Below are 143,264 nucleotides of genomic sequence, written 5' to 3'. Positions count from 1 at the left end.
AAGAAATACCCTGCTCTGTACCTAGGCGAAAGACATAAACTGCTCTATTCCCAGGCTGAAGACATAAACTGCTCTTTACCTTTGCTAAAGACATAAACTGCTCTGTACCCAGGCTAAAGACATAAACTGCTCTGTACCCAGGCTAAATGCATAACCTGCTCTGTACCTAGGCTAAAGACATAAACTGCTCTGTACCCATGCTAAAGACATAACCTGCTCTGTACCTAGGCTAAAGACATAAACTGCTCTGTACCTAGGCTAAAGACATAACCTGCTCTGTACCATGCTAAAGACATAACCTGCTCTGTACCATGCTAAAGACATAAACTTCTCTGTACCTAGAATAAAGACATAAACTGCACTGTACCTAGGCTAAAGACATAACCTGCTCTGTACCTAGGCTAAAGACATAACCTGCTCTGTACCCAGGCTAAAGACATAAACTGCTCTGTACCCAGGCTAAATGCATAACCTGCTCTGTACCTAGGCTAAAGACATAAACTGCTCTGTACCCATGCTAAAGACATAAACTGCTCTGTACCTAGGCTAAAGACATAAACTTCTCTGTACCTAGAATAAAGACATAAACTGCACTGTACCTAGGCTAAAGACATAACCTGCTCTGTACCTAGGCTAAAGACATAACATGCTCTGTACCTAGGCCAAAGACATAACCTGCTCTATTCCCAGGCTATTGACATAAACTGCACTGTACCCCTGCTAAAGACATATCCTGCTCTCTCCCCAGTCAAGACATAACCTGCTCTATTCCCAGGCAATATACATAACCTCCTCTGTGCCCATGCTAAAGACATAAACTGCTCTGTACCCAGGCTAAATACATAACCTGCTCTGTACCCAGCCTAAATGCATAACCTGCTCTGTACCCAGGCTAAATACATAACCTGCTCTGTACCTAGAATGAAGACATAAACTGCTCTGTACCTAGAATAAAGACATAAACTGCTCAATTCCCAGGCTAAAGACATAACCTGCTCTGTACCCAGGCTAAATGCATAACCTGCTCTGTACCTAGAATAAAGACATAAACTGCTCTGTACCCGGGCTAAATACATAACCTGCTCTATTCCCAGGCTAAAGACATAAACTGCTCTATTCCCAGGCTAAAGACATAAACTGCTCTGTACCCAGGCTAAAGACATAAACTGTTCTGTACCCAGGCTAAAGACATAACATGCTCTGTACCTAGTCTAAAGACATAACCTGCTCTATTCCCAGGCTAAAGACATAACCTGTTCTATTCCCAGGCTAAAGACATAACCTGCTCTATTCCCAGGCTAAAGACGTAACCTGCTCTATTCCCAGGCTAAAGACGTAACCTGCTCTATTCCCAGGCTAAAGACGTAACATGCTCTATTCCCAGGCTAAAGACATAAACTGCTCTATTCCCAGGCTAAAGACATAACATGCTCTGTACCTAGGCTAAAGACATAACCTGCTCTATTCCCAGGCTAAATACATAAACTGCTCAGTACCCAGGCTAAAGACATAACCTGCTCTGTACCCAGGCTAAAGACATAACCTGCTCTGCACCTAGGCTAAAGACATAACCTGCTCTGTACCTAGGCTAAAGACATAACCTGCTCTATTCCCAGGCTAAAGTCATAACCTGCTCTGTACCTAGGCTCAAGACAAAACCTGCACTGTACCTAGGCTAAAGACATAACCTGCTCTATTCCCAGGCTAAAGACATAATCTGTTCTATTCCCAGGCTAAAGACATAACCTGCTCTATTCCCAGGCTAAAGACGTAACCTGCTCTATTCCCAGGCTAAAGACGTAACCTGCTCTATTCCCAGGCTAAAGACATAACATGTTCTATTCCCAGGCTAAAGACGTAACCTGCTCTGTACCCATGCTGAAGACATAACCTGCTCTATTCCCATGCTAAAGACATAACCTGCTCTATTCCCAGGCTAAAGACATAACCTGTTCTATTCCCAGGCTAAAGACATAACCTGCTCTATTCCCAGGCTAAAGACATAAACTGCTCTGTACCCAGGCTAAAGACATATCCTGCTCTGTACCCAGCCTAAAGACATAACCTGCTCTATTCCCAGGCTAAAGACATAACCTGCTCTGTACCCATGCTAAAGAAATATCCTGCTCTGTACCCAGCCTAAAGACATAACCTGCTCTATTCCCAGGCTAAAGACAAAACCTGCTCTGTACTCAGTCTAAAGAGATAACCTGCTCTATTCCCAGGCTAAAGACATAAACTGCTCTATTCCCAGGCTCAAGACATAACCTGCTCTGTACCCATGCTGAAGACATAACCTGCTCTATTCCCAGGCTAAAGACATAACCTGCTCTATTCCCAGGCTAAAGACATAAACTGCTCTATTCCCAGGCTAAAGACATAACATGCTCTGTACCCAGGCTAAAGACATAAACTGCTCTGTACCCAGGCTAAATGCATAACCTGCTCTGTACCTAGGCTAAAGACATAAACTGCTCTGTACCCATGCTAAAGACATAAACTGCTCTGTACCTAGGCTAAAGACATAAACTTCTCTGTACCTAGAATAAAGACATAAACTGCACTGTACCTAGGCTAAAGACATAACCTGCTCTGTACCTAGGCTAAAGACATAACCTGCTCTGTACCCAGGCTTAAGACATAACCTGCTCTGTACCTAGGCTAAAGACATAAACTGCTCTGTACCTATGCTAAAGACATAACCTGCTCTTACCATGCTAAAGACATAACCTGCTCTATTACCAGGCTAAAGACATAAACTTCTCTGTACCTAGAATAAAGACATAAACTGCTCTGTACCTAGAATAAAGAAATACCCTGCTCTGTACCTAGGCGAAAGACATAAACTGCTCTATTCCCAGGCTGAAGACATAAACTGCTCTTTACCTTTGCTAAAGACATAAACTGCTCTGTACCCAGGCTAAAGACATAAACTGCTCTGTACCCAGGCTAAATGCATAACCTGCTCTGTACCTAGGCTAAAGACATAAACTGCTCTGTACCCATGCTAAAGACATAACCTGCTCTGTACCTAGGCTAAAGACATAAACTGCTCTGTACCTAGGCTAAAGACATAACCTGCTCTGTACCATGCTAAAGACATAACCTGCTCTGTACCATGCTAAAGACATAAACTTCTCTGTACCTAGAATAAAGACATAAACTGCACTGTACCTAGGCTAAAGACATAACCTGCTCTGTACCTAGGCTAAAGACATAACCTGCTCTGTACCCAGGCTAAAGACATAAACTGCTCTGTACCCAGGCTAAATGCATAACCTGCTCTGTACCTAGGCTAAAGACATAAACTGCTCTGTACCCATGCTAAAGACATAAACTGCTCTGTACCTAGGCTAAAGACATAAACTTCTCTGTACCTAGAATAAAGACATAAACTGCACTGTACCTAGGCTAAAGACATAACCTGCTCTGTACCTAGGCTAAAGACATAACCTGCTCTGTACCTAGGCCAAAGACATAACCTGCTCTATTCCCAGGCTATTGACATAAACTGCACTGTACCCCTGCTAAAGACATATCCTGCTCTCTCCCCAGTCAAGACATAACCTGCTCTATTCCCAGGCAATATACATAACCTCCTCTGTGCCCATGCTAAAGACATAAACTGCTCTGTACCCAGGCTAAATACATAACCTGCTCTGTACCCAGCCTAAATGCATAACCTGCTCTGTACCCAGGCTAAATACATAACCTGCTCTGTACCTAGAATGAAGACATAAACTGCTCTGTACCTAGAATAAAGACATAAACTGCTCAATTCCCAGGCTAAAGACATAACCTGCTCTGTACCCAGGCTAAATGCATAACCTGCTCTGTACCTAGAATAAAGACATAAACTGCTCTGTACCCGGGCTAAATACATAACCTGCTCTATTCCCAGGCTAAAGACATAAACTGCTCTATTCCCAGGCTAAAGACATAAACTGCTCTGTACCCAGGCTAAAGACATAAACTGTTCTGTACCCAGGCTAAAGACATAACATGCTCTGTACCTAGTCTAAAGACATAACCTGCTCTATTCCCAGGCTAAAGACATAACCTGTTCTATTCCCAGGCTAAAGACATAACCTGCTCTATTCCCAGGCTAAAGACGTAACCTGCTCTATTCCCAGGCTAAAGACGTAACCTGCTCTATTCCCAGGCTAAAGACGTAACATGCTCTATTCCCAGGCTAAAGACATAAACTGCTCTATTCCCAGGCTAAAGACATAACATGCTCTGTACCTAGGCTAAAGACATAACCTGCTCTATTCCCAGGCTAAATACATAAACTGCTCAGTACCCAGGCTAAAGACATAACCTGCTCTGTACCCAGGCTAAAGACATAACCTGCTCTGCACCTAGGCTAAAGACATAACCTGCTCTGTACCTAGGCTAAAGACATAACCTGCTCTATTCCCAGGCTAAAGTCATAACCTGCTCTGTACCTAGGCTCAAGACAAAACCTGCACTGTACCTAGGCTAAAGACATAAACTGCTCTGTAAAGCTAAATGCATAACCTGCTCTGTACCTAGGCTAAAGACATAAACTGCTCTGTACCCATGCTAAAGACATAACCTGCTCTGTACCTAGGCTAAAGACATAAACTGCTCTGTACCTAGGCTAAAGACATAACCTGCTCTGTACCATGCTAAAGACATAACCTGCTCTGTACCATGCTAAAGACATAAACTTCTCTGTACCTAGAATAAAGACATAAACTGCACTGTACCTAGGCTAAAGACATAACCTGCTCTGTACCTAGGCTAAAGACATAACCTGCTCTGTACCCAGGCTAAAGACATAAACTGCTCTGTACCCAGGCTAAATGCATAACCTGCTCTGTACCTAGGCTAAAGACATAAACTGCTCTGTACCCATGCTAAAGACATAAACTGCTCTGTACCTAGGCTAAAGACATAAACTTCTCTGTACCTAGAATAAAGACATAAACTGCACTGTACCTAGGCTAAAGACATAACCTGCTCTGTACCTAGGCTAAAGACATAACCTGCTCTGTACCCAGGCCAAAGACATAACCTGCTCTATTCCCAGGCTATTGACATAAACTGCACTGTACCCTGCTAAAGACATATCCTGCTCTCTCCCCAGTCAAGACATAACCTGCTCTATTCCCAGGCAATATACATAACCTCCTCTGTGCCCATGCTAAAGACATAAACTGCTCTGTACCCAGGCTAAATACATAACCTGCTCTGTACCCAGCCTAAATGCATAACCTGCTCTGTACCCAGGCTAAATACATAACCTGCTCTGTACCTAGAATGAAGACATAAACTGCTCTGTACCTAGAATAAAGACATAAACTGCTCAATTCCCAGGCTAAAGACATAACCTGCTCTGTACCCAGGCTAAATGCATAACCTGCTCTGTACCTAGAATAAAGACATAAACTGCTCTGTACCCGGGCTAAATACATAACCTGCTCTATTCCCAGGCTAAAGACATAAACTGCTCTATTCCCAGGCTAAAGACATAAACTGCTCTGTACCCAGGCTAAAGACATAAACTGTTCTGTACCCAGGCTAAAGACATAACATGCTCTGTACCTAGTCTAAAGACATAACCTGCTCTATTCCCAGGCTAAAGACATAACCTGTTCTATTCCCAGGCTAAAGACATAACCTGCTCTATTCCCAGGCTAAAGACGTAACCTGCTCTATTCCCAGGCTAAAGACGTAACATGCTCTATTCCCAGGCTAAAGACATAAACTGCTCTATTCCCAGGCTAAAGACATAACATGCTCTGTACCTAGGCTAAAGACATAACCTGCTCTATTCCCAGGCTAAATACATAAACTGCTCAGTACCCAGGCTAAAGACATAACCTGCTCTGTACCCAGGCTAAAGACATAACCTGCTCTGCACCTAGGCTAAAGACATAACCTGCTCTGTACCTAGGCTAAAGACATAACCTGCTCTATTCCCAGGCTAAAGTCATAACCTGCTCTGTACCTAGGCTCAAGACAAAACCTGCACTGTACCTAGGCTAAAGACATAAACTGCTCTGTACCCAGGCTAAATGCATAACCTGCTCTGTACCTAGGCTAAAGACATAAACTGCTCTGTACCCATGCTAAAGACATAACCTGCTCTGTACCTAGGCTAAAGACATAAACTGCTCTGTACCTAGGCTAAAGACATAACCTGCTCTGTACCATGCTAAAGACATAACCTGCTCTGTACCATGCTAAAGACATAAACTTCTCTGTACCTAGAATAAAGACATAAACTGCACTGTACCTAGGCTAAAGACATAACCTGCTCTGTACCTAGGCTAAAGACATAACCTGCTCTGTACCCAGGCTAAAGACATAAACTGCTCTGTACCCAGGCTAAATGCATAACCTGCTCTGTACCTAGGCTAAAGACATAAACTGCTCTGTACCCATGCTAAAGACATAAACTGCTCTGTACCTAGGCTAAAGACATAAACTTCTCTGTACCTAGAATAAAGACATAAACTGCACTGTACCTAGGCTAAAGACATAACCTGCTCTGTACCTAGGCTAAAGACATAACCTGCTCTGTACCTAGGCCAAAGACATAACCTGCTCTATTCCCAGGCTATTGACATAAACTGCACTGTACCCCTGCTAAAGACATATCCTGCTCTCTCCCCAGTCAAGACATAACCTGCTCTATTCCCAGGCAATATACATAACCTCCTCTGTGCCCATGCTAAAGACATAAACTGCTCTGTACCCAGGCTAAATACATAACCTGCTCTGTACCCAGCCTAAATGCATAACCTGCTCTGTACCCAGGCTAAATACATAACCTGCTCTGTACCTAGAATGAAGACATAAACTGCTCTGTACCTAGAATAAAGACATAAACTGCTCAATTCCCAGGCTAAAGACATAACCTGCTCTGTACCCAGGCTAAATGCATAACCTGCTCTGTATCTAGAATAAAGACATAAACTGCTCTGTACCCGGGCTAAATACATAACCTGCTCTATTCCCAGGCTAAAGACATAAACTGCTCTATTCCCAGGCTAAAGACATAAACTGCTCTGTACCCAGGCTAAAGACATAAACTGTTCTGTACCCAGGCTAAAGACATAACATGCTCTGTACCTAGTCTAAAGACATAACCTGCTCTATTCCCAGGCTAAAGACATAACCTGTTCTATTCCCAGGCTAAAGACATAACCTGCTCTATTCCCAGGCTAAAGACGTAACCTGCTCTATTCCCAGGCTAAAGACGTAACCTGCTCTATTCCCAGGCTAAAGACGTAACATGCTCTATTCCCAGGCTAAAGACATAAACTGCTCTATTCCCAGGCTAAAGACATAACATGCTCTGTACCTAGGCTAAAGACATAACCTGCTCTATTCCCAGGCTAAATACATAAACTGCTCAGTACCCAGGCTAAAGACATAACCTGCTCTGTACCCAGGCTAAAGACATAACCTGCTCTGCACCTAGGCTAAAGACATAACCTGCTCTGTACCTAGGCTAAAGACATAACCTGCTCTATTCCCAGGCTAAAGTCATAACCTGCTCTGTACCTAGGCTCAAGACAAAACCTGCACTGTACCTAGGCTAAAGACATAACCTGCTCTATTCCCAGGCTAAAGACATAATCTGTTCTATTCCCAGGCTAAAGACATAACCTGCTCTATTCCCAGGCTAAAGACGTAACCTGCTCTATTCCCAGGCTAAAGACGTAACCTGCTCTATTCCCAGGCTAAAGACATAACATGTTCTATTCCCAGGCTAAAGACGTAACCTGCTCTGTACCCATGCTGAAGACATAACCTGCTCTATTCCCATGCTAAAGACATAACCTGCTCTATTCCCAGGCTAAAGACATAACCTGTTCTATTCCCAGGCTAAAGACATAACCTGCTCTATTCCCAGGCTAAAGACATAAACTGCTCTGTACCCAGGCTAAAGACATATCCTGCTCTGTACCCAGCCTAAAGACATAACCTGCTCTATTCCCAGGCTAAAGACATAACCTGCTCTGTACCCATGCTAAAGAAATATCCTGCTCTGTACCCAGCCTAAAGACATAACCTGCTCTATTCCCAGGCTAAAGACAAAACCTGCTCTGTACTCAGTCTAAAGAGATAACCTGCTCTATTCCCAGGCTAAAGACATAAACTGCTCTATTCCCAGGCTCAAGACATAACCTGCTCTGTACCCATGCTGAAGACATAACCTGCTCTATTCCCAGGCTAAAGACATAACCTGCTCTATTCCCAGGCTAAAGACATAAACTGCTCTATTCCCAGGCTAAAGACATAACATGCTCTGTACCTAGGCTAAAGACATAACCTTCTCTGTACTCAGTCTAAAGAGATAACCTGCTCTATTCCCAGGCTAAAGACATAACCTGTTCTATTCCAGGCTCAAGACATAACCTGCTCTGTACCCATGCTGAAGACATAACCTGCTCTATTCCCAGGCTAAAGACATAACTTGCTCTATTCCCAGGCTAAATACATAACCTGCTCTGGACCTAGGCTAAAGACATAACCTGCTCTGTACCTAGGCGAAAGACATAACCTGCTCTATTCCCATGCTAAAGACATAACCTGCTCTGTACCCATGCTAAAGACATAAACTGCTCTGTACCCAGGCTAAAGACATAACCTGCTCTATTCCCAGGCTAAAGACATAACCTGCTCTATTCCCAGGCTAAAGATATAACATGCTCTGTACCTAGGCTAAAGACATAACCTGCTCTATTCCCAGGCTAAATACATAAACTGCTCAGTACCCAGGCTCAAGACATAACCTGCTCTGTACCCATGCTGAAGACATAACCTGCTCTATTCCCAGGCTAAAGACATAACTTGCTCTATTCCCAGGCTAAAGACATAACCTGCTCTGGACCTAGGCTAAAGACATAACCTGCTCTGTACCTAGGCTAAAGACATAACCTGCTCTATTCCCATGCTAAAGACATAACCTGCTCTGTACCCAGGCTAAAGACATATCCTGCTCTGTACCCATGCTAAAGACATATCCTGCTCTGTACCCAGCCTAAAGACATAACCTGATCTATTCCCAGGCTAAAGACATAACCTGCTCTGTACCCATGCTAAAGACATAACCTGCTCTATTCCCAGTCTAAATACATAACCTGCTCTATTCCCAGGCTAAATACATAAACTGCTCAGTACCCAGGCTCAAGACATAACCTGCTCTGTACCCATGCTGAAGACATAACCTGCTCTGTACCCATGCTGAAGACATAACCTGCTCTGTACCCATGCTGAAGACATAACCTGCTCTATTCCCAGGCTAATGACATAACTTCCTCTATTCCCAGGCTAAAGACATAACCTGCTCTGGACCTAGGCTAAAGACATAACCTGCTCTGTACCTAGGCTAAAGACATAACCTGCTCTATTCCCATGCTAAAGACATAACCTGCTCTGGACCTAGGCTAAAGACATAACCTGCTCTGTACCTAGGCTAAAGACATAAACCTGCTCTATTCCCATGCTAAAGACATAAACTGCTCTGTACCCAGGCTAAAGACATAACCTGCTCTGTACCCAGGCTAAAGACATAACCTGCTCTATTCCCAGGCTAAAGACATAACCTGCTCTATTCCCAGGCTAAAGACATAACCTGCTCTGGACCTAGGCTAAAGACATAACCTGCTCTGTACCTAGGCTAAAGACATAACTTGCTCTATTCCCATGCTAAAGACATAACCTGCTCTGTACCCAGGCTAAAGACATAACCTGCTCTATTCCCAGGCTAAAGACATAACTTGCTCTATTCCCAGGCTAAAGACATAACCTGCTCTGGACCTAGGCTAAAGACATAACCTGCTCTGTACCTAGGCTAAAGACATAACCTGCTCTGTACCTAGGCTAAAGACATAACCTGCTCTATTCCCATGCTAAAGACATAACCTGCTCTGTACCCATGCTAAAGACATAAACTGCTCTGTACCCAGGCTAAAGACATAACCTGCTCTGTACCCAGGCTCAAGACATAACCTGCTCTATTCCCAGGCTAAAGACATAACCTGCTCTATTCCCAGGCTAAAGACATAACTTGCTCTATTCCCAGGCTAAAGACATAACCTGCTCTGGACCTAGGCTAAAGACATAACCTGCTCTGTACCTAGGCTAAAGACATAACCTGCTCTATTCCCATGCTAAAGACATAACCTGCTCTGTACCCAGGCTAAAGACATATCCTGCTCTGTACCCATGCTAAAGACATATCCTGCTCTGTACCCAGCCTAAAGACATAACCTGATCTATTCCCAGGCTAAAGACATAACCTGCTCTGTACCCATGCTAAAGACATAACCTGCTCTATTCCCAGTCTAAATACATAACCTGCTCTATTCCCAGGCTAATTACATAAACTGCTCAGTTCCCAGGCTCAAGACATAACCTGCTCTGTACCCATGCTGAAGACATAACCTGCTCTGTACCCATGCTGAAGACATAACTTGCTCTGTACCCATGCTGAAGACATAACCTGCTCGATTCCCAGGCTAATGACATAACTTGCTCTATTCCCAGGCTAAAGACATAACCTGCTCTGGACCTAGGCTAAAGACATAACCTGCTCTGTACCTAGGCTAAAGACATAACCTGCTCTATTCCCATGCTAAAGACATAACCTGCTCTGGACCTAGGCTAAAGACATAACCTGCTCTATTCCCATGCTAAAGACATAACCTGCTCTGTACCCATGCTAAAGACATAAACTGCTCTGTACCCAGGCTAAAGACATAACCTGCTCTGTACCCAGGCTAAAGACATAACCTGCTCTATTCCCAGGCTAAAGACATAACCTGCTCTATTCCCAGGCTAAAGACATAACTTGCTCTATTCCCAGGCTAAAGACATAACCTGCTCTGGACCTAGGCTAAAGACATAACCTGCTCTGTACCTAGGCTAAAGACATAACCTGCTCTATTCCCATGCTAAAGACATAACCTGCTCTGTACCCAGGCTAAAGACATAACCTGCTCTATTCCCAGTCTAAATACATAACCTGCTCTATTCCCAGGCTAAATACATAAACTGCTCAGTACCCAGGCTCAAGACATAACCTGCTCTGTACCCATGCTGAAGACATAACCTGCTCTGTACCCATGCTGAAGACATAACCTGCTCTGTACCCATGCTGAAGACATAACCTGCTCTATTCCCAGGCTAATGACATAACTTGCTCTATTCCCAGGCTAAAGACATAACCTGCTCTGGACCTAGGCTAAAGACATAACCTGCTCTGTACCTAGGCTAAAGACATAACCTGCTCTATTCCCATGCTAAATACATAACCTGCTCTATTCCCATGCTAAAGACATAAACTGCTCTGTACCCAGGCTAAAGACATATCCTGCTCTGTACCCAGGCTAAAGACATAACCTGCTCTATTCCCAGGCTAAAGACATAACCTGCTCTGTACCCATGCTAAAGACATAACCTGCTCTGTACCCAGGCTAAATACATAAAATGCTCTATTCCCAGGCTAAAGACATAAACTGCTCTGTACCCATGCTAAAGACATATCCTGCTCTGTACCCAGGCTAAAGACATAACCTGCTCTCTTCCCAGGCTAAAGACATAACCTGCTCTATTCCCAGGCTAAAGACATAACTTGCTCTATTCCCAGGCTAAAGACATAACCTGCTCTGGACCTAGGCTAAAGACATAACCTGCTCTGTACCTAGGCTAAAGACATAACCTGCTCTATTCCCATGCTAAAGACATAACCTGCTCTGTACCCAGGCTAAAGACATAACCTGCTCTGTACCCATGCTAAAGATATAACCTGCTCTGTACCCATGCTAAAGACATAACCTGCTCTGTACCCAGGCTAAAGACATAACCTGCTCTGTACCCAGGCTAAAGACATAACCTGCTCTCTTCCCAGGCTAAAGACATAACCTGCTCTGTACCCATGCTAAAGATATAACCTGCTCTGTACCCAGGCTAAAGACATAACCTGCTCTCTTCCCAGGCTAAAGACATAACCTGCTCTGTACCCAGACTAAAGACATAACCTGCTCTGTACCCATGCTAAAGACATAACCTGCTTTGTACCCAGGCTAAAGACATAACCTGCTCTGTACACAGGCTAAAGACATAACCTGCTCTGTACCCAGGCTAAAGACATAACCTGCTCTGTACCCAGGCTAAAGACATAACCTGCTCTGTACCCAGACTAAAGACATAACCTGCTCTGTACCCATGCTAAAGATATAACCTGCTCTGTACCCAGGCTAAAGACATAACCTGCTCTCTTCCCAGGCTAAAGACATAACCTGCTCTCTTCCCAGGCTAAAGACATAACCTGCTCTGTACCCAGACTAAAGACATAACCTGTTCTGTACCCAGACTAAAGACATAACCTGCTCTGTACCCATGCTAAAGACATAACCTGCTCTGTACCCAGGCTAAAGACATAACCTGCTCTCTTCCCAGGCTAAAGACATAACCTGCTCTGTACCCAGACTAAAGACATAACCTGCTCTGTACCCATGCTAAAGACATAACCTGCTCTGTACCCAGGCTAAAGACATAACCTGCTCTGTACACAGGCTAAAGACATAAACTCCAACTAAGCATAATTGATAAGATACCATATTCTGTGCATAAACCCTGAAAAGTAAAATAGAACAAAGCCTTTCAGCTTCATTGGATATTGCAACTTATTTCCTCTCTTACTCTCTTACTCTCGTACTCTCTTACTCTCTTTAACCACTATCTTTGTGGATATTTTTAGCAATAGGGGAGGAAGGGAAGGTAATGTCATTGCCCTCAGCCCCAGCCCTATCGTTGAAATGAGTCCATTAAAAAGAATCAGGAGAGTGCTATGGAATCTGTGAGTGTCATAAATAATAGTTGCTACTTATGACAACACAAACAAACAACTCTGAATGAGTAGGGGGGTGGGACAGGAAATGACCATTCTCTTTTGGGGTCTCTATGGCCCTGTATATATAGAGAGAGTAGTCCTATATAGATACCCAAAATGATAACAATCACGAATAGTTGTCTAAAAATATCAACCAGGTAAATAAATGTAACCAAATCAAAAGATGCTTAATGAATTTGAATCCGGATGAATTGAATGGTCATTATCTTCTTAAGTAGATGTGCCTTCATCTGTTGCCAAACTTCATTAAGGTAGGCAGCCATGAATGGATCTGTGAGGTCAAATAGAGAAACCTGCTCTAAGATAGACCGGTTGGTGAGAGGTAATTGCACTATTCGTTTGTAGAGAATTGAATTGACCTCTCGATACCACATAGCCTAGGGCTTACAAATGACATTAACAACAAGTCATCTCCCTAATTTGTAACCCATTAGCTCATCACCTTTATCCAATTAGTGATTTAATTGCTGTATATGTTAATTACACAAGGTCAGTGTAATATCCTGAACACAGTTGAATATCTCAATGAAGTTAATGGACCAATGCATTAAGAGGCCATGTGCACAGATGTCCAGTGTAGGGGAATGGAACCAGCTAGATGGAGAAAAATACCAGAGAATTACATACAGAATCTCTAAAATTCTACAGTATACCAGTGAATTTGAGATTCATACAGTTATGTGACTAGGGACCTCTGAGTAGATGTTAGGTTTTAATCACACACCTTTCTGCATCTCTCGTGTTTTCTGGCTGGTTTGAGAAAAGGTTTTCAGAACTTTTCTCCCTTTCCCTCACAAAGTCAGACATTAAACGTTGCAAATACTTCCAACCTTCATAGTGTTCTCTTTGAATAATAACCCATTCCATATCTACCCCACCTTCCATTTCTTTACTCCGTGCGTAAACGTGGTTACTAAGATACGACAACGAGTTGCTATGGACACGTGGGCGTATGGAGGCAAAAGGGCTCGAGCTGAAAGAATATTCCGCTGTACAGGAATACATAACAGAAAACAAAAACGGTTATGAAAGATATGTAATTGAAAGGAAGCTGAAGTGTATTTTGACGGAGTGCAAACGTTCAGTTGATACCTTAACAAATCGCTGGCTTGTATATCCATATAGTCCCCCTGAACATTTCACCATGGATTTGGAGACCCTGTTAAAAATGTCACTTAAAAGAGAATGCAACTTTTTTTTTGTCATTTGCACTTTGCCTAGACAAATCAGTAGTCTATCAATAGGGATGAGAGGCGCTCCTCTCTAGAATGAACGAATGCCAGTCTCCCACGCACCAACTGGACACCCCTTAGTTCTGCCAAACGATTCTGATACCCTTTGACAGTGTTGTAAATGTCCATATTGGCTGTTGTACAAACACAACACAAACATCCTTACCGTGATCAATGACCAATTTAGTATCCACCTCTAAAGTGGTTCTTTCTCAGGTTTCATCACTTCCACCATAATATCAGTTCTAAAACGCAATGGCAATGATAATCAGGTTGTAGAGAGAGAAGGGTGCTGATGGATAGAACGAGTTAAAGGGTAAGTCACCATTACAAGATGCCTATATGCAACGTTAAGCTTATAGGAGAGTATGTGGGCACTGTGTTTTTGTCAACAGGGAGGGGGGGGGGCGTGAAAAGTAATTGACTCAGTCCATTCATGCATCTGGTCAGGGCAATGAGAGAGAGAGATGAAAATACAGAATGTTCTGTGTGAATGAATAAGTGTATGAGTGAACTGGACAAATAGAAAGGTGGTTATCACTGCACCTCAAGTAAAATTATGACAAATTCAAAAAGAAGGTAAAGATGGGATCTTCATTCTAAAGCCAAAATGAAGGGCATTTTAGTATCTCTCTTCCTTCCTCACTCTCTCTTTTCCCCTGTCTGTACTGTGCCTCTCTGACTACACACTCTCACTCTTCCATTAACAATTCTGCAACATTTCGACAACACCAACACCATTTTCGCTGATTGTCATTGTTGATTACATGTCTTTGCCTGACTTTTTTATATTTACAGAAAAAGGAAGACAAAACATTCAGGAATTGTTCATTGGTTTCCCCTTTTTGGCCCTCTTCTCCCAACTCTCTCACTATTTAGTGAACATCAGATTTCTTGTCAATAAGCAAATACACAATCATCTCTGGTCCACTGCATGTCTGCCCATTCCTAACCTTTTGTCCAAAATAAGTGCAAGATAGAGAGAAAGACTGACAGAGGGTGAATAAAAAAAACAACTGCTGCTAGGAGGTCTCTGATGATGTCACACATCTACATCACATCACCATAGCAACCCAGCATCAGCACCAACTTACTAAAAAAGGAGAGAGACAGAGAGGATGAGAATGTCTGTGGCATAGAAATATAATTATTTTATTTCTATGGACTGTGGTGGTATGTAACAGTGTGATGGTTTTACATAATATATACATATGCATTTCATATTACATATTATAATACAATGTGGATTGCACAAATTCAATTAAATCACAATACAGGTGAACATTTTCGCTCATTAATGTCAGTGCTCATCACAATGCTAACAATCATATTGATGGTCTTTATAGAATATAATAATGTTGACAAATCATTCTGATACCCATATTTACCATTAAATGTATCCAGAAAGTATTATTTATAAGACCCTTTATGATGGTGGAAGAACAAAGAATGGAAAATAACTATCTTTTCATTCAAACTATATCATCAGAACTATTGTCCTTGTGATTCCCTGTGGGTTCAGATAGCTTAAAGACCATGAGGGGAGGGGGTAGAGAGGATGAGCTTGACACCCCCAGCACTACGCGACTGCTCCCGCTCTTCTGAGACCAAACTTCTAAAAATAAACTGAGCACTAGAAAAAAGAAAAAAGTACAAGGCTACAGGCTCTGGAAGCATCATCATCAACAGAGGAAGGGAGGGGGGCTGAGGGAGGATGGGGGATTGGAAGCAGAGAGTGGGTGTGCGTGGGCGTTTGTTCGCTTCACTTCTACTGGTGGGTACTGTTTATGAATCTGGCTGCTTTTACACCAGACAAACATGCAGAAGTTGTGTGAGACAACTATACCTGCATGCTATACATGTGAAAGCATGAACTGTACTATAAAAGCTTATGGTGTCACACATCCTATTAACCACCACACACACTCTGGCTACCATGCATGTCTCAGACTGTCCAGCCATATCACTGTCTACTGTCCTATTAGACGACGTCAATATTCCAACTCATCATACCTGATCTTAACTGCTGTAGCCCTAAACCTCTCTGTACGTCCCACAGTCTCTTTAATCCACACTCCTTCCTTCCCTCTCTCCCTATCTTCTCTCGCTTGCGCTTCGACGCAGGAGTGGGAGGTGTTGCTAGGCGACAGATTAGCTCCTTTCTTTCAAGAAGCGAAGCGCAGAACTTGATTCTCTGGGTGTAAAAATAAACACCAGTGAAAAGAAAGTGTCGTAAGGAAAAAGGACGAGTAGCCTTCACCTCTGCTATTAGAGGCGCACATTGTCTTTCCCCAGACAGTTGTTTGCTGTGATCCTCTGGGACTCAGTTGGTAGAGCATGGCTATTGAAATGCCAGAGTAGTGGGTTCGCTTCCCGGGACTACTCATACGTGAAATGTGTACACGCATGACTGTAAGTGGCCTTGGATATAGTCGCTCTGGATAAGAGCGTCTGCTAAATCATTTAAATGTAATGTAATGTAATGGATATAAACGTCCGGTAAAAGAAGTCCTCAAAACTCACCTTTCCCAGAGAAGGTGTGACATAATGCACTTACAGTCATGGAATATAGATATCACTATTTCAGTAACAATAATGTATGCCAGTAAGAGTAATTTATTATCTAACAGTTCTTACCAAAACATAACACTTCTCCCAGGTTTCATGGTAAGATTTTTTGTTTTTAAATACTTGGTTAAACAATAATTCTGAGAAGACAGGTGAACTACAAATTATTTTCTTAGGTCAGATGACCAGAGAGATTGTAGTACATACAGGTACTTTTTGTAGTACATACAGGTGCTTTCTATGCTTTCTATCCCATAATCAACACATTCTCCCTATTATATTTACACTGTGGAAACTGCAGAGAGATACCTGTTGCCATGGGTGATGCCGAACCATTTGGCCCTTTATGGACATTAAACATGTCAGTTCACATAACCAACTTGTAGGCTACAACTTGTTCTTTATCTACAAGTTATGTTTTTGTTATGCAGTTGTGCATTATGTACAGTGGGGCAAAAAAGTATTTAGTCAGCCACTAATTGTGCAAGTTCGCCCACTTAAAAAGATGAGAGAGGCCTGTAATTTTCATCATAGTTACACTTCTACTATGACAGACAACATTAGGAAAAAAAATCCAGAAAATCACATTGCAGGATTTTTAATGAATTTATTGGCAAATTATGATGGAAAATAAATATTTGGTCAATAACAAAAGTTTATCTCAATACTTTGTTATATAACCTTTGTTGGCAATGACAGAGGTCAAACGTTTTCTGTACGTCTTCACAAGGTTTTCACACACTGTTGCTGGTATTTTGGCCCATTCCTCCATGCAGATCTCCTCTAGAGCAGTGATGTGTTGGGGCTGTTGCTGGGCAACGCGGACTTTCAACTCCAAAGATTTTCTATGGCATTGAGATCTGGAGACTGGCTAGGCCACTCCAGGACCTTGAAATGCTTCTTACAAAGCCACTCCTTCGTTGCCCGGACTTTGTGTTTGGGATCATTGTCATGCTGAAAAACCCAGCCACGTTTCATCTTCAATGCCCTTGCTGATGGAAGGAGGTTTTCACTCAAAATCTCATGATACATGGCCCCATTCATTCTTTTCTTTACACAGATCAGTCATCCTGGTCTCTTTGCAGAAAACTGTTGATGTTTCCACCCCCATGCTTCACAGTAGGTATGGTGTTCTTTGGATGCAACTCAGCATTCTTTGTCCTCCAAACACGACGAGTTGAGTTTTTACCAAAAAAATTATATTTTGGTTTCATCTGACCATATGACATTCTCCCAATCTTCTTCTGGATCATCCAAATGCTCTCTAGCAAACTTCAGACGGGCATGGACATGTACTGGCTTAAGCAGGGGGACACGTCTGGCACTGCAGGATTTGAGTCCTTGGCGGTGTAGTGTGTTACTGATGGTAGGCTTTGTTACTTTGGTCCCAGCTCTCTGCAGGTCATTCACTAGGTCCCCCTGTGTGGTTCTGGGATTTTTGCTCACCGTTCTTGTGATCATTTTGACCCCACGGGGTGAGATCTTGCGTGGAGCACCAGATCGAGGGAGATTATCAGTGGTCTTGTATGTCTTCCATTTCCTAATAATTGCTCCCACAGTTGATTTCTTCAAACCAAGCTGCTTACCTATTGCAGATTCAGTCTTCCCAGCCTGGTGCAGGTCTACAATTTTGTTTCTGGTGTCCTTTGACAGCTCTTTGGTCTTGGCCATAGTGGAGTTTGGAGTGTGACTGTTTGAGGTTGTGGACAGGTGTCTTTTATACTGATAACAAGTTCAAACAGGTGCCATTAATGAAGGTAACGAGTGGAGGACAGAGGAGCCTCTTAAAGAAGTTACAGGTCTGTGAGAGCCAGAAATCTTGCTTGTTTGTAGGTGACCAAATACTTATTTTCTACCATATTTGCAAATAAATTCATTAAAAATCCTACAATGTGATTTTCTGGATTTTTTTTCTCATTTTGTCTGTCATAGTTGAAGTGTACTTATGATGAAAATGACAAGCCTCTCTCATCTTTTTAAGTGGGAGAACTTGCACAATTGGTGGCTGACTAAATACTTTTTTTGCCCCACTGTATTTGTTTGTATGTCAATGTGGAGGCATCACTGGCTGTCATTGAGCCATGAGACGGCCTAATGGAAGAAATGTCTAAGAGACAGGCCTCGCATCCCTGTGACCCTCTTCCCCTCTCACAACCGCCTGGCCACAGCCATGTTCCCGTCAAAAATGCTGAAGATGTCCCACTCAGGCTGTTTACCATTGACAAAAATGGTCATAGTTCCGGTCTGCTTAAGGGGTGGCTCTCCCATGGGCACCAATGCGTTAGCAGCTGGGTCTGGTCTGCGTAGTTCGTTGACTGTTTGAACCAGAAGAAAGAAGCAAGTGAGGTGCCTCACTTCCTCTTCCATCTCTGGTTCACGTCTCCCACCCACAAGTGATACCTACACAGGCCCATCTCATAATGGCTTCCATTATCATGACAAGCACAGTAATGGAAATGATGGCCATTTGTCTGGGCCACTGCTGAGCTAACACAGTGTGTGGGACACGTTAAGTGCTTCTGAGACTGCGTGGCAGAAAAAAACAACTTTGAGTGTAGGCCTATGTGTAATTTTACATTGAGTGTAGATGCATAGAGATTACATTTACATTTACATTTAAGTCATTTAGCAGACGCTCTTATCCATTACGAATATTTTGGGTGAAATATGGGATAAAAATATCTATTAAATGTATTTTGAATAATTGTGATCCAAAAATGACTTCCTAAGATCTTACATTGGAGTAAAACTCCATAGAAGCCTACCAACAACCAACAGACCAGAGCATAGATTCCTCAAACATTTCGAGATGCGAGACACCTGCGCCTACCAGCCTAGTAACTTACATGGGAGAAAAATCCATTTTCACTCTACCCAGTGCTGAACGTAGTGGTTGTAGTTATCTTCATTCAGAGAACTGTCTGTGATTTTATCCACAATACAACATCACAGGTCAACAGTCTGATAGGGGAAAGCAAGGTGTGAATAGAGAGGAAGGTATGAATAAAGAGGACCAATGATGTAATGCAGATCCATTGGATCGTACATATGCCTTGTAGAAAGCAACATCTGATGAACTTCATCGCTCTGTGTGAACATTGCTGTTTAGGAATACATAAATGATCGTGTTCTTTATGTTTAGGCACAATAAACGTTCATAGAGAGCAGTGAATCTCTACGGAGTGCTGGAAAAGCTATGTCGCTGTCCATGGTGCTGAAATCTACTGCGGTCGCTCTAAAGTACTTGCAGGGAGAGGTAAGGATGTGATGGCATATTTTAGCCACAGACAAACGTATATATGTCAATCCAATTGTGGGATGCTGTTTATACTATTTTGTCACAACATTGTTACTGCACCTTTCCAAATGTACCACATTAATGTTCCGTGAAATCGTGAAAGTTTGTGGACATGCAACATGTTAGATGCGTGACACCTATGACTCGTAAATATATCTCTATTTTGAGCCTCAAACAAAAACATCTGTCTAAAAATAGGGAGAAATGTGGTAAAAATAGGGACGATTGGAGATGTAAGCGGGGGTGCGCCACTGAGTGCATATGTCAGTCACTGGTGAGAGCTATTTATAGAAACAACGAGATTCATCTCTGCACTCAAGCACTGTTAGCAACAGGTGTGCTTGTGTATGTGTGTATGTGTGTGTCTACTCTTCGAGCATCCTATAAAATATATTTAAGACTACAGAACAGATTGTATGCTTCAAGTGTTACAGACTATTTGCTCAACTTTAACACGTGGTAAGAACACCATGGCAAAACATCTGCAACATACCTTCATACAGTTCCTTTCAAATCATTTCGGAAAACATCACATTTCATCTCAAATTGAGCTTTCACAATTTACTGGATCTGACTGTCGTCTGTCACAGATTTTTACACATAGATAAGAATACATGCTGCACATCTCCAAGCCTTCCAAGACTATGATTTAGGCGACGTTTTGTATGATAGTTTCATTGAAAAGGATGCATTTTGGTCTTATCTGTTCAAACTAAAATGCAACCAGCACAGGTTTCGATGCAAAGACTAGACATGGCTCAGCATCACCCTTAGCTACAAATTCCGCTCAAATTGCCTTATAAGGAAGGATGTTGCAGTTTATGTAAGATATAGGCTATACAGCGCGATTAGCCGATGCCTCTCCTACAGTATGCTCTTTATGATTACCGACTCCCTCCTCTGTCTTTGCGCGTTAGCCCTGGAGGCACTGCGCTGCCTGACAACTGAATTACAGTCAGAATGGTGGATTCCATTCATAAAAAGCGATTGAATTTGTTGCTGTAACTCTGCCCCGCGTTTCTCCCTCAAGCAGACTTACACCCATGCCAGACTATCTTTTCGCTGGAGCATATTTAATGGATAACGTTGGCATGCATCTGTTACCCTAGAGATCGACGGTGGAAGGTTTTACGAAATGCATCGCATCCTTCATAATCTCATATACATATTATGAGCCAGTTTGGCTAGGAAAGGACGCATTTGCATCATGTAGGCTACTGATAACCAAACCTACACTATATTAGGAATTATTACTTTTCAGAGAGGATAAATTGTTCCTCGGGTGCCAGACATAGAAACACACAGTCTCTTTCGTATGCATCTCGGTCTCCCCCCCCCCCTCCCTCCCCCCAGTACACGGTGGTCCGGTGACTCCGTCTACGTTTTACGCTTGTCTCCGCCCATTCCTCGGTTTTGTCCAAATCGGGCTTTTTGCGTAGCCGGAGCTCCCGAAATCAAACCAACGTCATCACTTGGTAGAGGGAAGGGCTGACGTCAGAAAATAGCTTCCAAAGGGAGAGGGTATGAGCGGGAGGGGGAGCGGCAGAAGTAGAGAATTTCACCATTGCTAGCATTGAATCCCCCTCGTCCACCCTTCCCTCTAGCCCCCCTTCTCCCTACTACGTCGGTGTTGGCGCGTTGGGAGCCCCCCTTCATCACCGGAATCCCGGCCTATATAACTTACTCGAGAGCAGAGTCCCTCCACCAGATTTACGGGATCCGGACATCTGGGCGAGAGACGGCTACTACAGCCGCCGAATCACTCACACTCTGAACGGGGGAGATACATTCAACGGCTAGCCAGCAACCTTGCTGGACGCTGTGGCGGAACCGAAGAGGAAAAAATAACTGATAGGAGAAGGTCTGAAGCCTTACTCTGGAACGAGCTGAGATGAAAGTCCAATAGTACTACGACAAGGTTATTACTACTAGCCTATCTCTGACACCTCATCTTGAGGGAAAGATACCCAGACCTCATCTGACGCCACGGTCAATACTATTCCATTAAGTTACAATTTAAACTGCAGGGAATTTAGTCAATCACTATAACAGGCTACAATGTATCGATCAACGAAGGGAGCGTCAAAGGCTCGGAGGGACCAAATCAACGCGGAGATTCGGAACCTGAAGGACTTGCTTCCCATATCCGATGCGGACAAGGCACGACTCTCATACCTACATATCATGTCCCTTGCCAGCATGTACACCAGGAAATCGGTTTTCTTCTCTCAAGGTAAGCCCCGATTTAGTTTATAATCGACAAGTTCAAACTCACTGTATAATCCATAGCCTACCTATACATAGCTACAAACATTTGTGAATGAAACATATACTGACAGACTTTTGCTTCAATCTGTTTGAGCTAGTGGCATGCTACCGTGAGCTTTATGTGTTGAATCAACAGGTGCCATATGTATTGTCGAAAGAGACAGTTTATGAACTTCATATCTACATGTGAATTATGTCATTTAGGAATACATATAATGGGAACATTATTGTGTTTGGTTTGAAGTTCTTGGGTGAAAAACGCTTTTAGAGCCGTGTGTCGCTTTCCAGTTCTGAAACGCTTCTATCGCTATCCATGGTACTGAAATCTAATGCGGTTGTTCTATAGCTATTGCTGGGAGCAGAACCGTTCCACTGGTGCTATGATGACATCCATTAGCTAGACAGAAACGATAATAGCTTTTTTTTCATCATCTTTTGTTTTTAGAATCGGGATCTGCTGGCAGTCTCGAGGAAAGCGCGAGGTTCCTGTCTTTCCACGAGCTGTCAGAGCTGGTGCAGGAGCTACCTGGGTTTCTGCTCCTGTTGACCGGGGAAGGCAAGCTGCTCTACCTGTCAGACAGCGTCTCCGAGCACCTCGGCCACTCCATGGTGGGTCCACGGGAGACCATATAATGTTTCAATATTAAGCTCATAAGTTAATAAAAATGTAATGACAATATGTTTAATATGAACTCCTCTTTCAGGTGGATTTGGTTGCCCAGGGTGACAGTGTGTATGATATCATTGACCCTACTGACCACTTCATCATGAGGACCAACCTGGCCCCTCCTACGTCACCTGACACAGGTAAGACATGCCTCCATATTTCCAGTGGTACAGAACACAGTTACCAATGGCTTGCATTTATTTCCCTCAGATCATTGTTGATACTCACAATCCCTGCTTGCCTCTTCTTTCCCTCAGATCATCTATTCCGTTGTCGTTTCAACACTTCCAAGTCGGTGCGCAGGCAGAGTGCCGGGAACAAGCTGGTTCTGATCCGGGCGCGCTGCCTGTCCCCTCCCTCCTCCTCTTCCACCCCTAGCTCCTACTGGACATCCAACCCTGTTTGGATGTGCTTCTGTTCCCCTCTGGAGGCAGTCCCCACCCGCTTTGGCCCTGGGGGGGACCAAGTTCCTGCTCTTATCCCTCCTGCTGCTGAGAACAACTTCTTCCTAGCCTCGTTCCAGTCTCAACACAGCCGAGACATGAGGCTCCAGAATGCACAGGACAGGTGAGGTCACACCCACTAACAAGGCAGCGCCAACTGTTCCATTAGATCTTCTGAGTGATAATATAGTTCTGAAATATCATAAACTTACCATGTCTTCTCTCCATCTTCCCTGCAGTGTCAGTGTTTACCTAGGTCTCGATGTGTCAGCCCTGAGGTCTCGTTCCTGGTACAGCCTCCTCCACCCACAGGACCTGTCACACGCCTCTGCTCAGCACTGCAGCCTGTGTAAGTACCAATTCAGTGATACCACACAACCACCACACAATTACACCGTATCCACTTACACCCGATGTCTGATGTTGTTGTTCCCTCTTTGTTCCCCTACAGTGAGAGAAGGAGGAGAAGGTAGATCTGAGATGGTGGTACGGGTGGAGTCTGCAGACCAGTCCTGGGTCTGGCTTTACATGGTACTGCAGCTGGAGGCAGGAGACAGCCCCATCAGCAGCAACAACTACATACTTAGGTACTAGCTCTACCCTATGATAGATCATCATAACACATCGCCAAGAGATATAAAGGAGATGACTGATTGCAATAATCAGAAGGGAATCTTACTAACCATTTTTGTCTCTCACTCTTTCTGTTTCTCTCTCAGTGAAGCGGAGGGGTGGTCAGTGAGACAGCAGCTGAGCACAGAGCAGACACAGCTGACCCTGGTACTGAGTACCAGTACCTCCCGCCAGGACAGCTTGAGCCTGTCCAGCCCAGACCAAGTCTTCACCCCCAGCAGCAGTGGTCTCTCAGCCCAGTCCTTTGACTTCAGCATGACTGTGTCGAGTGTGGGCTCCTCCGATGAGACAGGGGGTGCCACTACTGAACCCATGCAAGTGGAGGGAGACCCTCGCTCCAGTATTTCCTCTATTGAGGAGGAGAGCTTCTTCCAGCAGCAGCAGATGCCTGCCCCTGTCCAAAGCCCATCCGCTGCCTCCTCCCCCACCCCGGTTACCGTTGCCACGGTAGCAGATCTGGACTTCCTCACTCAGAACATTCTCTTGCCCCCTTCCTTCCAGCTCGAACCTCCGCTGCCTGCCCTTCCCCTGCCCCTCCCCCCAGCGCCCACCTCTCAGGAGCAGCAGACCAAAGAGTTTGTGTGCACGCCCCCCTACACACCCCAACTGGGCGGTGGCAGCTTCCTGTTCGGCGAGCCCCTCTTTAGCTTCGACCCCACTGGCACCACCACACCCCCTCCCTCCACCACCACAGCTACAGCCACCACCTCCATTGCCACCTCCCTCTCCCCCTCCGCCCCACCCCCCCCACCCACCACAGCCTCCAGTCCTGCTCCCCCCTCCTCCCTGTGCCTCACTGGCCCCTCCACTGACCTGTTCTTCCCTGCTGATCCCTGCAGTGGCTCTCTCTATGAGAAGCTACCCCCCACCCCTGACAGCCCTGGGGATGGGGACTGCACAGTGATGACCTTGCCTGAGGTTCGGGGACCCCTGTATGTAGATGTCCCTTTAGGGTCCCTTCACTACCCCCTCGAGGGCCTCCTCACCCCAGAGGCCTCCCCCGGTAAACAGCCCTGTCTCTCTTTCTTCTCCCTGGAGAGAGAGAGGGAGAAGGAGAGAGCAGAGATCTCCCTCTTAGCTCAGCACATCAGCTCCTTAGCAGAGGGATTCTACCTGGATCCTCTCTTATCCAAGCTATCCCCTCCTTCCATGTCCCCCTCCTCCTCCCCTCCCTCCCCCTCCCTCTCCCCATCCATAGACACCGCTGGTGTTGACCCTAGCCACATGCTGGGAGAGTTTTACCCGGTTAAAGCGTGGAGAGGCCTGGACTTCCCCATATTCCATGATGATGAATCTCTGTTTGAAGAGAGCATCTTAGAAGCCCTTCTCCAGGACTTCTCCACCCCTCCGCCCCTCTCCCCCAACCCGCCCTCTCCCCCCAACCCAGTGTGCTGGCACTCACCCTCCCACTTTGAGGGGGTCAGCCACTTCTGTAGCGTCCAATCGGCGCACTGTAACCCCACGGCCGGGTGCGGGGCGACGTTGGCCGGCGAGTCCGGGGCGATGGCAGAAGTGGAGGGGCTGGTGGAGGAGCCTATGGAGATTGAGGTGGCGTCATCACCTCTGTCCACCTGTTCCTCCATTCCAGCATCCCCTCCCCTGCGACTCACTGCCTCCCCCACCTCCGCCCCCTCCACGCCTGTCGACCACTCTACACCCGCCGTGCCTTGCGCTCAGTCCCTCCTGGAGGAGCTGGCCGCCCTGGAACCCATGTTTGGGGCAGGTGCCTCGATCGCCCCCGGCTTGGGTCAACAACCTGAGTTGTATCAACTCCAGTGTCACCAGCCGCCACAGTGCTTCCACAAAGGTGAGAATCATCCAGTTCACTTGTTCTACCGTCTTTCTCTGTTTGAGAAATGAATTAAGATGTTTTAAACCTGAACATACCAGACTAATGTGCCCTTCCTCTTTGTCTCTTGTGTTTTTCAGATGGGAGTGGAAGTGTTCCCCCGTTCTAAATAAGTCTGTGACTTACTTCATTAAGTATGGCATATTGTCATATTTCGTGGAGCTATTTTACTGAAAAGTAAAAATGATTTAAGTGTATAAATATATACATAATGTATACTACTAAAGGACTTGAACTCCTACATGTCTACCGAGAACAAAGATTGACTTCATATTTTTGTTAATTTATTCATTCCTGTATTTCTATTTCAACAAATGGTGCAACGTTTACATAAGGGTGCAACGTTTACATAATGGTGCAATATATACATAATGGTGCAACATTTTCCAACCGAATGGACCCACAACTGACTGAGTTTTGGTTCCATTTGGTGCCTCACAGCTTTTCTGTAACATGAGCTTCAGATTGGATCAGACAGAGACGTAAACAAAACCTCTGACCTTGTAAAGCGCCGTTTAACTTCCAGACGCGCATTTGTATTCACTCGTAGTGAAAAACCTGTTGTGAACAAAAAAAAGAACACATTCCTTGACATTTGAATAGGAAAATGACTTAACAGCACTATTGCTTGTAATGCAGCAACGCAAACCCAAATCACAAATGTGATGAAAGTCTATGTTTACAAAATCTCTACTGACCTGGTACAACCGCTGACAGTAGCTGACAAAAGGGGATCCGATTTCCTCACTCACATCTTCAATATTTCGTTTCCACAGAGAGACACATAGTTCTACTCTGACCTTCTGGTACTCCTCTCTTGTCATGGCCTTTAAGGCCATGTCAAAATGTACAAATACCGTCGTCAAACTAAGCTGATACTTCATACACTTTGAGCTTTGAGTTTGCAGGCTGCACATTTTAAAACATTTGACTTCATGTTATTTCTCCATTACAAACTTGTGTATCAATGTGATGTGCAAAGAAAATACAATACAAAACATATGAAGACAAGAGATCTTGGAATGTCCACAAGCAGGAACGCATGACAAAAGTTTTCCGGTATTTATTAGGTGTTGCCAAATAGAAATCGTCTGGAAGTTACTCAACAACTGTGTGTGGTTCTGTTGTGTACAGGACCAGCACATTGTACAATAGACTGACTGTGGGCTCTTTAGGTCACCGTTCTCTTGGGGTTGGCTTGAAGGGTAGCTATGCTGGATTTTCTTGCAGCATTAATATTTGCAATGCTGGCAGTTCATAGCGGCTCCTGTGTGCCTGGCATGGCCATGGCCGACTGAACTCTAACTGAACTCTTTCTCCATGTCCATTAACCAATGGACAGTCACATCATAGCTCGAATGGAGTTACGGTGTAGTGAGACACAACACGACTACGTGAATGAAAATGTGATTCTTCTTTTTTGAGAGGGGTTGGAAGAGAAAAAAAATGGAAGTTTTGTTTTAAAAAATGACCTGAAAATAGTGTGATGGGGTGCCATTTCTATTCAGTTCCTCCTAAGTGACACGGGTTGAGAATGGTACTATTCCCATGGTGTCAACATGCTAACGTAGAGTTGTCTACGGTCAAGTAAAGGATTGATTCCTACGTTCTAGCTATTAAATGCTAAGTTGAACATATGTGTAGGTATATTATTGTATGTGTTATATTGAAAACAATTATTGATGTTCAATGCATAAAGCATTATGTCTGTGGATATATGCACATGCCGTTTTTTTGAAGGGTTGTACACATTTGTACATTTGTATGAATACATCAGTCTGTACATAGACATTTATATTGTTTAAGAGGGTCTATATACACACATGGTGATATATTGAAGAATGGACATTGTGGATCAGTGTTCTTTTGTGTTGCTGATAAGTGTATTTGATTGTCAAACAAATGCATTTATATTAAAGTGCACTTAAAGCGGTTGGATCTCTGTCGTCACTGTCAGTCCTCCTCGTCCTCCTACCCACAATCATCATCCCTCCTTCCTCTCTCCTCGTTTCTTCCCCTGGAGCGAGCTCCGCTCAGCAACAGCACTGACGCACACACACGAGGAGACAGTGTCTCATATCATCTGACTCAGACTGACGCACACGCTCCACACCGAGGCTCTCACTCACACATGGCCTCCCACTTAAGCAGGCGTGCTTGCGCTGACGTTGAGACACCCACACAATAGGACCCCCCCCCCCCCTTTACAAATAGCAGCTGCCCACACTCACTCAATGTACCTGCTACACTGACAGCGCGCTGTGATGGTTTCAGACTCCATATATAGGCATTCCTGTCAGAGCTCTGATTCAAGCAGCCCCCCCTTTCCTCAGCCTCCAATTCAGATGGGAGAGAGCGAGCGAGCGTGACGGACAGTTATGAAGAAATAATGCTTCAGAACCTAATTATACAGCAGGTGGATAAATCATGTACTATCAATCCCTGACTAGTACCCAGTGCAAGTACTGTGCTCTTCACATCATGGAGGGTACATTTGGGTAAAAATCATTAGATGACTGATGGGCATGGCAATGTCACAGTGTAAATGAATCCTGCCACCTCTCTCGTCTCCTTTGACATTTATTACAGTCACCCCCCAGGTACCTGAAACCTAATCTCAGCAGCAGAGCTGCAGGAACAGGGTACAAATAGGAGACCTTCAACACCGTAAAAACTAAACCTGGAGGGACAAAGCCCTGCCATACCATGCTGGTTCCTGCAACCGAACATTTTGTTCCAGCACCATACCAGTCACTGCAGTGAGCCTCCTGGATGTGAGCGCAGCAGAGACAATAGAGCAGTTCAGCTATCGCCTGTCATCTTGTGGCCAAGAAAATTAGTACACTTTTAAATATCTTGCAGCATTTGGTGAAGCCACATCAATAAGGGATTCTAGCCTTCACCTGGATTCACTTGGTCAGTCAGTCAAGGAAAGAGCAGGCGTTCTTAATGTTTGGTCAAGTACAGTAGTTTCCAGATCCATCCGTGTTCAAGGTGTCCTCTTCCTTTCTTGATACCCTCATCAAACGGTGTTAAGAGTACAACGCTGTGTTGGGAATGCAAATACATGGCTCCCCAGAAGCACAGCCAGAATGCCATTAGCCACACACACTCAGGTTTGACAGATGGCAAGCAAAAGAAGATGCAGCATTTTGTATAACAAATTCCTTTAATAAAACAAGTTGGTCTTGGTTTATCAAGAGAGGAGATGCATTCCTTAAATCAAATATTTAAACTCTGGAGGCAAAACATGAATCTTGCTGAGAAAACTGGCATAAATACAGTCATACACTTGAAATCATTCATAATAACAGACGTTTATTTCGCTTAGCAATACAGAGCAGAATGAGTTATGACAGAATGTGTGTGTATGTGAGTGGTATGTGTAGGTTACAGGGTCTGTATAAATACATCGGTAGCATAGAGGGCGGCTCTCATTTCTTCTTCACTGACACTGCCTCGTCTGCAGCTGCTGCCTCCGCTCTCAACCTCTCCTCCTTCTCCTCCAGGAAAGTATTGTACTCCTCGGCCGATAAACTGCAGGTGGGATGAGAGGGAGGGAAGGAAGGAGAGAGGGATCAAAAGAGGGGAGGAAAAATGAAGTAGTCCTAACTGAATAACAGTGCGTCACAACAGAACCATAACAGTGCCAAATGATGACAATGACACTTATTTCCAGTCTATCAATGCATATGAGAGTACAATAGAGGACCAAAGTATGAGTCATAATACCCATAAAACCTAGCGGTCAAACAAGGAAATGGTTCCAATCCCCCCCCCCACCATTCATCTCTCTCATAGGTGATTTTAAAAACATTTAAAAATAAGGGCTGCGTTTCATGTAGGCTTACCCTGGCATGATGTTTTGATAACCTGTAAAGCTCTTGAACAAGGCAACTTTTACCAATATATTCGCCTGTATTTACCCCCCAAAAATGAAACGCAAATTAGCTGCTAATGTGGCCATCATAAAAAACTACAAATGCATTATCTGAATGAGACTGCCGAATCGAGGCAAAGGTAAGAATCTCTGGATTAACTAATGTTATCTACATTAGGAATTCATAAATTGGCTACATTTCCTTAAATGGAAAAATCTGAAAACTGTCTTGTGCAAGTCTTAAATTGACACAATACCTGTTAGCTAAGATGTCAGCTAGAGATGACGTGCAGAAGCTTGCAGGGATTTGTCTTGCATGATGATGCTAATTAGCATTTTCAAATCAGAGTAAATAGAACCTTTATATACTGATAAAAGTCACCTTGTCCAACAGAGATTTACACAGTTATCAACACGTCACGCTAAGGTAAGTCTACACAAAACACAGCCCTTATTTGAAGTGTTTCTAAAATTCCCTATGGGGAAAATTTATGGTGGGAAAATTATTGGAACCATTTCCCTGTTTGACCACAAGGTTTTATGGGTATTATGACAACTCCACTGTGGGGCTCTATAGAGTATGACCCTATAGTTTTTCATTACTATGTATTGTACCAATATTATTCATGTGTGTGCGTCACAGTGCTTTAGTGCTGAATCACATTTATGACATCAATGACACTGGGCACTTTGAGGAGGGTCTTACTCGTTGACGATCTCAATGCCCAACGAGCGAGCCGAGCCGATGATGCTCTTGACGACAGTCTCTATAGAAGCGTTCTGCATCTTGAAGGCCTCGTCTTGGGCCTTGACCTGAGCAATCTCATACACCGCCCTTACAGACACCTTTCCTGCTATCTCATGGCCTAGAGATGGAGAAAGAGATGGAGTCCAGAATGGGAATAAGATGAAGAAACTGAGGGGAAACGATAGACAAGAAACCAAGGGGAGCAGAGGGTGGAAGAAAGAAACGCTGGGGAGCAAAGGAGAGCCGAGTGTGGGGGAAAACGAAGGAGCGACCGGAGAGAGGGAGTAGCTGGTGCAGACGGGGGAAATCCATAATTCTCTTTCTTCAGCCCACCACCTCTACCACTACCTTCCTGCCTGTAATTGCCTGGCTTAAAGTTCCCCGTCGATCATAAATATATCATCAATCAAAGACATTCAATCTCAGCCCTAACGCCCTGTGGGAGACGTCGTCTGTCTGTCCGTCCCTCCGGTACAGGGCTAGTCTGGCCTCAGACAGACAGACATTTACAGCGATGGAGTAAACGGAAGAACAGAGTGGCACCAGTCAACAAGGTCCAAACCTTACCTGTTTTGCTGGCTCCTTTCTGGATGCCAGCCGCCTGCTTGAGGAAGTAGGACACTGTGGGTTGGCCAATCGTCAGGTCATACGTCCTGTCAGGCTGCAGGGAGGGGGAGAAATGGTGAGGGACAGAGTTTTAGATGCCTTTTAAACCATCAATCAAGGTGTGATCAAAAGAGGAATGGACGCTTTATGAAGTGGAAAGTTGCTCTCCCAACCTCGGTTCTGCATTACCTTGTCAATGGAATGATCTATCATTAGTGACTTCACATTGAAATGACACCATTTGTCCCCATCTATGAAATAGCCATTAGTTGGGACCCAATGATCCTGGCATGGATCCGGTAGACATTCAAGAATTACTCTTGATTTAGGGATGGTGACTTTGTAAAATAAGATTTGCTACTTCTTTCTTTTTGTTGAACAGGATGAGTCAGACAGGGAGAGAGAAATGAACACAAGACAGATCAAGGTTGCAAAGGTTCCAAACGCACTGTGGCATGCTAGGGAGAGACACATCCACAACACGAGCTAAACCAGGTCTGTCTGGGAGATCGCATATATGGAGAGACACATCCACAACACGAGCTAAACCAGGTCTGTCTGGGAGATCGTATATATGGAGAGACACATCCACAACACGAGCTAAACCAGGTCTGTCTGGGAGATCGTATATATGGAGAGACACATCCACAACACGAGCTAAACCAGGTCTGTCTGGGAGATCGTATATATGGAGAGACACATCCACAACACGAGCTAAACCAGGTCTGTCTGGGAGATCGTATATATGGAGAGACACATCCACAACACGAGCTAAACCAGGTCTGTCTGGGAGATCGCATATATGGAGAGACACATCCACAACACGAGCTAAACCAGGTCTGTCTGGGAGATCGCATATATGGAGAGACACATCCACAACACGAGCTAAACCAGGTCTGTCTGGGAGATCGTATATATGGAGAGACACATCCACAACACGAGCTAAACCAGGTCTGTCTGGGAGATCGTATATATGGAGAGACACATCCACAACACGAGCTAAACCAGGTCTGTCTGGGAGATCGTATATATGGAGAGACACATCCACAACACTAGCTAAACCAGGTCTGTATGGGAGATCGTATATATGGAGAGACACATCCACAACACTAGCTAAACCAGGTCTGCTAAACCAGGTCTGTATGGGAGATCGTATATATGGAGAGACACATCCACAACACTAGCTAAACCAGGTCTGTCTGGGAGATCGTATATATGGAGAGACACATCCACAACACTAGCTAAACCAGGTCTGTCTGGGAGATCGTATATATGGAGAGACACATCCACAACACGAGCTAAACCAGGTCTGTCTGGGAGATCGTATATATGGAGAGACACATCCACAACACGAGCTAAACCAGGTCTGTCTGGGAGATCGTATATATGGAGAGACACATCCACAACACGAGCTAAACCAGGTCTGTCTGGGAGATCGCATATATGGAGAGACACATCCACAACACGAGCTAAACCAGGTCTGTCTGGGAGATCGTATATATGGAGAGACACATCCACAACACGAGCTAAACCAGGTCTGTCTGGGAGATCGTATATATGGAGAGACACATCCACAACACAAGCTAAACCAGGTCTGTCTGGGAGATCGTATATATGGAGAGACACATCCACAACACGAGCTAAACCAGGTCTGTCTGGGAGATCGTATATATGGAGAGACACATCCACAACACGAGCTAAACCAGGTCTGTATGGGAGATCATATATATGGAGAGACACATCCACAACACTAGCTAAACCAGGTCTGTCTGGGAGATCGTATATATGGAGACACATCCACAACACTAGCTAAACCAGGTCTGTCTGGGAGATCGTATATATGGAGAGACACATCCACAACACTAGCTAAACCAGGTCTGTCTGGGAGATCGTATATATATATCTATACACCGCTCAAAAAAATAAAGGGAACATTAAATAACACATCCTAGATCTGAATGAATGAAATATTCTTATTAAATACTTTTTTCTTTACATAGTTGAATGTGCTGACAACAAAATCACACAAAATTTAGCAATGGAAATCAAATGCATCAACCCATAGAGGTCGGGATTTGGAGTCACACTAAATTAAAGTGAAAAACCACACTACAGGCTGATCCAACTTTGATGGATTGTCCTTAAAACAAGTCAAAATGAGGCTCAGCAGTGTGTGTGGCCTCCACGTGCCTGTATGAACTCCCTACAACATCTGGGCATGCTCCTGATGAGGTGGCGGATGGTCTCCTGAGGGATCTCCTCCCAGACCTGGACTAAAGCATCCGCCAACTCCTGGACAGTCTATGGTGTAACGTGACGTTGGTGGATGGAGCGAGACATGATGTCCCAGATGTGCTCAATTGGATTCAGGTCTGGGGAACGGGCGGGCCAGTCCATAGCATCAATGTCTTCCTCTTGCAGGAACTGCTGACACACTCCAGCCACATGAGTTCTAGCATGGTCTTGCATTAGGAGGAACCCAGGGACAACCGCACCAGCATATGGTCTCACAAGGGGCCTGAGGATCTCATCTCGGTACCTAATGGCAGTCAGGCTACCTCTGGCGAGCACATGGAGGGCTGCGCGGCTCCCCAAAGAAATGCCACCCCACACCATGACTGACCCACCGCCAAACCGGTCATGCTGGAGGATGTTTAAGGCAGCAGAACGTTCCCCACGGCGTCTCCAGACTGTCACGTCTGTCACATGCTCAGTGTGAACCTGCTTTCATCTGTGAAGATCACAGGACGCCAGTGGCGAATTTGCCAATGTTGGTGTTCTCTGGCAAATGCCAAACGTCCTGCACGGTGTTGGGCTGTAAGCACAACCCCCACCTGTGGATGCCGGGCCCTTATACCACCCTCATGGAGTCTGTTTCTGACCGTTTGAGCAGACACATGCGCATTTGTGGCCTGCTGGAGGTCATTTTGCTGGACTCTTGCAGTGCTCCTCCTTGCACAAAGGCGGAGGTAGCGATCCTGCTGCTGGGTTGTTGCCCTCCTACGGCCTCCCCCACGTCTCCTGATGTACTGGCCTGTCTCCTGGTAGCGCCTCCATGCTCTGGACACTACACTGACAGACACAGCAAACCTTCTTGCCACAGCTCGCATTGATGTGCCATCCTGGATGAGCTGCACTACCTGAGCCACTTGTGTGGGTTGTAGACTCCGTCTCATGCTACCACTAGAGTGAAAGCACCGCCAGCATTCAAAAGTGACCAAAACATCAGCCAGGAAGCATAGGAACTGAGAAGTCGTCTGTGGTCACCACCTGCCGAACCACTCCTTTATTGGGGGTGTCTTGTTAATTGCCTATAATTTCCACCTGTTGTCTATTCCATTTGCACAACAGCATGTGCAATTTATTGTCAATCAGTGTTGCTTCCTAAGTGGACAGTTATATTTCACAGAAGTGTGATTGACTTGGAGTTACATTGTGTTGTTTAAGTGTTCCCTTTATTTTTTGAGCAGTATGTATGTATATATATATACATATATATACATATATACACACTAAATGACCAAAAGTATGTGGACACCTGCTTGTAGAACATCTCATTCCAAAATCATGGGCATTAATATGGAGTCGGTCCCCCCCTTTGCTGCTATAACAGACTCCACTCTTCTGGAAGGCGTTCCACTAGATGTTAGAACATGGCTGCTGGGACTTAGTTCCATTCAGACACAAGGCCATTAGTGAGGTCAGGACTGATGTTGGGCTATTAGGCCAGGCTCGGAGTCGCTGTTCCAATTCATCCCAAAGGTGTTCGATGGGGTTGAAGTCAGGGCTCTGTGCAGGCCAGTTAAGTTCTTCCACACCGATCTCGACAAACCACTTCTGTATGGACCTCGCTTTGTGCACGGGTTCATTGTCATGCTGAAACAGGAAAGGGCCTTCCCAAAACTGTTGCCACAAAGTTATATGCTCTGCTGTAGCGTTAAGATTTACCTTCACTGGAACTAAGGCCTAGCCTGAACCATGAAAAACAGCCCCAGACCATTATTCCTCCTCCACCAAACTTTACAGTTGGCACTATGCATTGTGGAGCAGGTAGCATTCTCCTGGCAACTGCCAAACCCAGATTTGTCGGTCGGACCGCCAGATGGTGAAGCATGATTCATCACTCCAGAGAACACGTTTCCACTGCTCCAATGTCACTTGGCATTGCGCAGGGTGATTTTAGGCTTGTGTGCTGCTCGCCATGGAAACCCATTTCATGAAGCTCCTGACAAACAGTTCTTGTGCTGACGTTGCTTCCTGAGGCAGTTTGGAACTCGGTAGTGAGTGTTGCAACCGAGGACACAATCATCATTCCTATCCTTAAGTTCCCATCACTTATTATGAGCTTGTGTGGCTACCACGTCGCGGCTGAGCCGTTGTTGCTTCTAGATGTTTTCACAATAACAGCACTTACAGCTGACCGGGGCAGCTCTCGCAGGGCATAAATTTGACTGACTGACTAGTTGGAAAGGTGGCATCCTATGACGGTGCCACATTGAAAGTCACTGAGCTCTTCAGTAAGGCCATTCTACTGCCAATGTTTGTCTATGGCGATTGCATGGCTGTGTGCTTGATTTTATACACCTGTCAACAACGGGTATGGCTGAAATAGCCAAATCCTTTATTTTGAAGGGGTGTCCACATGCTTATGTTTATATAGTGTATTATATGAAGCCAAACAAAGCGCATGAATGATAATTACTCTGTGGAGATTGACATGGCAAGGGAAATTCTACTGTACACAAAAGGACATTTGTGTATTGAGGAGATGCTGTTAGTGACCAGCAGATGGAGCCCATGAGTAGCAAAAATGATTCTATCCTTTTATATGCTCTAAATTCTGTGTGACTTTTACATCCCCCTGGATAATGCTTAATGAATGCAAATGGAAAAGCATTCTTCAGTGTAACAGTATGAATAATGGAGGTTCTTGGGTAATGTATGCAGTCAGTGAAATCAGGCAGGATCTCTGAAAGGGCAAGCTGTAGGGGGCAGGGGCGGGTACACTGAGTAGGTTGCAGGCCCTAAGTCTGGTATAAAGAAAAACAACTTTAAAATAAAACACACCTTAACGTGGATCTTGATGGGCAGAGGGATTCCTTCCTTGAGCTCTTTGGTCTTGTCGTTGAAGTCCTTGCAGAACTGGCCGATGGGGATGCCCTTCTGATGGAGACAGCAGGAGAGAATACAGTGAAGACAGACCGAGACAGGCAAACATTTTTTTAAATGGATGAGGTGTCTGGAGCCGCAAACATCCATCAGAGTGTCACTTACGGTAGATGCAGCGAGCTGCTGGAATACCAATGACTAGCCTGGGTCTGTCAATCAATCACAGGGCTTCTCAGAGCGGGCTGAGTGTATGAGCACGCATGGCTGCCCCGGGGAGTGAGAGCATCTGCAAGTGTGGTTGAGTTCATTGTTTCTGTAGTTTTTTGGGGGGTGGTTGTTTTTGTGTTGGTTGTGTACTCAACTGTGTGTGTGTATGTCAGGGTATGACAGAATGCATGTGCTTGGCCGGTGCCTGGGAGACCATGTGATAAATGAGCCTCCTGTTTCCAGTGCCTGCCAGGCAAACAAAGAAAGCGAAATGGATGGGTGACATTAAGTCGACAAGCACCCCCACTCCCTCTCCTAGCCTGGCTCCACACTCTCCTAGCCTGCCTCCACACTCTCCTAGCCTGCCTCCACACTCTCCTAGCCTGCCTCCACACTCTCCTAGCCTGCCTCCACACTCTCCTAGCCTGCCTCCACACTCTCCTAGCCTGCCTCCCCACTCTCCTAGCCTGCCTCCACACTCTCCTAGCCTGCCTCCACACTCTCCTAGCCTGCCTCCACACTCTCCTAGCCTGCCTCCACACTCTCCTAGCCTGCCTCCACACTCTCCTAGCCTGCCTCCACACTCTCCTAGCCTAGCTCCACACTCTCCTAGCCTAGCTCCACACTCTCCTAGCCTAGCTCCACACTCTCCTAGCCTAGCTCCACACTCTCCTAGCCTAGCTCCACACTCTCCTAGCCTAGCTCCACACTCTCCTAGCCTAGCTCCACACTCTCCTAGCCTAGCTCCACACTCTCCTAGCCTAGCTCCACACTCTCCTAGCCTAGCTCCACACTCTCCTAGCCTAGCTCCACACTCTCCTAGCCTACCTCAAACACAGCACAATAAGCCATTCCTCAGAGTTGCATTGGGAGGCAATGAATATAAAGCAATCTAATTACTGCTGCTGAAATGTAAACTGACCACCCGCCATCCTTATCCTAGGGCAACAAACAAGCTCTGATTGAAATGTTCATTTCAGAGTATGCGAGGAACGAGAAAAACAGATTTTTACAGTTGAATGGAGCTTGTGTGCTGCTGTGATGGACCGTGTTGAACACTGCCTGCAGATCTTAAATGTCTCGAATGAAAAGCCATTCATCCCAGCAGACATTCTTCAATGACAGGAGGAGTATAACCTTTATTTGGGACTAAAGGAGCAGAAAAAAACTATTTTTTAGCTTCACTCCATAAAAAAAATTACATTCAAAAAATCCTATGTGAATTGATCTGTCAATCCATCCAATCAATATTACTGCCTCTATGCATTTTCTCTCAGCCTTTAAAAAAACCCATCCTGAATGAAGTCACAACTTTCTCACGGCTGATATTGTTTCAGAGCAGATGAGGCACATTTGAATTATATCTCTCATGAAATGAAACCATAAAGTCCCTGGAGCCTCTCCCTCTGATTTGATGAAGAGGAATCCCATGTCAACCTCATTGCCATCTATTGCCCTAAAAACAGAGCTAAACAAACAAATGGGGCGGGGCGGAAGGAAGGATGGAGAGAAAATGTCTAATTAAATATGGATTACTATAAAAGGTTGGGATGTTGGGGAGCAAGTCGCTGCCTCACACAGATCCGGGCTCCCCTTTCTTCTGTTCTCCCCCAGCAGATAATGATCCGTCAGAGACTCTACGGCCAAGGAACAATGACATGAAAATCCACACAGACTAGCAGGGAGTAGAGGAGATGGGTCTAATGTGGTTATAAAGTGCTTAAGCACAGACAGGGACATTCACCGAGTCAGACAGACAGATAAGCATTTCTGCTTAAGCTCGACACAGAGGATGACATGAAAGGGTCACAGACCGGCAGAGATGCTGTCCCATGGTGTTAGCAACATACTAAGGGGAGAGAGAGAGAGTGAGAGATACAGAGAGATAGAAAACGTTCACTATGGTGAATCACTAAAACATTACAGAAATACACCACGGGAAAAAGAAAGAACAGCACGTCAAAAATCAGCTCAATGTAACTGAAGAATCCATAGAATCTAACCACTTCTGGGAAAATTAGAAAACACAGAACAAACAACAAGAGTTATCTAGCCAAAACGGAGATGTATGGATAAACCACTTCTCCAATATTTTTGGCCCTATTACAAAGAGCAAAAACATATGACTAAATACAAATCTTAGAATCAAGTATAACATACTACCAGAACACACTGGATTCTCCAAATACATTGAATGAACTACAGGACAAAATACAAACTCTCCAACCCGAAAAGGCCTGTGGTGTTGATGGTATCCTCAATGAAATGATACAGACAACAAATTCCAATTGGCTATACTTAAACATCATCCTTAGCTCTGGCATCTTCCCCAATATTTGGAACCAAGGACTGATCACCCCAATCCACAAAAGTGGAGATAAATTTGACCCCAATAACTACCGTGGGATATTTGTCAACAGCAACCTAGGGAAAATCCTGGGACATTTCCTCAGTGAAAACAATGTACTGAGCAAATGTCAAATTGTCTTTTTTACCAAATTACTATACGACAGACCATGTATTCACCCTGCACATCCTAATTGACAAACAATCAAACCAAAACAATGGCAAAGTCTTCTCATGCTTTGTTGATTTCAAAAAAGCCTTTGACTCAATTTGGCATGACGGTCTGCTATACAAATTGATGGAAAGTGGTGTTGGGGAAAAACATACAACATAAAATCCATGTACATAAACAAGTGTGAGCTTAAAATGGGCAAAAAAAACACTTCTTTCCACAGGTTCGTGGAGTGAGACGGATGCAGCTTAAGCCCCACCCACTTCAACATATATATCAATGAATTGGCTAGGGCACTAGAACAGTCCGCAGCACCCGGCCTCACCCTACTAGAATCTGAAGTCAACTATCAACTGCTTGATCTGGTGCTTCTGTCCCCAACCAAGGAGGGCCTAAAGCAGCACCTTGATCTTCTGCACAGATTCTGCCAGACCTGGGCCCTGACAGTAAATCTCAGCAAGACAAAAATAATGGTATCCCAAAAAAGGTCCAGTTGCCAGGACCAAAAAAAGTCAGCAAAAAAAGAAACATCCTCTCACTGTCAACTACATTTATTTTCATGTGAAAATATTTGTATGAACATAACAAGATTCAACAACTGAGACATAAACTGAACAAGTTCCACAGACATGTGACTACAGGAATGGTATAATCAAAAGTAAGTCAGTATCTGGTGTGACCACCAGCTGCATTAAGTACTGCAGTGCATCTCCTCCTCATGGACTGCACCATATTTGCCAGTTCTTGCTGTGAGATGTTACACTACTCTTCCATCAAGGCACCTGCAAGTTCCCGGACATTTCTGGGGGAATGGCCCTAGCCCTCACCCTCCGATCCAACAGGTCCCAGACGTGAGATCTGGGCTTTCGCTGGCCATGGCAGAACACTGACATTACTGTCTTGCAGGAAATCACACACAGAACAAGCAGTATGGCTAGTGGCATTGCCATGCTGAAGAGTCATGTCAGGATGAGCCTGCAGGAAGGGTACCACATGAGGAGGAGGATGTGTTCACTGTAACACACAGCGTTGAGATTGCCTGCAATGACAACAAGCTGTGATGCTGTGACACACCGCCCCAGACCATGATGGACCCTCCACCTCCAAATCGATCCCGCTCCAGAGTACAGGCCTCGGTGTAACGCTCATTTCTTTGACGATACACACAAATTCGACCATCGCCCCTGGTGAGACAAAACCGTGACTCGTCAGTGAAGAGCACCTTTTGCCAGTCCTGTCTGGTCCAGCGACAGTGGGTTTGTGCCCATAGGCAACATTGTTGCGGTGATGTCTGGTGAGGACCTGCCTTACAACAGGCCTATATGCCCTTAGTCCAGCCTCTCTCAGCCTATTGTGGATAGTCTGAGCACAGATGGAGGGATTGTGCGTTCCTGGTGTAACTCAGGCAGTTGTTACCATCCTGTACCTGTCCCGCAGGTGTGATGTTCGGATGTACCGATCCTGTGCAGGTGTTGTTACACGTGGTCTTGCCACTGCAAGGACGATCAGAGGTTTGTCCTGTCTTGCTGTAGTGCTGTCTTAGGCGTCTCACAGTACGGACATTGCAATTTATTGCCCTGGCCACATCTGTAGTCCTCATGCCTCCTTGCAGCATGCCTAAGGCACGTTCACACAGATGAGCAGGGACCCTGGGCATCTTTCTTTTGGTGTTTTTCCAGTCAGCAGAAAGGCCTCTTTAGTGTCCTTAGTTTTCATAACTGACCTTAATTGCCTACCATCTTAGATGTTAGTGTCTTAACGACCGTTCCACAGGTGCATGTTCATTAATTGTTTTTGGTTCATTGAACAAGCATGGGAAACAGTGTTTAAACCCTTTACAATGAAGATCTATTTGGATTTTTACAAATTATCTGTGAAAGACAGGGTCATAAACATTTATTTTTTTGCTGCGTTTACAAATTCCATCTAGACACCGTTGCCCTAGAGCACACAAAAAACGACACATACCGTGGCCTAAACATCAGCCCCACAGGTAACTTCCACAAAGCTGTGAACGATCTGAGAGACAAGGCAAGAAGGGCATTCTATGCCATCAAAAGGAACATAAAATTCAACATTCCAATTAGGATCTGGCTAAAAATATTTGAATCAGTTATAGAACTCATATTGTTGTGCCCTTTATTGTTGTGAGGTCTGGGGTTCGCTCACCAACCATGAATTCCCAAAATGGGTTAAACACCGAATTGAGACTCTGCATGCAGAATTCTGCAAAAATGTCTTGTGTACAATGTAAAACACCAAATAATGCATGCAGAGCAGATTTAGGCCGATACCCGCCAATTATCAAAATCCAAAAAAGAAACGTTAAATTCTACAACCACCGAAAAGTAAGCGATTCCCAAATAGTCTCTTACAAAGCCATCACCTACAGAGATGAACCTAGAGAAGAGTTCCCTAAGCAAGCTGGCTCTGGTGCTCTGTACTTAAACACACCCCACAGAGCCCCAAGGACAGCAGCACAATTACACCCAACCAAATCATGAGAAAACAAAAATATAAATTACTTGACACAGAAAAAAAAAAAGAAACGAAACACACAGAAAAAAAAAAACCTAAACAAACTAGAATGCTATTTGGCCCTAAACAGAGAATACTTATTTTCCACCATAATTTGCAAATAAATAAATAAATAAAGTAAAAATCCTACAATGTGATTTTTTTTCTCATTTACCTATGATGAAAATTACAGGACTCTCATCTTTTTAAGTGGGAGAACTTGCATAATTGGTGGCTGATTAAATACTTTTTGACCCACTGTATGTGTAATTCTGTGTGATTAGTTAGGTATTCAGTAAATAAATAATTAAACCCCATTTTTTATTGCTGATTCAACTTTCAGATGAGACTGAATTAAGATGACGATTAATATTGACTGCTATTGATGTAAAATATTACTAGGTCTTTAATGGTTTATTTGGAAGATAACAGCTCTATAAATATTATTTTGTGGTGCCCGACTAGTTAATTACATGAACATGATTAGCTCAATCAGGTAATATTAATTACGGATAAATTATTTTATAGAAAAGCATGTCATATCACTTAATCTGGCATAGCCAAAGACACGACAGAAGTTTACATGCACATTAGTCAAATACATTTCAACTCAGGTTCACAACTCCTGACATTTAATCCTAGTAAAAATTCCATCTCAGGTCAGTTAGGATCAGCACTTTATTTTAAGAATGTGAAATGTCAGAATAATAGTAGAAAGAATGGTTTATTTCAGCTTTTATTTCTTTCATCACATTCCCTGTGCGCCAGAAGTTTACATACACTCAATTAGTATTTGGCCGCATTCCCTTTAAATTGTTTAACTTGGGTCAAACATTTCTGGTACCCTTCCACAAGCGTCCCACAATAAGTTGGGTGAATTTTGACCCATTCCTCCTGACAGAGCTGGTGTAACTGAGTCAGGTTTGTAGACCTCCTTGCTCACACACACTTTTTCAGTTCTGCCCACAAATCTTCTATAGGACTGAGGTCAGGGCTTTGTGATGGCTACTCCAATACCTTGACTTTGTTGTCCTTAAGTCATTCTGCCACAACTTTGTAAGTATGCTTGGCGTCATTGTCCATTTAGAAGACCCATTTGCGACCAAGCTTCAACTTCCTGACTGATGTCTTGAGATGTTGCTCCAATATATCCACATAATTTTCCTCCCTCATGATGCCATCTATTTTGTGAAGTGCACCAGTCCCTCCTGCAACAAAGCACCCCAACAACATGATGCTGCCACCCCCGTGCTTCACGATGGTCATTATGGCCAAAAAGTTATATTTTTGTTTCATCAGACCACAGGACATTTCTCCAAAAAGTATGATCTTTGTCCCCATGTGCAGTTGTAAACCGTAGTCTCAATGTTTTTTATGGCAGTTTTGGAGCAGTGGCTTCTTCCTTGCTGAACGGCCTTTCAGGTTATGTCGATATAGGACTCGTTTTACTGTGGATATTTTACTGTTTTACTGCTCCCAAGGATGAACCAGACTTGTGGAGGTCTACAATTCCTTTTCTGAGGTCTTGGCTGATTTCTTTTGATTTTTCCATGATGTCAAGCAGAGGCCCCAAGTTTGAAGGTAGGCCTTGAAATACATCCACAGGTACAACTCAAATTATGTCGAATAGCCTATCAGAAGCTTCTAAAGTCATGACATAATTTTATGGAATTTTCCAAGCTGTTTAAATGCACAGTCAACTTAGTGTATGTAAACTTCTGATCCACTAGAATTGTGATACAGTGAATTACAAGTGAAATAATCTGCCTGTAAACAATTGTTGGAAAAATTACTTCTCATGTACAAAGTAGATGTCCTAACAGACTTACCAAAACAATAGTTTGTTAACAATAAATGTATGGATAGGTTGAAAAACTAGTTTTAATGAATCCAACCTAAGTGCATGTAAACTTCTGACTTCAACGGTATATATAGAAAGAGAGAGGGCGCATATGCAGAGCAGACCAGAGATGTGAGCATGTTAAGCAGTTGGAAACAACGCTCATGGAGAGGTGCTTGCGCGGCGCTCCATGTGCTTTCCTACGCTCTGCTAAAAACCACTCCACACACACAAAAAAAACGGGCCCTCCAAATTCACTCCAATCATTAAAAATCACAATTTAACCAACACCCATCTATTTTTGTGACTACCTTGACCTACCAATTTGTATTTAAGTATCGAAACCAAACCCTATGGATTTGAATGTAAAGTATTTGAATTAACATGAGAAGGCTACATGTCATATTAAACAGCATGTAAACACTCCATATAGGTCAGGAGCCAGACAGGGAGCCGAGAAGGAATGAAAATGAATTATTTAGGCTGTATTATTTCAAGGCTATAGTCTACAAATAAATACACGGAATGATTTGGTTTGGCTATTTGTTTCAAGTGCATGTGGCGGTTCTAGCTTGTAAGGCGTCCTGGGTGAACCCCCGTCCTTAGTGTCCCCGCCCGCCTGCACCAGAGGGCGCCTCGTGCCAACCCCGGCGACTGTCAGAGTCGCCCGTACCCAAATCTGCTACTGAATTTTGTACTAGTCTATTAATACATCTCTGTAAAAATTTGTCATCTCTCCCATGTCTTATTCGATTAGTATTTTTGAAAGCGTAAGGATACTAATTCAGCCATAGTTGTCCTGAAATGTTTATTGCTTGTCAACATTTTACTCCCTCCTCTGCTTAACATAACACAAATACATTCATTATTAATTTCGGTTGCCTATCCTGACAAAGTTTGTTCTCTAGAAAGTATTTGACTTTGATGTGTGCCACAGAGAGTAATTGAGAAAATGAGTAACGGGGGGGGGGGGGGGGGGACCTCTGGTAGGTGGAGACTTGTCACAACAGGTGAGCAGTGGAGAACATCCTCTCCACACTTGCAGAGCCACTGGGGATGCTAAACACCCTTTTGGCCACACTTACCAGGCTGGGCAGGGATGTGGAGTTGTTTTAAAATATTTCTATAGATAGGCCTAAAGGTTTAGGCAAAATAACCCAATCAAAACGGAAAGCTCCTTGAACGTGGGAATATGCCAGGCCTATTGGGCCAAAATCAATTATGGCCTATTGTATTGATAATAGAACAAAAATGAATGAAACATTTAGTTGAAACTAAAAATAAAAGATGTTTAGTTCATAAATACCTTGCTACGATGACACACTTATCTACCCACCTTAATTCCTTTCTTTTAGCACGTGCACGTAGTAAGTATGTGGGATGGGATAAGGGATGTCTTTTCAGACAATGAATCTTTAGTTATTCTTTAGTTGTGGACACTACATTACCCCAGTCCCTCTCTTGCTTCTCATCTTTGTAAGTCACCTTGATTTAGCACCTGTGCTTTTGATCAGTTTCTTTATGAAAATATTTAGCAGTAGCTAAAGCAAGCAGCACACAAGCAGACTACAAATGCATGCTGGCCGGGCGTGCCCTGAGCTCCTAAAGTGAGCGCTACTGGAACGGGCAAGAAAGTCGATGCTCCAGCCTATGGGAATCTCAGCTCCAAATTGGACAAGCTCTAACCACTAGGCAGGTAGCCTAGTGTTTAGAGCGTTGGGCCAGTAACCGAAAGGTTGCTAGATCGAATCCCCGAGCTGACATGGTACAAATCTGTTGTTCTGTTCCTAGGCAGTCAGTGTAAATAAGAATTTGTTCTTAAATGACTTGCCTAGTTAAATAAAAATATATATAATACTCTGGAGCAAACAGACTTCTGGAAAGTTAAAGGCAAATTGACTGAGCAGACAATGAAATGGCAGACAGTGAAGGTGGGCACAAGGTAAACTATATCAGGTAATCATTTTAATGAATACATTACATGAGGGGCCAGTCAGTGGGGCGTTTGACGATGACAGGGTGAGCTAGTATCCTTCTCGCCCCCGCACTTTCTAATAGCCTAATTGAAGTCATTATTGGGATTGAGCCGTGTTGGTAATTGTAATGAGGCTCTTTAAACTGGCAGTGGAGTCTGGCATGCCATGAAAGCAAGGTTCGCTTGGCTCCCTGACTACCCATGACATTTATAGCAGAGAGGGAGAGCAACTGACGGCCGTGGAAGAGACACTGAGCATTTGCACCCTGGTCAAATAGCCAACCCTGGCCCTGCTCCACTCCATCTGAACATCTAATCATCCCACAGTAAGAGACGAGCAGCCAGCTAAATCCTCTCCTCCTGCACCATGACTGATTAGGCTCCAGAGTGCAAAATGGCAGCAGCCCATCACCCAAGGCAGGCCGACACATTATCTAGTGGAAGGAGTATTTAACTCCCGCACCTTCAAAGAGTTTCTCTGAGATCCTGTCTGTGCATCAGGATTAACTGCTAATCTACAGCGGTATTTCAGCAGACTAACTCCACAGCAGTGAGTAATTGCTCCAATTTATTTCCAGATCAGAGGGTTATGATAAACAATTAAGGGAGCAATTAGGCATATGTGATTCAAATCTGATTTGATTTGACACCCTATTCTCCACTCTTTCTGTCACACCTCAAGTTAAAATGTGATTGGCCTTTCAGCTTCACTAACTATTTTTAACAAGATATAGCGAGCACCGACATGAGCGAGCCAGGGTGGCTGTGAGTGTATATGGACAGAATGAAAAGAGAGAAAGCAGAGGAAGAGATGGCTGGGAGGTAGGTTTGAGTGTTCGGTGTGAACAGTGTTCATCGTCAATATTTAAACAATGAAAAAGGTTCATTTGACCAAGGTGAAAAGGGGGAGAAGACAGACGTGCCACAGGAGGTACTCATATACACTGGGGCAAAAAAGTATTTAGTCAGCCACCAATTGTGCAAGTTCTCCCACTTAAGATGAGAGGTCTGTAATTTTCATCATAGGTACACTTCAACTATGACAGACAAAACGAGGGAAAAAAATCCAGAAAATCATATTGTAGGATTTTTAATGAATTTATTTGCAAATTATGGTGGAAAATAAGTATTTGGTCACCTACGAACAAGCAAAATTTCTGGCTCTCACAGACCCGTAATTTATTTTTTAAGAGGCTCCTCTGTCCTCCACTCGTTACCTGTATTAATGGCACCTGTTTGAACTTGTTATCAGTATAAAAGACACCGGTCCACAACCTCAAACAGTCACACTCCAAACTCCACTATGGCCAAGACCAAAGAGCTGTCAAAGGACACCAGAAACAAAATTGTAGACCTGCACCAGGCTGGGAAGACTGAATCTGCAATAGGTAAGCAGCTTGGTTTGAAGAAATCAAATGTGGGAGAAATTATTAGGAAATGGAAGACATACAAGACCACTGATAATCTCCCTCGATCTGGGGCTCCACGCAAGATCTCACCCCGTGGGGTCAAAATGATCACAAGAACGGTGTGCAAAAATCCCAGAACCACACTGGGGGGGACCTAGTGAATGACCTGCAGAAAGCTGGGACCAAAGTAACAAAGCCTACCATCAGTAACACACTACGCCGCCAGGGACTCAAATCCTGCAGTGCCAGACGTGTCCCCCTGCTTAAGCCAGTACATGTCCAGGCCCGTCTGAAGTTTGCTAGAGAGCATTTGGATGATCCAGAAGAAGATTAGGAGAATGTCATATGGCCAGATGAAACCAAAATATAACTTTTTGGTAAAAACTCAACTCGTCGTGTTTGGAGGACAAAGAATGCAGAGTTGCATCCAAAGAACACCATACCTACTGTGAAGCATGGGGGTGGAAACATCATGCTTTGGGGCTGTTTTTCTGCAAAGGGAGCAGGATGACTGATCCGTGTAAAGGAAAGAATTAATGGGGCCATGTATCGTGAGATTTTGAGTGAAAACCTCCTTCCATCAGCAAGGGCATTGAAGATGAAACGTGGCTGGGTTTTTCAGCATGACAATGATCCCAAACACAAAGCCCGGACAATAAAGGAGTGGCTTCGTAAGAAGCATTTCAAGGTCCTGGAGTGGCCTAGCCAGTCTCCAGATCTCAACCCCATAGAAAATCTTTGGAGGGAGTTGAAAGTCCATGTTGCCCAGCAACAGCCCCAAAACATCACTGCTCTAGAGGAGATCTGCATGGAGGAATGGGCCCAAATACCAGCAACAGTGTGTGAAGACTTACAGAAAACATTTGACCTCTGTTATTGCCAACAAATGGTATATAACAATGTATTGAGATACACGTTTGTTATTGACCAAATACTTATTTTCCACCATAATTTGCAAATAAATTCATTATAAATCCTACAATGTGATTTTCTGGATTTTTTTTCTCATTTTGTCTGTCATAGTTGAAGTGTACCTATGATGAAAATTACAGGCCTCTCATCTTTTTAAGTGGGAGAACTTGCACAATTGGTGGCTGACTAAATACTTTTTGCCCCACTGTATACGAGTGTGTCTCTACCCTCATTTGAGCCCGACAAGATGATCAGAGGGAGAGCGAATGTCCTAATACGTCATATAAATGTGTATCTTTCAGAAATAAATCGTTGATGGGTAAATCCATTTGAATTCAATCACTTGACAGCATCCCTTTTGCAACAAAAATGTATCCTAAAAAACAAATTCCATACGTGTTTGCCAATGGTAGAAGTGTCAAGAAAGTGACTTTTTAGACCTGAACGGCAAAAAATTTAGATAGAGGTGCTCAATGTTGACCCATTTTGCAGATCTCACCCTACTACGAGACATCCATGTCTTCATCATTGGAAATGGTAAACGGTTGAGTTTGATATTACTTAAAAGCGTTGTAAAAAAAAAAAAAAAAATAAAAAAATGAATGTCCATTTTTATATTCACGTTGTAGCTTAGACCATTTCACATCAGGTGTTAATGTTGTGCCTGCCCTCGGTTGAGACACGTTCTTGAATACAGGGTGGGTGTAATTTCAATCATAGAAACAATTTTTAGAATGGCCCGATCTCTTCAGTCAGACCACTGCAATTTAGCTTGTGCACCAATGACATTTAAAATGTCTACTTTAATTACTAACAAATATTTCCATTCAAGTCAACATTCTCTGATGTGTTGACCATCAACAATCTTTGTGGTACAACTTTAAAGTTACATTTGAATTCTATTACATCCATCAAACAACCCTGTTTGTAAGCTTTTAAATGACAAACTCAACTTGTTTATCTTTTTCCAGTGATGAAGACACGGATGTCTAATGGTACGCAAAATAGGACAACAAAAGCATTTCAGCACAGGTCCTCTGAGTCACAGCTAACTCTTGACACAATACCGTACTGAAATAGAAATGGCTACTTCAAGCACATATTCCAAATGACAAAGGAAGAGGACAACGGACAGTGCTGGCCAAACTCCCAAAGAGCTCATCTCCATAACAAGTGAAATGGGTGAGCATCATCCAGCAACACCGCTCTCCTCGAAGGATGTATATATTGGCCTGGTCTTGGACAGTTTATACACTACAGAGAACCTGCTGAATCAGATGAGCAGCAGGGCAGGACAACAAAAAAAAGAAGGTGATTACATCATAACAAAGAAAACATGGTATTTCTCAACTCCATTACGTTCTCCTCACACGCGAGGCAGTGGTGCGCCTCATGATTAATCATGTGTAGCGGCAGCAGCAGGCTGAATGGTCTACTGGAGGCATCAACAAGACGCATCAGGAACTCTGGAGGAGTGAGTGGGAGAGCCAGGAACTGTATTACAGGGCTATTGACTTGAGTGTTTCACTGGAGTGAAGTGGCAGTATGCTGCTACTACTAGTAGTAGTACAGTAGCAGTATTGGTTTCCATTGAACATGCCATACAAATAAAGACATTTTTATTAATCATATTTAGAATGCATTGGTACTCCTTTCGTTTTGGCAACATGTAAAGTGCTGGTCCCATGTTTCATGATATGAAATAAAAGATTTCAAAAATATTTCTGTACACAAAATGCTTCTCTCTCAATGTGCACAAATTTGTTTACATCCCTGTTATTGAGCATTTCTCCTTTGCCAAGATAATCCACCCAGCTGACAGGTGTGGCATATCAAGAAGCTGATATAAGAGCATGATCATTACACAGGTGCACCTTGTCCTTGGGACAATAAATGGACACTCTAAAATGCGCAGTTTTGTCACAACACAATGCCACAGATGGCAAGTTTTGGCGGGAGTGTTCAATTGGCATGCTGACTGCAGGAATGTCCACCAGATCTAGTGCCAGAGAATTGAATGTCAATTTCTCTATCATAAGTCACCTCCAACGTAATTATAGAGATTTTAACATTATGCCCAACTGGCCTCACAACCGCAGACCACATGTAACCGGGCCAGCCCAGGACCCCCACATTCGGCTTATTCACCTGCGGGATCGTCAGAGACCAGCCACCTGCACAGCGGATGAAACTGATGAGTATTTCTGTCTGTAATAAAGCCCTTTTGTGGGGAAAAACTCATTCTGATTGGCTGGGCATGGCTTCCAAGTGGGTGGGCCTATGCCCTCCCAGGCCCACTCACGGCTGCGCCCCTGCCCAGTCATGTGAAGTCCATAGATTAGGGCATAATGAATTTATTTCAAATTACTGATTTAGAAAGCACTCCAATTGCCACATTAAACTAAATTATGCAGTAGTTAGAGGAGTGGCAGAAAGGAAACATGAAAGCAGAGAGAGAGACACAGCATTCTATTCTGGCCCGGTGGTGGTTGGCCTCTGCCACTGGTGGACATCAGCTTGGTACCAATCAGTCCTTAGGAATCTTGGACGGTCTCTTAACCCACATCCTTCCCCACTCATGTCTAGGTAAAGTGATGACTGTGCAGTGCTGTGGACAGGCTGCCTTCCCTCTCCCTCCCTCTGTCTGTCTGTCCCCACCTCCCACCCTGCTCAGCCTCTCCACGCTGAAAGAGCCAATGCCGGGTGACCTTCAACCACACCCACAGGGAACCAAAGGGGAAGAGTGAGCGAGGAACGATAGAGAGGAGAGGTAGAGTGAATGGAACCGGAGGGCATAAGGAGAGAGAACGGGAGAGTAGAAGGATAGAGGAAAAACCTCAAATTGAACCCAGGGAATGGAAATCTCTGTGGAAGCCAGTGGAGCGCGTAGCTGATTGTGACAAGAAATATATGACTCTCCTTCCCCTTTCTCACTGGTCTGACTAAAGCTCTCACTTGGAGATGACCCGCATACACGGAGAAGAGAGTGAATAAGAGGGAGAGGGGACAAATGAGAGTCTTTGAATTTAGAGGTGACCCTGAGAAGGTGGAGATTGATTTGTCTATGCACTTAACGGAAACACAATGACAAGGTGACGCAAACGTACTCTCCTTGACCATCAAAACAATCTCTCCAACACTAAAACCCTTCCATTCGGGAACCCTTAGGCTATACTGCAGCCGACTGGGACCCGTTTCAAATTTACAGTACAACAAAAAGACAGGATGGTTTTGAAGTGTGTCCACAGGCATCTCTTGCTCTACTTGCTTCCATATATCTGAGTGACATTTCAGTAAGGGTTCATTGTGTATATCTGATATTTTACTGGCAAGGCAATCAAAGCCATAATCTACTTCCATGTAATACAAAGCCATTAAGCTAGTTATAATTTCAGCAAAGTGGCATCATGATCATTACCATAACCGATGGACATAACCGTGGGCTCCTAAATATTCATGCATTCCAGTCTGGATCTTAAAGTTATACAGCTGAGCTGATGGTAAAAAGGAGGAGGTGGCAGAGGAGAGCTGAGCAGGGAGAACGAGCGAGGAGGGAGAACGAGCGAGGAAGAGAGGGAGAGCTGAGAGCACGTAACCTGCCTACAAATGAACACCACTATCAAAGTCTAGTGGCTTGGTGAGTTTATTCATGGCTCTTGTATCCTCAAGGTTTCCTTTACAGCCAATACTTCCTTATGTGGATTTTTTTTTTTTGGGGGGGGGGGTTGTCTATTCCTGATAATGATTCCGCGTCAAGCAGTATTCCACTTCTGAGCGACTTCGACAGCTCAGAGCACGGCCAATAAGCCCGCACAGCTCCTTCGTGACTCACTGGATCTTCGGCTGCCAGACCCGAGGTGTCAAATTCAGGACGGACATACTGAGAGATTAATTCTGCAGCCGCGGTGACCATGGAATAATTCAACAAAATGACAAGCTTATTTGACCGACTCAGAAGAAAGAAAAGAGTCTTGACTGCTTAAATGTGAACTTAATTTGGACAAACTCAAAGATCGACAGAGGGCAATTACTTTTCCCTGTTTAACAGGATAAGACCATCATAGCAGAGAGGGAGCCTTTTCAAATATTTTTGGACATATAACAAACAAAGCAATCGATGTAAGGAGTCAGTTTGGACCTTCATGTTCATCCAGGGACCATTCAACTTCTACTAATAGACGAAGTGGATCTCAATCAAGCCAGGTGGAGAGGCAAAGCAAGAACGCATGCTTTGGGTAACTATCCCCCACTTTCAAAGAGTTGAATTATGTATGCATCTACTAATAAAAAAGGTCATTATGTAACAGGTGGTGCATCACATTTTTGCATAAGACTAAATGATTAGGTTAAATTTTGGGGGCTGCATCAACATAATGGAAGACAAAATCCCCCATAGAGAGGGGATTTAAAACAGATCTGTTGAAATTATAATGGAAAATAAATATTACATTTGGAGGACATGCACCAACACATCATCACCCCCTACACGTGTAAAATCCTATAATAGCTGTTCCCACAGGTTTACAAACGCTTCTTGAGACATCAGATGTTACTGCTCAAGGGCAACTCAGTCACCAGGATTAGATGGGATTTTCCATTAGACTTATACAGATTTCACCCCCATTCATTCATCCAGTTTAATTGCACACACCTAATCACCTCTTTCTCTCCAACAAGCAGTCCTCTCAGTCTCACTCACACATCCCTTGCTGGTACAAGCAAGCAGTTGATTTAGTTTGTAGTAAGACAAACATTCCAGGCAGAATGTTTTTATAGATGAATTACAGGTCTAGAGCAATTCATTTTCCTTTTACCTTCAGCCCAGCACACCTGGTAGACCTCCGATATAAAGAGAAAAACACAAGTGACAAACAAGGAGGCGAGCCCGATTTCAAAATGATACGTGTGTGTGTGTGTGTGTGTGTGTGTGTGTGTGTGTGTGTGTGTGTGTGTGTGTGTGTGTGTGTGTGTGTGTGTGTGTGTGTGTGTGGGAGGCAATTCGAAAGCCATAACAGATTACCCTGGGTAACTGGTGAAAACACTCCTTTCTCCACCACACAATACACATAAGAAAGTAGCCTTTATTTTTGCCCTGTTACACACCTTGGTCTGAGAAATCCCAAGCAAATCATTTACCTGTCCACCTTCCCAGGCCCTTTCCTTACAGTTGCAGTGGAAAAGCCTGAATCAGCTACAGTATCCATTTCTAATCATAGTGATGATGAATTTGGTCATTATTGGTCATTATTGATGAGCAGAGTGGACACACACATAGCCGTCATCCGGCACACTCACTCAGAACAGAATCAATTGGGTGTGTTGTCAAGCCGTAACACAAACACAGGCTGACAGAGGAACGCCGGGGTTCCAGGGTACAATTTTAGACGCATATGGAATCGCCAAGAGGCGTGGTGGGAATGACAAAGGCAAAAAAACACTGGGGTGGCAGATTACCTTTCTCCTGCCTCTGTCGGCAGTTGGGGGGGGGGGTTGTTCAGCTAAAGCACCATTTTCAATTGCAATATTCTCGAAGTCAGCGAATTGATACACTAGAATCCATTCACTTCCAGCAATGATAAATCAGGTTATGGGTTGCAGAGAAACAAAAAAAAAACATCTGATAATCATATGTGAGTGATTCTGACGTCTGGGCTCCTCCTCTTCTTCACCATGCCCCTCGGAGGATCAGTCAGTCTAGGTTGTTTCCTCAGTCATCCATCATTTTTCATCTGTTCCACAAGAAGTAGTAATGCATTTCATTTCTTCGGATCTCAGAGTTCGCGTAAGACACCATGTATTTTTTTCCCACCAAATTCTGTCTGCCGCTTGGTCTTCCTCACTTTACCTTCCCTCCTGCGCTCATCTCCCCTCCTTGCCAGGCTGAGTTAATTTATGAACTGTTATGTTGTAGTAATACTTTATTAGGAATGTGGACAGCCAAGAGCATCAATCTCTTACTTTCAATTCCCTCTCTCCCACAAGTCTCTCCCGCAGACACTGACAGTCTCTCTCGCGCCATTGGATGACAGGGCTCAGATGAGTGCTGCATTGAAAAGATTGATGCCTGTCGTCAATCAGAAGCACACGTTATTAAAAGGCAGATCTGTTCATCTGCTCCTCGCTGGCCACAGAGCCCGCAATCGTTTCGCTCGATCAGACTCAAGTGTTGCCATTATGGCATATCTGGAGATGGTAATGATTTCATATTAAAATGCCATCGATCCCGTGGAGTGGTTGACACCCTTGGTGGTGCTGTAGGCAGATGGCTAACACTTCTCCTCAGCGCTCCTGGCTGGGTCTGCTCTGAGAACCATACGCTACAGTCTCTTAGCCTCAATACGTCAAGGAGAGGCATTTCACCGTACAAAAATCTGTGATAATTTCTCACTCCCAAATCAATACTGGGGTTTTATACAGTCCACTTCAAATATGGCTTCGCACAAAAGAATGTACACATTGGAATTCCATAAATGGGCAAATGAGCCCATTAGAATGGACTGCACGCAGGGACACACGCACGGTGACAAACACGTGTTCATGAACACACAAGCAAGCAATTACCGTCAAAAAACATCCCCAGAACAAATCGTACAGAGAAGCATTATTAATATTCCTCCCAAATGAGAAGGCAATTTTCCGCTGACTTTAAGATTGCAGCACGCAGCAACAATGAGGCCGACTAAACAGCAAGGAAAACAAGTAGACAAGCTGCCTGCCTGGCTGCACTTCAACACAATTCATTATTAATGAATAAGGTAAGGGCACACAAGCAAAACGCCACAGCTGAAAACCTAGGTAATTTTGAGGTGCCGAGCAGGGTTAAAACTTACGTAGCTGAAGAGCCACATTGAAATAACTTATCTACAGAGGAGTGAGAAAATGTACACAGTTCCTCAGCATGCATGGTCAGGGAAGAACAGCCTCTGACTGAAAGATGGAAAAGCTCAACGCTGAATTGGCATTCAAATGATATTTATCCATAGCAACAAGCAAAGTATGACTGGCATCACTGTTAGGTAAGCAAGCATCTTGAAGAAAGATGGTCTATCATGCAAGTGAAATTCTCATTGGTGAATGAGGACATAGTCTAAAGCCATTCTTCTGAATATAGTACATTTTGTCTTGACTTGTCATCTTTCTGTTTCCTCTCCCAGGCATGGTGCCTACGCCCCAGGTGTGCGTATCAACCCTGGTCACAGTGAGCACAATGGCAGTAGTCGACCTCTACCTGCTGGAGCAGAGCATGCTGGGAGCCCGCGGCAAGGCAGGGCCCAGCGTGTGGCCCTGCGCCGCAGTGCTGCTAGGTGACCTGGGCTTCCTGCTGGCGCTGCGGTTCGTGTCGGCGGGCGTGGTGTCAGAGGCGCTCTCCCCACGCCGCGGCTTCGCCAACGCCCTCTGGTTCCTCTTCCTGTCCCTGCTCCAGCTCAAACTCTTCTTCGTCTGCCAGAACTACCGGACGGAACGTCGGCCACCTGACCCCTTGGCCAGGAAGACACTCACCCTGCTGCTGTCTATCTGCCTTCCCTCCCTGTTCCTCATCCTGACTGGGGCTGACAACATGACGCCAATGCGAAGGAAGCAGGAGGTGCGAGGGAGGCTGCTCTGGGTGGTGGTGGACCTGCTGGACGTTCTGGACCTGCAGGCCGGGCTGTGGGAAGCCCACGCGGGGGCCACTGACCTGATGGTGCCCCTGTGGGCCGAAGGCCTGGTGTTCTTCTACTGCTACGCCCTGCTGCTGCTGCTGCCCTGTGTGGCCCTCACAGAGCTGGGGGCCGCCGCCATGCCGGGACAGAGGGGGGCACGTAAGGAGCCCATGTACCCCTGGCTCAGCCTGGTCACCATCAACGTGTTCACACTGGCCCTCAGGGGAACGGGCATGCTTTGGTACCGGGACCCCCGGGTCTCGACAGTGTTCCTGGGGAAGAACCTGCTGGCCCTGGCTGTGAAGCTGACTTCAGCCTGGGAGAGGCACAAGCAGGGTGGGGACAGAGGGATGGGGGCTGGGGACAGAGCAGAGGCAGGGGGGGAATCCACCCTGGCAACACAAAGCTCAGAGCAGACGGAGGACCAAGCCACAGGCAAAACCACCCCTGGGCCACCCTCCCGCTACCACATACCGTCCCACTCCCACAGCCACGGTTACTCCCTGTCCCACGTCAGTCTGGATCCCACAGAGACCTCCATGGGCCCCTCCATCGCCCATGAACTCTAGAAACTGATCAGAGAGAAGGACAGCTCGGCATCAGCCGTCAAGCTCATCAGAGCTCCCAGGTCAGGGAAGCATTTAGCACTGAAGAGAAGACGGTTGGCCTCACACTGAGACCACAGGCAAACAACCCGGGCAATCACAGCAGTAACACATCCAATTAGCTCACTTTGGTTAAAGGGATGATTTATCCATCCCCTGGGTCCCGGACGCTTGTAGTATTTGAGAGAGGGCTGGGGCGGCTTGAGAAATGTAAAGCGAAGAACTGCATTGTTTTCCAAGGAGCTACAATTAGTACTGGTTCCACACAGACATCGGTGTCATATGGGACATAATCCCATGGTGTTTGTCAGTGTGTTTCCTGTGAAAGCTCTTCCACCGCTGTTGTCAGCGACACTTCCAGGACAGCTTACAAACTGAAATAAAGTTTTTCATTCTCCCAGGCTCCGACACTTTATTGGCCATGTGTAGGAGGGTATTGGCAGCCTGTCACCACAAATGGAGAAAACAGGATCATAGGTCGATCAATCACAGCTAGGGGACATACTAGCTGTCCAATTCTCTGCACATCTGAGGCAGGCAGTGCAGCAGCGTAATGTGCTATGAGGACAGAGTGACAGAGAGGAAAAGCTATCATATAATCACAACTTAACCAGTAGCACCAGCCCTGGTAGGCATGCAGTGATCCTTCAGCCAGCCATTTGTCTGCTGGTCTGACTTGAATGTTTCAACAGGGGAGCCTGCAGATGGGCTAGGGTGTGTGTGAGAGGAAGTGCTGTTCTGAGGATAGGCAAGGGTCTATTCAATCTCCATCAGCGGTTCCTAATGCACTCCGCACCCAGTCTGCCTCCGCTCTAACCATTAATGCTATTATTAATTGAAATTGGGGCCCATTTGTCTAAATGCTAATAGCTTAGATAGCTTTATACTTGGTTTACAGGGCATATTTACAGAATGCGCTAACACACCAGGGTTGGGCTCAATTCAGAATTGAAAATGCCTCAAATTCCAATTAAATTCTTGAATTAGAGTTAAAGTAGTTAGCAGGATACAGAATTGCAATTTGAATGAAAGAAAATAGAATCGAACATTCTCAAAGTGAATCAATGAGGAAAACAAAACATGTATGCTAATATTCTAAAGGCATTTTCATTAATCCCTTAAATGTTGTTCAATATGGGGGGGGTGAGTGACATTTCCCAGAATGCATTAGTTTAACCTTCAAGTTCACCCGAGGCCTTCAAAAAAGAAGCCAAACAAATTAAATTGGTTGGTGGAAACATAAATAGGCTATTCTAAGCACTAAAGTAAAACAAAAAGTACAAAAACTGTACATGAACATTGTTTACAGAGAAAAGTGATATTCTTTACTATCTGAAAGTGTGACCCGTCAGATTCAATTAAACTCATGGTCTATGACTGAGATTAATTTCTTTGAATTGCACTGAATTTAATTTTACTTCATGTCACTCAAAACTAAAATGTTGCATCCTGCGGGGTCGCCAATTCTAATTAGAATTTCAACGGGAGTTGAATGGGAGTGTTATGAAACCGATTAGACAGCCAACTGTGAACACGGTGCTCGATAAGTCTAGGGGGTTCTGGGCTTGCCTAACGGTTCAGTAATCTGACTCGACGTGTCCATTAAGGTGACAAACAAGCGTATGTGACCAGGTATTGAATGCATTTACCCAGGAGACACCAGCTCGTCTCTCTTGACCTCTTGGTCAGCCAGTCCAAGCAGATTATTATTTGTTCCGATGGTGGATCAAACTGTTATAAAAAGGAATAAATACCAAAGGCATGCCCAAACTAAAAGACAAAAAAAAACGATAGGCCTAGTGGCCACCAAAAGAAAACCATCAACCTCACAGATTTCCCAGCTGGGACATTGACAGTCAATCACCTTAATTGGCAGCACCTAACGAGCTCATCAAGGCTTCCTAGCAAAGCACAGCCCTAGACCCGGTTGGTTGCTGCTGCCCCCTGGGGATGAGGTGTGGAAGTGTAGGATGTTGTTTTTGTAGTATGTTGCGTCTACTTATACTCCTAAAACCTATACTACCTAACCCATTCCATATCAGAAGTCAATTCCAAAATTATGAATTGAGCCCAACCCTGACGAACACACGCGCAGTAAGGCCATTCCTCCAGGGAGTTTCTCTGTAGTTCTGAGAGAATCGGCAGGGATGTGAACTAGAGTAGGCTGGGAGTCTGCTTCTCCATCTCGCGCTCTTTCATCTCTCACTCGCTCTCCATTTCAAACACTACACATTGTGGATGCCCTCCCCGTTGGGCAACTTGTCTCATATTTCAAATATAACGGCAGGAACTACATCAGCCGCCGCTTCAGCAAATGACTACTTCCTTGGATTTGTTACACCTGTTAAGCCCCATGTACAACCCTCAGCATTTTCCTGAGGTTCCGAAGATATAGTGGCGCCGCTCTTCTTTCCTCCTCCTCTCCCTCTTTACTCGCCTCCATTGGGGTGTGCTAATTTCACTCTGGACTGTAATTACTTCTCCCCCACCAAAGCCGTCAGGTTCTCCCTTTTGTCTCCCGTTCGCCCCCTTTTATTGCTCTCGTTTGTTTAAATATGTCCTGCGGCCGACAGGCAACCTACCTCTTTGTGCTCCCTCTGTCAGGGGTGGTTAGACAGAGGAGAGGAAGGGAAAAAAACAAGGAGAGAGGGAAGATTAGGGCCAAAAGCCCGGTGCCTAAAGCAGATCGGCTGCCGACTGGCATTTATTTACAATTTAGCCTACCACATACACACTCAGAGCTTGATGGAGCAAGGCAGCAAAGAAACACACACTCGCACGGTGCGCCGCAACAATGGCATACCAAACCACTCTAAAAAGAGGGTCCCTTCAGACATGCAGCTGGGCTTTGCCTGGACGCAACCCGTCTCACCTCATTACCACGCTCTTCATTTTTTCCTGGGCTCTTCAACCCACTGTGTGTGAGAGGGATACACTTAACAGAAGGGAATCTAAATCATTCAACATGGTTCAGCTCTCAAAAGGCACCAACACCACTTATTTTTGTCTGGAACTTACAAGTATATTTTAAGCGCAACTGCCAACCGATGACGCACAAGAGCCTGACACACGAAGACATTCAAGAGGAGACGTGTAAAGAACTTGACACTATGTTTCTCTTTTTGTTTTGAAGAAAATAGAATAGCAGAGACAGGAAGGGAAGTCTAAACAGGGAGTTTACCTGTCCCAGGACAGGACCCAGAGGTGGTCCGGGGGCAGCCTGCCCTGACCTCACGATGGCCCGGATCACACCCCCCATGTCCACCTTCTTCACGGCCTTAGCGGCCTTGGAGATCTTGGACATCGTGGTCTGTCTCGATCGCTCTCTATCCGCCCGTCTGTAAGGAGAAACAGAGACTACAGTGTTAGCCTTTTCTGCTCAGGTTTCTATCAACTTCACCCACCAAAGACACTTTTAAACAACTCATTTACAAACATGCTGGGTTCATTAAAATATCCCACACAGTCCAAATCGATAGGATATACCCCTGGGCTAAACCCTGGTTTTCTATTTCGTAGCAGTCGAGTAATTAAACAAATCTTTGCATTCGATCTTCCCTGCGAGAGTCACCTGGTCTCCTGAAGGGCGTTTGTGATGTGGATCAGTAAGTGTCTGAATGAAAATATAGGCCTTGGGATGAGGACTTTCTCCACTGCATCTAATCTGATACCACTACCAGAGCAGTGTAGAGTATAGAACCACAGTAGCCTGTATGACTTATAGCCACCATGTCTTTCTATACTGATTTTTGCATAGCCCCCACCAGCAGAGGTCAGGGGTCATTTGGAACCCAGCCAAGACACGGTCAGGCGGATAAGTGACAGAATTAATAAAAAGGAGTTGGAGGCATCATCACTCCACAGTGAGGGGTCTTTTTCATTCCACCTTCAAATGCATTTACCAAATTACCAGTCGTTAGTGGAGTGAGGAGAGTGGGCTGAACTCTTGGCTCTGCTCCACGGAAGGAGGCAGAACACATAAATAGCAAGCCTGTAGACTGTAATCCCCACTTGGAAAATACCACAGCTGTAAAAACCCAGAGATCAATGGGTGTAGACAAGAGACAAGTAGGGAATTTTAAGGTTTAGCCAGGTGATATTGGGTGAGACCCACATTCAATAGAAGTTACAGCTTCAAAGGAGTGGAGAGGAGACCTAAAAACAATTCAGTTTGGGCAACAGAGGGTAACCAATTAGATTAAGAAGAGATGAAGAGCAGAAACAATCGAAAAGATACAGCTGAGCGCTTTGGTGTTTCAAAGTAGCAGAAACTTTTCCAATAAGAAGTTGTGGTTGTATGTATTGCAGCTGCAGTTGTTGAAGTGAAAAGTAATTGTGGGGCTTTGTAAAATTTTTAAAATTGCATTAAGCTGGTTGGCTAACTTTGGGGCAACAAATACCCTTTATGTTTTATGAATGAAACTCTATCCCCTGCCTATAAAATGTCACTCACGTCCGCCACTACATTTCAGCAGTCAATTTTGTGCTACCTATTTGTGCTACTAACTTGCAACTCCACTGTTAAAGAATCATGTAGCAGTTTAAATCGATTTGTGAACAAGTCAGAAATCGAGAGGAGTCCAGCATGCATCAACGAGCAAGGTAATCTCCCCAATTTCAGGTTGGGAAAAAAGCAATGCGCAATGACCAAAGAAATAGCATGAGTGCTGAAACTGACAACTGCCTTAGAATGGTATTCAACCTGAGATACAAACGCCAACACACATTGACCAGCCGGTGAAATGCAAGGCAAGATGTGGAATTATGTTACCACATAATATAAAATAAATTAGGAATGGCAGTGAATGTGTAATTTGTATCATTTGGGAATTATACTTAAAAATAATGAAACGCAACATGCAACAATATGACTGAGTTACAGTTCGTAAGGAAATCAATCAATTGAAATACATGAATTAGGTCAACATCTATGGATTTCACATGACTGTGCAGGGGGTTAGGCCCAGCCAATCAAAATTAGTTTTTCCCCACAAAAGGGCTTTACTACAGACAGAAATACTCCTCGGTTTCATCAGCTGTCCAGGTGGCTGGTCTCCGACGATCCCGCAGGTGAGTAAGCTGGATGTGAAGGTCCTGGGCTGGCCTGGTTAAATGTGGTCAGCGGTTGTAAGGTCAGTTTGACGTACTGCCATTTTCTCTAAAAGGACGTTGGAGGAGATTTATGGTACAGAAATTAACATTAAATTCTCTGTCAACAGCTCTGGTGGACATTCCTGCAGTCAGCATGCCAATTGCATGCTCTCTCAACTTGAGACATAATAATATAATAATAATATATGCCATTTAGCAGACGCTTTTATCCAAAGCGACTTACAGTCATGTGTGCATACATTCTACGTATCTGAGGCATTGTGTTGTTTGAAAAAACTGCACATTTTAGAGTGGTCTTTTATTGTCCCCAGCACAAGGTGCACCTGTATAATGATCATGCTGTTTAATCATTCTTGATATGCCAGACCTGTCAGGTGGATGGATTATCTTGGCAATGGAGAAATTATCACTAACAGGGATGTAAACACATATGCACAAAATTTGATCGACATAAGCTTTTTGTGTCTAGAATCTGTGTCTAGAATCTTTTATTTCAGCTCATGAAACATGGGACCAACACTTTACATGTTGCGTTTTTATTTTAGTTCAGTATACATTTGTAGTATGCGGAAATTAGGTGTCATGCTTTAATGCAGTGGTTCACAACCTTTTTCGGTTACTGTACCACCAAATTAATTTAAATTGCTCTGCTCGGAGTACCCCTGAAGTATCCCCTCATGTGCATTTGACCAGTAAGCCTATGGTCTCATGGAGTCTTCTCAAGTACCACTGTGGATACACCACAACTCCAGAGCATGAATAATGAAAACAGCAGTTCCCTCTCAAAATGAAATTGTTTATCAGAAGGCCAAGCGCAGAGGGCTCTTGAAGCACTGACCTAGATAACGGCAACAACTGACAACACATTTCACAGAACTGCATTGTACATTCCAAAATCATATTTGACTCAATATTCTGTATTTTAGAGCTAGGCAGCTGAAACACTATTAGAAGGTGATACGTATTGCTATTTCTGCAACTACTACTAGTCAACCTACCATTGATGAGCATGCTAAAATACTTGAGGCTGGATAATCCTTACCAAATTAGGAATTAAATGTGTTTTCTCTGGCCAAACACTGATTAAAAGGGGGAGCCATAACCTCTATGGAACAGCCACATTGGCACATCATTTGAAGATACAGGGCCTTCAGAAAGTATTTAGACCCCTTGACTTTTTCCACATTTTGTTAAGTTATAGCCTCAACCTAACATTGATTAAAAAAAATCCTCAGCCATCTACACACAATACACCATAATGACAAAGCGAAGGAGGTTTATCGAGGTTAACAAATATATTAAAAATAAAAACAGAAATACCTTATTTATATATGTATTCACACACTGCTATGAGACTAGAAATTGAGCTCAGGTGCATCCTGTGTTTCTATTGATCATCGTTGAGATGTTTCTACAACTTGAGTGGAGTCCACCTGTGGTAAATTCAATTTAAATGGACATGATATGGAAAGGCACACACCAGTCTATATAAAAAGGTCCCACAGTTAACAGAGCATGTCAGAGCAAAAACCAAGCAATGAGGTCGAAGGAATTGTCCGTAGAGCTCCGAGACTGGATTGTGCCGAGGCATAGATCTGGGGAAGGGAACCAAAACATTTCTGCAGCATTGAAGATCCAAGAACACAGTGGCCTCCATCATTCTTAAATGGAAGAAGTTTGGAACCACCAAGACTCCTCTTAGAGCCGCCCGCCTGGCCAAACTGAGCAATCGGGGGAGAAGGGCCTTGGTCAGGGAGGTTACCAAGAACCCGATGGTCACTCTGACGGAGAACTGGAGTTCCTCTGTGGAGATGGGAAAACCTTCCAGAAGGACAACCCTCTCTGCAGCCTTTATGGTAGGGTGGCCAGACAGAAGCCACTTCTCAGTAAAAGACATGACAGCCCGCTTGGAGTTTGCCAAAACGCAAATAAAGACTCTCAGACCATGAGAAACAAGATGCTCTAGCCTAACCAAGATGAAACTCTTTGGCCTGAATGCCAAGAGTCACATCTGGAGGAAACCTGGCACCATCCCTATGGTGTAGCATTTTGGTGGCAGCATCATGCTGTGGGGATGATTTTCAGCGGAAGGGACTGGGAGACAAATCAGGATTGAGGCAAAGATGAACGGAGGAAAGTACAGAGAGATCCTTGATGAAAACCTGCTCCAGAGTGCTCAGGACTTCAGACGGGGGCGAAGGCTCACCTTCCAACAGGACAACAACCTTGAGCACACAGCCAAGACAACGCAGGAGTGGCTTCAGGACAAGTCTCAATGTCCTTGAGTGGCCCAGTCAGAGCCTGGACTTGAACCCGTTCTAACATCTCTGGAGAGACCTGAAAATAGCTGTGCAGCAATGCTCCCCTTCCAACCTGGCAGAGTTTGAGAGGATCTGCAGAGAAGAATGAGAAAAACTCCTGAAATACAGGTGTACCAAGCTTGTAGCGTCATTCCCAAGAAGACTCGAGGCTGTAATAGCTGCCAAAGGTGCTTCAATAAAGGACTGATTAAAAGGGTCTGAATTAGAGGTTGACCGATTAAATCGGCATGGCCGATTCATAACAATCGGTAATTGCCATTTTTTGGAAGCCGATTACATTGCATTCCATGGGGAAACTGAGTGGCAGGCTGACCACCTGTTACGCGAGTGCAGCAAGGAGCTAAGGTAAGTTGCTAGCTAGCATTAAAAAACAATTAATCTTCACATAATCACTAGTTAACTACACATGGTTGATGATATTACTAGTTCAACTAGATTGTCCTGTGTTGCATGTAATCAATGTGGTGCCTGTTAATTTATCATCGAATCACAGCCTACTTCGCCAAACGGGATGATTTAACAAAAGCGCATTAGCAAAAAAAGCACAATCGTTGCACGAATGTACCTAACCATAAACATCAACGCCTTTCTTAAAATCAATACACAGAAATATATATTTTTTTAAACCTGCATATTTAGTTAAAATAAATTAATGTTAGCAAGCTATATTAACTTGGGAAATTGTGTCACTTCTCTTGCGTTCATTGCACACAGAGTCAGGGTATATGCAACCGTTTGGGCCGCCTGGCTAGTTGCCAACTAATTTGCCAGAATTTTACATAATTATGACAAAACATTGAATGTTGTGCAATGTAACAGCAATATTTAGACTTATGGATGCCACCCATTTGATAAAATACAGAACGGTTCGATAAAATAAACGTTTTCTAAATGATAGTTTCCGGATTTGACCATATTAATGACCAAAGGCTAGTATTTTTGTGTTAATTATATTATAATTAAGCCTATTATTTGATATTTGATAGAGCAGTCTGGCTGAGCGGTGGTAGGCAGCAGCAGGCTCGTAAGCATTCATTCAAACTTTACTGAGTTTGCCAGCAGCTCTTAGCAATGCTTGATTCACAGCACTGTTTATGACTTCAAGTCTATGAACTCCTGAGATTAAGCTGGCAATACTAAAGTGCCTATTAGAACATTCAATAGTCAAAGATATATGAAATACAAATGGTATAGAGAAATAGTCAATGAGTCATAATTCATGACAACCTAAAACATCTTAACTGGGAATATTGAACCACCAGCTTTCATATGTTCTGAGCAAGGAACTTAAACGTTAACTTTTTTACATGGCACATATTGCACTTTTACTTTCTTCTGCAACACTGTGTTTTTGCATTATTTAAACCTAATTGAGCATATTTCATTATTTATTTAAGACTAAATAGATTTTATTTAGTCTTAATCATTATATTAATTTACAAAGAAAAGTGTTCATTGTTCACTCAGTATTGTTGTAATTGTCATTATTACATACATACAAGTCGGACGTTTACATGCACTCAGGTTGGAGTCATTAAAACTCGTTTTTCCAAAACCTCCACAAATTTCTTGTTAACAAACTATAGTTTTGGCAAGTCGGTTAGGACATATACTTTGTGCATAAAACAAGTAATTTTCCCAACAATTGTTTACAGACATTATTTCACTGTATTACAATTCCAGTGGGTCAGAAGTTTACATACACTAAGCTGACTGTGCCTTTACATAGCTTGGAAAATTCCAGAAAATTATGTCATGGCTTTAGAAGCTTCTGATAGGCTAATTGACATCATTTGAGACATCATTTGAGACATCATTGAGACATCATTGAGACATCATTTGAGACTCAGGAAGGAGACGTGTTCCGTCTCCTAGAGATGAACGTACTTTGGTGCGAAAAGTGCAAATCAATCCCAGAACAACAGCAAAGGACCTTGTGAAGATGCTGGAGGAAACAGGTACAAAAGTATCTATATCCACAGTAAAACGAGTCCTATAGCGACATAACCTGAAAGGCCGCTCGGCAAGGAAGAAGCCTCTGCTCCAAAACCTCCATAAAAAAGCCAGACTACGATTTGCAACTGCACATGGTGACAAATATCGTACGTTTTGGAGAAATGTCCTCTGGTCTGATGAAACAAAAATAGAACTGTTTGGCCATAATGACCATCATTATGTTTGGCGGAAAAAGGGGGAGGCTTGCAAGCCGAAGAACACCAACCCCACCGTGAAGCACGGGGGTGGCAGCATCATATTGTGGAGGTGCTTAACTGCAGAAGGGACTTGTGCACTTCACAAACTAGATGGCACCATGAGGAGGTAAATTATGTGGATATATTGAGATAACATCTCAAGACATCAGTCAGGACATCAGTCAGGAAGTTAAAGCTTGGTCGCAAATGGGTCTTCCAAATGGACAATGACCCCATGCATACTTACAAAGTTGTGGCAAAATGACTTAAGGACAACAAAGTCAAGGTATTGGAGTGGCCATCACAAAGCCCTGACCTCAATCCTATAGAAAATTTGTGGGCAGAACTGAAAGTGTGTGCGAGCAAGGAGGCCTACAAACCTGACTCAGTTACACCAGCTCTGTCAGGAGGAATGGGCCAAAATTCACCCAACTTCTTGTGGGAAGCTTGTGGAAGGCTACCCAAAACGTTTGACACAAGTTAAACAATTTAAAGGCAATGCTGCCAAATACTAATTGAGTGTATGTAAACGTCTGACCCACTGGGAATGTGATGAAAAAAATCAAAGCTGAAATAAATAAATTCTCTACTATTATTCTGACATTTCACATTCTTAAAATAAAGTGGTGATCCTAACTGATAAGGGAATTCAGACTAGGATTAAATGTCAGGAATTGCGAAGAACTGGGTTTAAATGTAATTGATTAAGGTGTATGTAAACTTCCAATTTCATTGTGTATTGTGTGTAGATTGTTGAGGTGAAAAAAACGATTTAAACAATTTTAGAGTAAAAATGTGGAAGAATTCAAGGGGTCTGAAAATTCAAATTTCTGTAAATAACACACAAAAGGAATGTGAACTTGGCCTGTACCCTCTTAGCCTAGTAATCAGTCAAAGGCAGAGAGACGGACACCAGTTTCATATGTCCTCAGAGGAAAAAAGCTTTGCAAGTCAAACACTGTGACGTTATGCAGAGCCGTGAAAGTCAATAGATCCCCAATGAGTCACACAATAGGTCTAGATGAGATTAAGATTGGACTAAACAAAGGCAAAATGAGAACTTGTGATATATACAGATACGAATATAGACAAAATGCAGAAGAGAATAATCATGATTAAAAGCTGATAATAGCGCACAGAAGAAAAATAGCGACAAACCACCAATTACAAAGTAATCCCGCTGGTAAATTCCCCTTGAACGCTGTAGTTTGTAGATTGCAGGCTAGGCTATATTTCCACAAACGAGCACATCAAATGCAAGGGCACCAACCCCCAGCTGCTTACAAGTTTGTTCCAAGTGAAACCCATTTTTCAGGCAATAGCCTATTTGAAGACAGAAATAGCATAAGCAGCACATTTCAAACCGAAATCCATCAAAGCCGGATTTCACCAAGTACTTTTTAGGGGTAAGGTGAAAACAGAGATAAGCGACAACAATATTGTGAGGAGATTAGTCTTTTATATGGTCTCTCCCACCTCAACATGCCTGAAACTTATTTTGACAGCCTGCCATTTTAGTCTCTGAATTTGGCAGACGACCAAGATGAGAACTTCAGGAAACTGAGGCAACTAGTCTAGGTGTCAGTGGCAATATCCGTTTTGATAAAGCCATATTGCAACTGATTTGGAAGTGGGAACTGACAAACAAGTTGGGGCATCATTGAGTACATCACAATTCACTGCAGTCCATGCCATGTTATCCCCAGACATACGGCTTGCGTCGAAGTTTAAACTGTGATGACCAGAGCGGTCACGATCTACACACTTAAACTCAAAATCAGTGGTTTTCAAAGTCAACTAGGAAATCTGCATTTTGACACAGATGGCATGGTCTATCAAAACAACAAACTGGCCATTTCAAAACATGTGAACACACCTAGCATATGCTGTGCCTATTTGATATTGTGATACTTTCCTGATATGACTGTCTTAAGATGTCAAGTTAAAAGATAACTATTCAGTTTGCCTTGTCACACATTAGCATTCAGACCAAGTTCAAACTCTCCAGCACCAAAGATGAATATCGATTGCAGTGAAGTCAAAATGTCAGGCAGTCTGGATGCAAGACAAAGCACCCCAGAAGTAAAGTTTTGAAGAAATCCCCTCAAATGTTCACTGACAAGGCTATAGATCACTCTACCAAGCCCAAACTTAAAATATTGACTTAATTTTTGTAATCTAGCATACACTCTTAATCAGAGCAACAAATCTTAAAATAGCTAGGTGAAACAACCTCATGGGGCGGGGTTGGGACATCTCCTCCAGGGGCTGCTCCAGCAGTTTAAATTTCCATCTGCAATGCTGTGCATGTTTCTATTACCTGAACAAGCCCAAGGGGTCCTGATCAGATATTATAACTACGGGTGCACATCAGGCTTCCTCCTAGTCTCCTTTCCCTCATCTACACTGATGAGAATGAGCTGAGAAGCAGGAAAAAGATATTTTCCAATAGGCAGCCACCATATTGCTTTTGTGTTATCATTGACACTATCACCATTTTAAAGTAGTCATCTCCACCCAGTTGGCTACTTTAAAAATGTTGGCCGCTGTCAACGGCAATGCTAAAAAAAAAGGGTTATATCCATGATGAGTCCATCTACATGACAACAGGCACAACTCCGCATAAAGTACTTTTTCAAAGTAGTCGAAATGCCACGTGCACCGAGTCACTGGCTTGGTAGTGCTCTCCCATGCCATCCCTAGGAGGGGTGCATCATGACTTGCCAGGCTTTTTTCTATATACTCTACTTGAGTGGGTTGTGTCACTGATATTATCTTCCTGTCCGGTCTTACGCAGCCTCAGGTTCGTGTGGTGGTGGAGATCTCATCTGGTGCATTTCCGCTGTCTTATCTGGTGTCCTGTGTGATCTTAAGTATGCTCATTCTAATGCTCCCATCTCTCTCGCTCCCCTCCTGGAGGACCTGAGCCCTAGGACCATGCTTCAGGCCTACCTGGCCTGACGACTCCTGGGTGTCTTGTTCCCAGTCCACCTGGTCGAGCTGCTGATCCAGTTTCCGCTGTTCTGCCTACGACTATGGAATCCTGACCTGTTCAGCGGACCTGCTACCTCATCCCAGTCCTGTTGTTTTCAACCATCTCTCCCACACCTGCTGTCCCGACCTCAATGTTCGGCTATGAAGAGCCAAATTACATTTACTCCTGAGGTGCTGACCTGTTAACCACTGCGATTATTATTTGACTCTGCTGGTCATCTATGAACGTCTGAACATCTTGATGAAGGATCTCAACTTAATGGCCATGTACTGTTATAATCTCCACCGGCACAGCCAGAAGAGGACTGGATTACCCCTCAGAGCCTGGTTCTTCTAGGTCTCTTCCTATGTTCCCGCCTTTCTAAGGAGTTTTTCTTAGCCACCATACTTCTACATCTGCATTGCTTACTCTTTGGGGTTTTAGGCTGGGTTTCTGTATAAGCACTTTGTGACATGGGCTAATGTAAAAAAAGGATTTATAAAACACACTGAACAAAAATATAAATCGCAACATGTAAAGTGCTGGTCCCATGTTTGAGCTGAAAAAGATCCCAGAAATGCTCACACAGGAAGCGGCGCAGGTCCTAATCCAGGCACTTGTCATCTCCCGTCTGGATTACTGCAACTCGCTGTTGGCTGGGCTCCCTGCCTGTGCCATTAAACCCCTACAACTCATCCAGAACGCTGCAGCCCGTCTAGTGTTCAACCTTCCCAAGTTCTCTCACGTCACCCCGCTCCTCCGCTCTCTCCACTGGCTTCCAGTTGAAGCTCGCATCCGCTACAAGACCATGGTGCTTGCCTACGGAGCTGTGAGGGGAACGGCACCTCAGTACCTCCAGGCTCTGATCAGGCCCTACACCCAAATAAGGGCACTGCGTTCATCCACCTCTGGCCTGCTCGCCTCCCTACCACTGAGGAAGTACAGTTCCCGCTCAGCTCAGTCAAAACTGTTCGCTGCTCTGGCTCCCCAATGGTGGAACAAACTCCCTCACGACGCCAGGACAGCGGAGTCAATCACCAACTTCCGGAGACACCTGAAACCCCACCTCTTTAAGGAATACCTAGGATAGGATAAAGTAATCCTTCTCACCCCCTCCCCCCTTAAAATATTTAGATGCACTATTGTAAAGTGGTTGTTCCACTGGATGTCATAAGGTGAATGCACCAATTTGTAAGTCGCTCTGGATAAGAGCGTCTGCTAAATGACTTAAATGTAAAAAATGTAATGTTCCATACTCACAAAAAGCTTTTTGTGAACAAATTTGTTTACATCCCTTTTAGTGAGCATTTTATCCTTTGCCAAAATAATCCATCCACCTGACAGGTGTGGCATATGAAGAAGCTTAGTAAACCACATGCTCATTACACAGGTGCACCTTGTGCTGGGGACAATAAAAGGCAACTCTAAAATGTGACGTTTTGTCACACAACGCCGCAGAGCTCTCAAGTTGAGGGAGCGTGCAATTGGTATGCTGACTGCAGGAATGTCGACCAGCGCTGTTGCCATAGATTTTAATGTTCATTTCTCTACCATAAGCCAACTGCAACGTCATTTTGGAGAATTTAGCAGTATGTCCAACCGGCCTCACAACATGTAACCACTCCAGCCCAGGACCTCCACATCCGGCTTCTTCACCTGCAGGCTCCCCAGTGGGTGGGCATATGCCCTCACAGGCCGATCCTTGGCTGCGCCCCTGCCTAGTCATGTGAAATCCATTGATTAAGACCCAATTCATTTATTTCAATTGAATGACTGAAAGGTAACTCCGAAAAATCATTGAAATTGTTGCACGTTGCGTTACATTTTTATTCAGTATACATTTGATTGATCCACTTAGGTATAATAAGAACTAGAGACTGAAAACAACGGTCGGACGCAGAGTAATCATCATGGACTGTCTACTGTATATCCGGGTTGCATACGGTTTATAAGGACCAACATCACATCCACACTAGCAAATAGTGAGTACAGAGAGCAGTGTGAGCAATGATGATGTCATCCAAAAATATGGCAGACATTGTATTGATGTACAATGTTAGTATCTTCGGCTGTGAGTGATGTCTGCCTCTGCGACAATTTGACTAATTCAAAGGATGTTTTGTGCACAAGGGTTATGACTATTGTCTTATAGGAATTTTAAATATGCCTTCCCTATGTGGCGGTCTATGGAAATTATATTTCTAGGCCGGGCGTCAGTTAAACTGCAGTACCGAAGCGGAACAGTAGGAGAAATCGAAAACGTGCTTCTCGACCGGAACCCTGGCCCCTTGGGTGGGATCTCGTATTATGCAAAACTGTTTGAAAAAGCACGTGTTCAAACGAAGCTTCGGACGTCATTGATAACGTTACTTTGAAACGAACATCCGTACATTGTGTTGGATCAGTAATGCTTTGAAAACTGCATCGTAGCCCCAGCAATCATTCCAACACTAGTATGTAATAATTGAACCTTTTAATTATTTTTCTCGCTGATAAGAAAGATAAGTTCCTTATGTTTCCAACACATACTGCAAGCGATGCATGTCAACTTAAGTCCCCCAGTAAATAGATATTTTCATCAGTAGGCTCCAACATGCTGACCAAACCGGCTCTGCGCATGTGTCTACGGATGTTAATTGTCTATCCCACGAGACGAGTTCATGACACGCAGGTTAAAATACCAAAACCAACTGAACTAACTATAAAACACTGAACAAAAATATGAACGCAACATGTAGTATTGGTCCCACGTTTCATGAGCTGAAATAAAAGACCCTAGAAATGTTCCATACGCACAAAAAGCTTATTTCTCAAACATGTTCTGCAGAAATGTGTTTACATCCTCGTTAGCAATGGTAGAAAAAGGACCCAATTGTCATACTTGAGAACAAGAGATACTTTTACTTGAGTCATTTTCTATTAAGGTAAGTCCCCCAGTAAAATACTACTTGAGTAAAAGTCTAAAAGTATTTGGTTTTAAATGTACTTGAGTATCAAAAGTAAATGGAACTGCTCAAATGTACTTAAGTATCAAAAGTACAAATATAAACCATTTCGAATTCATTATACTAAGCAGACAGCCACATTTTCTAGTTTCTATTTATTTACGGATAGCCATGGGTAGGCACACTCCAACTCTGACATAATTTTAAAATTAAGCATGTGCTTAGTGAATTCGCCAGATCAGAGGCAGTAGTGATGACCAGGGTTCATGTTCTCTTGATAAGTGTGAATTAGACCATTTTCCTGTCCTGCTAAGCATTCAAAATGTAACGAGTACTTTTGGGTGTCAGGGAAAATGTATGGAGTAAAAAGTACATCATTTTCTTTAGGAATGTAGTAAAAGTTGTCAAAAATATTAATAATAAAGTAAAGTACAGATACCCCAAAAAACTACTTAAGTAGTACTTTAAAGTATTTTTACTTAAGTACTTTACACCACTGCTTGTTAGTGAGCATTTCTCCTAGCCAAGATAATCCATCAACCTGACAGGTGTGGCATAACAAGAAGTTGATCAAACAGCACGACCCTTACATAGGTGTACGTTGTGCTGGGGACAGTAAAATGTGCAGTTGTAGTCACACAATACCACAGATGTCTCAAGTTATCAGGGAGCATGCAATTAGCATGCGGACTGCAGGAATATCCACCAGAGCTGTTTTTATTTTAACTAGGCCAGTCAGTTAAGAACAAATTCTTATTTACAATGACGGCCTACCCCGGCCAAACCCTAACGATGTTAGGCCAATTGTGTACCGCCCTATGGGATTCCCAATCACAGCTGTGACACAGCCTGGAATCGAACCCGGGTCTGTTGTGACGCCTTCTAGCACTGAAGCGCCATTCAGAAGCCACAAGAGAATTGAATGTCGCCAGAGAATTGAATGTTGTTCAGAGACTTTTGCAGTATATCCAATCGGCCTTACAACCATGTGTAACCACACCAGCCTGGGACCTCCACATCCAGCTTCTTCTTCGCCTATGGAATCGTCTGAGACCAGCAACTCGAACAGCTGATGAAACTGTAGGTTTGCACAACAAAATAATTTCTGCACAAACTGTCAGAAACAGTCTCACGGAAGGTCCTCTGCATGCTCTTCATCCTCACCAGGGTCTTGACCTGACTGCATTTTTGTATCATAACTGACTTCAGTGGGAAAATGATCCCCTTCAATGGCCACTGGCACCCTGGAGAAGTTTGCCCTTCATTAATTAATCCCGGTTTCAACTTTACCGGGCAGATAGCGTACATGGCGTTGTGTGAGGGAGCAGTTTTTAATGTCAATGTGGTGAACAGAGTGCCCCATGGTGACAGTGGGGTTATGGTATGGGCAAACAAAAGCTACAGAGACAACGAACACAATTGCATTTTATCTATGCCAATTTTAATGCAGAGATAACGTGACAAGATCCTAAGGACTATTGTTGTGCCCTTCATCTGCCACAATCACCTCATATTTCAGCATAATAATGCACAGCCCCATGTCGCAAGGATCTGTACACAATTCCTGGAAGCTGAAAATGTCCCAGTTCTTCCATGTCCTGCATACTCAGACATGTCATCCATTGAGCATGTTTGGGATGCTCTGGATCGACGTGTATGACAGCGTGTTCCAGTTCCCACCAATGTACAGCAACTTTGCAGTCACTGAAGAGGAGTGAGACAATATTCCACAGGTCACAATCAACTCTATGCAAAGGAGATGTGTCGCGCTGCATGAGGTAAATGGTGGTCACACTAGATATTGACTGGTTTCTGATGCATGCCCCTACTTTTTTTAAAGGTATCTGTGCCCAACAGATGCATATCTGTATTCCCAGTCATGTGAAATCCATAGATTAGTGGCCTAATTTATTTATTTAAATTGACTGCTTTCCTTATATGAACTGTAACTAACTAAAATCTTTGAAATTATTGCATGCTGCGTTTATATATTTTTGTTCAATATAATTTGGGGACAGGTCAAATCAAATGATTTGTATAAACCGTGGATGACTGACAGGTGGCGCTGTATTGAAGCCTCCGCACAGCCATCTTGGCACCCCTACTTATTTTGGAACCTATAGAAATGCATTTATTAAAGTGTACATCTGTTTTTCATACATTTATTCCATTAGACATCTTACTGCATATATTTAAACTAGATTATGGAAACTAAACAAAACAACAGTTTACACTAATGTTACAGTGCCCACAACAAAAAATAAATACATGTAATTTTGTCATTGAAACATTGAATTGAAATACTGTAAAAAATAATGCCAATATGGCTGACTGGTGGTTCAAAGCCTCTCAATGGCTAATACATAGCATTATCAATCAGGGTTTATATAACTCATCAAAACACAAATTAATTGACATTTAGCTAGCATGCCATTGCTTGCCAATTTGTCCTAGGACAGAGGTGCACAATTGGTGGGCCTCGGTCCGGACCTCGACACATTAATCATAAATAATTGTTCAATTAAATACTGATGAAGCAACCCTTTTTCTTTCAATGTCACATATTGCGCTGGCTCAGGGGCAGCTGGGAAGGTCCCAGACAGTGCTCCATACTACTGTGTGTTGTTCAAATCACGTGCCTTATTTAAATCACTTCCCGAAACTCAGCCAATCAAAGCTTTTACAATGCATGTTAGGAGAGTGATGTTAAAGAGCGAGACAGCGAGAGAAGCAAAATCGAGAGAAATTATAGAATGGCATGCGCAAAAGTCAGAAAAGTCAAGCTTTCAGGGTGGACAGACAAATATGCCTTTATCGTTCCCGCAGCGAGTGTCAAACCACTCTGCCTGATATGTTCAGAGGCCGTGGCTGTAATAAAAAGTGCCAATGTTAAGCGCCACTACGCCACCACCACAAAGCAGATTTGTTGAGCAAACATATCCACAGCAGTCTGAGGTGAGGGCATACAAAATAAACAAACTCAAAGCCCAGTATGATCGGTCCACCAGAGTCCTCTTCCATGCATTCACTGCCCAACAACATGCAAATGAATGTTCACTAAAAATAGCTTGGATTTTGGGTCAACACCAAGAGCAATTTAATGATGGGGGAATGGGGATGGAGTGCATGAATGCTGTTGCTGAAACTTTACTTGACGGTAAACCAAAAGACGAGCAGTGTGAAAAGATCAGGCAAATCCCAATGTCACGTACATCAGCAGCAAGAAAGAGTGAAATACTAGCAGAGGATGTATTAACACAGCTTGATGAAGCTATTCAGGGGGCACCATGCATAGCATTTTTTAAAAATGTAACCTTTATTTAACCAGGAAGGGCTCATTGAGATTTAAAATCTCTTTTTCAAGAGCGTCCTGGGCAAGACAGGCAGAACCAAGTCATAAAAATTACAGACAAACAACATGAAAACTACACGTAATCTAGTAAAAATCCACAGAATTCACAAGAGTGTAACAAAATTAAAAACAGCTAATTAAAAACATTGACAGGTCAGGGAATTAGTCTCAATATCATTCATCAGTGATTTAAAAATACCAAATCGGGACAAGTTCTTCCAGTGTAAAAGTATTTTGTAAGGCGTTCCAAGACGATGGCGCAGAGTACATAAAAGCCCTTGTTCCAAATTCAGTTTGGACATTTGGAACAGTTAGCAGGATAAAGTCCAGCGAACGAAGAGAGTACCCACCACATTTCTGAACAATAAAAATGCCCAAATAAAAAGGTAGTAAACCCAAAATGGCTTTGTAAATAAAAGTATACCAGTGCCTGAGCCTACGAGTGACTAGAGAAGGCCAGCCAACCCTGGTATACAAAGTGCAATGGTGCATAAGAGTTTTGCAGTTTAAAATAAATCTCTAAATGCCATGGTAAAGGGTGTCAATTGATCTCAAACACTGAGCGGAAGCATTCATATATAAAATATCCCCATAGTCTAGTAAGGCATAAATGTAGCTGATACTAGCCTCCTTCTGGCTTCAAAAGAAAAACAGGCCTTATTCCTAAAATTAAATCCACATTTCAGCCTCAATTCTTTTGTAAGTTGTTTATATGCAATTTAAAAGAGAGGCCGTCATCAATTAAAATGCCAAGATATTTATGAGGTTACAACCTCAATCTCCTTGCCCTGACAGGTAGTAATAGGTGAAAGGTTCAGAGGTCTATTTCTTTCTTTAGAAAACACCATTAGTTTAGTCAGTATTGAGGATAAGCTTCAATTGACACAAGGTATGTTGAACAGTATAAAAAAGCCGTTTGCAAGTTCTGGAAAGCTTTTGTAAGAGACGAGGCACAACAGTAAATAACAGTATCATCAGCATAAAAATGAAGTTGCGCATTTTGGACATTTTTGTCTAAATCATTTATATAAATAGTGAATAAGAGAGGACCAAGTACAGAGCCTTGGGGCACTCCATTAAAGACAGACAATTTAACAGACATAAGCCCATCAAATTGAGTGCACTGAGTTCTATCAGACAGTTAGCAAACCATGCAACTGCATGCTCTGAAAGACCTACACTCGGCAATCTCTGGCTTAGTATTGCATGATCAACTGTATCAAAAGCCTTAGAGAGATCAATAAAAAGTGAGACAGTGCTGTTTTTTTGTCAAGGGCTTCAGTGATATAATTTAAACCTTCATGGCTGCTGTAATTGTGCTATGCTTCTTCTTGAAGCCCCATTGGTCCATCGATGAGATAGTAAGTAAAAACTATTTTAGCTGTTCACTCACAAGGGTTTCAAGTCATTTCACCAGTGACAGCTTTGAGATTAGAGGTCGACCGATTAATTGGAATGGCCAATTAATTGGGGCAGATTGCAAGTTTTCATAACAATCGGAAATCGGTATTTCTGGGCGCCGATTTGCCGATTATTATTATTATTATTTTTTACACCTTTATTTAACTAGGCAAGTCAGTTAAGAACACATTTTTACTTTCAATGACGGCCGAGGAACGGTGGGTTAACTGCCTCGTTCAGGGGCAGAAAGACAGATTTTCACCTTGTCACCCCGGGAACCAATCTTGCAACCTTACAGTTAACTTGTCCAACGCAATAACGACCTGCCTCTCTCTCGTTGCACTGCACAAGGAGACTGCCTGTTACGCAAATGCAGTAAGCCAAGGTAAGTTGCTAGCTAGCATTAAACTTATCTTATAAAAGACAATCAATCATAATCACTAGTTAACTACACATGGTTGATGATATTACTAGATATTATCTAGCGTGTCCTGTGTTGCATATCTAGCGTGTCCTATGTTGCATATATGACTGAACATACAAGTATCTAAGTATCTGACTGAGCGGTGGTAGGCAGAAGCAGCCGCGTAAACATGAATTCAAACAGAATTTTCTCGCATTTTGCCAGCAGCTCTTCGTTGTGCGTCAAGCATTGCGCTTTTTATGACTTCAAGCCTATCAACCCCCGAGATGAGGCTGGTGTGATCGAAGTGAAATGGCTGGCTAGTTTGCGCGCACTAATAGCGTTTCAAACTTCACTCGCTCGGAGCCTTGGGGTGATTGTTTCCCTTGCTCTGCATGGGTAACGCTTGGATGTGGTGGCTGTTGTCGTTGTGTTGCTGGTTCGAGCCCAGGGAGGAGCGAGGAGAGGGAAGGAAGCTATACTGTTACACTGGCAATACTAAAGTGCCTATAAGAACATCCAATAGTCAAAGGTTAATGAAATACAAATGGCATAGAGGGAAATAGTCCTATAATAACTACAACCTAAAACTTCTTAACTGGGAACATTGAAGACTCATGTTAAAAGGAACCACCAGCTTTCATATGTTCTCATGTTCTGAGCTTGGAACTGAAATGTTAGCTTTCTTACATAGCACATATTGCACTTCTACAACACTTTGTTTATGCATGATAAAAAAACAAATTGAACATGTTTCATTATCTACTTGAGTCTAAATTGACTTTATTGATGTATTATATTAACTTAAAATAAGTGTTAATTCAGTATCGTTGTAATTGTCATTATTACAAAAGCATTTTAAAATTAATTTCGTAATTATCATTATTATTTATTTATTATTATTATTATTATTTTTTAAATATATATATATATACTTTCTTTTTTATATTATAAATCGGCCGATTAATCGGTAGCAGCTTTTTTTGGGGGGGGTCCTCCAATATTCGGCATCGGCGTTGAAAAATCATAATCGGTCGACCTCTATTTGAGATTGGCCTATAATTATTTAAAAGAGCATTAGCTGATGAATCTACTGATGTGAGTGATAATGACCAGCTTCTGGTGTATGTTAGATCTTACCACATAGAGAAGGAGGAATTCTGTGACCTGTTAGGTGTAACTCCACTCAAGACACACAAGAGGAAAGGACATCTACATGGCCATAAAGGAGATGCTGAGAAAGAGGGGGATAGATCTAAAACAGGTGATCTCTATCACCTCAGATGGGGCCCCTGCAATGACAGGAAGAGAAAGAGGAGCTGTGGCACAGCTGAAAGAGGACAAGAGGACTCACAGCTTACCACTGCATCATTCAGTCTGTCCTGTTCACCAATCTGTCAGAAGAGTATGCTGAAGTGATGAATACAATGATGAAACTCATTAACTTCCTCAGGGCATCCTCATCAACGTCGCTTGCTGAGTGAATTCCTGAAAGAAGTCGAGGCAAATGAAGTACTGCTGCACAACAACGTAAGATGGCTCAGTAAAGGCAGGGTGTTGGAACGCTTGTGGTCCATTCGAAAATAAATAACAGCTTTTGTAGTACAGCTCAGGAGTCAGAAGACAACACAGTTTCAACTTTCTTTGCAAGACAAGAGCAAAATTGATGTTGCTTTTTTGGTAGACATCACACTTTAATGAGCTCAACGTGAAACTATAGGGCAAGAACAATTCCGTTTGTGATTTGATGACATCTGTCAGCTCCTTCCAGACAAAACAAGGAGACTGTGCACACGTCCCAAAAGTGCAGGAACAGATTCAGGGTGAGAGAGATGTTTCTCCTCATGTGGACTTCATAGATAAACTGATTGGAAACTTCAGAAAATCGCTTTGACAGCTTCAGCCTTGGACAACAGCTACTTCTTCTACTTGAGAATCCATTCCTCATCACAGATGTCAGGGGATTTTCAAAAGGAGGCGACACAGACCTTCAAGTGGGCACATGCTGGATCTCTACAGATGGAACTGATTGATCTGCAAGCAAATGTTGCAGAGAGAGCACTTTCAACTAACTGATCATGACGCTTTCTGTCTGCAGGCTGTGTCTGAGACTGGTGAGACCAGGGAAAACAAAGTAGCACTACACACCTTGACCATGTTTGGCTACACATACAGTTGCGTGTCTTTTCTCTCCACTATGAACATCATTAACAATAAGTACCATTCTAGACTCATCAATGAGCACCTACAGTTGAAGTCGGAAGTTTACATACACTTAGGTTGGAGTCATTAAAACTTGTTTTTCAACTGCAGTTTCTGCAAGTTGGTTAAGACATCTACTTTGTGATGACACAAGTCATTTTTCCAACAATTGTTTACAGACAGATTATTTCACTCCTAACTCACTGTATCACAATTCAAGTGGGTCAGGAGTTTACATACACTAGTTGACTGTGCCTTTAACTTCTTATGGTATAGGGGACGCTTGCGTCCCACTTGGCCAAAAACCAGGGAAAATGCAGATGATGAATGATGAAAATTACAGGCCTCTCATCTTTTTAAGTGGGATAACTTGCACAATTGGTGGCTAACTAAATACTTTGTTGGATGTCAGTGACAGGAATTCAAACACAAAAGTGTCGTAGAATACCCAAATATCTGGAGCTTCAGAATAGGCGATTAGAGCGACTACCATACTCATGGGAAACAAGATCCCAGACGAGCACTCATTCTGTTATGTTCCACATCAAGAAAAAAGATGTCGCTCAAATAGAAGGGGGAACTAACAAAGAGTCACTGACAACCACCAAAACGAAACAGGTGGTGTTAGAGGAGCGATTCTGAAAGACACACATGGGGGTGTCCACTGAAAGTAACAACAACAACACTGAGGTAAAGACAATTTCAAGTTAGATATCCGCGCTTTCAAACCTCAATGGCTTTCAAACCATCTGAGCAAAAGACTCCAAATAAGTGTCATTATGTTGAAAAAATTGCGCACAACATTGCACAGGTATTATTTTCATGATTTGGACATTCATTTACTTTCCAAAGCTAATAAACATATGGAAATGTGAGCAGCATTTTGTATTCCTAGTTGAATTAGTTAGGGAGCGTAAACAATGTACAAACTTTTTTTTACATTTGAATTTCAATATCTCATTAGTCATGTGACCTACTTGACTCAAACAAGGTACAGAATGTCCACCGACTACCCTTCTATATTGAACACCCTTTAGTTTGTCCCTTTTCATCTCACAAGATTTTAAATACATTTTCAAAAAATTTCAATTTCAATAGCTCCTTGGTTATGTGACCTAATGACTTCAAACAAGGTTCAGTATGTCCACTGACAACCCTTCTATATTGCACACCCTTAAGTTTGTCTACTTTCATATCATGCTATTAGACTTAAATCTGTAAGCTTTGCAGGCCTTCATTTCACATGGGTGTTCAATCTTTATTTTTAAGTTAAAAAATATTCCAGCCTCGCAATAACTATGTTTTACATGGACACTGGAAAGATCTGCAAATGGCTGTATGTGGTGTTCGAACAGAGGTGCAAATAATTACTTAAAAATCATACCATGTGATTTTCTGCATTTTTGTTTTAGATTCCGTCTCTCACAGTTAAAGTGTACCTATGATAAAAATTACAGTAGTAGGAACACTGCCGTTTTTGCAGGTTTATCAAATACTTGGCAAAAAAGTCTTTAGTCAGCCACCAATTGTGCAAGTTCTCCCACATAAAAAGATGAGGCCTGTAATTTTCATCATAGGTACACTTCAACTATGACAGACAAAATTATTATTTTTTTAAATCAGAAAATCACATTGTTCGATTTTTAATGGATTTATTTGCAAATTATGGTGGAAAATAAGTATTTGGTCAATAACAAAAGTTTATCTCAATACTTTGTTATATACCCTTTGTTGGCAATGACAGAGGTCAAACGTTTTCTGTAAGTCTTCTCAAGGTTCACACACTGTTGTTGATATTTTGGCCCATGCCTCTATGCAGATCTCCTCTAGAGCAGTGAGGTTTTGAGGCTGTTGCTGGGCAACATGGACTTTCAACTCCCTCCAAAGATTTTCTATGGGGTTGAGATCTGGAGACTGGCTAGGCCACTCCAGGAGCTTGAAATGCTTCTTACGAAGCCACTCCTTCGTTGCCCGGGTGGTGTGTTTGGGATCGTTGTCATGCTGAAAGACCCAGCCACGTTTCATCTTCAATGCCCTTGCTGATGGTAGGCTTTGTTATTTTGGTCCCAGCTCTCTGCAGATCATTCACTAGGTCCCCCCGTGTGGTTCTGGGATTTTTTCTCACCGTTCTTGTGATCATTTTGACCCCACGGGGTGAGATCTTGCGTGGAGCTCCAGATCAAGGGAAATTATCAGTGGTCTTGTATGTCTTCCATTTCCTAATAATTGCTCCCACAGTTGATTTCTTCAAACCAAGCTGCTTACCTATTGCAGATTCAGTCTTCCCAGCCTGGTGCAGGTCTACAATTTTGTTTCTGGTGTCCTTTGACAGCTCTTTGGTCTTGGCCATAGTGGAGTTTGGAGTGTAACTGTTTGAGGTTGTGGACAGGTGTCTTTTATACTGATAACAAGTTCAAACAGGTGCCATTAATACAGGTAACGAGTGGAGGACAGAGGAGCCTCTTAAAGAAGAAGTTACAAGTCTGTGAGAGCCAGAAATCTTGCTTGTAGGTGACCAAATACTTATTTCCACCATAATTTGCAAATAAATTCATAAAAAATCCTACAATGTGATTTTCTGGATTTTCTTTTCTCATTTTGTCTGTCATAGTTGAAGTGTACCTATGATAAAAAAAATGAGAGGCCTGTAATTTTCAAGTGGGAGAATTTGCACAATTGGTGGCTGACTAAATACTTTTTTGCCCCACTGTATATAACTTTTTTTGCTCCTTTGCACCCCAGTATCTCTACTTGCACATTCATCTTCTGCACATCTATCACTCCCGTGTTTATTTGCGAAATTGTAATTATTTTGCCACTACGACCTATTTATTGCCTTACCTCCCTAATCTTACTTCATTTACACACACTGTATATAGACTTTTCTATTGTGTTATTGACTGTACTACGTTTGTTTATTCCATGTGTAACTCTTGTGTTGTTGTTTGTATCACACTGCTTTGCTTTATCTTGGCCAGGTCGCAGTTGTAAATGAGAACTTGTTCTCAACTGGCTTACCTGGTTGAATAAAGGTGGAAAAAAAATCAAATACTGCATGTGGGAATGTCTTATGTCCGTCCTACATTTAGTGTTGGTACATGGAATATTCCTCCACTGCATATATCATAAATTGCTATTACAAATAGAAGTATTATGTTCAACAACTGACATTTTCAGATATGTTTACAATTCATTCTCTATTGTCATAGAATTGGTGGGCACTGTCATCTTTGTGATATGACTTTCTTTAAGCACGTACTGATGAAACGGTCACTTAATATTTTCTTCATAAAGTCTACAAACGCTCTACATTTATTCACTCTGTGATAGGGTTGGATCCTATATGCTACTTTTATTATTGTCCTGTAAATGGTTCAGTGCCTATAATTTAGGCTGTGTGTGTGTGTGTGTGTGTGTGTGTGTGTGTGTGTGTGTGTGTGTGTGTGTGTGTGTGTGTGTGTGTGTGTGTGTGTGTGTGTGTGTGTGTGTGTGTGTGTGTGTGTGTGTGTGTGTGTGTGTGTAGAATGGGGCATAAAGGAAATTACCTCTACTACTAAATTACGACTAGATTATAGAGATAAGGTAAACAGCATACAAATTTGGCTTGTGTATTAATTTGCCTATAACTAATCAGAATTCCATTATTTTTATATAAAAAAGAGAATACTTCTAAATGAGAAGATCCTGCCATGGAAAAGACGACTGGGCGGACAAAGTAGAAAGGAGGGGAAATAACTCGCACCATGCAGCAGGACCCCTTCAGCTTTGGGGTCTTTGTAATGCAGGTTTGATATAGTTATATTTTCAATAATGAATAGTTAACTGTTATGTGGCAATTAGGTCAAAACTCTATTTTTTTGGTGTAGATGGCCAAGGAAGTTACACAAAACTTCCCCAACATCCCCTCCCAAATTGATATGGAATATTCTAAAACACATGGCGCAACTGAAAAGAAGGATATACTAAAAATGTCTGGTATGTAATTTATGATCTAACACAATGGATGGCTAATTCGTCATACTACATTGATATTTGATATTATTTATAAAGTGTTACGCTTTGTTTTGTTTTAGATTGAATATTATGCATGCCAACGGTGGTTCCATGTGCTGTAACTAGCAATGAAGACAAAATAGTTCAACAAAGTAAAGAACACAAACTGGAAGTGCAGTCAGTTGTTGTTGAAAATGTATGCTATACCCCATCCACACTGAAGAGGCTCTGAAATGTACATCAACCAGGGATAAAGAGAAAGTTAACACTGTGAAATGTTTCATACTTATTTGAAGTAAAGTGTCTGTTGACATGTTGGATAAGATTAAAGGTCTACAATTTGTTTAATTTGTCAATATTCAATTTTATTCATTGATTTACTGGCCGCCATTACTGTGGTTGCATGTTCATTATATGTATTGACCAACAAACCTACTGCAGCCAACCTCACTAACTCACTCTCCATCCCTGCTTTGGACAATTAATAGCATGATTCTCGTACTTTTCCCTTTATGGTTGATATTAACGACGAAAAGAGATATCTGTCTGTCTCCTATTGTGTACCGCTGTTAAATACAGTGGAAAAATAAAAACAGGGAAAATAAGTACTAGGAACTACCAATTATTATAGATAAATATTAAAGAAAAGGGTAAACATTGAACTGAACCCCCTAATTGTCAAACAAATGTTAATGTACAACAATATAGAAGAGACATAACTAGAGGTTATGCAATATGGGTGTAAAGTTTTAGGAGTATTGGTTAAATAACTATTGAAATTTGAAAATGTGATTTGTCACAATGTTGACGGTCCCTAGCTGCTGTTGGTGGACGTAAGGAAAACTACAGGCGAATATCCAACCTGAAAATGTTTTGTTTTTTTACCTCTGTAAGAACGGGAACCTAATAAGACACCCGCCATGAGCGCCCACTAAATGTGCCTACTATCAGACAAACAAAATTAAAGCCCACACCAAACTTAAAGACGGGAAGCAAAGCAAAAAGTGGAGCAAAACGAAAAACAGGGCAGACAAATTAATGTTTTTCTAGAAATCAAATAGGGAGAAAGACCTTCCCACTAACGAGATGTCAACGAGGTGACACGGATCAGTGGCCCCTATGTGCTAAAGTCCAACATCAAAACATAAATGGAAAAACCAAAGCCTGCAACAAAAGGAAGATGAATAACGTGGGAAATAATGATTTGAGCATTATTGCAGACACACATACAACATTTAGTTAATAACGTTACCCTTCGCAAAGTTAGTGTCAGCTCGTGCTTGCTACTTTACGGAATAGGAAATAACGTTAGCTAGCAATCACACGATTGAAATAAGCTAGCGAAATAAATATACACATTAGAGATGACGAAATAGGAAAAACGTAGCTAGCAGACACTTCAATGTAAGTAACAAATTGTAATTTGTACCATACCTATCCGTTATTCAATGTCCAAAGCAGAAGCACCTTCACGTTGTAACTAATTCTCAGGGCGCAGCCATCTTGGATTAACCAGACATACTGGTGAGCACGCCACCTACTGTGTTGGAGGGAAACAGGAATCGCGTTCATCTTCTTCTTCGATTAGGTTTAACGGCGGTTGGCATCCATATGCATTACCACCACCTACTAGACTGAAGTACAAGCGCCTTATACTTTGCTTGAAAAAAGAATCAATAAACAAATACCCTACCATCTAACACTACACTCACAAATATAAAATAAAAATCACACCACCTTATTCCACTACTTAAATCTATTTAGTCCTACCTCAGGTCAACAACCTGAAGGGATGGAACACCTTCACTTAACACACCCTGTAACTCTTCTGACTTCAAGTCTCACACACCCAAATAACTCTCTGCAGCTTCCACCACAACCTCAATTATCTGTGACTTACATTCCATCCCTGCAGTACAGTTGATAACCATTGCTATTAATGCTAAAAATCCAATCTTACTGAAACAAATCACTTATTGGCATATACTTATTGGCATATACCATATACAGATCTACTACTCACACCACTCCTCTCAGGATCCCTTCCCTTTACCCATCTCCATCTACTTTCTTCACTGCCTCAGCATATGAAAACATATGCACTACTCTAACCCTGGAAACCTCAACCTGCCTCTCTCGCACTTCACATTTCTGATCCCCAGCCCCATGGGCACCCCTACAATTAACACATACCACGACTTTCCCTAACGTTACATATTCCTTTGTCTCATGCCCTTCTGCACATTCAGCAGAGTAAAGGAGCACTAAACACAACAATACTCTAAGGCCTATGGTATATGCTTTCAAATAAAGAAGCTGTTTAAGACAGAAGTATTTATACTATTTTCAGATACTTTCTTCTCATTCAAAAAAAGAAATTCAAAACAACACTGACTGGCTTGAACAGAGTAGCTAGATCAATATTACTATTTCAATGATACCCAAATATTACTTGGGTATCATCATTAGGCATAGCATTAAAGGTGCAGTGCAGTTAACAATGTGATTTCCATTTTTTGTAATGACATTTCCACTCTGGAATTTGTAACATTTTTATAATGCTCTTTCAGTGTAAGAGTTTTTCGATGAAAAATGTTATAATTCAGCCAGTTCAGGTGAGATGGAGTTTTTGGTCCACAGCATGACATCACAATATGATCTGATTATTCAGACCAATAACCAGTCATCTTTTATTTGCATATGTATCCTCCTTCTTTGATGGGGTAAGCAGGATTGGTTTTATAGCAGTGGTTCCCAACCTGGGGTACTTGTGCTATCCACAGGAAGTACTCGGGAAAACTCATGAGTGACCATAGGCCTACTGGTAACATGAACATGAGGGGGTACTTTGTGGGTTCTCCAGACAGAGCAAATGTAATGTGATTTGGGGTACAGTAACCAAAAAAGGTTGTGAATCACTTCTTTAGAGCAGGGCTTCCCAAACTTGGTCCTGTGGCCCTCCCTGGGTGCACATTTTGGCTTTTGCCCTCGCACTACACAGCTGATTCAAATAGTTAATGCTTGATTATGAGTTGGTTATTTGAATCAGCTGTGTAGTGCTTGGGCAAAAACCAAAACTTTCACAGATAAGAGTTTGGAAAACCATGGTCTAGACAATTATATCCACCAATCAGGGCTGTGTATGTAAATATATTTTAAGTTCATAAGAACGTTATTTCCATGCACATACAGTGATTTTAAAATTATTTTAAAAAGACTGCATGTGGGCTTTAAAGAAACTGTTCAGTGAAATCTGACTTTAAGTTTATATTCTGTTAACTCATACCCAAATAAAGTTGTTGACTCATCCTATACTCATGTGGCCAAAGCACTTCGAATCCACATCTCAGACAGTTTAAAAATACTTGCCATTTACTCAGAGGATGAGGTTATCCTCCTGAAGAGGATGAACTGGCCAATCAGCCGTCTACATGGGTTAATATTTCTATCAACCGGTATACGCCCACACCATTCTGTTGATGGGCTATGCACACAGTATTCCAACAAAGAAAAGCTGCCTTCTAATATTCTTACATTTTTGTGAACGGAAACAATTTCACTCATATTCTAAGGTTCTATTTCATAGACATCTGGAAACGCTAAACAGTTACTTTAATGATCAATTTTTTTTTGTGAACATGAACATAGAGAAACTCGTTAAAACTCATTAATCCCATATGGCAGGACTGGAAGAATCAGAAGACAGAATATACCTACCACACAATCTAAAGCATACCAGGCATATGTCTGAGGCTGTGTTAACACAGGCAGCCCAATTCTGACTTTTTTCTCTCCATGATTTGGTCTTACGACCAATTATATCACATCAGCTCTTTTTTCAGAGCTGATCTGATTGGTCAAAGGCCAATTGGTAAAAAAAAAAAGATTTTAAAAAAAGAATTGGGCTTGCTGTATAAACACAGCCAAAGAAGCAAGGAAAATCTAATATGTATATATAAAATAGCTTTATTAACAAGGCACTTAATTTTCACATTCAGTGTCTTGTAAGCTTTCTTTTAGAAGGCAGGTGTGTGTAATTACTGGAAATTCTCAAAACCCAATAACAAAATATTAACAACTTTCCTCAAAAGCTTCTTATTTAACACATACCCCCCATCAACTATGAATGTGCTCAAAATGCTCAAAACCCTTTAGGTCAAAACTTCAACATTTTATTCAAAGTGCTCTGTGTGTCCCTACCAGTGAAATCAAAGTACATGTATGCCCCCTCTGAGATTGACAATGGAGTACATCGTTACCATCTTGATAGCAAATGTTTATATTTTCTACACCGGTAGAGGATGTTTTAACTTGAATAACCTCACATTAGTGTGCTGATATTGCCAAATACATAACACGTCAACATATGATACATTTTAAATAATAGGCATGATTCACAGCATGTTTAATGTATGAGGTCAAATATACTTCTCTGGAAATGTATCATAAGATTTCTTTATTATAATACTCCCACCAAGTGTAGACTTAAATGGGACTGTTAAGGCATGACAACCAATCAAATAAATTGTTTAATTTTCTAAAACATCAGAACTACAGTTAATTTAAAAGCATGACCTGTGAACATCTTAAAATGAGTTAGTTGGCGTTCACTTTCTGCAGGTTTATGGCACTCACATTAAGGGCATCCTCACCCGGCAGAAGCTCTCTCAAAAGGAATGAAAGCAGCATCTATTGAAATGAAGCAAAAGGACTGAGTCAATGTTTCTACCAAACTGTACAAGAAAGTCTAGACATATTTTTATGACATTTGACAAACATCAAATATAGAGAGCGAGCGCTGCAACATTAATGAAGAGATTGACATCTCTTCCAGTGCTCGCCACAGAAACTCAAGAGGCTAAACACTCACATAGACCAGCTTCTTGTTTTCTTCACTGTCCTGGAAGAGCTTAAACACTGTCTCCATATCAGTCTTCTTCAAGATTAAATAGTTTGAATCTATAGTGGAGAATATGATGTTAGTGAACTGGGACAATTCCCACATCTCCGTCCTAAGAATGAAAATCATAACTCTAGCAGCTGTGTTGATGAGAGTGAAAAACAGTGTATATCCTGTACATCTGGCATTGATGAGGTGCTGAGCTCGGTCTTTGGTCTCGTTTTTTTCCTGACTGTTGCGGTGGGGTTTAGGTCTGGTCACCTCTGGCGAGCCCTCAGGCCACTGTTTGTCACATAGGTTATCGATATAGGAGGCCATCTGGGCATCCGTTGGGTTCATCTTATTCAAGAAGCTTTTCACTTTCCTAGAGGAGATTATAAAAAGTAATGCTGGGATTCTCAAAAGGCCAAATGTAGATCATCTTATTACCCTGTCACTATGACGAACCAGGACTGCAGTGGAAAATGGGAGAATATTTCACCTCTTACTTTTTCAATATCGGCATGAAGGGTTTCAGAATCGCATCAAATATGTTCAGGAGGATGGAATTACCTGGAGGGAAAAGTAGGGCGCTGATGATTACACTACTACAGGTGACTGATTAAAATATAAAACATCCAAAATTACAATTTCAAACAAATTAGAAAGAGAAAACTAACCAGATATTGCTTTCAACAAATCAAAAATGGCTTTGGTTGCTTCCATTTGCTCCCAGCTGGATTGGTTCTTTTTCAAACACTGCGAGTCTTCTAATTTTGACTGACTCCCCATGTCCTTTCCTCTACTCCTGTGGATCCCTCCTGACATTTTGAAAGTGAGTTTATCCTTTTTATTTGACTTTCCAACTAAATAACACCATGACGGACTGTCAGTGAGGTCATATTGCGAGCCTCCATTTTGACTGAAATGTCGCGGCCTACAGACAGAGTCGGTCTGGTCGTCAGGGTTGTCTGATTTTGTTTGGGCCAGACACTCCTCTGATCTGGATAGTTTTTTGTTGATCATCTTCAGGTGAGAAGTTACAGGGTTCTCAGATTCCTCTTTTTTGTCCTTGGTTTTGCCTGCATTAACCAAACAGTCTGATTTCTCTACTGGCACCATCGCTTTACCTCTGCAGCACTCAATGGGACTTGGTTCTGAAGGAGAACCATCACTTGTATCACCAATGTTTTCATTCAGCTTCTCAGTTGCAGTTGAGTCTGCATTCTCAGTTGTGTTGGAATCATCTGATTTGGTCCCTCTTTGAAGAGTGTTGTGCTTGTCCTGAAAAAATGTAATGTGCATTGCAATATCTTTACAAGTACGGACTGACTGCTTAAGATTCACAGCTGCTGTGATTTCTTAATGCACCAGCAGAGGGAATTATTTGTCATTTGTGGTGACCCATTATGATACAAGATGATCTTGAAGGCCTTGCTCAACATGTAATTAAAATGCCTACCTCATCTTCCTCTTGCCCTGGAGACAGGAAGTAGGCCAGGCCACTGAGGAGACCCCACACTCCCCCCACATGCTCCTCTTCACTCAGCAGCTTGTCCAGAGGACACAGAAACTGAAACACTGGCTGAGTGTGGCCCATCAGAGCATCAGAGACCAGCTCCTGGAGAGGGCATGGAGATTAAGACATGCATTTTTTATTATACCATGTGCATTTCTGCTCGTTTCTGAAGTGTGCCAGTGTACCTGTAAGAAGACCTTGAGGGACGTTTTGGTTTCTCTAAAATCCTCGCTGTTACACTCAGTGCTTGCCTCTAACACGGATAGGGAGGGTAAATTAGCAGAGTCCTACAAAACAAAAAACACAAACCATGAAAGATATTTAAGAATGATGTGTGACATAACTATATTATATGGCTCTATAGAGGATGCAAAAGAGACTACTGTCAAAAGAGGGTGCACTCAGACTATTAGAACCTGCAATGTTTTTATCTAATTGTACAACATCCATAAAATGTCAGAGATGAAATTAAACAGTGCAGTATCTGATGCATTCCAAACTTTTACAGCAGTCTGTTTTGACACTTTTTTTGGGGGATTGCAACAATACAATCTCCCTCTTCATCCATCTCTAACCTGCCATAGGTTGCGGAAATGAATGATGTCCGTCTGGGTCTTCTTTACATCCCAGTGAAGGTTCTCAGGGTTATCCCTCTCTTCTAGGTGAACTGTAAAACACATCTCCTCGTTTTCCCTCTCCATCTGCAGACAGTAACATCTTACTTTACACACAATTCTGGCGCAATCATTATTAGATCACAGAACAACCAAGGACATGTCTTCACAAAACTCACTTTCATATTGAGCAGTAGTTGCATTCCAGTGACTTGTGTGTGATTTGTGACTCACATGAGGGACGCTGACAGCCCAGTGGCCAACCCGCCACATCTCATATGACAGCTTGAATTCCATCATTTCTTCTTGTACGCTGGTCAAGTAGCTCTCCAGATCACCATCCTCCTGGTGAACCAAACCAATTACAAAACCTAATGTCAGCCGTGTTACGTTTCAACCTCAGAGGGCATCCAGAAATAAGGCTTTCATGTTTACCTTTTATTGGATAGATGGCAAAACATGTACTGTCTGTAAGATATCAAATAAAATTTATAAAATCTACAACATTTACTATGAAAAAGATTAGAGCAGAGTGAATAGTGAAGTGGTGACTGCAGACCTGCTCTATCTGGTACAGTGTCCTTACGCTATCGGGGTCCTGCTGGCTCTGGATGGAGCTCTCCCGGCTACTACCTTCACTTTCCTTTGATGGACAATCCTGGATAGACTTGGCTCTGACCACCAGCACCTGCTCCTTTTTCTTCATCTTCTTCCTTTTATCTTTCTTTGATTTCATCTTGTCAAGGATTTTAGACCAGCCTTCCTTCAATTTGTTGGCTGGAAAAACAACACATATCCAATTAGCTAAGTGTCCACATTTCCGTGGCATTCACTGTGTCACAGGTTGACTGCAAACTGCAAGAACCTTAAGGCACAGGGGAAACAAAAACAAACAGAAAAAATTAAAACATCACGGCACAAACAGAAACTGGACACAAACTAAATTAACTTTATTTTGGTCCATTGAATGTTGTTCGTGCCAAACAAAGTGTTTCAATTTAGCCTAGTTATTGTTGCAAATAAACACACCCACACCTTTCTTTTTGGACTTGCCGTCACCGGTTTGAGCATTCTCGGTTTCTTCCAGTGTTCTAAAATGGCAACCAAACAAAATCAGAGCACAATTTATTTATTGGTGTTGACGGCACATCACCTTAACAACACTGAAGTGTGTCTACCAAAGGAAAAAAGAGAAGCAGCCTGGTAAGAAAAGGGTCACTCACGCGTCACTGGTCCGGCTCTCCAGGGCGGCTGGAGAGGCCCCGTCAGAGTTAGACTCACACAGCTCTTCCACAGAGCTCTTGGGGGGTCACTCCATCCAGCTGACTCACCACCAGCTGGTTGAGGTTGTCTGGGTCTGATAGCCACCGCACCAGCAGGTCCAGCACTTAGGGCATGGATGACAAAGTCAATGTGAAGGGCTATACAGAGTAAACTATTATGGTAGGACAAAGCCATGTTCAATATACATAGGGGGAAGAAAAAAAACATACAATTAGTCTCATAATTACTGTGACACTTTCCACTGGTTTCACTGTTATACTAATGGACACCTCCAGTATCCACCATTGTCCATGTCTTCCGGGCAACAAAAAAGTGATACATTTCAAGGCTCATTTAATCCAATAAAAGTTACAGATGCAGAATATAGAAGTTAATATTTTATCTACAACAGTAAAATCCCTTACAATTACATTTATGGCTTAGTAATGGTTCAACTCATTTCACTGACTCCTGTGATCAGAGCCACAAACCATTATCAGTAGGTTTCGATGATAACACACTGTTTTAGTTTTCCTCTAAGGAGAGCCCTTATTTTAGTTGTAGCACAGTATGTGCAGTACCTCTATCCATGATGGAATGATAATGTATAATGCTAATTTATTCTCTATTTTCAAAAGTTGAGCAATGAGAGAAAACTGAGGCACTGATAGGCTTATGTTGTGGGGTTTACCTTTTAAGGCAACAATCTCATTTAAGGCACAGTGGCTGACTGCCAGTCCCCATAGAGACTGAGGGAAAAGGTTTCGCACCAGTGCTTCAGAGAACACTCTTAGAACTTCAACCTCCTCTCCCCTAGAGCTGAACAATGGTTCTCTGAGACAAAAAGAGCCAAACAGACAGAGACAAAGTCAATAAAAATAGCCTTTTTGGACTAATGATAGAGTATTACTATGTAGATAAATTACATTAGGAGAGTATTACAAACATATTAGCAATCAATTCTAGCATCTAAATACAGGTCATTGTTCCAACATGTGAAAACATACAGTTCCCTAGCTTGGTCACATGAAATCAAAAACATGCATTACACCCAATAAAAAAGGTTGAATTTCAGAACTTTGATAATGATTTATCCTAAACATTAAAATATACATAAACCAATTCAACAGTATAGGCAAGTGATATAGCTGGAGAACGGCAACTTAATACCTATTCTACAAGTGACTTCAGGAGAGCAGTATTACCTATCAGACTGTTTGGCACTATGGAGGTGCTGGGTCAGGATGCGAATGCAGCCCACACTTGCTGAGCAGACATCAAAGTCTTTGCCTCTGCTGATGACTTGATCAATGACTTGGTCAAACTCCCGCCACAGCACCCCGTGCAGGAGCTGACTGTCACAGGGCTCAGGGACGCAGTACCAGGGGAGGACTAGCTGGGCGTAGGCACACTCAAACACTGAGAACACACATTCAAAATCAACCCAAAAGCAAAACAGCTGCCTTGGACAAAAATAACTTACATTTAAAAGAGCCCTGAGTATTGTAAGCAATAAGCTAGGCTACTTATTGTACTTACATATTGTGCAGTTTGAAGTGAGCTGTGTTCATTTTAGCAGGATTGTCAAAACAACTTCCTGACAGAAAACAGTCCACTGAGTATGCCTTATACAAACAACATTGTTCCATTTCCTCTTTCATGCACAACCACAACTTGGTAAAACCTCCACTTTCCATATTCCAAAGCATAGCACATTGTAAAGGGTGTAGAATGCCTATTCCCCGAACATCTTTGATACCCAAGCAGCTCCCAGATCATTTAGCATCAGATGTCTGCAGCCGCATTTGCTGTCCTACTCAACTGTCGCAGAATACAGACCTACATTTGGCTGACCATATGTCACTAAAACAAAAGGCAGAATCTTGGCACAAAATGTCTCCGTTATGTGTCCTTGTCTTGTTACTAACCGATCTTAAGAACAGACACTTCTTTACAAATCTTTCATCCTGGAAGAAAGCCTGACAGGATGATTTACAAAAACTTTCTACATTATAATGGCAAATTCTGTAAGGTCCTCAGCTCATGCTGAGCACAACTACACACCTTGCTGAAGAGACCTCTTCACATGGGGAAACTGTGTCTCCTGTGATGTTTTAGCTTTAGTGCTTGTTGTATCAGTCACACCACAACCTAAATGTTCATCCTTTAGTGTTTCCTGTAAAACAATTCAGAAAGGATTATAGTGTTTTGACATCATCCATTCCTTACCTTGTAGATTAAACCAAGTAGAAAGATGGCACAAGTCCAGTCCCTATAGCATGTGTACACAGAAAGAAACCAGCTAAACTACAAAGAGTAATGTGCATGGAAGATAGAGCTTCACCTTTGTGTATGGCTACAACACGAGAGACACCATTATTTCTCACTTGTTGTCATTAGCACTCCTTTCATTGCCAATGTGTATATTCAACTCTCAGCTTATTTTCCGTCCACTTGCAAAAATACGGGCATTTTTCCACCAGCTTTATAGGGCATGAGGAGGTCCATGTCAAGAAGATGTCATTAAAATTTTGTCATAAGTTTAGTGTCACTTGACACCACAACTAAGTTACTAGACAACAGTAATCGTTCATGGTCTAACGATTTGTAATAGATCACAGACTGACAATCCGTTGAAATATTAAAATGTTTGTTGGTATTAATGACATGATTCATAAGCTTGTTTCATTGTGTCATTTTATAAACAGAAGTAACGTGCATGGCTCACGCCATGTTACATTGATTCTCGTGACCAGCGTTACATTGTTGCGATGATGATTTCTAAGACAAACGAAAAATAACAACTGCAAATAGTCAATCGTATGAAATGTATATAACGGTTTAAATTACCTGAAATGAGTTGTCTTCAGCCACATCGTATGTTTGAGTGCCGCTTTCCCGCCCGGTCTTTATGAAGAAATTAGGGGTTGATGGCCAAAATAGTAAACACAAAACTATTTGAGCCACAACCTGTCCGCAGTCCGAGAAATACCAAACAAGCCCAAGAATCATGGCAATAGAGAAGCGCAAAATGTACATTTTATATCTTTGCAAGACACCAGTAACATTCCTTCCACTACGAAGTTTCCATTCGTGTAGTTTTCAGCCTTGAAATATATATATTTATCAACAAAAACATTAATTCATGGAGATATGGCAAAAGCCATTTCAACTTGCTTGTCCGTCGTCTTGGGGAAAGAAAAAAAACATTAAGAAGAAAAAAACATTAAGAAGAAAAAAACAACTGTGCACCCAGAGGAGGGCACTGATTGGTCAGAGTGATGCTTTTTACTCTGTGGATATCTGCAACTGATTATGGCATGGCATGCTATTTATTGGCCATAGTTCGATCAACTGAGTTTGCCAAGATTTGTTCAAATTCAAAAATAATTTAAAACGACTGACAAATGTAATTCTGGTGTAGCATGCGCCACGTGTTTTTCAGAGGCGAATGGAAAACAACGCAACTAAAACATTTAAAATCACATTTTTCCCGGCTCAATTTCTTTCACTTTTTTTTAACCACGAGTTTTTTTTTGCCTACCACAAACTTGGAACAGATGGACTGGGGCTTAATCCAGTGATCCCCCGGTTGAGTACTTAAATTCTGGACCTCTAGGTCAGAGACCTAGGTAAAAATGTGTTTTATATTGGATATTCCGGTTTCTCTCGTCAATAGCTATTGAACCAAGCATGCCATGACTATAAAGATGGTATATGCTATATGACGTGTGGACCTTTTTGGTTTGTGTAAAAAAAAAGGTTTTATCGCTCTCTCTGAAAACAAATATCCATAAAAACAAAGCAAAAACAGTTTTTTTCACATTTTTGCAAATGTATGAAAAATATACACAACAAACTGTAACGTCCCATTTACATAAGTATTCAGACCCTTTACCCAGTACGTTTGTTGAAGCATGTTTGGTACTGATTACAACCTCAAGTCTTCTTGGATATGATGCTACAAGCTTGGCACACCTGTATTTGGGGACTTAATCCCATTCTTGTAAGGGGAGTGTCGCCGCACAGCTATTTTCAGATCTCTCCAGAGATGTTTGATCGAGTTCAAGTCCGGGCACTGGCTGGGCCACTCAAGGACATTCAAAGACTTGTCCCAAAGCCACTCCTGCATTGTCTTGGCCGTGTACTTATGATTGTTGTCCTCTTGGAAGATGAACCTTCTCCCCAGTCTGAGGTTGAGTGCTCTGGGGCAGGTTTTCATGAAGGATCTCTCTGTACTTTGCTCCGTTCATCTTGATCCCGACTAGTCTCCCAGTCCCTGCCGCTGAAAAACATCCCCACAGCATGATGCTGCCACCATCATGCTTCATCGTATGGATGGTGCAAGGTTTCCTCAGGCCAAAGAGTTCAATCTTGGTTTCATCAGACCAGATAATCTTGTTTCTCATGGTCTGAGAGTCCTTTAGGTTCATTTTGGCAAACTCAAAGTGGGCTATCATGTGCCTTTAATGAGGGGCTTCTGTCTGGCCACTTCCATAAAGGCCTGATTGGTGGTTCTGCAGAGATGGTTGTCCTTCTGGAATATTCTCCCATCTCCATAGAAGAACTCCAGATCTCCGTCAGAGTGACCATCGGGTTCTTTGTAACCTCCCTGACCAAGGCCCTTCTCCCCCGATTGCTCAGTTTGGCAAGCCGGCCAACTCTAGGAAGAGTCTTGGTGTTTCCAAACTTCTTCCATTTAAGAATGATGGAGGTCACTGTGTTCTTCGGGACCTTCAATGCTGCAGAAATGCTTTGGTACCCTTCCCCAGATCTGTGGGGAATTTGTATTAAATTTGCAAAAAATTCAAAAAACCTCTTGTCACTTTGTCATTATGGAGTATTGTGTGGATTGATGAGGAAAAAAACAACGTGATAATTTTTAGAATAAGGCTGTAACGTAACAATGTGGAAAAAGTAAAGGGGTCTGAATACTTTCAGAATTTGCTGTATATACACTACATGACCAAAGGTATGTGGACACCTGCTTGTCGAACTTCTCATTCCAAAATAATGGTCATTAATATGGAATTGGTTTTCCCTTTGCTGCTATAACAGCCTCTACTCTTCTGGTAAGGCTTTCCACTAGATGTTGGAACATTTCTGCAGGGACTTGCTTCCATTCAACTTCAAGATCATTAGTGAGGTCGGTCACTGATGTTGGGTGATTAGGCCCGGCTCAAATCAAATGTTATTAGTCACATGCGCCGAATACAACGGGTGTAGACCATACAGTGAAATGCTTACTTACGAGCCCCTAACCAAAAAATCAGTTAAAAAAAATACAGATAAGAATAAGAAATAAAAGTAACAGTCTATTACTAGAGTGGCTGGAGTCTGGAGTCTGAATTGAGATAAGGCGGAGCTTTACCTAGCATAGACTTATAGATGACCTGGAGCCAGTGGGTCTGGCGATGAATATGTAGCGAGGGCCAGCCGACTAGAGCATACAGGTCGCAGTGGTGGGTGGTATAAGGTGATTTGATAACAAAACGGATGGCACTGTGATAGATTGCATCCAGTTTGCTAAGTAAAGTGTTGGAAGCTATTTTGTAGATGACATCGCCGAAGTCGAGGGCCGGTAGGATAGTCAGTTTTACTAGGGTAAGTTTGGCGGCGTGAGTGAAGGAGGCTTTGTTGCGAAATAGAAAGCCGATTCTAGATTTGATTTTTTATTGGAGATGTTTCCTGCTTTCATTTTTACTTGTAAGCAGGAATCAGGAGGATAGACAGCGTTCAAATTCATCCTGAAGTTGTTCGATGGGGTTAAGGTCAGGGGCTCTGTGCAGGCCAGTCAAGTTCTTCCACACCAATCTCGACAAACCACTTCTGTTTGACCTCGCTTTGTGCACGGGGTCATTGTCATGAAACAGGAAAGGACTTTCCCAAAACTGAAAAACAAAGTTGGAAGAACAGAATCTAAAATGTAATTGTATGCTGTAGGGTTAAGCTCTCCCGTCACTGGAACTAAGGGGCCTAGCCCAAACCATGAAAAACAGCCTCAGACCATTATTCCTCCTTCACCAAATTTTACAGTTGGCACTATGCATTGGGGCAGGTAGTGTTCTCCTGGTATCCACCAAACCCAGATTCATCCATCGGACTGCCAGATGGTGAAGCGTGATTCATTAATTGAGAGAACACGTTTTCACTGCTCCATAGTCCAATGGTGGCGATATTTACACCACTCCAGCCGACGCTTGGCATTGCGCATGGTGATCTTAGGCTTGTGTGCGGCTGCTCGGCCATGGAACCCCATTACATGAAGCTCCCGACAAACAGTTATTGTGCTGACATTGCTGCCAGAGGCAGTTTGGAACTTGGTAGTGAGTGTTGCAACCGAGGACAGACAATTTATACTCTCTACGCGCTTCAGCACTCGGTGGTCCTGTTCTGTGAGCTTGTGTTGCCTACCACTTTGTGGCTGAGCTGTTGTTGCTCCTAGACTTTCCACTTCAAAATAACAGCACTTACAGTTGACCGGGGGCAGCACTAGCAGGGCAGATTTGACCAACTGACTTGTTGGAAAGGTGGCATCCTATGACAGTGCTACGTTGAAAGTCACTGAGCTCTTCAGTAAGGCCATTCTACTGCCAATGTTTCTTTATGGAGATTGCATGGCTGTGTGCTCGATTTGATACACCTGTCAGCAATGAATTCACTAATTTGAGGAGTTGTCTACATGCTTTTGTATATTTTGTATTTGGGGAGGGGGTCACAAAGCATGACTTTGAAAAGGATACTCTCAATCAGGGGAGAATGGAAAACCAAAAAATGTAAATCTTCCCCCGATTCAGTACATATTTTTATAGTAATAAAATATTTATAAAGTGGATTGTTCTCCATCCACCCGATTCAGAAAATACCATCTTCATAGTCATGGCATGCTTGGTTCAATAGCTATTGACGAGAGAACCAAATATCCAATAAATCAGATTTGACCTCAGTTAGGCTGTAGTACCATATAAATCCATGTCTAGTAAGTAGTACATTCACATACAGGGTGATAACATCTTTGTTCCCCCCCAAAAAAAAAATCCTTATGTTTTCCCATCAATGTTTTAAAGTTAATTGGATATTACGACCATAATGACACTTTTTTCCCCCCTTGGTGGATCCAAGCCTGTGCTGTATTTTTGTTTAATTAACCACAAATTGCAAGTGTAATGCCAAACAGAGATCTGAGACTGTTCAGGATGTGCAGCCTGAACTGGGTACTGATCTGACCTATGAAAACAATTAGATGTTATGGCTAAATGAACAGTTGTACAAGTGCAGCTTCCCGGAAACCTGAAAGGAGGCCACTGATCACCAGGCCAACCAAAGTTGGCATGGTTTTAAAAATTTGGTATGCTTAATGGCCGCATTAAGCATACCAAATCCTGGGAATCTGTTACACACTAACTATACCTTTCTCAATAAGATACCTCACTAGCACAACTCTTTATCATAACCCAAAAACTAAAGACCATTGTTTTGTCATGACTTTGTAAAATGATATAAATTTGAAAACCAAAAAATTGCTCTCAAGGAATTTCATTTGAGGGCTATAGATTTATCATAGAAATAAAATGCGAAATGTCAAGGAATGCTTTTGCTCCATTGACGATTTTGTTGTTGGTGACCCACTCTACCAACAGTGTGTAAAGGGAATAGATAAAACGCAAATAACAGAATCACCACATGAGGGCACTCGCTGCATTTCGATGAGCTGGCAGGTAACCATAAACCATACTGGCAATGGTAAAACGGTGCATAAAAAGTCGTTCAGATCCTACGTGATGTTTAACATTCAAAATGCCATTTTAAATATGGAGTATAATTAAAATATGAACTAAGTAGCCTAAATGAGCACTTCCTGGCTCTTATCCAGTGTTTCTCTCATGTTTTTAGATGTATTTACTTAAGTCTAAGGTGCTGTAGTGAAGCAGCTAATTGGATATATATAGATTTTAAAAAATATATCGATCTGATTTGAAACCAATGCTGCGGTTCCATAATCACATTCCTTTCATTTCAGTGACGAGCAGAGAAGTAAATGACGTCATTCAGCAAGAAAGGATTATGAAACCGCAGCAGAGTATATGCTAAAACCACGTGATCCATCAGCAGGCTCTGTTCTTTGACATTAGGTTGACACCAGTTAAGGGCAGATCAAACCAGTTTCACCTGTAAATAACCTCACTGCAATAATCTGCCTCTTACATAACAGCCCATGCTGCGAGTAATTGTAATATTGGTGTTAGTGTGGTTCGCTTTCAATCTGCAATAGACCATAAGACACTAAAGTTTAGAAGTCCAAAGGTGTGGTACTACTCAAAGCATGCTTATCTGAGCTCTCACCAATGACCTCAAATGGGTGTTACCTAAGCAACTCACATATGCCTCCTAGTTCAGCTGTAATGATGCAGAAGTGGAAAGAGCATGCTGAAACACCTGAAGTTACCACCAGTCAGGACCATATTTGGTGTGTCACTAAAGCAATGCTGATGCCAAGGATGACTTCCTAACTCCCATCAGCCCAATGAAGATTAGGTACTCCATACCCTGCTGGGTAAATCATGTGTAATCTGAGAGGCACAGAGCTAAATTAAGAGTGTCCTCCATTGAAGAACATTGTAGACAAATACCATGTCTACAAAGAGCATGACATTGGCCTGCCTACTCCGGTAGTTGACATTAGCTGGTGAAAGTAGCCCAAGGATGGGATTACAACCGGATATTGCAGCCAACACTGATGTACCGAAGTCTTAACTTTTCACAACTACACCGTTAAGGCGCATTCTGACTTCTTGATGACATGAGCTTGGATAGGCTTCCATTTAACAGCTGCTGCGATCTGGAGGAATTTCTCAGCAATGCCACTAATGCAGGATCGAGTCTCAGATTTAACATGTCAGCACCCACTATTTCCTAGTACTTTATTCTGATGTTCAGCTAACTACTCTAAAAGGGAGAATTGAGTTTGCTTCTCTACAGTCTATTTGCTGGAGCAGTGTAGATTGGCACCCAGTCAAACTCAAGTTCAACGTCAATCTTTGAGCAGGATTGTCATTTTATAAACAGTTGGCTCCGCATACAGGTAACGGTCCAGCACCCAGCTTGAGAGAACGAAGAGTATATTTAGAAGCCTGAAGTAATCCACTTCACAACAGATAATCCTAGCATTCCTCTCAGAAGTGGATGTCAGTTACCTTGAGTAAATTCTGCTCATGTATTTTGAGCCAGGTAAGAACAAGCCATCAACTTCATGCCACAAGATTCTGTAGCAGTTTTTTTCTCACCATCCATGTTTAGAACCTTATCACCAGTTTATAGATTACACCCACCCAGTCCAAGCGCCAGTCAGCTGACTTTGGCTGGAGCCCAACCATAACTGTCAAGGACAACCCAGCTCTTAAGATTACACCTCAATGAATAAGACACCAGCTGGCTCTCAAGAGAAACCACACCAGGGAGAATCCAGGAGTAACACTACATGCCATTCAGTGATGCTACTGCCAAAGAAACACAAACCAAGTGGAAAGCTCATTGTAGGTTCATTCAGTAGGTTGCCTTTATTTTTACAGTATTGACTAGAAACAGGCCATCCGGATGAAACAGGTTGACATTTGAAGACCTGGCATAGTAACTTTTTTTTTTAATGGGAATGACATTCTGGGGGGGAAAACAAAAACATTGGGCAAATTAAAAGCGCAAAACCAATTTCTCCAGTACAACTAGCAAACATACTAGTTGGTCCCTATAAATAAGGCGGAATTTGCCAGTCCTTCCAAATGTACAAGTTATGTTACAGTTTAAACATTTATGGGGAGACATCTAAAAACAGTTTAGAGGACCTTCTTCAACTCATCGTACAAGACCAGCACGAAGGCACCACCCATGCCTCGGAGAACATTGGACCAGGCTCCTTTGAAGAAGGCTTTGCCGCCCTCATCCTTCGCAATCTTCTTCCAACAGTCAATGGTGCCAGTGTACATAATGTCACCTGCAAAACAGAAGCAACAGGTCATAACTCTGCCTTGGCTGAATGTTTCTCAAGCAGTTGCCCACTGTTGGTGAATAGCATGACAGTGAATAAATAACTTTAAACTAAAATACAGACAAGTGTTCAAAAGTTAAATGACCTCCTTTACGTCCAGACTGCATCATCATACGGCGACGGACGGTATCGAAGGGGTAGGATGTAAGACCAGCAACTGCAGTCACAGACTGAGCGATGGCCCAGCTGACCAAGATGCTTGCGTTCTTGGGATCTGGCAGCATGCCTACAGAGAAACCAAGCAGATTAAAACAGGCTTTAAGATTTGTGAAACAAACACACTTGCAGTTCTTCTCAGACATGAGGAATGAGGCCTTTGCTCAGAGCAGTCCATTGACTCACCCTTGGCTGTGTCATAGACACCAAAGTAAGATGCCCTGTAGATTATGATGCCCTGGACCGACACGGAGAATCCCTGGTACAGGCCCTTCAGACCATCTGCCTTGTAGATCTTCTTCAAGCAGTCGCCCAGGCCGTTGAACTCACGCCCAGCACCGGCCTTGCCGACATCAGCAGCCAGTCGGGTTCTGGCAAAGTCGAGTGGGTACACAAAACAAAGGGAGGTAGCGCCAGCAGCACCGCCAGAGGCCAGGTTACCAGCGAAGTACCTCCAGAACTGTTTCTTGTCCACACCATCCAGGAAGATTTGCTTGTATTTGTCCTTGAATGCAAAGTTGAGGGCCTGGGTGGGGAAGTATCTGATGACGTTGGCCAAGTTACCTCTCCAGAACGACAGGAAGCCCTGCTCCTTGGGGATACGGACGACGCAATCCATGATACCCTTGTACTGCTTGTCAACGGTGATCTGTTTGCTAGCATGTTGCACCTGTATTCACAAACACATCAAAAGCCAAGTCTTCATACAATATTTTTGAAGAGAAAAGGAAACAGCAGTTTAATGACAAAGATAGAGGACAAGGCCTACCTGTATCAATAAAAGTGTAACAGGTATGCTTCAAGCATTCAATGTCTTTAGCCAACTAGGTCAACTAAATAAGCCAACACCACTAACAATACCAGTCATAGTAATTCAATGTTGGCAACATTGTGGATACACAGCTAATAGTAGCTAAAATCATGTCGACAAGCAAGCAAGCTAGGCAACGTTGTCATCAGCACCAAGCACTTTGCCTTTCCACATTCCATTCACCATAACGACGCGCCTCCTCAGCACTAGATTGGTTCTCGCTAGGCCTCAGCTAAACACAGGATGAAGCCTCCCCTTGCTACGACCTTGGCAACTTCTCGGGCCTAGTAACCGCTAGTTACGTAATTTGATGACGGAGGACACAACGACGTTCAATGTCCAAGCTAGCTCGTGAACAAATAACTAGTAAGTAGGAATGACAATGAGCATGACACATAAAGGAGTCTTTAAAAACTCAACGTTACGTGGTTGCATAATAACGTTTGTAATTTGCAGCAGGCAAAGTAGTTAACGTTAGCCAAATACCCAGACAAGACAGACACCGGTTTGCTGCTGAACTGACAGTCCCAAGATGAACCAAATGGACGAGTCACTCGCATCTTTTCAACCTTGCAAGGCACCAATGACATTAGCTAAGTTACAGGAGTGAGTTAACTAGATAACCCAGGTTTTAAAAAATAAAACTAGAAACTAAATGGCAAGTACGAGAGGAGTTACGTTAGTAACTTAGCCAGCTAGTACCAAACGAATCCCTTTCATCGTGTTTAACGTTAGTAACGTTACAGTACTATAACTTTACTATAGCTAAAGTTAATTTCTGAAAAGCCAGTCAAACTTACCTGAAGCAGAAGCTTGATTCTTTCAATAGGAGCTACAGCTGTTTTGGAGATGGCAGCGGAAATACCACCAGCCAAGAAGTCCTTAGCGAACGAGACGACGGTCTCATTCATTTTTGTGTTGTTATCGGGGACGTTGATACACGGAAACCTTCCCGCTCAACCAAAGACTGCTGAGGTATGCCGGCTCAGTCGAAATGGCCGATACGTTTAGTTGAGAGCGGATTTAATACCACTGTGTTCGCGAGACAAAGCGGGAGCTGAAAGGCGGCATGCCATTGGTGCGCTGGTGGATTTAGTGGGCGGAGACGATGTTTTTATGAACGTCCCCTGGCCTGAAAGATTTGTCCTGCCTTCATGAATTTAGCTGTGTTGTTGGCCTGTGTCCAAGAGTATTTCTTTCTTTCAAAATAAACCTTTAATTAATATCATACATGAAAGACGGGCCTATAATATTAAATGTGATAACATTAAAGTTATCCAAGGTTTAAAATAGTTAATTTTGAGTGATGTCATTCAATAGGTTGCTGGCTTAGTAGGCTACGTGAATGACACTTGACACACCTTGATTATGCGTTACCAACCAAGCTTTTGGTTGGTGAGTTCTGGACCCAAGGTCATGTGAAAAGCATGGAAGCTTGGAGTAGCTGAAACAGACAGAAGAGGAAGGCTGCGTTTACACAGGCAACCCAATTCTGACATTTTTTCCCCACTAATTGGTCTTTTGAACAATCAGATCAGCTCTGATTGGTTAAGTCAATTTAGTGAGAAAAATATCAGAATTGGGCTACGTGTGTAAACGCAGCCTGAGTATACTAGACCCAGCTGCAATGGCATTGGTGCCTATGGGAGAGCCACCCCCCTAAAGTAAACAGAAACAAACCATTATTTTCAATGGTATAGGCCTGAGTGATCCATCATATTTGGCTGAAACTCCTGTCTACTCTGAGTTAATGATCAGCTGTGAGAGGGTGCTTACTTATAGGGGGGAATAGGTCATCCATTTCACTACCAGGTTAAAATGTCCTTAACTCTGCATTTTCTCACTATCTATTTATATATTTTTTAATTCCATTCTTTTACATGTGTATATTGTTGTGAATTGTTAGATAATACTGCACTGTTGGAGCTAGAAACACAAGCATTTCGCTACACCCAAAATAGCATCTGCTAAATATGTGTATGTGACCAATAACATTTGATTTGAGATAGAATTCCTTTTTAGATTATATACAACGATCAAGCAGATCAAATGATATTATAATTGATATAATTGGCATAAAGATGTTATATTATTATTACATTGACACAACGTATCTTAGTCTTACAATTAAGTGACAATAACGATAATGATAGTCAGTCCTGTGATCAAACTTCCTTGGGAAGAAAAAAAAGAATGGATCTGCTCCTCAAATTTCCATTCAACATCCTACATCTTTTGAGAAAATAAAATGTTGCTATCTTTCTTGTATGACATTGGCCTACTGTAGTAAGGTGGTATTGGTGAGTTCAGCTGGGACTAGGGGAACTAGCAGATCAGGTTACAGTCACCAGACTGTGGGTTTCTCAGAGTGCACCGCTCAGAGCCTTTGAGATAGAAATCATGAAAGAACTACATGTGAACAATCAATCTGTTATCTGTATTCAACATTTCCATAAGAGACGTTTTTCTAAATGTAATGTCTTGCCAAATATGACAATGATGGTGCAATTGCTCCATTCAGAACCTTTGTATAAGTACAAACAGTTGTGTTGTCATTCATACATACATTGTCAACTCATATTCAGGAAAGCCACATCTTGTTTAGCAAATTAATTTAATTCAAATACAATTTTATTCATCGCATTCTTCATAAACAACAGGCGTAGACTTACAAATGTACCACCGTATTTAACCATGGCAAGGCAACTGGGAATATGGCAGAATAAAAACAGAGTCATCATTCCCTCCGCAAGGCAATCAAACAGGCAAAATGTCAATATAGAAACAAAGTGGAGTCGCAATTCAATGGGTCAGACACAAGTGTGGCAGGGTCTACAGACAATCACGGACTACAAAAGGAAAACCAGCCACATCGCAGACACCGATGTCTTGCTTCTAGACAAACTAAACACCTTCTTTGCCCGCTTTGAGGATAATACATAGCCGACGGAATAGGAGACCCCAGAAGGCATCCCTAGCCGTGTCGTCAGAGCATGTGCAGACTAATGACTATCACCCCGTAGCACTCACTTCTGTCATCATGAAGTACTTTGAGAGACTAGTCAAGGATCATGTCACCTCCACCTTACCCGTCACCCTAGACCCACTTCAATTTGCTTACCGCCCCAATAGGTCCAATCCCCATCACACTGCCCTATCCCATCTGGACAAGAGTAATACCTATGTAAGAATACTGTTCATTGACTATAGCTCAGCATTCAACACCATAGTACCCTCCAAGCTCATCATTAAGCTTGAGGCTCTGGGTCTCAACCCCACCCTGTGCAATTGGGTCCTGGACTTCCTGATGGGCCAACCCCAGGTGGTGAACGTTGGAAACATCTCCACTTCGCTGATCCTCAACACTGGGGCCCCACAAGGGTACATGCTCAGCCCTCTCCTGTACTCCCTGTTCACCCATGACTGCGTTGCCATGCAAGCCTCCAACTTAAACATCAAGTTTGCAGACGACAACAACAGTAGTAGGCTTGATTTGATCAGATTTGACTTGATAAGACAAACAAATAGTCCACACAGACAGTGTGGTGAAGAAGGCGCAAATTTGGCATGTCACCTAAAACCCAGACAGACTTTTACAGATGCACAATTGAGAGCATCCCGTCGGCTGCATCACCGTCTGGTATGGCACTGCACCGCCCACAACCGCAGGGCTCTCCAGAGGGTGGTGCGGTCTGCACAACGCATCACCGGGGACAAACTATCTGCCCTCCAGCACCCGATGTCACAGCAAGGCCAAAAAGATAATCAAGAACAACAACCACCCGGAGCCACTACCTGTTCACCCCGCTACCATCCAGAAGGCGAGGTCAGTACAGGTGCATCAAAGCTGGAACCGAGACTGAAAAACAGCTTCTATGTCAAGCCCATCAGACTGTTAAACAGCCATCGCTAGCACAGTGAGGCTGCTGTCTACATACAGACTTGTAATCACTAGCCACTTTAATAAATGGAACACTAGTCACTTTAATAATGGCACTAATAATTTTACGTATTTTCGCTACACTCGCAATAACATCTGCTCACCATATGTATGTGACCAATAAAATTTGAACAGTGAATTACACCCTTACCGGCACTTCCCAACAATGCAGAGAAAGAAAAGAGATAATAGAAAAGTAATAACACAATAATAAAAGTAATAATAAATACACAATGAGTAATGATAACTTGGCTATATGCACGGGGTACCAATACCGAGTTGATGTGCAGGGGTACGAGGTAATTGAGGTAGATATGTACAAAATCTAGGAATAAAGTGACTAAGCAACAGGATAGTAAATAAAACAGTATTTTTTTATATTTTTTATATTTTTTTTATATATATTTTTTAAATTTTACCTTTATTTAACCAGGCAAGTCAGTTAAGAACACATTCTTATTTTCAATGACGGCCTGGGAACAGTGGGTTAACTGCCTGTTCAGGGGCAGAACGACAGATTTGTACCTTGTCAGCTCAGGGGTTTGAACTCACAACCTTCCAGTTACTAGTCCAACGCTCTAACCACTAGGCTACTCTGCCGCCCCAGCAGCATATGAGATTATTAAAAAATAAAAATAAATTTCCAAAAAGGGTCAATGCAGATAGTTAAAGATGCACTATGCAGAAATTTCTCTGCAATTACCTGGTTGCTAATATTCTAAAAGTTCGCCTAATTTCAGTTTGTGACAAAACAAGCATTCATTGTGTTGAGTATCATTGTACAATTTTTTTTCATTTAAACTTTATTTAACTAGGCAAATCAGTTAAGAACAAATTCTCATTTACAATGATGACCTAGGAACAGCATAGAAATATCTCACATAGAACAGGTCTACTGCTTCTTAGACTTGCTTTCAATGAGTATGACAGATCTATAACTCACATTTCTATGTGCATTTTGTGGGGTTGCCCAAAAAGTTGTATATTGTAGCTTTAACCAAATATCTACCAGAACGGACTATTTAGCAGTCATATGGCTTGGGGGTAGAAGCTGTTCAGGGTCCTGTTGGTTCCAGACTTGGTGCATTGGTACCGCATAGACAACAGTCTATGACTTGGGTGGCTTTGACAATTTTTAGGGCCTGCCTCTGACACCACTTGGTATAGAGGTCCTGGATGGCAGGAAGCTCAGCCCCAGTGATGTACTGAGCTGAACGCACTACCCTCTGTAGGGCCTTGCGGTTGGACGCCAAGCATTTACCATACCGAGCGGTGTTGCAGCCAGTCAAGATGCTCTCAATGGTGCAGCTGTAGAACGTTTTGAGGATCTGAGGGCACATGCCAAATCATTTCCACCTCCTGAGGGGGAAGAGGTGTTGTCAGGTGTGTGTGTGTGTGGACCATGATAGATCCTTAGTGATGTACTGAGGAACTTGAAGCTCTCGACCCGCTCCACTACAACCCTGTCAATGTGGATGGGGGCGTGCTTGGCTCTCCGTTTTCCTGTGGTCCATGATCAGCTCCGTTGTCTTGCTGATGTTGAAGGAGAGATGTTGTCCTGGCACCACACTGCCAGTTCTCAGACCTCTTCCCTATAGACTGTCTCATTGTGATCGGTGATCAGGTCTACCACTGTCGTGCCATCAGCAAACTTAATGATGGTGTTGGAGTTGTGTGCAGCCAAGCAGTCTTAGGGTGAACAGGGAGTACAGGAGGGGACTAATCTGAAACTGGACCCTGGACTTCCTGAGGGGCCCCCGTGTTGAGGGTCAGCATGGCGGATGTATTGTTGCCTACACTCACCACCCGGGGGTGGCCCGTCAGGAAGTCCAGGGTCCAGTTTCAGATGGAGGTGGTCAGTCCCAGGGTCCTTAGCTTAGTGATGAGCTATCGTTATTAATGCTGAGCTGTAGTCAATTAACAGCATTCTCACATAGGTGTTCCTCTTGTTGAGGTGGGAGAGGGAAGTGTGGGGTGCAATATAGATTGTGTCATCGGTGGATCTGTTGGAAGTGTGCGAATTGTAGTGGGTCCAATATGTCTGGGATGATAGTGTTGATGTGAGCCATGGCCAGCCTTTAAAAGCATTTAATATCTATAGATGTGAGTTCTACTGGGCAATAGTCATTTAGACGGGTTACCTTGGCGCTCTTTGGCACAGGGCCTATGGTGGTCTGCTTGAAACATGTAGGTATTACAGACTGGGCCAAGGAGAAGTTGAAACTTTCAGTGAAGACACTTTCCAGCTGGTCAGTGCATGCTCTGAGTATGTGTCCTGGTAAGCTGTCTGGCCCTGTGGCCTTGTGAATGTTAACCTGTTTAAAAGTCTTACATTGACAACGGAGAATGTGATCACACATTTATCCGAAACAGCTGGTGCTTTCATGCATGGTTCAGTGTTGCTTGCGAACATAGAAGGCATTTAGCTTGTCTGGTAAGCTCACCTCACTGGGCATCTCTGTGATACACTACAAAGTATGTGGCCACCTGCTAGTCGAACATCTCATTCCAAAATCATGGGCACTAATATGGAGTTGGTCCCCCCTTTGCTACTATAACTGTCTCCACTCTTCTGCGAAGACTTTCCACTAGATGTTGGAACATCTTGCTTCCATTCAGCCACGAGCTGAATGGCCTAGCTCGCAGTCGGCATTCCAATTCATCCCAAAGGTGTTCGATAGGGTTAAGGTCAGGGCTCGGTGCAGGCCAGTCAAGTTCTTCCACGCAGATCTCAACAAATCACTTCTGTATGGAGCTTGCTTTGTGCACAGGGGCATTGACATGCTGAAACAGGAAAGTGCCTTCCCCAAACAGTAGCCACAAAGTTGGAAGCACAGAATCGACTATAATGTCATTGTATGCATTAGTGTTAAGATTTCGCTTCACAGGAGCATTCTCCTGGCATCTGCCAAACCCAGATTCGTTCGTCGAGTGCCAGATGGTGAAGCGTGACTGATCACTCCAGAGAACACGTTTCCATTGTTCCAGAGTGCAACGGCGGCAAGCTTTACACCACTCCAGCTGACGCTTGGCATTGTGATCTTAGGCTTGTGTGTTGCTGCTCGGCCATGGAAACCCATTTCATGAATCTCCCAACAAACTGGTTGCTTCCAGAGGCAGTTTGGAACTCGGTAGTGAGTGTTGCAACCGAGGACAGACCATTTTTTACACGCTTCAGCACTTGGCAGTCCCATTCTGTGGCCTACCACTTCGTGGCTAAGCCGTTGTTGCTCCTAGTCAGTTCCACTTCACAACAACAGCACTTACAGTTAACCAGGGCAGAAATTTGATGAACTGACTTTTTGGAATGGTGGCATCCTATGACGGTGCCACGTTAACAATCACTGAGCTCTTCAGTAAGGCCATTCTACTGCCAATGTTTGTCTATGGAGACTGTATGGCTGTGTGCTCAATTTTATACACCTGTCAGGTGTGGCTGAAACAGCCGAATCCACTCATTTGAAGGGCTGTCCACATACTTTTGTATATCTAGTGTAGTTTTGTCAGGGTGCCCACACATCAGCCCCTCTCAGGCCACCTCTTTCACTTCTCTAATTGTGCTTTGGTGTACAGTACAAATCTCAGCCATTACAATGACTGTTCAAGTACATTTCACTTCAATGATTCTGAATCATCTCAATCTAAAACAGAGATTTGCATTGTTTCATCAATCCAATGTATTACATACCGTATACAGTACATGTAAACTTGACATTGGTGTGCTTCAGTTACAATCTTATTGCTAGATTCACAACACAATGATACATACAGTATGTGCTATGAAAGTTAGTGACTGATTAGTGGCTAGGACACAATCAGATCCTTTGGGTGAATAACTACCACGCATAATTAAAACAGTCAGTGAAATAAGACTTATAATAAATATGGAAACTTTAAGGCATATAAATATGATATACCCAAGTCTGTTAAAATAGTCATTACAACCTAATGTACATAATGAAAAACATTAATTGGCATTAGTAAGCTAATTCCATCTTATAGCAGGTTTGTGCTTTGTGTTCCTCTTCATGACCTTTACGTAAGGCCGACCATATTACACAGGAGGTTGGTGGCACCTGAAATGGGGAAGAGGAGCTCCTGGTAATGGCTGGAGCGGAATGAGTGCAATAGTATCAAATACTGTCAAACTGTATAACAACGTTAGAAAATACCATAACCTTGCTCTGAACAAAACAGTAAAAAAATCCATGTGTTTAAGTATAAAAGTACAATTCCTATGATTGCATTGCAACTTTAAAAAACAATACAGCATGATTGTCTATCAATGGATGTACCTCCGATTCTGAAATTGTTACTAATTCACAAAGCTGTAAAAGACCTGGCATCAACCAAATTGTCATCTTCAAAGTATTGCATTCCAACAAATATTCCTGACTCTTTTTGATAGTTCAGACACATTCCTATACCAATGGTCATCATCCCCTTCTGCAGGTTTTGTTACACCAGTTTCACCAGCGACTTCCTTGCTGTGACTGAAACTTCCTATTCTTCAGGTACTGTTTCACCTCTTCCACCTCAGTAGGGCCCATGCTCTGGTCCACGCCTGGTGCCAACTTATAGCTCAATGGAGACACAATGTACCCGTTGCGGTACAGACAGACCTGCTTGCACATCTCAAAGCAGCTGAAGAGAAGGCCAAAGTATGGAACAATCTGAGAAGGACAAACAGATAAATTGCTTTTGAAGGGGCTCTATAAAATGTGAAGAGCTAGGTTCAAATCTGCCCTGGTAGTAGGACCTGGTTATGATCTTCTTGTCCACAAAGTACACAATTTACTTGGTAGACTGATTATGAGAGGAGATTTTAGACCCGTAAAAGAAACAACTCCATTGCCATCATGAAAAGCCATTTGGAGATTATAGATGAGAGCACTGCATGCTGTTCTAGGATCCGACCCATGTCTGCCAGCTTGTAATAACCCTGTTATAAATTACCCACAAAGCACATCTCTCTCAAGGTCCATCTCCCAAGTTATGGGCCATTCTACTGTTTCACTCTGATATAAAAATGGCATTGTTTGATAAATGTGCATTGGCTGTATATTACTATATCTATTACTGCATTATATCTACAGCAGACAAGACTGAGGAGGACTGGTAGAGGGTCGGGGGTAGAGCGCAATAAATCATTACAGTAATAGGCTAATGTATTTTAAAAAATGGGAACATGACTTAGGTGGTCCTACCTTGACCATGTTGGCTGTGATGCCACTCCACAGTGTCAGGATGCCCTTGTTTCTGATCACCTGCCTGAAGCAGTCCAACATTCCAGTGAAGTGGATATCAGCGCCGCCATAATGGGGGAGCCGAGGGTTCTGGGCCTGGCGAGAGAAAGAGAGGACAAGCATTCCTGAATAGATGAGTTTTGACACTCCATTATGTCATGAGAGATTTCCAGTTACTAGGAAAGTGACCCTAGAGTGCACCAGTATAAAATAAATGCATTTAGGATAAATGAATGACAGATATTTGGGACAAACTCATAAGCATCTGATCTAAGTAGTGACCCACATGAAAAAAATAGGGTCTAAATGCTGTAGTATTACTATATTATTCACTGTAGTGTTTTTTGCAGACTTTAGGGTAGCATTTACTATAGTGTTTTTTCATTTACATTTAAATTTAAGTCATTTAGCAGACGCTCTTATCCAGAGCGACTTACAAATTGGAGAAATGACTATTTACTGTAGACATGACTGAGCGTCTGCTAAATGACTTAAATGTAATGTAATGTAGTATACTGTATTTTTACTGTAGTGTTTTTGCGGACATTACTATTTACTGTAGTGTTTTTGCGGACATTACTATTTACTGTAGTGTTTTTGCGGACATTACTATTTACTGTAGTGTTTTTGCAGACATGACTATTTACTGTAGTGTTTTTGCAGACATGACTGTAGTATAAAGAATGGCGCTGAGATGTATAGCTAAGACTGCACTCAACAAACTACAGTTAAAGTCGGAAGTTTACATACACTCAGGTTGGAGTCATTGAAATTAGTTTTTCAACCACTCCACAAATTTCTTGTTAACAAACTAAGTCGGTGAGGACATCTACTTTGTGCATGACAAGTAATTTTTCCAACAATTGTTTACAGACATTATTTCACTTAATCACAATTCCAGAGGGTCAGAAGTTTACATATACTAAGTTGACTGTGCCTTAGAAGCTTCTGGTAGGCTAATTGACATCATTTGGGTCAATTGGAGGTGTACCTGTGGATGTATTTCAAGGCCTACCTTCAGACTCAGTGCCTCTTTGCTTGACAACATGGGAAAATCTAAAGAAATCAACCAAGACTGTAGACCTTCACAAGTCTGGTTCATCCTTGTGAGCAATTTCCAAATGCCTTAAGGTACCACATTAGTCTGTACAAACAATAGTACGCAAGTATAAACACCATGGGACCACGCAGCCGTCATACCGCTCAGGAAGGAGACTCATTCTGTCTCCTAGAGACGAACGTACTTTGGTGCGAAAAGTGCAAATCAATCCCATAACAACAGCAAAGGACCTTGTGAAGATGCTGGAGAAAACAGGTACAAAAGTATCTATATCCACAGTAAAACAAGTCCTATATCGACATAACCTGAAAGGCCATTCAGCAAGGAGGAAGCCACTGCTCCAAAACCGCCATAAAAAAGCCAGTACAGTTTGCAACTGCACATGGGTGTAAAAGATTGTACTTTTTGAAGAAATGTCCTCTGGTTTGATGAAATAAAATTAGAATTGTTTGGCCATAATGACCATCGTTATGTTTGGAGGAAAAAAGGGAAGCTTGTGGAAGACCTTCTTGATCCAAATCAGTCAGGTTTCAAGACTAGTCATTCAACTGAGACTGCTCTTCTCTGTATCACGGAGGCGCTCCGCACTGCTAAAGCTAACTCTCTCTCCTCTGCTCTCATCCTTCTAGACCTATCGGCTGCCTTCGATACTGTGAAACATCAGATCCTCCTCTCCACCCTCTCCGAGTTGGGCATCTCCGGCGCGGCCCACGCTTGGATTGCGTCCTACCTGACAGGTCGCTCCTACCAGGTGGCGTGGCGAGAATCTGTCTCCTCACCACTGGTGTCCCCCAGGGCTCTGTTCTAGGCCCTCTCCTATTCTCGCTATACACCAAGTCACTTGGCTCTGTCATAACCTCACATGGTCTCTCCTATCATTGCTATGCAGACGACACACAATTAACCTTCTCCTTTCCCCCTTCTGATGACCAGGTGGCGAATCGCATCTCTGCATGTCTGGCAGACATATCAGTGTGGATGACGGATCACCACCTCAAGCTGAACCTCGGCAAGACGGAGCTGCTCTTCATCCCGGGGAAGGACTGCCCGTTCCATGATCTCGCCATCACGGTTGACAACTCCATTGTGTCCTCCTCCCAGAGCGCTAAGAACCTTGGCGTGATCCTGGACAACACCCTGTCGTTCTCAACTAACATCAAGGCGGTGGCCCGTTCCTGTAGGTTCATGCTCTACAACATCCGCAGAGTACGACCCTGCCTCACACAGGAAGCGGCGCAGGTCCTAATCCAGGCACTTGTCATCTCCCGTCTGGATTACTGCAACTCGCTGTTGGCTGGGCTCCCTGCCTGTGCCATTAAACCCCTACAACTCATCCAGAACGCCGCAGCCCGTCTGGTGTTCAACCTTCCCAAGTTCTCTCACGTCACCCCGCTCCTCCGCTCTCTCCACTGGCTTCCAGTTGAAGCTCGCATCCGCTACAAGACCATGGTGCTTGCCTACGGAGCTGTGAGGGGAACGGCACCTCAGTACCTCCAGGCTCTGATCAGGCCCTACACCCAAACAAGGGCACTGCGTTCATCCACCTCTGGCCTGCTCACCTCCCTACCACTGAGGAAGTACAGTTCCCGCTCAGCCCAGTCAAAACTGTTCGCTGCTCTGGCCCCCCCAATGGTGGAACAAACTCCCTCACGACGCCAGGACAGCGGAGTCAATCACCACCTTCCGGAGACACCTGAAACCCCACCTCTTTAAGGAATACCTAGGATAGGATAAGTAATCCTTCTCACCCCCCCCCCCCTTTAAGATTTAGATGCACTATTGTAAAGTGACTGTTCCACTGGATGTCATAAGGTGAATGCACCAATTTGTAAGTCGCTCTGGATAAGAGCGTCTGCTAAATGACTTAAATGTAAATGTTAAATGTCTACCCAAAACGTTTGACCCATGTTAAACAATTTAAAGGCAATGCTACCAAATACTAATTGAGTGTATGTACTTTTCTGACCCACTGGGAATGTGATGAAAGAAATAAAAGCTGAAATAAATCACTCTCTACTATTATTCTGACATTTCACATTCTTAAAATAAAGTGGTGTTCCTAACTGGCCTAGCACTCCTAGTGGCCGGTGATTTTAATGCAGGAAAACTTAAATCCGTTTTGATCTAATTTCTGCATCGACAAAGCTATCTAGCAGTCCAATCGATGTAAAAATTCTAACGAAAGCACTACATGATGAGGGATACAAGGGTGTAGTGTAGTATTCTACAGTGTACTGGCGCAGTGGTCTAAGGCACTGCATCTCAGTGCAAGAGGTGTCACTACAGTCCCTAGTTCGATTCCAGGCTGTATCACACCCGACCATGATGTATCACACCCGACAATAGGGTGGCGTACAATTGTCCCAGCGTCGTCCGGGTTTGGCCGTCATTGTAAATAAGAATGTTCTTAACTGACTTGCCTAGTTAAATAAAATAAAAAATGTACTATAGAATTCCATAGTAAGTAATATAGTGTTCTATAGTAAACTGTAGTATTTTTTATGTGGGGAGAGAGACTATGGAATAAATGGAATTATTTTATGAATGGAAATTCCTGACATTTACGATAATTGCTCAAACCGGGGATCTGTGCTACGGGACATTTGTAACTTGGATGTCACATGACTAGCTATATCCTGACTGCAGCACAGATGTAATTCATTACAATGACTCTTCACTCAATGGAATATAAGTGAAACCAAATGAACTGAACAAATGTGGGTGTGGTCTCAGTACTCTTACAGACAGGACATCGGTATCTTACAAGTTCCAAAACACACTGTAATTTCCTTTTGTCAAGCATGAACCACTCCACCTTGGAGGGTACTTTAATCCATGAGAATATCCATCCCCCAAAGACAACACACTTCCAGTCACGACAGGCTGAGTTTGTTAAGGAAATGCTATGTTACTGGCTGGCTGAAGAAACAAGAACTGCACCCATGCTTTAAGCTTCCTTAAAAATATTTGCTTGTGGGTTGTGTCATCCGTTTCTAATTGAACTTCTTGTTTAGGCCCCCAAAAAATCTGATATACTTCTATACAAAACATGAATAAAATATATGTCTTAATTCTGTGTGTCTGAAACTAGACAGAGGGAATTAAAGAGAGGTGCAGTTTGTCTTATGGAGTGAGACTGTGCTTTGTCCACTGTGTGATAGCTGTCAGCTATATTTAGAGAGATTCTCTATAGCGCAGGCAGACCCTGAACAGCATTCACATTCTCAGCTGCCACAGCACCTTGTGGTCACTAATAATAAATTGATAAAAACGGATGTAGTATTCTGTCCTTCATAGAAGTCCTATTGAACCCTGTGTCCTCTCATACATACAGAGAAGGACATGTGAGGGGAGACATGAACTCATACATCAGCCCAATGTATGGTATGTGCCAATAACTATGGTCAGTTATTGTAGTTTAAAGTCTATGAAAATAAATTATTAGTCTTAGTCACGCTTTGAAAGTTTAAACTATATTTTTTGGCTATTTTCTAAGCTTGTATGTTGCATTTTGTTTAGAAAGTAGAAAAAAACACATCCACTGGTAGGCTACTTTATCAAGGGCAAGTGTTTTGCTGTGTAAGGACAAGTTTTTTTACTGCCTGCATGTATTTGTCAGAGGTACCGGTAAAAATGTGTACAAATGCACCACCATATGGACTGATGTGGTATTACCAAACTGGGTGTGTCTCATATAATGGCCCAATGAGTTGAGCGCACTTACCTGCATTTTCCTTTTCACAGTTTCAAAGGGGTAGGAGAGGGTTTGGGCCACTCCTGCGGCTATGCAGCCATTGATGAAGTTCTGTAAGGCAGTGAACCGGAATTGGGGCTTCCGCCACAGCCTGTCCAAGTTGATGTAGACTGCATAGCAACCAATAGAGAAGGGAAATGCACCTGTAGCAGAATAGATCCACAGTTACTAGCTAGGTCAACACTGCCCCATAGACAAACGTATCATCATGATATAAATATTCTGTTTGGCTGTTCCAAATTTCAAACAACGATGAAAGCTATATAATCTGTAAGAAATGTGTTTCACAAGTAAGAAGACTAGACACACTTTATGTAGAGTGATACAAGTTATTCTAAATCATTGTTTGGCTTTTCTTAGGAATATCTTTCTCCACATTTCTGTAGTATACAGAGATAAGTGCGTACCGAGGATTGTGAGAGAGAAGCCCCTGTAGAGTGCTCGAAGGCCTTCGGTCTGGTATATCTTGGAAAGCGTGTGGACCACCCCCCTGTAGGTAGGCTCTCTGCAGTTCTGAGCTATGAGGCGGGTCTCTGCCACCTCCAGAGGGTACGTGGCCAGCGCTGCACTTATACCAGCTAGCCCACCAGCAAAAATGGCCCTCCACTGAGAGACGTAGCCCAATTCATCCATATGGAGGTGGACGATCCTGGAAAGTCAAGAACACAGAGGTCAATGTTTTGGTTCTTAATTACCTTTATAAAGGAGGCTATCTGAAAATATATTTACTTTCATCGTTGCATACGTTATTCATGAGGCAGGTACAGCCAGTGAATATATGCATTATTATGGCTTCAGGTTTTTCAAGATTCTGTCAGAAATTCTAGTAAGTAACTGTATGTTATATAACTGTAACAGACTGAGCATCTAATTCAAGAACCGTTCAAATGTATGTTTCATAGAGTAAACATACCATGCAAAGTAAACATGATGTTCTCCATTGAGAACCCACTACCATACGTCCGAAAATTAAGATGGGTGTCGAAGTAGAGCCGCAGTAAATCTCATCTGATATTTAATAAACAGCCATAAAGTCTGGCAAACTTGACTTAATAAATATTCACTTTGAGTCAAGAAAGGAGAGGAGCTGCCCTTTTCTTGGAACCCCTGCGTGGAAAACGATGTACATAACATTTCCCTGGCGAGCGGGGCAGGGTTCGTGTTTACATGTGCCCATGCACTGACGCGTGAGGTCTTACTGTCAGCGCTAGAATTAGAAAGCACCATGTACCATATATCCTCAGTTACCATGGCATGGTCGAATGGGAGTACAACAACCATAAACGTCAAGAAGTTAGACATGACTACCTCTGCGTTTGTTTGGATATGAAGTGACACCATACTCGGATGAGTTTTAAGAGCAGTCTGATTGGACAATGATAGAAGGCGTGTCTCACAATAATCTTAAAAACAACGGAAGTGAATTGGATGGAAATGTGTGGCACTAACGTTAGCGATACCAGTTCCGCAGAAGACGCCTAAGTAATCATAATATGTATTTGCAAATATGTCAACCCAGTATAACGACGTAGGGTATGTTTGGGACAAAATACAGTATCAGCCTGGTTGAATATAGCCAACTAGCATGATAATGAAATTAACTATACTGCTAGCTAGCTGTAACGTTATAGCTAGATAGTAGCAACCTAGCTACTTGTCTAAGATTAACGTTTTCATAACACAGAAACAACACACCAAATTGCGTATTCACTCACTGTTTGTATGTTGACAAATGGACGGCGCTGTAAGGAAACAGGCGGAGACAGGAGACGAGGTTCCCCTTCCAAAATCCTCGTATGCCTTCTTTCTGGTAGACTACAAGAAAGCAGTGGAGAAAGCCTTTTTTACAGTGAAATGTGCCCACTTGACTCTTGATTTTCACCACCTCCAGGGGCGACGTGACAGTTTTACTGAAAACTCCCGCAAAACCAACGCACATGAAGCCCTGAGAACTTGTCAGTCTGTCATCTGGTTTAACTGTTGCCATTATTACTCTGAATATGTAATTTATGTAACCAATTTTCCTCAGCCGATGCTGCTACCTCATCGGTAGGTCTATATTGTATGTAGGACCAGCAGCACATATTGTTTATCATCCGGTGTCCTGATTCCTGTCACGTTGCTCTGAGGGGAGGAGGTACTGCGTGCACTGGGCATGGGGACGTCTACGGTTCTCTTTCCAGGAAAATGTTGGCTATTAATGTATATATGTAGGCTAACGTTACTATAGTGGTGCGCGGGTCAGCTGTTTGTTCACCCGCAATTGCTAACCAATCCGCAACCGCCTGACTATGTGATACAGTGAAAATCTGAGGCCTGCACCCGACCCTAACCCTCTAATTTATTAAATGCTCTGCAGGCTACAGTCAGAGACGGCGGAACCATTTTTTGACAGTGTTGCGTTTTTATTTTGTTGCCTGATTTACTGTAGATATGTTTACGCATATAATTTCCGACATTTTTGTACCCTATTTGTTAGTCAACTTGTCTATATCCTAGTTACATGCAGCGTATCTTCTGTCATTATATCTTGCCCTAGAATACTACATAAACCCTTGCTCGCCAGAATAAAGTCATAAATCGATAGAATGACCAACCGCCCTTCACCCACACAATATTTAATGACCCTAAACCCGCGGCTATGCGCGTTATGAGTCAACCCGCATCACTAACATCTCGCCTATTGTTGGCTACTTTACTATCTTGTATGATTTAAAAATGCATGAAAACATGAGCAAAGTTAGCAGCCTGTAGTATGGCCATAAGATCTGGCAAGCCAAGAGGTTCATATATTTAATTTCTTAATAATAATTTAAGAATGATTTAACCCGAAAAGCCCATAATTTCAAAACCGTTTTTTTATGCTTCTGAAGTTTTAGGACTTTGTCAAGCAACTCGTTACCAAACCCAAAACATGTATCATGATTTCAGTGTTAATATGGAGGAATTATATATAATATCTAGTTGTGCGTGCTAGTATGAAAATGTGCTAAAAATGCAGAATCAATAGTCAACTTTGTGATAAAAGCACCAACTTTGGCACAGAGATGTATGTATCCTGGAAAGGTATACAGTGAGCTACAAAAGTATTGGGAAAGGGACATGTTTTTTGCTGTTTTGTCTCTGCACTCCAGCACTTTTCAAATGACACAATTACTATGAAGTTAAAGTGCAGACTGTTAGCTTTAATTTGAGGGTTCCATATCGGGTGAACCGTTTAAAAATTACAGCACTTTTAATACGTATTAAAAATTGTTGGATGCTTTGCTGTTTGTTTTGGTTGTGTTAGAAATGAGAAATTAATGGTAATTTTGTATTGTGTCATTTTTGTAGTAACTTTTACTGTAAATAAGAATTGAATATGTTTCAAAACATTACTATGTTAATGTGGGTGCTATCGTGATTACAGAAAGTCATGATTGAATTGTGAATAATGATGAGTGAGAAAGTTAGAGGCATGAATATCATACCCCCCCAACCTCCCCTATTGTTGTAATGGTGAGAGGTTAGCATGCCTTGGGGGTATGATATTTGTGCAGCTGTAACTTTTACACTAAGTTGAGAGTCTAATCTTTTATACTTAACAAAAATATAAACATAACATGCAACAATTTCAAATATTTTACTGAGTTACAGTTGATATGAGGAAATCAGTAAATTAAAAAAAAAAAGAATCAGGACCTAATCTATGGATTTCACATGACTGGCCAGGGGCCTTGGAGGGCATAGGCCCACCCACATGGCAGCCAGGCCCATGAGACATGGGACCAACACTTTACATATTTTTGTTTAGTGTAGATGCAACTGGAACTGAGTTGATAGCCCATAGCATTCTATAGTTAGAGCATAAAGTCTGATGTCACTGGCATCCATATCGCTGGCCATTTTAGGTCGTACCCGGTATGTCAGATTAGCTCAATAGCCAATTTCGCAGCCTGTCAAGACAACACAACACTTTGAATGAATTTCAGACACATTTTCATTACAAAGGGAAAGTGGGATACCTAGTCAGTTGTACAACTGAATGCCTTCAACTGAAATGTAAGTGGCGATGGATGTAATTGATGTAAACTACAGTCTCTGCTAAAAACATGAAAAACATATCAATAGTATATTTTGAAACATACATTTTTATATAAATATAATTTGAAAATATATGCATATTTTTGGTAATTGAAATCATTTACTTGTGTTACAATAGGTTAATTGATCAAATAACATCTGTTACTGTTTGACAGAAAGTGTATTTTTGCCATCACTTCCAACTTGGGGTCAGAAATGTCCTGTGTTGTTGCTTTTAGAGGTCGAAATATGTGCTTTTAGGGTAAATGATCTACAAACTCATTGTTCACAGGATACATATAAGATTCATGAAGGGGTTCAGTTTGCCAGTGACTAGTTATTACAGCCACACAGTCATAAACCCCTCCTATTTCTACAATGTATCTTCTTAATATGTGATTTAAACCTAACCATAACCTTAAATTAAGATCAAAAAGCACATTTTTGTTTACAAATCATTTTTAAGATATAGCTAATTTCTGTGGCTGTGGTAACTAGTGGAAAGAGTTCAGCTTCCACTTATGATCAATTAATATACTTATTTAAAAGACCACTAGTGGGTGGTCTAAGCCCAGTAACCTTATGCAGTGGAACTCTATGCAGCCAGTCACTTGCATCAGATTACAGGTTGCATGGTTCTATCCTCTGTCCCAAAAGCACAGTACCCTGTTCTTTGTTTTTGTCACAAGATGGCGCACTCAGAGCACACAATCCTATATAATAAGAGCTTTTTCTGGTGCCAGGAGGCCATTCCCAAAACTCCAGAATATCCATGAGGTTATTAACAGTTTACTCTCATATATTCTGAGTATGTTATGCATTAATACAATCTAGTACAGTATAGTTGACTGGTAACAATTTTTCTGTGGTGGTAGTTTTTAAAAATAATCCTCCCCTTGTGTATTGATCATGCATGTCATAGAAATGTCATATGATTACTTTCTACATTAATTATTATTTGGGTTTAGGTAGGAAAGCTTTGAATTAAAGGTGAAAAGTTCATGATTGTCCAAGACATTCCCATTTTCATATTTAGTTGGAACCCTCTATACATTGGACATACATATACCTCCACCCTCCCTCATCTCTCTCTCTCCTATTTACCAACAGGGTCTTGTAGTTCCTTTCCTGTTAAGGCCCATGTTTGTTTTCTGCCTGTGTCCCCTGCTGGGCTGACAACCTCAGCTGCCTGTGAAGAGCCCACCTCCTGTCGGTGGCTGGGCCACTTGGCTCATTCACAAAGGCTACTGGAATAACAGAACCTCCAGAGGAAATGACAGCCTGTTCAAAAGAGGTTTCTCCCCCCTCTTTCTCCTCCTAGCTCTGGGTCTTCACCGGGGGTGAGGCAGGGTGTGGTTGGGTGGGTGAGGGGGAATACTGTTTACCACTAAATGCTGAGCTACTGATCTTGATCAAAATGGGGACAAAGAGGATAAACCTAGATTATGGATGATCAATTAAAGTCAAATGGTTCACTCGTTCATATTGATATGGAAATGTTGTAGATAGACAAATACACCATATATACAAAAGTCTATGGACACCCCTTCAAATGAGTGGATTTGGCTATTTCAGCCACACCCGTTGCTGACAGGTGTATGAAATCGAACAGAAAGCCAGGAAATCTCCAGAGAGAAATATTGACAGTAGAATGGAAGGTAGACTTGTGGTTAGAGCATTGGGCCAGTAACCGAAAGGTTGCTAGATCAAATCCCCGAGCTGACAAGGTAAAAATCTGTAGTTCTGCCCCTGAACAAGCCAGTTAAACCCACTGTTCCTAGGCCGTCATTGTAAATAAGAATTTGTTCTTAACTGACTTGTTAAATAAAGGTAAAATAAATACTGAAGAGCTCAGTGATTTTCAACATGGCACTGTCATAGAATGCTACCTTTCCAACAAGTCAGTTTGTAAAATTTCTGCCCTGCTAGAGCTGCCCCGGTCATCTGTAAGTGCTGTTATTGTGAAGTGGAAACGTCTAGGAGCAACAACGGCTTAGCAGCGAAGTAGTAGACCACACAAGCTCATAGAGCGGGACAGCTGAAGCTTGAAGTATGTCTTCGGTTGCAACACTCACTACAGAGTTTCAAACGGCCTCTGGAAGCAACGTCAGCACAATAACTGTTCGTCGGGAGCTTCATGAAATGGGTTCCATGGCCGAGCAGCCACACACAATCTAAGATCACCATACGCAAAAGCCAAGCATCGGCTGGAGTTGTGTAAAGCTCGCCGATATTAGACTTTGGAGCAGTGCAAACGCGTTCTCTGGAGTGATGAATCACGCTTCACCATCTGGCAGTCCGACAGATGAATCTAAGTTTTGGCAGATGCCAGGAGAACGCTACCTACCCCAATACATAGTGCCAACTGTACAATTTGGTGGAGGAGGAATAATGGTCTGGGGCTGTTTTTCATGGTTCCGGCTAAGCCCTTAGCTCCAGTGAAGGGAAATCTTAACACTACAGTATACAATGACATTCTAGACCATTCTGTGCTTCCAACTTTGTGGCAACAGTTTAGGGAAGGCCCTTTCCTGTTTCAGCATGACAATGAACCCGTGCACAAAGCGAAGTCCATATAGAAGTGGTTTGTCGAGATTCTGTGTGGAAGAACTTGACTGGCCTGCACAGAGCCCTGACTTCAACCCCATCGAATACCTTCGGGTTGAATTGGAACACCGACTGCGAGCCTGGCCTAATAGCCCAACATCAGTCCTGACCTCACTAATGGTCTTGTGTCTGAATGGAACTAAGTCCCAGCAGCCATGTTCTAACATAGTGGAAAGCCTTCCAGAAGAGTAGAGTTTGTTATAGCAGCAAAGGGGGGACCAACTCCATATTAATGCACATGATTTTGGAATGAGATGTTTGATGAGCAGGTGTCCACAGACTTTTGGTCATGTAGTGTATAATTGGTTCATATCATTAAGTAGGAAACCAATAGTAAGTCACCAAAGGCCTTTTTGAAGTCAACATAAACACTTTTAATTTCTTCAGGCAGTAAGTGCCTTTGTTGGAGATCGACTGGAGTCATGCTTGAAATAGTTTCGCACTCAAATGACGTCTCAGCCTGGGAAGGCGCTCGGTTTCAGAGGTTCTCCTCTTGACTCTGTCACCTTGCTCCAACTGAAGAATGTCAGAGTGGGAATGAGAATTTTCCCTGGTCCCAAGAGCAATAAAAGACCCAGTGCTTCCTTTGAAAGTGCTAGGAAAAAAACCTTTGATCTCACTGTCATATGTATGTGGTTCCTAATACAAGATAATGGGCTGGCTTTCTTGAAAGATAAGTGGTGTGAAGTGTGTGTGCTGCATCTTATCAATTAGTGCCTGAGCGATTTCACAGGACACCCAGGGTATGTGTTGCCACACGGTCTCCACTGCCTGGACAGCAGTGTCATTTGGTGTCCATTCTTTCCCCCTCGCTCACAATGTCATCCCCCACAGCCATTTGTATGGGATAGGGATAGAGCTCTGGCTCTATCCTGTATGTCTACACCTAGTGCCCTCCTGCTTGCCCAGCCCTCTCCATGAATAAGTATTTCCTCCACTCTTAGGCGCGGGAGCCACCAGCCTCTTTTTGTCCATCGTCTCCATGTCCCAGGGCCTGGCATAGAGCAGCAGGAGAAGGCTAGGTGGGGCATTGTCATGCCCTGGCATGTCATGCGCAAATCTACCCCTGATCTCCCACTTTGAAGTGGGAGTGCTGGAGGAACTGTAACTGGGCTTTGGGATGTTGCTGGGGATTTGCACCAGGCAGACTGGGATTCCCCCCTCCCCCTCACAGACTGGTGCCAGTCCTAGAGACTACTGCAATACAATCGCACCTCATTATCTGGGACAGCCACATCACAGACCTGTGTTGGGAAGGGAGGGGAGTATGGAGGAGGAGGGGAAAGGGAGGGTAGGGTGGGGATGGAGGGGTGGGGTTGGGTGAGGGGTGAAATGGTGGGAGAGATGAGGGATAAGCAGAATCCAGGCACTGTGTCAACACCTCCGGCCTACAGTAGAGAGACTCAGGACACACTTCCTGACCCACTTCACAGGGAGGATAGAGTTGTTATGCACAGAAGCCTGCTTTTAAATGAATGGTTTCAGTAATGGGTTAACTGTGAAAGCTTACCACTGACCGTTAGCAATGTCCCACACAGCACAGCAATTCAGTCGTGATGAACAAAGTGTACTTTATATTTATTACTGCATACTGCACTTTCAGATATATGACATTTTACATCAACCAGACCAGCACAGTCTAATAGCTTTTCAAAATCAAATAAAACCTTGACTGACTTTCCAGAATTTTCTTTTGCTTAGGTAATATTCAGGGAGAAATTACACGCCCAACATTTTTCCCCCCTCTATTTGCATATTAGGCAAAATAATGAATATCCATGCTTTGAAAAATGCTAGATATTATGTATTACTGTGTAACTCACTACACTCTGAGACCTGTCTTTGTCTTCAAGGATGCAGATGAAGAGGCCCATTGTCTATCTGTGAGGAGGAGGCTGGGAAGGGGTAGAACTAAAAGCTCTGGGCTCCTCCTGGCAGCTGATCAAATCAAATTTTATTTGTCACATTCACCGAATACCATGAAATGCTTACTTACAGGCCCTTAACCAACAATGCAGTTCAAGAAATAGAGTTAATAAAATATTTTTCTAAATAAACGAAAGTTTTTAAAAATATTTCAAAAAGCAACACATTTACATAACAATAACAATGCTATATACAGGGGATATCAGTACCGTGTCAATGTGCGGGGGTACAGGTTAATCAAGGTCATTTGTAAAGTAACTATGCATAGATAATGAACAGCAAGTAGCAGCAGTGTAAAAACAAAGGGGGTGGGGGTCAATGTAAATAATCCAGGTGGCCATTTTGATGTCCTCCTATCTTCACATGTACGATGATTAAATCCATATAAAATCTAAGGAACAGGAAGCCAGACCTCCATGACCTAGCAGGTCAGAGCCCTCTCAGAGCCACCATGGATAGTGTACAACCGGCCCATGGAAAAAAGCCCTTTGAAGGCATAGACATTCAACAAGAAGCACATGAATGACTTAAGGGGACAAATAAGCTGTTACGACTCAGGTCAAATCAGTGTTTGTGTTTCCATCCACATCAAAGGCTCAGGCTTGTTTGATATTCAGCCCCACACCTTGATCCATGCCGTGGACAGGTATAGAGGGGAGGAGCAGTCCATTGAGAGGAAAGGGGGCTTGTGGTCTCTCCACAGCTCTGGGCAAAGGGCAGTTGACCTAGACGAGGGGTCTGGCGGTGCCTCTCATTCCCTAGCGTGCAATTGGCCCCTTCACACTTACCTCAAGCAATGTAAGGCTGCCCTGTTGAGTACATACTGTACATGCCTCTGTAGATGCCATATTCAGATGAGCTATCCACAGCTCTCATTAAATACTCAGCAGCCAATACTTTTATACTCAATATGGTACAGTACGTCACTCTTCGCCTGTCTTATACTCAGTCACCATGAAAACTGTCTTCTTTGAGTCCACCATTACACTTTTATAGGTGCACCATAGGGCACTGACAAGCTGTTCCAGGATGTCAATTCTCAATTCAATCACCCATTGTGATAATAAATATTAGCGATAGCGATATTACTGTAAATTTAGACATTTTAGTTTCTCCCGAGAAACCTCCTTGCGAGACATAATTCATATGTTGATGTAATGTTTTTACTCTCAGTTTCTGGTGAAAAAAACAACACTAGCCATGAGCCTTGCGGTCTATGTCGTCCAATCACAGGATAGATACAAGTCACGCGATGCTCGAGCGAACATGTGTGTGTGCCAACGGGCCACGCCACTTGTATCTGCCCCGTGATTGGACGATGTCACATCTATCAAACGGCATCATGTGCTCGCCAACAGATCATGTGACTTGCATCTGCTCTGTGACTGGACAACAAAGACCTCAGTGCTGTATGCGATGAGTAATTTAACCTCCTAACTCCGGTATTTACACTACACAGTCTTGTATCCTTTAATTATTTTTCATATATCAAGTTGGGATACGCAATAAAAAAATAATTACACCCTTGTACAAGACAAATACAAGCACCCCCAAATTGTTAATTATTATGTCTGCATCACCGCCTAGTATGGCAACTGCACCGTGATCAACCGCAAGGCTCTACAGAGGGTGATGCGGACGGTCCAATACATTCCTGGGGAAGAGCTCCCTGCCCTCCAGGACATTTACGCCAGCCGGTGTGTGAGGAATGCCCAGAGGATCGTCAAGGACTTCAGTCTTAAACATTGGATGTCGGACCAATATGCTCCGAGACAGCTTCTACCACCAGGCCAGCAGACTGTTGAGGCAAAACAGCAAGTCAAGGACAGGCAGAGGTCGGTAATCCAGATCAGAGTCCAAAAGGTACAGAACGGCAGGCAGTCTCATGGTCATTGCAGGCACAGGTCAATAATTCAGTGTGAAGTGACAATGTACAGAACGGCAGGCAGGCTCAGGATAGGCAGGATGGTAAAAACCGGGAAAACTAGAAACAGACATGAGCAAGGGGCTGTGAGAAATGAGTTTGATTCTAGACACATGAAAAGTGGAATATATACGGAGGGTACAGGGCAACAGAAGACGAACAGCAGAGGGGCTAATGACCTTGGAGATGGGGAAAGGGCCGATAAACCGGGGTGAAAGTTTGGACTCCTCCTGGAGGGGCAGATCTCGGATGGACAGCCATACCTTCTGCCCGAGACAATACTGGGGGCCGAGGTCCGGTGGCGATCCACTTGTAGTCGATAGCTGGAGGCTGTCTTGAGAAGTGCCGACCGGGCTCTCTTCCAGGTACAACGACAGTGGCGGACGAACATCTGGGCCGAAGGTATGCCGACCTATTCCTCTTGCTCAGAGAAGAGCGGGGGCTGATAACCCAGGGAACACTCAAAGGGCAAAAGACCTGTGGCAGAGCAAGGAAGGGTGTTGCGGGCATATTCGACCTACACTGGTTGCTGGCTCCAGGTGGTGTTTTTTTAATAGATTTTTAATTTAACATTTTATTTAACTCGGCAAGTCAGTTCAGAACAAATTCTTATTTACAATGACGGCCTACTCCTGCCAAACTCAGACGATGCTGGGCCAATTGCGCGCTGCCCTATGGGACTCCCAATCACAGCTGGATGTGATACAGCCTGGATTGAGTTTTCGGAGACCAGGCAGAGAAGAGTCATCTCCAGGTCTTCGTTGGCTCGCTCCGACTGGCCGTTGAACTGGGGGTGGAACCCGGAGGACAGGCTGGCCGACGACCCAATGAGTAGGCAGAACGCCTTTCAGAACCGGGACGAGAAATGATGACCCCAGTTGGAGACCATGTCCATTGGAGTCCATGGATCCGGAAGACATGCTGCACCATGAGTTGGGCCGTCTCTTTGGCAGAGGGTAGCTTGGGGAGGGAAATGAAGTGGGCGGCTTTGGAAAACCGGTCCACTACTGGCGGTGTTGCCATCAGACGGGCGGAGACCCGTGACAAAGTCCAGGAAAATGTGAGACCAGGGACGGTTGGGACAGGCAGAGGTTGAAGGAGATCAGCCGGAGCTTGCCTAGGAGTCTTGTTCTGCGCACAGATCGTGTATGCGGCGATGAACGTGGAGACATCAGGAACCATGGTAGGCCACCAAAAGCATTGTCGCACAAAGGCCAGGGTCCGATGGCTGGGAACATGTGCCTCACGAACATGCTTCCCTATTCCCCAGCTGAGTGCCGTCGCTAGGCATGAGGTGGGAAAGATGGTCTAGGGTTCCAGGGTAGTAGCCATGGGGCTATAGCGGCTTGACATTCTTGGATCCCGGTCGGTATGAGAGGAAGAAGTTGAACCGGGTGAAAAGCAGGGCCCAGCTAGCTTGCCTAGAATTGAGACGCTTGGAGGTGCGGATATATTCCAGGTTCCTGTGGTCCGCCCACACAATGAATGGATGTTCCGCCCCCCAGCCAGTGCCTCCCCTCCTCCAATGCAATCTTCACCGCGAGAAGCTTATGATTCCCCACATCGTAGTTCCTCTCCGTGGTGTTGAGGCGATGAGAGAAGGCACAGGCATGTTACTTGAGGTCCAGGGCAGAATGCTGGGACAGGACAGCCCCCACTCCGACATCCGAAGCATCTGCCTCCACCTCGAACTGGCGGGACGGGTCAGGATGAACCAAGATGTTAGCTCTGGTAAAACAGTGTTTGAGATCCTGGGAGTGCTCAGTCAGCAGCTGGGGACCACGTGAAAGGAACCTTGGGAGAGGTGAGTGCAGACAGGGGGGAAGCCAGGGTGTTGTAACCCCGGATAAAGCGGCGATAAAAGTTGGCGAATCCCAGGAAACGTTGCAGCTGCACCCTGGACGTAGGCTGGGGGAGTTGGCATTCTGTAACGGTTCTGTAACGACAGACACTGGGAGACGAGAAGCAAGTACAGGGTGTGGATTTAATAATAAATAGACATGAAACAAAACAAGAACAGCGTCTGGACAGGATAAATAAAACAACATCAATGCAGACACAGGAATTAAACTGAGGAAGTGACAATTATAGGGGAGGTAATGAATGACGTGATGGAGTCCAGGTGAGTCCAATGAAGTGTTGGTGCGCGTAACGATGGTGACAGTTGTGCATAATGATGAGCAGCCTGGCGACCTCGAGCGCCAGAGAGGAGGAGTGGGAACAGACGTGAGAACTATTTGTTATTCTTGTACTTTATTTGGCATTTAATCCTTTTTATATTGATAGTGTACCGCATTGCTGAGAAGAGTTAGCAAGTAAGCATTTCACTGTACCATTTACACCAGTGTCCTGTGCACATGACCATTGAACTTTGACTTTATTTAGGGACGATAGGCTGCACCTCTCTGATTCAGAGGGATTGGGTTAAATGTGGAAGACACATTTCAGTTGAATGCATTCAGTTGTATAACTGACTAGGGGGGTCGTCAATGAGGTCACCTTCCGAAATGCATCCCACCAGACTCATCTTGATTTCTGTGTAGGCCAGAGGTCAGGTTAAACAGTAGTTTGATTGAATGGCTGTTCACAGTCCAGTGTGAAATGACAGATCTATTGCAATGTGTGAGCGGGGAGGAGGGGGCTACTCTGGCCTTTGTGTGGCCCACAGACTGAGTGCACAGCCCCCATTGTTAGAACTCAACCGCCCAGCCCCTCAGACTCTCTCCCCAACCTGCTTTGTCTTGAGCAATGGGACCATTTCCTTCATCCAGGTCAGGACTACGTTGTGACTTTGAACACAAGTCCTCCCTGTCTGACTTTGCGGTCTGCACACCCATAAATACACACAAAGGTAGCCAGATGGACTGTTGTGACCTTACTGGGAAAAGGTAACTATTTAACCCCTTGTGAGCCTTGTAAAGCTGAGGAGAAGAGGATTGAAAACCTGATGAAACGTATTTTTTCACATACAGGTACTGATCAAGTAATATGGATAACTTGTAAGTCTTTCGAAGACCATTTAAGTCATCCACATACAACATGACCAAAAAAGTTTAATAAACCTGTGGTTTATGACTTGATTGAATGGATTAATACTTCTTGGATCAATAGGTCCCAGCCGTGTCACAGTTCAAGTTTTAATATCACGTGCACAAGGAAAGTGAAAGGCCTGTCTGGCATGCTCTAAACCCAGCAATGCAGTAATTAATATCAATGTAGGACTAAAAATACACAAGGTAGAACAAAAACACACAAGAAATAAAAAATAAGAAAAACACAAGAAGTAAATAAGCTATATACAGGGTCAGTCAGTTCCAGTACCATAAACCAATGTGCAGGGATACTGGAGTGATAGAGGTAGATACGGTGCATTCGGAAAGTATTCAGACCCCTTGACTTTTTCCATATTTTGTTACTTTACAACCTTATTCTAAACTTGATTAAATAGTTTCCCCCCTCATCAATCTACACACAATTCCCAATAATGACAAAGCAAAAACAAGTTTAGACATTTTTGCAAATGTATTAAAAGTAAAAAATGTAATGTATCACATTTACATAAGTATTCAGACCCTTTACTCAGTACTTTATAGAAGCACCTTCAGCAGCAATTACAGCCTCGAGTCTTCTTGGGTATGACGCCACAAGCTTGGCACACCTATATTTGGGGAGCTTTTTCTATTCTTCTCTGATCCTCTCAAGCTCTGTCAGGTTGGATGGGGAGCGTCGCTGCACAACTATTTCAGGTCTCCAGAGATGTTCAACAGGGTTCAAGCCTGGGCTCTGGCTGGGCCACTCAAGGACATTCAGAGACTTGTCCCGAAGCCACTTCTGCATTGTCTTGGCTGTGTGCTTAGGGTCATTGTCCTGTTGGAAGGTGAACCTTCGCCCAAGTCTGAGGTCCTGAGTGCTCTGGAGCTGGTTTTCATGAAGGATCTCTCTGTGCTTCGATCATCTTTCCCTCAAACGTGACAAGTCTCCCAGTCCCTGCCTCTGAATAACATCCCCACAGCATGATGCTACCACCACCATGCTTCACCGTAGGAATGGTGCCAGGTTTCCTCCAGATGTGGCGCTTGGCATTAAGGCCAAAGAGTTCAATCTTGCTTTCATCAGACTAGATAATCTTGTTTCTCATTGTCTGAGAGTCCTTTAAGTGCCTTTTGGCAAACTCCAAGCTGGCTGTCATGTGCCTTTTACTGAGGCGTGGCTTCTGTCTGGCCACTCTACCATAAAGGCCTGATTGGTGGAGTGCTGCAGAGATGGTTGTCCTTTTGGAAGGTTCTCCTATCTCCACAGAGGAACTCCGTAGCTCTGTCCATCGAGTTCTTGGTCACCTCCCTGACCATGGCCCTTCTCCCCGATTGCTCAATTTGGCCGGGCGGCCAGATCTAGGAAGAGTCTTGGTGGTTCCAAACTTCTTCCATTTAAGAATGATGGAGGCCACTGTGTTCTTGGGGACCTTCAATGCTGCAGAAATTTTTTGGTACCCTTCCCCAGATCTGTGCCTCGACACAATTCTGTCTCTGAGCTCTACACACAATTCCTTCAACGTCATGGCTTGGTTTTTGCTCTGACACGCACTGTCAACTGTGCAACCTCATATAGACAGGTGTGTGCCTTTCCAAATCATGTCCATTCAATTGAATTTATCACAGGTGAACTCCAATCAAGTTGTAGAAACATCTCAAGGATAATCAATGGAAACAGGATGCACCTGAGCTTAATTTTGAGTCTCATAGCAAAGGGTCTGAATACTTATGTAATTTAGGTGTTTCTGTTTTGTTTTTTTATAAATATGCAAAAAAGTCTAAAAACCTATTTTAGTGTTTGTCATTATGGGGTATTGTGTGTAGATTAATGGGGGGGAAGTACTTTAATCCATTTTAGAGTAAGGCTGTAACATAACAACATTTGGAAAAAGTCAAGGGGTCGGAATACTTTCCGAATGCACAGTATACATAAGGGTAAGGTGATTAGGCATCAGGATATATGATAAACAGAGTATAAGCAGCCTATTTGATGATTGTATGTGAGTTTGTGTGAATGTTAGGTGTGTGTGAGCAAATGGAGTGAGTGTGTGTGCATGTGTGTGTGTGTAGAGTCCTGAGAGTGTGCATCGAGACAGAGTGCAAAAAACAAAAAAACAACAAAAAAAAAAAATATATATATATATATATATATATATATATATATATGGGTCATCTCATATAGACATTTTTTAGCTATTTAGCAGTCTTATGGCTTGGGGACAGAAGCTGTTTAGGAGCCTGTTAGTGTCAGACTTGATGCACCGGTACCGCTTGCCATTCGGAAGCAGAGAGAACAGTCTATGTGTCATGTTTTGTCATTGATTATCATGTCTTGTCCCTGTGCTTCCCCTTCTATTCGTTTCCCTCTGCTGGTCTTATTAGGTTCTTTCCCTCTTTCTATCCCTCTCTCTCCCCCTCCCTCTCTCACTCTCTCGCTCTCTCTTCTCTCTATCGTTCCGTTCCTGCTCCCAGCTGTTCCTATTCCCCTAATCAATCATTTAGTCTTCCCACACCTGTTCCCGATCCTTTTCCCTGATTAGAGTCCCTATTTCTCTCCTTGTTTTCCGTTCCTGCCCTGTCGGATCCTTGTCTATAATTCACCGTGCTGTGTCTATGTATTGCCCTGTCGTGTCGTGTTTCCCTCAGATGCTGCGTGGTGAGCAGGTGTCTGAGTCTGCTAGGTTCAAGTGCCTTCCCGAGGCAACCTGCAGTTCTTGATCAAGTCTCCAGTCTGTTCTCGTCTTTACGAGTAGTATTATGCCTTTTGTTTTGTAAAGTATCTTTACTGGATTAAAAACTCTGTTTTCGCCAAGTCGCTTTTGGGTCCTCATTCACCTGCATAACAGAAGGATCCGAACAAGGAATGGACCCAGCGACTACAGATGCTCGTAACACTGCCGTCGAGATCCAAGGAGCCATGCTCGGCAGACACGAGCAGGAATTGTCTGCTGCTCGCCATGCCGTGGAGAACCTGGCCGCTCAGGTTTCCGACCTCTCTGGACAGTTCCAGAGTCTTCGTCTCGTGCCACCTGTTACTTCCTGGCCTGCCGAGCCTCCGGAACCTAGGGTTAATAACCCACCTTGCTACTCCGGGCAGCCCACGGAGTGCCGCTCCTTTCTCACCCAGTGTGATATTGTGTTCTCTCTCCAACCCAACACATACTCTAGCGAGAGAGCTCGGGTTGCTTACGTCATTTCACTCCTTACTGGCCGGGCTCGAGAGTGGGGCACAGCTATCTGGGAGGCAAGGGCTGATTGTTCTAACAATTACCAGAACTTTAAAGAGGAGATGATTCGGGTTTTTGACCGTTCAGTTTTTGGTGGGGAGGCTTCTAGGGCCCTGGCTTCCCTATGCCAAGGTGATCGATCCATAACGGATTACTCTATAGAGTTTCGCACTCTTGCTGCCTCTAGTGACTGGAACGAGCCGGCGCTGCTCGCTCGTTTTCTGGAGGGACTCCACGCAGTGGTCAAAGATGAGATTCTCTCTCGGGAGGTTCCTTCCAGTGTGGACTCTTTGATTGCTCTCGCCATCCGCATAGAACGACGGGTAGATCTTCGTCACCAAGCTCGTGGAAGAGAGCTCGCGTCAACGGTGTTTCCCTGCTCCGCATCGCAACCATCTCCCTCCTCTGGCTCAGAGACTGAGCCCATGCAGCTGGGAGGTATTCGCATCTCGACCAAGGAGAGGGAACGGAGGATCACCAACCGCCTGTGCCTCTATTGCGGATTTGATGGACATTTTGTCAATTCATGTCCAGTAAAAGGCCAGAGCTCATCAGTAAGCGGAGGGCTACTGGTGAGCGCTACTACTCAGGTCTCTTCATCTAGATCCTGTACTACTATGTCGGTCCATCTACGCTGGACCGGTTCGGGTGCTACATGCAGTGCCTTGATTGACTCTGGGGCTGAGGGTTGTTTCATGGACGAAGCATGGGCTCGGAAACATGACATTCCTTTCAGACAGTTAGACAAGCCTACGCCCATGTTTGCCTTAGATGGTAGTCATCTTCCCAGTATCAGATTTGAGACACTACCTTTAACTCTCACAGTATCTGGTAACCACAGTGAGACTATTTCTTTTTTGATTTTTCGTTCACCTTTTACACCTGTTGTTTTGGGTCATCCCTGGCTAGTATGTCATAATCCTTCTATTAATTGGTCTAGTAATTCTATCCTATCCTGGAACGTTTCTTGTCATGTGAAGTGTTTAATGTCTGCCATCCCTCCCATTTCTTCTGTCCCCACTTCTCAGGAGGAACCTGGCGATTTGACAGGCGTGCCGGAGGAATATCATGATCTGCGCACGGTCTTCAGTCGGTCCCGAGCCAACTCCCTTCCTCCTCACCGGTCGTATGATTGTAGTATTGATCTCCTTCCGGGGACCACTCCTCCTCGGGGTAGACTATACTCTCTGTCGGCTCCCGAACGTAAGGCTCTCGAGGATTATTTATCTGTGTCTCTTGACGCCGGTACCATAGTGCCTTCTTCCTCTCCGGCCGGGGCGGGGTTCTTTTTTGTTAAGAAGAAGGACGGTACTCTGCGCCCCTGCGTGGATTATCGAGGGCTGAATGACATAACGGTTAAGAATCGTTATCCGCTTCCCCTTATGTCATCAGCCTTCGAGATTCTGCAGGGAGCCAGGTGCTTTACTAAGTTGGACCTTCGTAACGCTTACCATCTCGTGCGCATCAGAGAGGGGGACGAGTGGAAAACGGCATTTAACACTCCGTTAGGGCATTTTGAGTACCGGGTTCTGCCGTTTGGTCTCGCCAATGCGCCAGCTGTTTTTCAGGCATTAGTTAATGATGTTCTGAGAGACATGCTGAACATCTTTGTTTTTGTCTATCTTGACGATATCCTGATTTTTTCACCGTCACTCGAGATTCATGTTCAGCACGTTCGACGTGTTCTACAGCGCCTTTTAGAGAATTGTCTCTACGTAAAGGCTGAGAAGTGCTCTTTTCATGTCTCCTCCGTTACTTTTCTCGGTTCCGTTATTTCCGCTGAAGGCATTCAGATGGATTCCGCTAAGGTCCAAGCTGTCAGTGATTGGCCCGTTCCAAGGTCACGTGTCGAGTTGCAGCGCTTTTTAGGTTTCGCTAATTTCTATCGGCGTTTCATTCGTAATTTCGGTCAAGTTGCTGCCCCTCTCACAGCTCTTACTTCTGTCAAGACGTGTTTTAAGTGGTCCGGTTCCGCCCAGGGAGCTTTTGATCTTCTAAAAGAACGTTTTACGTCCGCTCCTATCCTCGTTACTCCTGACGTCACTAGACAATTCATTGTCGAGGTTGACGCTTCAGAGGTAGGCGTGGGAGCCATTCTATCCCAGCGCTTCCAGTCTGACGATAAGGTTCATCCTTGCGCTTATTTTTCTCACTGCCTGTCGCCATCTGAGCGCAACTATGATGTGGGTAACCGTGAACTGCTCGCCATCCGCTTAGCCCTAGGCGAATGGCGACAGTGGTTGGAGGGGGCGACCGTTCCTTTTGTCGTTTGGACAGACCATAAGAACCTTGAGTACATCCGTTCTGCCAAACGACTTAATGCCCGTCAAGCTCGTTGGGCGTTGTTTTTCGCTCGTTTCGAGTTTGTGATTTCTTACCGTCCGGGTAGCAAAAACACCAAGCCTGATGCCTTATCCCGTCTGTTTAGTTCTTCTGTGGCTTCTACTGATCCCGAGGGGATTCTTCCTTATGGGCGTGTTGTCGGGTTAACAGTCTGGGGAATTGAAAGACAGGTTAAGCAAGCACTCACGCACACTGCGTCGCCGCGCGCTTGTCCTAGTAACCTCCTTTTCGTTCCTGTTTCCACTCGTCTGGCTGTTCTTCAGTGGGCTCACTCTGCCAAGTTAGCTGGTCATCCCGGTGTTCGAGGCACTCTTGCGTCTATTCGCCAGCGCTTTTGGTGGCCGACTCAGGAGCGTGACACGCGCCGTTTCGTGGCTGCTTGTTCGGACTGCGCGCAGACTAAGTCGGGTAACTCTCCTCCTGCCGGTCGTCTAAGACCGCTCCCCATTCCTTCTCGACCATGGTCTCACATCGCCCTAGACTTCATTACCGGTCTGCCTTTGTCTGCGGGGAAGACTGTGATTCTTACGGTTGTCGATAGGTTCTCTAAGGCGGCACATTTCATTCCCCTCGCTAAACTTCCTTCCGCTAAGGAGACGGCACAAATCATCATCGAGAATGTGTTCAGAATTCATGGCCTCCCGTTAGACGCCGTTTCAGACAGAGGCCCGCAATTCACGTCACAGTTTTGGAGGGAGTTCTGTCGTTTGATTGGTGCGTCCGTCAGTCTCTCTTCCGGGTTTCATCCCCAGTCTAACGGTCAAGCAGAGAGGGCCAATCAGACGATTGGTCGCATACTACGCAGCCTTTCTTTCAGAAACCCTGCGTCTTGGGCAGAACAGCTCCCCTGGGCAGAATACGCTCACAACTCGCTTCCTTCGTCTGCTACCGGGTTATCTCCGTTTCAGAGTAGTCTGGGTTACCAGCCTCCTCTGTTCTCATCCCAGCTTGCCGAGTCCAGCGTTCCCTCCGCTCAAGCGTTTGTCCAACGTTGTGAGCGCACCTGGAGGAGGGTGAGGTCTGCACTTTGCCGTTACAGGGCACAGACTGTGAGAGCCGCCAATAAACGCAGGATTAAGAGTCCAAGGTATTGTTGCGGCCAGAGAGTGTGGCTTTCCACTCGCAACCTTCCTCTTACGACAGCTTCTCGTAAGTTGACTCCGCGGTTCATTGGTCCGTTCCGTGTCTCCCAGGTCGTCAATCCTGTCGCTGTGCGACTGCTTCTTCCGCGACATCTTCGTCGCGTCCATCCTGTCTTCCATGTCTCCTGTGTCAAGCCCTTTCTTCGCACCCCCGTTCGTCTTCCCTCCCCCTCCCGTCCTTGTCGAGCGCACCTATTTACAAGGTACGTAAGATCATGGACATGCGTTCTCGGGGACGGGGTCACCAATACTTAGTGGATTGGGAGGGTTACGGTCCTGAGGAGAGGAGTTGGGTTCCGTCTCGGGACGTGCTGGACCGTTCGCTTATTGATGATTTCCTCCGTTGCCGCCAGGGTTCCTCCTCGAGTGCGCCAGGAGGCGCTCGGTGAGTGGGGGTACTGTCATGTTTTGTCATTGATTATCATGTCTTGTCCCTGTGCTTCCCCTTCTATTCGTTTCCCTCTGCTGGTCTTATTAGGTTCTTTCCCTCTTTCTATCCCTCTCTCTCCCCCTCCCTCTCTCACTCTCTCGCTCTCTCTTCTCTCTATCGTTCCTTTCCTGCTCCCAGCTGTTCCTATTCCCCTAATCAATCATTTAGTCTTCCCACACCTGTTCCCGATCCTTTTCCCTGATTAGAGTCCCTATTTCTCTCCTTGTTTTCCGTTCCTGCCCTGTCGGATCCTTGTCTATAATTCACCGTGCTGTGTCTATGTATTGCCCTGTCGTGTCGTGTTTCCCTCAGATGCTGCGTGGTGAGCAGGTGTCTGAGTCTGCTAGGTTCAAGTGCCTTCCCGAGGCAACCTGCAGTTCTTGATCAAGTCTCCAGTCTGTTCTCGTCTTTACGAGTAGTATTATGCCTTTTGTTTTGTAAAGTATCTTTACTGGATTAAAAACTCTGTTTTCGCCAAGTCGCTTTTGGGTCCTCATTCACCTGCATAACACTATGGCTTGGTTGGCTGGAGTCTAATGATTTTCCAGGCCTTCTTTTCACACCGCCTGATATAGAGCTCCTGGATAGCAGGGAACCTGGCCCCAGTGATGCTCTGAGCTGTCCGCATCACACTCTGTAGCGCCATGCGATCGGTGGCGGTGCTGTTGCCATACTAAGCAGTGATGCAGCCAGTCAAGATGCTCTCAATGGTACAGCTGTAGAGCTTTTTGAGGATTTGAGGGCCCATTCCAAACCATTTTAACCTCCTGAGGGGGAAGATGCGCTGTCATGCCTTCTTCACGACTGTGTGTATGTGGACCATTTTAAGACCTTAGTGATGTGGACACCGAAGAACTTGAAGCTCTCGACCCGCTCCACTGCAGACCTGTCGATGTGGATGGGGGCGTGCTCGTTCTCCCCATTTACTGTCGTCCACAATCAGCTCCTTGGACTTACTGACGTTGAGGGAGAGGTTATTGTCCCGGCACCAAACTGCCAGGTCACTGACTTTCTCCCTGTAGACTGTCTCATCGTCGCTGGTGATCAGGCCTACCATCGTCATGCCATCTGCAAACTTGATGATGGTGTTGGAGTAGTGCGGGCCACACAGTCGTGGGTGAACAGGGAGTACAGCAGGGGACTACGTACACACCTCTGTGGGGACCCCGTGTTGAGGGTTAACGTGGCGGATGTGTTGTTGCCTACCCTCACCACCTGTGGGTGGCCCGTCAGGATGTTTAGGATCCAGTTGCAGAGGGAGGTGTTCAGTCCCAGGGTCCTAAGCTTGGTGACGAGCTTGGAGGGGACAATGGTGTTGAACGCTGAGCTGTAGTCAAAGAACAGCTTTCTCACATAGGTATTCTTCTTATCTATGTGGGGGAGGGCAGTGTGGAGTGCAACTGAGATTGCGCCGTCTATGGGTTTAGAGTGTCTGGGAGGATGGAGGTGATGTGTGCCATAACCAGCCTTTCAAAGCACTTCATGATTACGGATGTGAGTACTACAGGCGGTAGTCATTGTGGCATGAAGCCTTAGAGCTATTGTTGGGATTACAGACTGGGGCAAGGAAAGGTTGAAAATGACTGTGAATATGCCTGCCAGCTGTTCTGCTCACGCTCTGAGAACGTGCCCTGGAATACCGTCCGGCCCTGCAGCCTTGTGAGTGTTGACCTGATTAAAGACCTTACTCACATCGGCCTCGGAGAGCAAGATCACACAGTCCTCTGGGTCGGTGTGGGCCCTCGCGCACGGCAAGGTGTTGTTATTGTCAAAGTGTAAAATGCATTGAGTTTGTCTGGTAGAGAGGCATTGTTGGGCACATCATGTCTGGATCTTCCTTGAGTCTGCATGGTCAAAGTAAGAGACATGTCACAAGCTCTAATTGTACTTTTAGATTGTAAATTATAAATTGGGTGGATCGAGCCCTGAATGCTGATTTGGCTGAAAGCTGTACATTAGCAGACCGTATACCACGGGTATGACAAAACATGTATTTTTACTGCTCTAATTACATCGGTAACCAGTGAATTATAGCAATAAGGCACCTCGGGGGTTTGTGATACATGGCCAACATACCACAGCTAAGGGCTGTGTCCAGACACTCTGTGTTGTGTTGTGCTGTGTTGTGTTGTGCATAAGAACAGCCCTTAGTCGTGGTATATTGGTCATATACCACACCCCCCCAGGCCTTATTACTTAAATATATAACCAGACATACTGGTCTAAGATAGCCTCTCAGCTAACATGAATAATAGGCCCAGCTACTCTCCCCTCTGTATTTATTTGGCCTGGTGGTTAGAGTGTCCGCCCAGAGGTTGGAAGGAAAGGAGTTAGAATCCCAGCACGAGTCATATCAAAGAGTAAAACTGGGACCAGATGCATCATTATTAATAAGGAGATAGATTTGGGGTGAGGCCCTGCGATAGACTAGCTTCCTGTCCAGGGGGGTGTCCAGCGGAGTCAATCACCACCTTCCGGAGACACCTGAAACCCCACCTCTTTAAGGAATACCTAGGATAGGATAAAGTAATCCTTCTCACCCCTCCCCTCCCCCCCCCCCCCCTTAAAATATGTAGATGCACTATTGTAAAGTGGCTGTTCCACTGGATGTCATAAGGTGAATGCACCAATTTGTAAGTCGCTCTGGATAAGAGCGTCTGCTAAATGACTTAAATGTAATGTAAATGTAAATGTACATCAAGCTGCCTCAAGCTAAAGAAACAGGAGATAGGCTCCTGCTCCTATGAGCTCTTCTGGCTTAAAGCTACTTACTTCATTTTGGATTTGAGATCAAACATTTTATATGTGGTGACCATACATAATGACCATACAGACATCTTATTTTCATACATTTCTGTTTTACCGTTTAGAAATGAAAGCACTTTATGTATCTAGTCCTTCCATTTGAAGGTGACTCTTATCACGCAATGACTACATCAAGCTTGTGACTCTGTGTTGGATGCATTACATTACATTACATTTAAGTCATTTAGCAGACGCTCTTATCCAGAGCGACTTACAAATTGGATGCATTAGCAGTTTGTTTCGGTTGTGTTTCGGTTATGTTGTGTCCAATAAAAATGCATGGTACATAATATATTGTGTCATTTTGGTGTCACTTTTATTGTAAATAAGAATATAATATATTCCTGGACACTGTGGGACGCTACCATGATTACAGATAATTATGAATGATGAATGAATGAGTGAGAAAGTTACAGAGGCACAAAGATCATACCCCCCCCCCCAAAAAAAAACAATGTATGATATGTATGAAATGTTTGAAATGTCTGATATTTATGCCTCTAACTTTCTCACTTATGACATTATTTACCATTCATTTCTATTAGACACAACATCATCCGAAACACAGCCAAAACAAACTGCAAATGGATCAACAACAACAACATATGAAACCTTTGATCTTAAATCCAAAATGCTGGAGTATAGAGCCACGTCAAAAGTTTTAGCTTCAATGTCCAATGAAATACAGAGAAGGAGTCTATTTGGCTGGGAGAGGGCAGGGAAAGAAAGCAGCACCCTCACTCTATCCTTATGAGGGACTGCCTACCTTATCCAGGCAAGCCCTTCATATTGATAAGAGGAGGAAAAGGTCAAAGTGCCACCAGGAGCGGCGTGGGCAGTTAAGGTCAACACAGTGCTGTGAGGGAGTCTGCATTGAGCAGGGAGGAGGAGAGGAAAATGAACTGATAACCATCTCTGAGGGGCTACAGAATGACATGCTGGGCAGACGAGCAGAGAGACATGACAGGTACAAACAAGCACTCTAAGGGCCCCTCAGCGGGCTATGAGGACAGCAAATAATACATGGGGCATATTCCTGGGTCACTGGTCAAGTTAAGGAGAGTGAGGTTTTACAGAACTCTCTCTCAAGTCAATGCAAGGGGCTTTATTGGCATGGGAAACATATGTTTACATTGCCAAAGCAAGTGAAATGGATAAAAAAAAGTGAAATTTACAATAAAAGTAAACAGTAAATATTACAATCACACGAGTTCCAAAAGAATAAAGATATTTTAAATGTCACATTATGCCTACATACAGTTTCGTAGCGATGTGAAAATAGTTAAAGTAGAAAAGATAAAACAAATAAATATGGGTTGTATTTACAATGGTTTTTGTTCTTCACTGGTTGTCATTTTCTTGTGGCAACAGGTCACAAATCTTGCTGCAGTGATTGCACACTGAGGTATTCTACCGAATAGATATGGGTGTTTATCAAAATTGGATTTGTTTCCAAATTCTTAGTGGGTCTGTGTAATCTCAGGGAAACGTGTCTCTAATATGGTCATACATTTGGCACGAGGTTAGGAAGTGCAGCTCAGTTTCCACCTCATTTTGTGGGCAGTGTGCACATAGCCTGTCTTCTCTTGAGAGCCAGGTCTGCCTATGGCGGCCTTTCTCAATAGCAAGGCTATGCTCACTGAGTTGGTACATAGTCAAAGCTTTCCTTCATTTTGGGTTAGTCACAGTGGTCAGGTATTGTCCCACTGTGTACTCTGTTTAGTGCCAAATAGAATTCTAGTTCTTTGGTTTTTAGTTATTATTGTTTTCTCATGATTTGGTTGGGACTAATTGTGTTGCTGTCATGGGGCTCTGTACACAAACAGACCTCACAGGACCCCCACCACCTCTCTCTCTTCCTCATAACACACTGTAGCACACAGTGTAATAGCAAATGATTTAGGGGCTCTGTGCACCAAAAGGACTATGCTTAACACGGTATGCACACAACTTTCCACAGTATAGGTTAACTTCTCTGTAGGAACACTGACTACATTTATTTTCTATAGGTCTTCATAAAGCTGGTGGAGAAACACACATACAGACATTGAACATTTTAAAGAAAAAAGGAAATGAAGGCAGTATTTCTGTCTCACGGGTCAGAAGCCGACTCCACACACCACAAGTCTGTTGAAGCGACACTTGGATGTCACAACATGGCCATGTGGGGGGTAAGGGGAGGTGACCTCTGTAGTCTCTCTGTGGTCACTGATTTAGGGCCTGCATGTGGAGGCCAGACAGAGCCTGGGGTCGGAGGTGCAAGCTGTGGCCTGAAACAGATGCCTTGCTGTCTAGCCCAGGGGTAGGGGAGGAGGAGCGGGGGTAGGGGGCTGCATGTGAAGTTAATGTGCCCTCAGTTTCCCCCTAGCAACAGTTAAGCAATAGAGAGATATTCACTGCACCTGCGCCTAGGTCTCTGTCTGTGTGTGTGTGTGTGTGTGTGTGTGTGTGTGTGTGTGTGTGTGTGTGTGTGTGTGTGTGTGTGTGTGTGTGTGTGTGTGTGTGTGTGTGTGTGTGTGTGTGTGTGTGTGTGTGTGTGTGTGTGTGTGTGTGTGTGTGTGTGTGTGTGTGTGTGTGTGTGTGTGTGTGTGTGTGTGTGTGTGTGTGTGTGTGTGTGTGTGTGTGTGTGTGTGCATACGTCCTCCTATGTGTAACCACTCACTTTCTATGATGTTCTTTCCTTCGGAAGTGTACATTTCTGAATAAAACATTTTTAACAGGAAAATTACATAACAGTACAAAGCATTGCATTTTACTGCCCTAATCTAAAGGCAAATTCATAGGCCACTAAGGCCAGCCAGCAAATATCCCTTAACTCCTTAAGTAACACCATATAACAGTAACTGACAGAACCAGATTGACTTGTGCTCTGTGTACTCTATTTGGCCCGTTTAAAAGACATACAGTATCCCATCACAGACGTTGTCTATCAATTTATAACAGCCAAGCTCCACATAAAAGGATTAAGATGTAAGGGGCCTTAATGATCAGCTTTGTCCTAAAGACATCAAAGGCCCTGGTGGAGTGAGATTGCAGCTGCCTTACCTGACGGTGTGAGCTTCTCCTCTCTCGCTGGCGGTGCGGCCAAGAAAGTGTTTGTGTTGAGGATGTTTTACCGCTCTCAGGAAAGACAAACAGCTTCATTCTTGTTTGTGGGCCCCTTACCTCAAACAGAGGGCCGTGGGTCCTTTCTGTGAGAGAGAGAGAGACAGTATGTGTTGCATTGTTAGGCTAGTGTTTATCTTGTCTCTTTCTTTTTCTTCCCTCCTTGCCACCTTCTTTTTACTTCCAGCATTTCCCGTCAGCTGCCATGCCAGATTAATTGTGCTGTGGGTTCTGGTGTGGTTCATCATATAGCTTTTTAATATGAGCGAAACAGATGAATTAATTACAGCAAAATAAGATTGCCATTTAGTCATCATAACACCTTGAAGTCATGCAGTAATTTGTGAAAATGTATAACACCTTCAAAAAGACAGATAAATATACCAAATGTATCCTTTAGATAAGTATTACCTCTCTAAATATTATTTAAAGAGGTACCCTTACTTGGTTCAGTGAGAAACAGCAACACATTAACTTGTGTTAGTCATCCTACAATTGACCACATGGTGTCACTCTTACTCATCAAAGCTCATTAGGTTCAAGCAATGCAACAGTCTTAAGAAGGGGCTCCTCATCCCGGATATTGCAATTGTACCGTATAACGTCAATTTCTAAATATTTAGATCTCTTCCATTGGATCTGTTGGTGGTAAGAAAC

At 43.4% G+C, this 143,264-nt stretch overlaps 6 protein-coding genes across 6 annotated transcripts; 2 read left to right on the top strand and 4 right to left on the bottom strand.

Annotated features, from left to right (window-relative positions):
* The first annotated feature begins 21,715 nt into the window (after positions 1–21,715).
* On the top strand, positions 21,716–27,788 carry LOC123994075 (neuronal PAS domain-containing protein 4A-like). The gene is made up of 8 exons (XM_046296565.1): positions 21,716–22,229; positions 22,710–22,873; positions 22,969–23,071; positions 23,189–23,498; positions 23,614–23,723; positions 23,826–23,961; positions 24,094–25,814; positions 25,937–27,788. The coding sequence occupies exons 1-8, from the start codon at positions 22,055–22,057 to the stop codon at positions 25,963–25,965; spliced, it is 2,748 nt and encodes a 915-aa protein (XP_046152521.1). The 5' UTR covers positions 21,716–22,054; the 3' UTR covers positions 25,966–27,788.
* A 1,366-nt stretch (positions 27,789–29,154) lies between these two features.
* Positions 29,155–84,287, bottom strand: mrpl11 (mitochondrial ribosomal protein L11). The gene is made up of 6 exons (XM_046295445.1): positions 84,155–84,287; positions 59,007–59,163; positions 36,158–36,253; positions 31,052–31,145; positions 30,443–30,602; positions 29,155–29,393 (listed from the first exon to the last, which is right to left on the bottom strand). The coding sequence occupies exons 2-6, from the start codon at positions 59,127–59,129 to the stop codon at positions 29,291–29,293; spliced, it is 576 nt and encodes a 191-aa protein (XP_046151401.1). The 5' UTR covers positions 59,130–59,163; positions 84,155–84,287; the 3' UTR covers positions 29,155–29,290.
* LOC123993364 (transmembrane protein 121-like) lies at positions 51,310–56,226 on the top strand. The gene is made up of 2 exons (XM_046295444.1): positions 51,310–51,812; positions 54,732–56,226. The coding sequence occupies exon 2, from the start codon at positions 54,734–54,736 to the stop codon at positions 55,787–55,789; it is 1,056 nt and encodes a 351-aa protein (XP_046151400.1). The 5' UTR covers positions 51,310–51,812; positions 54,732–54,733; the 3' UTR covers positions 55,790–56,226.
* Positions 84,288–86,290: 2,003 nt separating the features above from the next.
* Positions 86,291–91,039, bottom strand: LOC123994074. Its single transcript, XM_046296564.1, has 12 exons — positions 90,956–91,039; positions 90,768–90,823; positions 90,292–90,509; positions 89,967–90,077; positions 89,694–89,819; positions 89,304–89,405; positions 89,062–89,220; positions 88,280–88,883; positions 88,109–88,172; positions 87,800–87,984; positions 87,591–87,679; positions 86,291–87,409 (listed from the first exon to the last, which is right to left on the bottom strand). The coding sequence occupies exons 3-12, from the start codon at positions 90,466–90,468 to the stop codon at positions 87,317–87,319; spliced, it is 1,710 nt and encodes a 569-aa protein (XP_046152520.1). The 5' UTR covers positions 90,469–90,509; positions 90,768–90,823; positions 90,956–91,039; the 3' UTR covers positions 86,291–87,316.
* Positions 91,040–100,526: 9,487 nt separating this feature from the next.
* On the bottom strand, positions 100,527–103,016 carry slc25a5 (solute carrier family 25 member 5). Its single transcript, XM_046296563.1, has 4 exons — positions 102,805–103,016; positions 101,380–101,863; positions 101,123–101,263; positions 100,527–100,983 (listed from the first exon to the last, which is right to left on the bottom strand). Exons 1-4 carry the CDS (start codon positions 102,913–102,915, stop codon positions 100,826–100,828), a joined length of 894 nt encoding a protein of 297 aa, XP_046152519.1. The 5' UTR covers positions 102,916–103,016; the 3' UTR covers positions 100,527–100,825.
* Positions 103,017–109,310: 6,294 nt separating this feature from the next.
* Positions 109,311–118,466, bottom strand: slc25a43 (solute carrier family 25 member 43). The gene is made up of 5 exons (XM_046296562.1): positions 117,720–118,466; positions 116,412–116,653; positions 115,975–116,147; positions 111,152–111,286; positions 109,311–110,617 (listed from the first exon to the last, which is right to left on the bottom strand). Exons 1-5 carry the CDS (start codon positions 117,989–117,991, stop codon positions 110,414–110,416), a joined length of 1,026 nt encoding a protein of 341 aa, XP_046152518.1. The 5' UTR covers positions 117,992–118,466; the 3' UTR covers positions 109,311–110,413.
* Positions 118,467–143,264: the final 24,798 nt, after the last annotated feature.

This window comes from Oncorhynchus gorbuscha, linkage group LG13 (assembly GCF_021184085.1).
Source record: "Oncorhynchus gorbuscha isolate QuinsamMale2020 ecotype Even-year linkage group LG13, OgorEven_v1.0, whole genome shotgun sequence".
NCBI lineage: Eukaryota > Metazoa > Chordata > Actinopteri > Salmoniformes > Salmonidae > Oncorhynchus > Oncorhynchus gorbuscha.
This window is presented reverse-complemented; position numbering and strand designations above follow the sequence as displayed.

Coding starts and splice junctions, on each gene's coding strand:
- mrpl11 (XM_046295445.1), bottom strand. CDS start 59,129: ATGTCCAAGATCTCCAAGGCCGCTAAGGCCGTGAAGAAGGTGGACATG. Junction 31,146..36,157: donor CCATCAAGATCCACGTTAAG/GTGTGTTTTATT, acceptor CCCTCCCTGCAG/CCTGACAGGACGTATGACCT. Junction 29,394..30,442: donor GGCATTGAGATCGTCAACGA/GTAAGACCCTCC, acceptor TCCCACCTGCAG/TTTATCGGCCGAGGAGTACA.
- slc25a43 (XM_046296562.1), bottom strand. CDS start 117,991: ATGGCAACAGTTAAACCAGATGACAGACTGACAAGTTCTCAGGGCTTC. Junction 116,654..117,719: donor CATTTGTCAACATACAAACA/GTGAGTGAATAC, acceptor TTGACTTTCCAG/GATCGTCCACCTCCATATGG. Junction 111,287..115,974: donor CTGTGAAAAGGAAAATGCAG/GTAAGTGCGCTC, acceptor TTCTCTCGCCAG/GCCCAGAACCCTCGGCTCCC.
- LOC123994075 (XM_046296565.1), top strand. CDS start 22,055: ATGTATCGATCAACGAAGGGAGCGTCAAAGGCTCGGAGGGACCAAATC. Junction 22,230..22,709: donor ATCGGTTTTCTTCTCTCAAG/GTAAGCCCCGAT, acceptor TTTTGTTTTTAG/AATCGGGATCTGCTGGCAGT. Junction 23,724..23,825: donor TGCTCAGCACTGCAGCCTGT/GTAAGTACCAAT, acceptor GTTCCCCTACAG/TGAGAGAAGGAGGAGAAGGT.
- LOC123994074 (XM_046296564.1), bottom strand. CDS start 90,468: ATGAAATCAAAGAAAGATAAAAGGAAGAAGATGAAGAAAAAGGAGCAG. Junction 90,078..90,291: donor CACTGTACCAGATAGAGCAG/GTCTGCAGTCAC, acceptor TTGGTTCACCAG/GAGGATGGTGATCTGGAGAG. Junction 87,410..87,590: donor AAAACAAGAAGCTGGTCTAT/GTGAGTGTTTAG, acceptor TCATTTCAATAG/ATGCTGCTTTCATTCCTTTT.
- slc25a5 (XM_046296563.1), bottom strand. CDS start 102,915: ATGAATGAGACCGTCGTCTCGTTCGCTAAGGACTTCTTGGCTGGTGGT. Junction 101,864..102,804: donor GAATCAAGCTTCTGCTTCAG/GTAAGTTTGACT, acceptor TTGTGAATACAG/GTGCAACATGCTAGCAAACA. Junction 100,984..101,122: donor GCAGTCTGGACGTAAAGGAG/GTCATTTAACTT, acceptor TCTGTTTTGCAG/GTGACATTATGTACACTGGC.
- LOC123993364 (XM_046295444.1), top strand. CDS start 54,734: ATGGTGCCTACGCCCCAGGTGTGCGTATCAACCCTGGTCACAGTGAGC.